The sequence below is a fragment of the Onthophagus taurus genome, chromosome 2, assembly GCF_036711975.1.
Source record: "Onthophagus taurus isolate NC chromosome 2, IU_Otau_3.0, whole genome shotgun sequence".
Classification (NCBI taxonomy): Eukaryota; Metazoa; Arthropoda; class Insecta; order Coleoptera; family Scarabaeidae; genus Onthophagus; species Onthophagus taurus.
In genome coordinates this window covers 24,487,948-24,632,126 of record NC_091967.1, presented here as the reverse complement: position 1 = coordinate 24,632,126, position 144,179 = coordinate 24,487,948, and the positions used below count along the sequence as shown (strand labels likewise).

The 144,179-nt window shown below is 33.1% G+C and overlaps 6 protein-coding genes and 1 long non-coding RNA gene across 10 annotated transcripts in view; 4 read left to right on the top strand and 3 right to left on the bottom strand.

Annotated features, from left to right (window-relative positions):
- Positions 1 to 1,002, top strand: part of LOC111419125 (zinc finger BED domain-containing protein 4-like) — a 2,449-nt gene extending 1,447 nt beyond the window's left edge. Inside the window, exon 2 of the mRNA XM_071194547.1 lies at positions 1 to 1,002. This exon is cut by the window's left edge and continues 143 nt beyond it. Coding sequence (XP_071050648.1) covers positions 1 to 719 — 719 coding nt within the window. The 3' untranslated portion in view covers positions 720 to 1,002.
- The window catches only part of LOC111419124 (ATP-dependent RNA helicase abstrakt), a 31,378-nt gene extending 16,353 nt beyond the window's left edge, over positions 1 to 15,025 (bottom strand). Inside the window, exons 1-10 of the mRNA XM_071194546.1 lie at positions 14,936 to 15,025; positions 14,768 to 14,884; positions 14,572 to 14,713; positions 11,868 to 12,003; positions 11,603 to 11,812; positions 11,248 to 11,538; positions 11,035 to 11,197; positions 10,847 to 10,978; positions 10,613 to 10,781; positions 10,399 to 10,548 (exon numbers count right to left, since the gene is read on the bottom strand). Coding sequence (XP_071050647.1) covers positions 10,399 to 10,548; positions 10,613 to 10,781; positions 10,847 to 10,978; positions 11,035 to 11,197; positions 11,248 to 11,538; positions 11,603 to 11,812; positions 11,868 to 12,003; positions 14,572 to 14,713; positions 14,768 to 14,884; positions 14,936 to 14,959 — 1,534 coding nt within the window. The 5' untranslated portion in view covers positions 14,960 to 15,025. The remainder of the gene's footprint in view (positions 1 to 10,398; positions 10,549 to 10,612; positions 10,782 to 10,846; positions 10,979 to 11,034; positions 11,198 to 11,247; positions 11,539 to 11,602; positions 11,813 to 11,867; positions 12,004 to 14,571; positions 14,714 to 14,767; positions 14,885 to 14,935) is intronic.
- A 216-nt stretch (positions 15,026 to 15,241) lies between these two features.
- Positions 15,242 to 16,966, top strand: LOC111419122 (hsc70-interacting protein-like). The gene is made up of 3 exons (XM_023051888.2): positions 15,242 to 15,679; positions 15,738 to 16,402; positions 16,459 to 16,966. The coding sequence occupies exons 1-3, from the start codon at positions 15,394 to 15,396 to the stop codon at positions 16,690 to 16,692; spliced, it is 1,185 nt and encodes a 394-aa protein (XP_022907656.2). The 5' UTR covers positions 15,242 to 15,393; the 3' UTR covers positions 16,693 to 16,966.
- Positions 16,967 to 25,563: 8,597 nt separating this feature from the next.
- Positions 25,564 to 34,005, bottom strand: LOC111419123 (DNA endonuclease RBBP8-like). 2 transcript variants are annotated; one of them, XM_023051889.2, is made up of 5 exons: positions 33,790 to 34,005; positions 33,653 to 33,733; positions 26,131 to 26,620; positions 25,903 to 26,074; positions 25,564 to 25,842 (listed from the first exon to the last, which is right to left on the bottom strand). In XM_023051889.2, the coding sequence occupies exons 1-5, from the start codon at positions 33,917 to 33,919 to the stop codon at positions 25,645 to 25,647; spliced, it is 1,071 nt and encodes a 356-aa protein (XP_022907657.2). In that variant the 5' UTR covers positions 33,920 to 34,005; the 3' UTR covers positions 25,564 to 25,644. The 2 variants fall into 2 exon arrangements, with proteins under 2 accessions (XP_022907657.2, XP_071050644.1); XM_071194543.1 differs by lacking the exons at positions 33,653 to 33,733; positions 33,790 to 34,005 and adding an exon at positions 27,545 to 28,091.
- On the top strand, positions 29,899 to 31,442 carry LOC139429072 (uncharacterized). Its single transcript, XR_011639774.1, has 3 exons — positions 29,899 to 30,854; positions 30,958 to 31,189; positions 31,338 to 31,442. It is a non-coding gene; the product is annotated as an uncharacterized lncRNA (long non-coding RNA).
- A 233-nt stretch (positions 34,006 to 34,238) lies between the features above and the next one.
- LOC111419127 (homeobox-like protein HDP1) lies at positions 34,239 to 57,798 on the top strand. Of its 3 annotated transcripts, none has more exons than XM_023051895.2 (13): positions 34,239 to 34,725; positions 34,776 to 35,192; positions 41,066 to 41,333; positions 41,432 to 41,598; positions 41,655 to 41,765; positions 41,827 to 41,990; positions 42,043 to 42,304; positions 42,354 to 42,537; positions 42,595 to 42,785; positions 46,752 to 50,367; positions 50,620 to 51,851; positions 56,906 to 57,346; positions 57,409 to 57,798. In XM_023051895.2, exons 1-13 carry the CDS (start codon positions 34,354 to 34,356, stop codon positions 57,550 to 57,552), a joined length of 7,569 nt encoding a protein of 2,522 aa, XP_022907663.2. In that variant the 5' UTR covers positions 34,239 to 34,353; the 3' UTR covers positions 57,553 to 57,798. The 3 variants fall into 3 exon arrangements, with proteins under 3 accessions (XP_022907663.2, XP_022907662.2, XP_022907661.2); XM_023051894.2 differs by having other exon boundaries at positions 50,533 to 51,851; XM_023051893.2 differs by having other exon boundaries at positions 46,752 to 51,851.
- A 4,904-nt stretch (positions 57,799 to 62,702) lies between these two features.
- Positions 62,703 to 138,391, bottom strand: LOC111417240 (patched domain-containing protein). The gene is made up of 12 exons (XM_023049461.2): positions 138,128 to 138,391; positions 95,386 to 95,656; positions 95,053 to 95,267; positions 85,083 to 85,264; positions 84,835 to 85,019; positions 84,365 to 84,523; positions 84,106 to 84,306; positions 83,868 to 83,999; positions 69,896 to 70,202; positions 69,611 to 69,830; positions 63,990 to 64,199; positions 62,703 to 63,925 (listed from the first exon to the last, which is right to left on the bottom strand). Exons 2-12 carry the CDS (start codon positions 95,654 to 95,656, stop codon positions 62,864 to 62,866), a joined length of 3,144 nt encoding a protein of 1,047 aa, XP_022905229.2. The 5' UTR covers positions 138,128 to 138,391; the 3' UTR covers positions 62,703 to 62,863.
- Between the last annotated feature and the right edge of the window lie 5,788 nt (positions 138,392 to 144,179).

Genomic DNA, 144,179 nt, shown 5'->3' with positions numbered 1-144,179 from the left:
TCGAAGAACTTACTAAAGAATTGAGTAACTCAAAGAACAGCATTTCTATGGTTATACCACTTATGCACGTTATCCTGGCAACATTAAAAGCTGAGAAAGATAACCCGAATACGCCAGAAAAAATCAAAGCACTTTACGTTAAAGTTATACGAGAAATAAATGAATTTGGCGATTTAAACCAAAATTTGCTATGTTCGGTTTCTACGTACTTAGATCCGCGATATAAAACAAAGTTTTTTAACAGTTTTGAAATAAAACAAGTCGAAGCCACAATAGTTAATTTGTGTCAAAATCAAACGATCCATGAAAATAAAGATTGTAGTCCGACACATAAGAAAAGAAAAATTGATACTAATTCTAGTAGTTGTTCAAAGCTACTACAGTCAGTACAATCCATTCTAAGTTCAAGCGAAAGTGAGGCAGAAGATGACCAATTAACAACACCGAAAATTGTGCTCCAAAATTACATTAAAGAAAGACGGCTGTCTTTAGGAGAAGACCCGTTGACGTGGTGGCGACAGAATGGGTACAAATATACTGTTTTATTGCCGATTGTTCGCCAATATTTATCAACGCCACCAAGCAGCTTTACCAATGAACAGCTATTTAGTGGAGCATCTTTAACATATAGGGATAAAAGAAAAAATCTTCGAGGAGAAAAAGCGTCAAAATTGCTTTTTTTAAAATATAACTTGCCTGTAATAAATTACGAATATTAATTATTTTAACTGTTGAGGTCTGTGTTATATGTATATAGATATAAAATAGGAAAATTACAATAGAAATATTATTTTCATTAAAATTTTAGTATGTAAGTTTTTTCAATAACTCCGCATCCGTTAAATCCACATCCGCTTACGCATCCGCAATTAGAATTAAAAAATCCGGCTCCGCATCCGCTAAACCCACATCCGTTACATCACCGTATTGTAATTTCTTACATAAATTATTGTATTTTTTTAAGTTTTGAACGATTCTTTGTTAAAATAAAGTTTAAAATTAAATATCTATATTATTTTTAATATTTAATAATCTCTTCTACTAATACTTTTTATACTTGAAGATCTATTTAGGAATTAATACTTTTATTTCGACAGATATAATAAATGTTTAACAGTCGCAATTTTTAAATTATTCTAATGGTGACTCAGTAATCTGAATTTTTCTATAATCTAAATCGTCCGTCTTATAATTACTTTGGATTAGCAAGTCTCCACAGTAATATTAACCCTAGAAGTATAGCCTGCGTAAAATTGACGAGTTTAAAGTTTCTGCTTTTTTATATAAATAAATAAATATAAATGCAGAAATTGTGATATTTATTATTTCATCTGTATACAGTAAGTTCTCGGGTCGAGTTCAAAGCGGAAAAAAAAATTTATTACTGATTTTTCAAACTTATCTCAACATAAATAATACCTCGGATATGTTCAAACCACTAAATCGCACGAATTTTATACTATAGCTATAGAAGTTAACTAATTATTCCCATTTTTATGTAAAAATTGGCATTTTTTCTAAATTGAAAAGTTTTTAAATTTTTTAAGTATTGATACCGTCGAATACCGGATAGTTATCAAATATCCGGCTTTGGCCGGATATTAAAAACCTATTACTTAGTACTCCACCATTCACAGGACACTGCACATAATAATCAAATTCAACCCCAATAGGTCTTTTTTCAATGAATACAACTTTATTTATATCAGATTTATCATTCGCAAGCTCATTGTAACAATCCCAATACGATATATAAAATCTTTTGTTGCAGTTTCGTCTAGTTCTCTTCTCTGCGCTATAATTCATCATCACATACATTACTAATAGAACTGTAGCTATTATCACTTTCGATTATTAATTAAAGTATCCTCTTTTTAATGCAAAAAACCGTTTTGAAAATCTCGTTCAGTTCTTGAGAAATAAATTTTTGAAATCATCGACAATTTTGTCGAATTTTGCAATTTTCGCCGATTAAGTTTTAAAAATTCGTATAAAATCCAGTTCTTGGAATATGAGTATGAAAATTTTCCAAAGTGTTAATAAGAGTGCCCTCTTTCCAATGAATCAATACGTTTTGAAAAATAACTTTTAGTTTTTGAGAAAACAATATTTGAAGTTTTGATAAAGTTTTCGATATTGCAATTTTCATCGATAATTTTCAAAATTCGCTATAAAATTAATTTCTTGAAAGATCCTTGTGAAAATATCACCAGTTATTAATTATGGTATCCTCTTTTTAATGCAACAAGTCGTTTTGAAATAACACTTTTAGTTCTTGAGAAATAAATTTTTGAAATAATAGACAATTTTTTAAAATTTTGAAATTTTCGCCGATTAAGTTTTCAAAATACGTATAAAATCCATGTCTTAGAATATGAGTATGAAAATTTTTCAAAGTGTTAATAAAAGTGTCCTCCTTCCAATGAACTAACCCCTTTTGAAAAATAACTTTTAGTTTTTGAGAAAACAATATTTGAAGTTTTGATAAAATTTTTGATGCTGCAATTTTCATCGATAATTTTCAAAATTCGCTATAAAATTAATTTCTTGAAGGATCCTTGTGGAAATATCACCAATAATTAATCAAAGTATCCTCTTTTTAATGCAACAAGCCGTTTTGAAAAATAACTTTTAGTTCGTGAGAAGTAAATTTTTGAAATGATCGACAATTTTTTCGAATTTTGCAATTTTCGCCGATTAAGTTTTAAAAATTCGTATAAAATCCAGTTCTTGGAATATGAGTATGAAAATTTTCGAAAGTGTTAATAAGAGCGTCCTCTTTCCAATGAACCAACCCGTTTTGAAAAATAACTTTTAGTTTTTGAAAAAACAATATTTGAAGTTTTGATAAAATTTTCAATGTTGCAATTTTCATCGATAACTTTCAAAATTCGCTATAAAATTAATTTCTTGAAGGATCCTTGTGGAAATATCACCAATTATTAATTAAGGTATCATCCTTTTAATGCAACAACACGTTTTGAAAAATAACTTTTAGTTTTTGAGAAAACAATATTTGAAGTTTTGATAAAATTTTCGATATTGCAATTTTCATAGATAACACAGAGCAACAGTGATTCTGCGGCATGAGATATCTTAGTCAATTTTGGTTCATTTTGGTCCACTGAATATAAAAATAGTAATTTATTTGTTGAATTGACTCTAGTTTTTGAGATAAAGTATTAATTTATACAGAAAATTAAATTTAGAGAAAAGAGAATATTGTTGAAATCTATATTTTAAAATTATTTATCCATTCGACTTAAAACAAAAAATAAAACAAAATTAACTATAATAAACAAAAACATATCGATAACTTTTAAGAAAATCGTTTTCTGTGTGATTTTCTATTGTGTTTTTGATTAAGGCAATCTCTCTGTAAATTCCAGCAATAATCCGCCATCATATGGTGGTCCCACCGCCCTTTATATCTCTCTTCCATAATCTTGATATCTTGGTGAAACCGCTCCCCTTGTTCTTCGCTGTAGTCACCCAAATTATCTGGAAATTTGTCTAAATGGCTGTGCAAGTAATGCAGTTTCACGCTCATGTTAACGCCCAGTTTTTGGAATTTTTTAAGCATGTTGTCTATCAATTCATAATGTGTTTCAGCTTTGTGGTTTCCTAAAAAATTTTCGACAACCAATACGAAGCTTGACCATGCTTCCGATTCAACTTGATTCATATGGTTTTTAAAATCTTGGTTTTTAATAAGGCAGCGAATTTTGGGACCGTCAAAAATACCTGCTTTTAACTTCTCGATACTGAGACCAGGAAATAATTCACAAATATATTTGAAGCAGTCGCCGTTCTTATCTAAAGCTTTCACGAAATGTTTCATAAGTCCAAGTTTTATATGGAGGGGAGGCAGGATAACTTTTTCGCGACTTATTAATGGTTCTTCGATGATGTTTGCTTTTCCTACATCCATGTTAAGTCTCGATGGCCAGACTTTCCTGGTCCAGTGTTCATTTTTCGCTCGACTATCCCACAGACATAGAAAGCAAGGATATTTTGTGTATCCACTCTGCTGCCCCAATAAAAAGTTTACCATTTTTAAATCTACACACACTTGCCATTGATGTTGTTCGTATGAAATTTTTTCTAAAACATGCTTGATGTTTTTATATTCTTCCTTAAGTATAGTGGAATGACCTATTGGGATTGATGCTAACACGTTTCTGTTATGCAGTAACACACATTTCAAACTTCTTTTAGAACTATCTATGAATAGTCGCCAGTCTTGTGGATGATATTCTGGAGGGCCCATTAAATTTAAAAGCCCAGAAATGTCATTACAATATACGATATCATTCAAATTTGTGAAATAAGGAAGAATATCGCGCTCTCTAGTTCGATAACTTGTTATTGACACGCCAGGATGAAGGCAATGTTTTTCTTTCAGTCTTGACGCAAGAAGCTCAGCTGATTTCTTTGATAAATTTAAATCTCGAATCAAGTCGTTTAGCTCACTCTGAGAAAACCCTTTTCGTGTAGGACTACTTTCTTCGAATTCACTTGCACTTCTATGTTCACTGCTACTGCTAACGTCTAACATTTCAACATCATCATAACAATCGCCGGGTAAAGAAGTAAATTCCGGTGTTGGTAAATCTTTACTATGCAACGTTGGTGGCTTAGCTGATTGTTGTACATCTGGGTAAATCCATGAACGCTTTTTATACCGATTCATACCCTTTACATTTACAGCGCAAAAATAGCAGTCATCAAAGTGGTTTCTTGGCTCTCTCCAAGTCATCGGTATTCCAAATGGCAGCCCTTTTCGACCTCCTTGTGTCCAGTATCTGAGTGACTCCACACAAGTTTTACAAACTTTATGCGGAACCCAACATTTATCTTGCTGTCCAAGGTGTTTTCCAAAATATGCCTGATAGGCTTGTTTCACGAAATCGTTTATATTCCTTCGTTGCTTTTCCTGACAGTATTTACCACATATATAGCAGAAATGATCGGGATTATTAACACAGGACTTGCGTGATGATCCACTCATACTTTTTTATTTTCAACAACTACGTCAAGATGACAATAAAAATGACACAAGAATGAGTAAACTACACCGAATAGTGATCAAAAAAACAATGTTAAAATTTTAAGGCTATTTGATATTTCGAGGGTTTTGTTATTTTAATAAAAATACCAGTTCCACAATTTATACAATGAAAACAAGTTGACGAGGAAAAGAGCAATAAATAAAAAACGAGTATGCGATCCCAGATGTGTAACACTCTGCTATACCACCAATGTTGCTTAGTAAAGATTTACCAATATAGGTGTTTACTTTTAATTTTATGAAACGTTAGATAGTATTAAAAACGAAAAAAATAGTGAAAGTGAATGTGAAGGCTGTAGTCCTATACGTCAATGGCCATCTTAGGGTGAGCTTGATATTATATTTTTCCCAATCAGACAACTAATTGTCGATTTATGGTAAATTATGTAAAGCTGTCTTTTCATTGTATATAGATCGATTTATCACGAAAACTAGAGTCAATTCAAACAATCTAATTTATAGCATAAGAACTTCATAATGATGTGCATTTAAATTGGCTCCATAAAATTAGGCCGCAGAAAAAAAATATTGTTTTGTTCCCCTGTGTAATTTTCAAAATTCGCCATAAAATTAATTTCTTGAAGGATCCTTGCGGAAATATCACCAATTATTAATTAAAGTATCTTCGTTTAAAGAGTTGCTTCGTGAGTTAAATCAGCATCAAAAAAGTTCATTTTGTATCTTGAATCCAAATAAGTTGACATATCTTATCAGCTTTCTTATTACTTTCATTTTTATTCAAATATCGCAATAATGTAGCAATGTAGGGGGTATCACTTCAGAAATGCACCAAAACTTATAACCATAATGACCAGATAGATATGCCGGATATCCCGCCGAATATCCGGCTTTTCGCAAAATCACTATCCGTTGCATCACTAACAGAAGCCACGAAAGTTACAACTTATGTTAGTGAGAAATATACGGACAAATTAAATAAAACTATGGCTAAATAATTGAAAAAAAGAGGGCCATAAAACAGCACCATTTCGTCCAATCCATTTTTGACGAAATTGTAAATTTAACCATTCCGTCACAATGTGTGAATGGTGAGCTTGGCAACCGTCTTGCTGAAAGTACATTGACCGTGTAAAATTTAAGGGTTATTCATCAAGTTATATGTTGTTTGGGATTCATGTTGCAAGTTTTAAATTGAAAATTTAAACTATATAAAAAACTTCTTACTTGCTTAATATCAGTTTATTCGGAACCGGTTTCGAGCTTAGCCCATCATCAGCCAAATCTACGTAACAGTAATTACATTATGATCAATTAAATATAATAAAAAACATAATAAAAGTATTAAAATCATAAACTTACTGTCAAATAGTTAAAAAGAAACCCACGACGTCATTAAAACAAAAATTTATGAAAAGAATACATATTGAAATAAATAATAAATAAATAATGATGTATGTTATTGTGAACAATTAAAGTTAAAAACACAGTGTATAAATAAAATTGTATAGATAAATTATTTTAAAACACTTTAAAAAGAACGAAACGCACGAAACAAAACTTGACATGAGCACGAGAAAAACGACTATGAAACAGAAAAATAAAATCGGATACAAGAGCCTAAACGGAAAACGATATGAATTTTTAAGAAAAATTACAGACAATAAAAAATATAACCAATAAATAACATGATGATGGGCTAAGCCCGAAACCGGTTCCGAATAAACTGATATTAATTAAGCAAGTAAGAAGTTTTTTATATAGTTTAAATTTTATTCATCAAGTTGTTCATTAAAATAATTTTGTAACACATTCAAAAATTTCTGTTGATTTACATTTCCATCGAAGAAATATGGCCCAATTACCCCGTGATATGTTATAGGCTATAACTTATAGCACACCACACATTTGCTTTTTTGAAATGTTGATTTCGTCTAGAATGTAAAATTTGAATTTGCATCACTCCAGTAACGACAATGCTGGGAAGAAACAATACCATTTGTTGAAAAGGTACTTTCATCCGAAAATACAAAAAATTTATGAAAATTTCGATTATTTAACATTTCATTACCAATCTCAAGACAGAAATCCAAACGTTTGGCATCATCAAATCTGTCTAAATCGTGGTCTAAATGGTTTAATTTTATAACAGAGGGCTTACCGCAATATGTCCCAGGACTAGTAGAGTACTGCCTATCGTCGACATATTTTAGCTGGAAGGGAGAGTTCTACGAGCAATGCGAAGGGACAGCCATGGTCATGGGCAGCTTCTGTCACCTGTGATCGTCAATTTTTACATGGAGCTGTTTGAAGAGAAAGCGTTAAAGAAGAGTCCGTGGAAACCGAAGCTATAGCTCCGTTACGTCGATGACACTTTCATGATCTGGCAACATTGAAAAGAGCAACTTCAGGAATTTCTAGACCACCTCAATTCACAGCACCCCATGATAAAATTTACCATGGAAACAGAAACTGCAAATCAGATGGGGGCATGGAACTGGGAGTATATCGAAAGAAGACGTATACGAATAGGTACTTACAGGCTTCATCCCACCACCACCCACAACAGAAGAGGTCCATGATTCAAGCCTTATTCCAGCGAGCTGAGAGGATATCTGATAAAGAGAACTTGAGAAAAGAAGAAAGATTCCTAGAAGATGTACTGCGGAAGAACGGCTATACAATGAGGGATGACTTGGTAAGTACGACACTATCCGGTTTTATCTGCCTTTCTTATGTTTCAGGTGTGACGGAGCGAATTGCGAGGTGTCTATCGGCTATTGTGCAGTTGCGTGAAATATGACGTTGGCCAAACTGGACGTAACATCGAATGCCGCGTCAAGGAACACGTGAGGGATGTCCGACTAAGAAAAATCCAACAATCTGCGGTCGCAGAGCATTGCCACAAAGGAGGATACACCATAGAGTTTGACAAAACCAAAGTGCTACAAGTTGCAACATGGCATCCGAAACGTAAAAATGTTTGTCAAAAGACGCACGGCTTAACCCGAAAGTTTCTAGGTCTAGTGTTAGTTCTAGTTTCAGTTTAATTTCCATATCTATTTATTGTAGTTTCCCTCATAATGGGAAATTTATCAAAACATGCACGGAATGCAGGTTTTTTAACCCTAGGAGGTTCAACCAGGTCTGTGCAGACCTTTTGCATATAAACGTGTCTACAACTTTTTTTGTTTTGCGTGTTAGAGAAAAAACCGTGACTTCCTAAAATCGGCTACAGCGAACACAATGAGTACAAAATCAGACCGCTTATGTGTTTGTGTTCGGTTTTATTCGTATTTACAAACTAAATGGCTCAAGCGGACCAAGCTGGTCTGTGCAGACCTGCTTGTGCACACTTGGTGTGTGGCATGAATGATGGGGCAGGCGATTTAAATATGTTTGAACGTGTATGTAGAACGTACAGATTGAATAGAGCGCAGGCAATGTGTTAGTATAGCAGCAGCTTTTGTAGTTGTAAACATCTGTGAGTTTTTATTGAAGTGAATTTATTTGTGTATGGCAACACAAGATATCAACATTTTTCGGAAGAAAAGAGGAGTTAAATGAAAGAAAGGTTAGGAAGAGAAAATCAATGAACTCGATATCAATGAAGACACGGATCCTGATTATGTGCCGTCGTCAGAAGATGCAGCTTCCGATGCCGAGACAGAGACCGTTATAGAAACCGAGACTTCATATGGAGGTGATGAGGATTTAGAAGATTAGGAAACTTATCAAAACAAGCACGGAATGCAGGTTTTTTTAAATAAAAACCCATGGAATTTTGACAGTTTTTGGTCCATGTTTGTATTATTGTTGTCATTAGTTACATTTGACGACGGGTTTAAGTCATTGAACATCATGGCAAATTATTCCAACGCCGAAATTTGAAATTTATTTTGTATTGATGGCGTAGGATAAACTTTTGGACAGGATATGTCGAACATTTAATCAGAGATGCCTAACAAACTTAACGCCCATCACAAAGAAAAAATTCCAAAAAATTAATAAAGATTTTCTTAGTTGTGGACATATCGAGACCAAAAGAAACCGTTATTTCCGGTTACGAAAATTGAATATGGGAAGAGTTGCCAGAGTTGCTAGATGTAGATTTAGAAACTAGACAAAAAAGATGTTTTTTAAAACTTTTTAAATATTGGTTATGGAAGACATTCGATTAAGATTACCTGATGTAACTGCCCGCGACTTCTTCCTTTGGGAATATGTCAAAACCCAAGTGGTACGCTAATATTCCAACGACGATAGAAGATATAAGAATAAGGAAAAGCTTTAGAAATACCTCTGCTGAAACATTAGATAATGTGCAAGCCGAATTCGTAAATCGGCTTCATCTATGCATAAAGCACAGATATTTGAACACTTATAAATAAAATTTGGTTGAAAATTATTTATCATCTTATTTTATGGCCTACTAATGAAAAAATGAACAAGATCTGTCATACTTTGCATGATATTGATAATTCCACAATATCTCAAAAACTACAACTGATAGGTATAGGGATATGTAGTGAAGATTTGTAGAGAATTAAATTCTGTATCTGATTAACTAGTCAAATATAGAGTGTTCCACTTAAAATTTTCGACTTTTTTGCAATTGAATATGGCAAAACAGTAGTTAAATTTTTGAACACCTGTATAAGATAGACCGATGTAGCCAATGACACTCTATTTAAGGATACCCAAGCAGCAACTGTCACAAATTTTAACTTTCTAGCTCGTTTAGTCGCCAAGAAATTCAGATTTGAAAGGCACAATGTTAATTGCAAAGAAAAGCTTCTAATTAAAATAACTCAAAAACTAAAAGCACTAGGTATTAACATGTCTTATCAAAATCAACTTAGTTTTGTGTGTAGAATCAGAATACGCAATAAAAACTATATCATTCCATTTAAAATAACATGTTAATTTCGGTACGTCGTTATGGAACACTCTGTATGTATAAAATATTTTCCGTTTATAGTGTAATAAATTTCCTACAACTTTTGTCTAAGGAAGAACTGCGTATCTCGGCGTCTTAATGCCATTTATGTACTTTGTTGCTTACGTGGGACAACCTGTATAAGCGAGGCTGTGAATTTTAATTTCTAATTTGGATTAGATAGAAATCGTTTATGTTTGTATTTTTACCATAAGTCGATCGATCTTTACCGTTACACTATCTTTTGGAATTCTTTTAATTCTTAATTTAAAAACATCCGATTATAACTTGTACTATTAACTATATCATATGGCTAATATCACAGCTTTTGCTTTACCTAGTACAGTTTATGATTATGTTTAGGATGTTGTACTTTCTGTTTTTGTTTTTGGCATATAAAACTACTAATAAAAGTTATAACAATACATACCATAATTTTCAACATCATCAGGCATATCATAATTAATAACATGTTGTACATCTGGAAAATCTAAACCCTTTGAAGCTACATCAGTAGCAACAAGAACATCTTTTTGTTTTTTTCTAAATGCTTCTACAGAACGTGATCTTTCTTCTTGGTCTGTATCATAAAAAAGTGGTCTTAGAAATGAATAAAGTAAATTAATAAAAATTTTAAACGTTACCTTTTCCTCCATGAATAGCAACAGCCTCAACTCCTTTTAGAAGCAAATATTCATGTATAGCATCAACATCTTGTTTCTTTTCAGCAAAAATCAATACTGGTGGTGGTGTTTTTTGTAAACATTCTAATAAATAAACAATTTTTGCCTCTTGTTTAACATATTCTACTTCCTAATATTAAAAAAGAATTCAATTAGTTCCAATCTTTATTTACTTCAATTATTTTTGAATCTTACTTGAATGACGTTCATTGAAGCAGCACCAGCTCTACCAACGTTAATTGTTACAGGTTTTACAAGAGCTGAACGTGCAAAATTTTGAATCTTTTTTGGCATTGTAGCAGAAAATAATAAAGTTTGTCTTTGACCCTAATAATAAATAAATTAATTAATAATATTCAATTAGTAATTTTTTAAATACTTACATTGAAATATGAAAAAATTGTTCTAACATCTTCTTCAAACCCTAAATCAACCATTCTATCAGCTTCATCCATACATAAATAACGACAAACGCCCAATTTAACAATTTTCTTTTCTAACATATCCATTAAACGTCCTGGTGTAGCCACCATAATATGAACACCTCTAAAAAAATTAAAGTTATTTCTGGATTTCTTAAAATGTTGAAAAATTACTTTTGAATAATGTCAATGCTTTCCGAAACGGGAACTCCCCCGATGGCCAAACAACTTCGTATTTCCGGTAAATTATGTTTGATCAAATACTTACAAAAATGTTGAATTATATCGTAAGTTTGCTTTGCTAATTCTCTAGATGGGCAAATAATTAATCCATAAGGACCTTCGTTTTTAATAAATGGTAATTTAAATTCTTGTTCGAAACAAAACATAATTAAGGGGAGAACAAAAACCAATGTTTTTCCTGAACCAGTAAAAGCTATTCCTATCATATCTCTTCCAGATAATCTGTTAAAATATAACACAGATATGTAAGTATTAAAAATAGAAAAAAAGTGTTATTTAGACTTACACAGTTGGGATACCCTGTACTTGAATAGGAGTTGGTTTTTTAATATTTTTTTCTTTTAACCCATCCAATATAGCTTTATGAAATTTCATTTCTTTAAATGATTTTAAAGGTGGTGGAATTTCTTCACCCTCAACTAAAATTCTTAACTCATGTCTGATTTTTTCATGTCGGATTTTCGGTAATTGTAGAACATAACGAGGGGGCGTCCAACTAAATAATTAACAATGTTAATATTTAGAAAAGCGACTACAAAAAGGATATTTACCTTGTTTTTATAGGTTCACTGTATTGAATTCCTTTAGCCAATTCAGATACACCCATTAAAGCCTTTTTTTCTGCAACAATTTCTAGGATTTCTTCTTCTTTTTTCAGCTGTCTTTCAACAGCACTAACCTTTTTAGCTAAAAAATAAATTAATTTCAAAAATATAAATATTTTAACTTTACCTTATTTATTGTTTTAACAACATTGCAAAGAAAATATTCTAATTGCGAATATTTTCTTTGCACGCTGTATCAATCAAACCAAAAAAGACAGAAATATAAATGATCAAACAGACGAAGTAGGAGGAAGGCAGAGCGAATTAGATTAAAAGAGCAAGGAACAAAATAATAGAAGAATGGCTCCAGCTAAAGAACAAAATACTGAAAAATAAAGAAATGAAAACTTTGAAAGAAAGTACTAAAACCTCCACCGGTAACATTAGAACACGAAAAGTTACAAAAACGCTACACCAAAATGTAGCTAAAATGTAGTGTAAAATATCTGCCTTATGACTGTAAAACAGCAAAAAATTGTTGGCGAATTGAATGGAAGAGATTACAAAATACTTGAGGTAATCAACTAACCAAAGTGAGAAACGTAACTACTAGACATTTATGTACTGCTGTTTAATCACGATAAAGATGTTAACAAATTCTACGAAATTAAAGAGATACTAAGAAATAAAGTCAAGATAGAACTAATTATCCCATAGTGTAAAAACTGCCATCCAACGATACTTTGCCAAAGAACCGCAGTGTGTTAAATGTATTAATTAGGAAACATCATACAATTCGTTCATTGTGGCGATTTTTTTTGCTTTTGACTGTATAGTTTGTTGTATAGTGTTGTATGCAAAAATGAGTTAACTTGAAACCTGTGATTTCCTGATCAACAAACCCTAACTGCAATTCCAAACTTGGATGTTTTTGAAGTTTGACAATGACGATTTTATGCAAATCATTCAAGACTTTTAGGAATTACCAAACAAGGATGCACAAGATTTATTTTTGACAGCACTTATCAAAAAAAGAAATATTAGGCGTAGAAGACAAAATATCGAATTGGAGCAGTCGAACAATGTAAAAAAAGGAATTTTTTCTCATACATAGTCAAAATGAAAGGGTCGTCCACAACAGTTTGTAAAAAAGCGTTCATTGCAATTTACGGTATAACAAAAACGGTATGCAATATTATCACTTGCAAAATCCCCACGAGATTTGCGTGGAAAGGAAACCGGTTACAATGCCATTCAGGCAGCAATATCAAAAAAGATTCAAGATTTCTAAACAAAGGTGGCAAAATACCAAGGGAAAGACAAAAAGTATTTAGCTGCCCGTCTCAATATTAACAGCCTTTATGAAAGATTCAGGTTCAATAATCCTAATGAAAAAGTGGGATACGACTATATTCGCCTCCATTTTAATGAAAATTTCGCCTATTCCTTTGGTCGGCCGCAAGTGGACGTGTGAAGAGCTTGGTCAGAAGTTAAAGATCAGAATTAGTAATTCATAAACGTCGAGCTACAAAATTTTATTGTGAACTATAAGTTTGCTCACAAAAAAATGAAGGACAATTATGCAAAACTTACACCTTGCTAATATTCTTTCTTCTAATATTTTTAATATCTGCGATATCTTTGGGTCAACACATTCGAAATGCATGATTTAGCGACTGGAAAAGCGGGTTTACATATATACCATGAAGATATAACAAAAAAGACTCCCAATGAAGTTTGCAGTTTACTAGTGAGTTATATTAACAGATATAAGACAGATTATCAAGAAAATCTTCTCCTTTTTTCCGACGGTTGCTGTGGACAAAATAAAAATCATTCTTTGCTAAAAATGTGTATGGCCTTAGTGGAATTGAAAACCTTTAAAAAAGTAGAAATTTTCTTTCCTGTCAGGGGCCATTCATTTATACCCTGTGACAGAGACTTCAAAGCAGTGAAAAAACTTTTATGCAAAACTGATCAGATCTACAGGCCTGATGAATATGAGGTGTTAATGAAAAAATTCAAACAAAACAGGAAGATTTAATATAATAAAAGTGATGACTGTAGAAATAAAGGAGTTCAACACTTTTGCGGACACTATGATTTTAATAGTTCAACAATAAACGCACCAATTGACTGCATATGCATTTCTGTTCACGAAAGTGTTAAGAAGTGGTGGCCACATTTTATAAGAGATCATGCATTTCAAATGACTGTTATGGAAGGCACGTCAAAAAAGAAGACAAAGTAAGCTTCAAGTTATCTTCCATGCGTCAGTTTATTATCACTGAACCAAATAAAGTAAATTATCTTTGGTAATCCATGTTGTGACTCATAAATGTATATTAAATATAGATAGGTATTTAAATAATTCACTTCTTTCACACTATAAAATTAAATTTATTTAGAACCGGTTTTGGCTAATAAGCTATCATCAGCTGAATCTACAAAGAAGAATCTGTGTAGATTGTGGTGACACCCCCCTACTGTGATTGAATTCGTATGTTCTTCAAATCTAATCTAAGCAGAACATGACTGTTGAACATTACTCTGATCTTTATTATTTCACTCATTAATGTCTATGTCTCACACATTAGCAGTTGGAAACAATAATAAGGCTGTGTATACTGTAATTTAAGATTATCTTGCTTATTGGTCAAGATTGACCAGAATGCAATAAAATTTAAGAAAAAAAAATCACACTTTATACCTTCTGCTAATTTTTTTAACTCCGTATGCTGATCTAATAAAGAAATATTGTATTTTCGCCCCCAAACTTTCTCTTTGTCTTCATCTTCTTCATTGCTATCATTTTCGCTTGATGATTTTTGTTTACTTTGTTCATCTTTTAACTAAAATTTAATTAACCATATTAAAATCTAACAAATGCATCTTTTTACTTTTACCTGTCCAATTCTTCCCAATTTCGACAATTGTTGTCGTTTTCTTTCCTTAACCGGAACGTAAGGAACATAATTATCGTCAGAATCAGAATCCTTTTCTTCTTCATGTCGTCGGTACTTCTAAAAAGGATTACGTTTTAATTTGTTTTTAATCAGAATTTAGATTATTACTTTTCGAGGAGGATCTACACTCATTTTAATGTTTTATAACGTATATTTTGATGTTTACTAAAACGACATAACCTAAAATTTAACAATTTTGACATCTGTCATTTCTATTATTTTTGTAATATATGTTACCATAGCAACATAAAAATATTAATCTTATTTTAAAGTTGAATTTAAATTTTGAATAAAAATTTTTAAATGTTATTGAATTAAACACGTTTAAGATAAATATTTGTTATAAATATATGTAAAACCGATTTTTTCTAGAAAGATCCAGTAAAGTTTGATAAATACGTGCGTCAGCGCCCTCTAGTCGAAAACTTGAGACAACGACCGCGACCGGTGTTTTATCGGCTGTTAATTTATTCCCTCACGTACGTTTTAATCCGGGCCTAAATTCTGTTCTTTTTATCCAGCTTTTACCAAAGTTTACTAAATTTATACTTCAAAAACCATCGAATATGAAAACCATGCCTCTGGATCAAGACAGCATCGACAAATTGAAGCTGTTTATTGACGTTTGCAAGCAACAACCCGACGTTTTGCATTTTGATGAATTAAAGTTCTTCAGAGACTATATCGTTTCACTTGGAGCTACGCTACCACCAAGGAATGAAAACCCAACTGTAACTCCTACTGAAGAACCTTCTACTACTAAACCAATGGCTTCCGAACCGGAAGTTGATCCAAAAGAAACTGGGGACATTGATTCTGATGTCGAATCCGAATTGGAATTTGACACAACAGGTAATCACAATGATTATTTCATTTTATAATACATATTAATGAATATTTTGTATGTTAGGTTGTATTGAACCTGATGTGATTAATGAAGAAACTCAAATTATGGGAGATTCCACTAAAGAGGTTAGTGTAGAAGAAGAAGATCAAGCTGATGTGAAACGTATTGAAGCCGTTCAAGAAGGTGCTGCTGGTAACTATGATAAAGCTGTTGAATTATATACTGAAGCAATAAAATTAAACCCTCAATCTGCCTTATTGTTTGCCAAAAGAGGACAAGCATATTTAAACATGTCGAAACCAAATGCTTGCATTAAAGATTGCACAAAAGCTTTGGAATTGAACTGTGACTCAGCAGCCGCTTACAAATTCAGAGGGCGTGCCTATCGTTTATTAGGAGAATGGGAAAAATCAGCTAAAGATTTACGACAAGCTGCTAAAATCGATTTCGATGAGCAAACTGATGAGTGGTTGAAGGAAGTTCAACCGAATGCTTTGAAAATTGAACAACATAACATTAAAATTGAAAGGAAAAAAGCTGATAAGGAAGAAAAAGTTAAAAGGGAAAAACTTAGAGCTTATAGAGAAGCTCATACTAAGGCTGCAACTCAACCAGAGGCAACTGGTGATGAGGAGGGTTTGGGTGGAATGCCTGGAATGGGAGGAATGGGTGGGATGGGAAATTTATATAAATTGTTACAAGATCCTGAAATATTGCAAGCATTTCAGGTAAATTCAAATTTAAAAAAAAATCATTTTTTATTTATAAACTTTTATTTGTGTAGGATCCTGAAGTAGAAGCAGCATTTAAAGATATATCTACAAACCCTGCTAAATTAGCATCTTATCAAAACAACCCAAAAATAAAAGCAGTAATTGAAAAATTATCATCGAAATTGGGTAGTCAAGGTGGAGCAGGTGGTTTTCCAGGATTTCCGGGTGGTATGCCAAATTTTGGAGGTTTTGGAGGAACCACTCCATCAACCGGGGGAATGCCAGAAGAAGATCCATTGGATTAAAAATAAAGAATGGAGAATTGATACAGCTCAAGGGAGGAAAGAAGTTTTTTTTTTGCATGTTAATTCATGATAAATTTATTAATGTTGATTGGTATATGTTAGTTTTTTTATTATCTACATAAATACATTCAGCTTAATTTTCATGGTGTGCTGAAAGACTGAAATCACGTTTTGTTTTTTGCGTAACGTCATTAATTTAGATCTTTAGGTACTAGTTATTGAGTATCATATATTGATTTTAGTGGTTCAATAATAAATTGTTATTAAGCCTTTACATTATAGATTTTAATTTTATTCAAATTCTTTAAAATTAACCCAAACTTATTCATTATGAGTACAAAGGCTTTCATAGGCTGGTGCTATTATAAATAACACTTAAACTAAAAACTTCACTTTAAACAGGTTGTAGTATGTGTTAAAACAGTGTTGTATAAACAGTGTTTGTCAGTAGGATTGCTATCAGCAAAATAAGAGTCAGTTGGTAGCACTTTTTCCACATATCTAGTAATTTGTGCCATAACTATTAACCAGGGCACGGAACTTTTGTAACAAAACGATACGATTTCCCCTCCACTCGTTCTCAGAAAATCTTGATTAAAAGAACAGCATACTATTCAGTGGGAAATTAAAATGTCAAGTTAGAAAAAAATTGTGTTAACAAAAATTGTTCCTGAAACAATTCTAAACAAACTTTGTCGACAATTTTTTTTGATTTAATCAATAATTAAGGAGATAACCTCAAAATAATAATTTTTCCGTTTTTATACATAATTATACTTAGATGCTTAATTAATAGAGATGTAAAAATCTTTTATTAAGATAATTGATTCAAAATCGAAATTGAAACAAATCTTATTTAAAATATTTTTTAATAAAAACAATACTTGTTGAGATAATTAATTTTGATAACATACTATTCAGAGGGAAATTATAATTTCAAGTTAGCAAAAAATTGTATTAAGAAACACTGTTCCTGAAGTATTTCTAAACAAATTTTGTTAACAACATTTTTTGATTAAATCAACAATAAGGATATAACCTCAAAAATATTAATTTTTGTAGCATACTGTTCAGTGGGAAATTAAAATTTCAAGTTAGAAAAAAATTATGTTAACAATAATTGTTCCTGAAACAATTCTAAACAAACTTTGTCGACTATTTTTTTTGATTTAATCAATAATTAAGGAGATAAAAACACTGTTCCTGAAGTAATTCTAAACAAATATTGTTAATAAAAATTTTTGATTTGATCAATAATTAAGAACATAATCTCAAAAAAAAATTATATATATATTTTTTTTATTGAGAAAATAGTTTTAGAATTTAATTTAGAACAACTTTTGTATGAAATTTTCTGCTGTGAACGAGTGGAGGGGGGAAATCGTATCGTTTTGTTAGAAAAGTTCCGTGCCCTACTAATAACATTTGTGAACTATGATTTTAACAATAACGACAATTGTTTAATAATATATTCATATTTATTTAAATAAGTACAAAAACGATACAATATTACGTCAAAAAGGTTATTACAATAACTTGCATTTAGAAAATGAGTCGGTTAAAATTATAAACAATCACAATATTCTTGGACTGAATTGAATAAACCTCCTTTTCCAGGAGCATATTCTTCGCAGAAGAATATTTATTCATCATTATTCGTTTGCAGTGTTTAGTAGCGAGTCTTTTTTGTTGTAAGGTGTTGGCAAGGTGAGTATTTTTAATTTTTTGAAGTGAGTTCTGCAGCTCTCATGATTTCTTTGCCCAGCTAGTACAAAAATTGCCTTTTTTGTATTATGAAAATGTATTCCATTTCTCTTGATGCACCACACGCAGTAATCCCATACGTCGCTATACTGTGGAAATATGCAAAATATACGCTACGCAGTGTCTCTGCTTGCAACGTATAGTCTTAACACAACATAAGGCATTTGATAGTCGTCCTTTTAAGTCGGATATGTGTTGAATTCATTTAAGCGTTTCGGAGATGATAACTCCAAGGAACTTTATGGAGTTATCGGTTACTTCATCATTTTGTTTGGTGTAAAAGGTGATTTTATTTCTTTATTTAGTTCTAATTTGTTTATGGAAAATCAGTGCGATGTCTTTTCAATGTTTTGTTTCTTCTTTAAGCTTCTTGATGTCACCACTTCTTGTAACGAAAGATGTGCCATCCGCATAAAGACAAATGAACTCTGTTGTTACACTTTCTGACAAATCATTAATATATATGAGGAATAGTAACAGTCCCAAGATCGAACGCCCTGTTGCCACTTCTCTCCAACTTCATTGTTGACCTCGCCAAAAAACTGATTGTTTTCTTCTTTGCAAATATGATGCTAGAAACTTCAATGAATTTTCTCTTAATCCATATTTTTCTAGTTTACGTAATAATATTGAATGGTTCACCGAATCGAAGGCTTTGGTTAGGTCGTAGAATGCAATTTGAGTGAACTTTTGTTGATCAAAACCGTGGATTATAGCTTCTATTACACTGAGTAGGGCAGTTATTGCAGATCTTTGTTTTTGGTACCCATGTTGACAGATTGTAAGCAATTTGTTATCGTTGATATAGTCTACTATTTTTTTATAGAGTTTTAAATATTTTTGATATGGTTGGTAAAATAGATATTATTTATTGCATATACCTTTGTCACCTTTCTTGTATATAGGTGTTATCTTCGCCAGCTTGAACTCTTTCGGAAAGACTCCCTCCTCTAGACATTTGTTTATGACAAAACATAGGTGTTTGCTAATAATTGGTTCAACTTCTTTTATTAGCTTATTATTACAGTAAAAGTGAGGAAACCAAAATTTTTCATAAACGCGTATGCTTGGACATACAAGTACGAGTGATACAGTTTAACCTATGCAGTAACCATACAAAGTTTTTGTATAAAATCTTGGTAACCATATATATTTGGCGGATAACTGTCTTATCGGCACCGCTGAGTACCCAATAAGTTATCCTGCAGATAATCTCACCGATAAAAATATTCGTATATTGTAATACAGCAGAAACTAACTTATCGGTCAGATAACGCTGTCGGGAAGTCTATTGGTATATTGTACAAGCGGCCCTAAGACTGACAGAATTCGTGGAAAGTTAACAATACATACAGGCTGTCTCACCTAAGTTGCCTCGGTCCATAGCCGAATGATTGAGTTTCTCAAAAAATGTTTCAGATAAAAGTTGATCATATTATACATATTTTAAAATTAATTTCAGTAATGGCGGACTTCCGCTTCTACCGGAAATATATGTCAACTTTGTTATTTTCAATAGAACACCTCTATGTTATTGCATTCGTGGATTCTTTGTGAAATGTTAATGGTACTTTGTTAAGGACACCTTAGATCTAACTGGTATCGTTTTTGAATTATATGACGATTTTCGAAAAAAATGACATTTGTAGCGTCTTATAAATTTGGTAATATTGCCGAAACTGTGAAAGCTAGAAAGATTTGGTTTTCTGTTTTGGATTAACAATAAAAGAGCACACGTTTGCTAATAGAAAATTATGCATTTATATTACATAGTTCTTAAGTAGGGATCTGTAATGTTTGAACTTTTTAATCATGGATAACTTAATTTTTTTAAATGGAACAATCTACTAGTTTTTGCATAACTGGATGTAAAATTTAATTTCCTTTCAGTTTTATACAGGTATCATGCTGTCTATCTTCAACGGTTTTGGATAGATACTTATTTCAAATGTCAAAAACGATACCAGTTAGACCTAAGGTATCCTTAACAAAGTACCATTGAAATTTCACAAAGAATCGAAAAATGCAATAATATACAGGATGTTCCAATTAAAATAACAAAGTTGCTATCCCTTTCTGGTAAAAGCGGAAGTCCGGCATTACTGAAACTAATTTTAAAATATGTACAATATGATTCAATTCAATTTTTATTTGAAACATGTTTTGAAAAACTCAATCATAATTCGGCTATGCACCGAGGCAATTTAGGTGAGACATCTGTATATCATGGTGTATCCCAGTATCTTCCGTCATTTCGATTATTTCTAAATACACCATAATACGCTCTTTGCCATGTGTATCACCTAACGTTAGATTTTGCAGCTGTCGTATTCCCAATCACGGTGGATTAAGTGCGTGCGTGTTTTGTTTTTGCTTAATTTACCTTAGTTCAGATTTCGTCGCTGCTCTTTGTATGAGGTTAAAGGCTTCCATTCTATCCCTTCTCGTCTTAGCAATTATGTTGACGTCATCCGCGAAGACCATCATCACCCTGTTGCAAGTCCTTATTCATTTCTAATAGTTGCGCTAATAGTTACACTTTCCACCGTGAGCGTTTATCTGGTTAATGAAGTAATGTGGGCCGGTATCTTGAGATCTGCCATTGCTCTGATTAGATATGCCCATGGAAAGGCTTCAGGTGTAGACATGTATGCCATTGCCAATGATGTGTTTACCAATAGGCCTTTTCAAGCTATCTCATTGAAAATTCGATGGAAATCGTAAAAAAAGAAAACGATGGGCAGTAAGTCAAAATATCACTTGCCGCGGCAGTATCAGCGAGACGCGCTAGCAAGTGTCTGTGATTAAATCGCAAACAAATTATAGGGATTTGTGTTTATATTTTATTACTACAATTTCATTTTTTCAATAAATAAATCACACGTTGTGAATTGTGAAAGTGCATATTGTAAAATTAGAATTAAAGTAAGTTCATTATTAGGTTCTTTTTTTAATAGCAAATATGTCGGATTGCAGAAAGCGGTTAAGCGGCGACCAGTATAAAAAATTACTGAAGAAAAACTAAAACAACAAGAAGTCATTAGAAGCGGTTTCTCTAAAAGTTGAAGAAGATGAAAGCAACGAATTAGTGTCAACTGCAATGTTTAACAATGCCATTGAAAATAACGCTTCTTCAAATCTTGTTACTACTGTGGATATTATAGAACCGGATAGAGATCCTGTTAAATGGGATATAAATGATTCAACCATCCAATTATTTTGCAAGTAATGGCTTCGAACCAAACAAAGAGATAAATTTTTATAAATCGAAACGTCTTTATCCTGATCAGGCAAGGTATTTAAATCTTAGAATATTTACTAGAAAATTACTAAACGATGAACAAACGCAAAGAACTCAGCTGATATACTCAGAAACTACTGTTTGAGTGTTTTTCAGTTGTGGAAAAACAAACCAGTCGTGGTCTTCTGTTACGAGGTCGTGATGAGATAATAGGCTCTTCTAATAATGGAAATTTTTTAATGACAATAGAATTGGTGGCAGAGTTTGATCCATTCTTGGCGGAGCATATTCGAAAATATAAGAATCCTGGTTCTGGTCGAACAAACTACATGAGCTCAACGATTTATGAGGAATTTGTGGCATTACTCGCTAAAGAAACTAGAAGAATTATAATCGATGAAGTTAAAGCAATCAAATATTTTTCAATAATCGTTGATTCTTGACCAAATTTGGCGCATGTGGATCAATTATCCTTCGTAATAAGGTACGTGCAAAAGAATAGTAATCCTGTGGAAAGATTTTTTATTCTTCCTACCAAATACGGGTCACAAAGCAGAAGAATTGACAAAAGCCATACTAGACACACTTTCAGAATTTGATATACTTATATCCAATTGTCATGGCCAGTCATATGATAATGGCAGTAATATGTCGGGAATTTATACAGGTGTCCATGCTCATTCATTAAATTTAGTTGGCAATAATTGCCAACTAAATTTAACAATTATTGTGCAACGTCTAGTTGCAGCGAGGCTGTATACTTTTTCAATTTGCTTCAAGAACCGTACAATAATTGTAATAATTGCGAGTTGAGAGTGCAAGAAAATTATTCACTCTCAACTCGCCGATGGCAACAGTTGTACGATAAAAATGGTAGAAATTTAACTTTAAAAAGCTTGTCCGTGACGAGATGGTCATCTAGAGATGATGCCTACCGGAATTTAATTAAGCCGTGGAGAGCAATTATTAGTACAATAGATTAATAGATTTAGAAAATGACGTTACTGAGAACAGTTTGACAAGAAATGAAGTTAAGGGTTTAAGGAATCGACTACTTCGTATTATGGCAGTTTTTTGGGAAAAAATCTTACAGAGAAATAAAGCTAGTAGTAATAAACTTCAAACAATTGACATAGATATTTCTAGTGTACTGGATATGCATTGTGCTGCTAAAAATTTGAGCGACTTCGACTATGAGATAAACACCTCGTAATTGTTGATCGATTATGCAGTGAGTTGCAAAAACGATGTTCAGCATATAAGTCCCTTTACTGCAATTATAAAATCTTGTGTGATTTTCAAAAATCAGACAGTCGAACAATTGAGATCTTGAGAAAATGCTTTTTGCCAACATTATAGTGATGACGTGGAGGAAGATTTCATCGAAGAATGCATACATTTAGGGCAAAAATCTATCGGTAAACAATTTATGTCATTGGATTAGCAGTAATTGCTACATTGACTTATATCCAAACGTTTACATTGCTTTAAGGATATTTAAGAGTACCTACAGCAGTAACAAATTGTTCTGCTGAACGCTCCTTTTCTTGTCTCCGACGAATAAACAATTATTTAAGATCGAACATGAGCGAACCCTTTCGACGACATAATAAAAAATTTTGCGGAATCAAAAGTGAGGCGTAAAATGATATATAGTTTTGTACTAGGAGCATAAAACAAAAAAATGAAGCGGCAGAAAATATTTAGCCTATAAGCGGTAAAAGTAGTACATCCCTAAAATTGCACCGCCGCGCCAGTACTACATTACATTACATTACATAGAACACATATCGGGTAGGCGGACCAACCAACCTTGCACCGCGACCCTAAGGATCTATTGTACCCCGATAGATATCATTATCAAATTTCACCGTGCAGTCCAATGCTCTTAACGAACATTAATACCTTGCTCGGCGAAAGGTCATTCAGATCTTTTGAGGAGATAAACTGCGACCCAAAAATCGAGAATCTGATACGGTTAACGGAAGGGCAGTGGCATAAAACATGCTCAACCGTCTCTGCTTCCTCCGCACATAGTCGGCATTCAACATCGTCGGCTAAACCCAACAAGTTGAGGTGTGCTTTTAATCGGCAGTGCCCAGTAAAAACACCCATTAGAACTTTTATGCTACTACGGGCAAGTCCCAAAATATTCCCGGGTTTGACAGTGGCGATGTTGATAAACACCTTAGCATGTCTCATTCCAGGAGAACTGGTCCACAGTAGGCGAAGTCTCTCTTCAGTCCACAGTCCAATCCTATATTTGGCCATCGCAAATGATACACCAACTGCTGGTTCCGGTCCCACAAACGCTTCAGCGCTGCCATCTCGTGCTAGCTTATCTGCCGCTTCATTGCCAGCAACACCAGAGTGACCCGGGACCCAGATCAGAGAGACTCTGTTATCACAACTCAGTGTGCGCGCCAGTACTAAAACAAAACATCTTGGTCATACCTGCATACCATCATAGTCTGTTGACCTATTACACACATTACCTAAGAAGATACGGACAGAAGAGAAGTTTCCTAGAGACTGGAAATATGGATTAATAGTAAAACTACCAATGAACAGGGACACCAATTGTAAACAACTGGCGAAACATCACTGTTCTGTCAGTACCAAGTAAAGGCACTAACAGAATTCTTGAGGATAATCTTGAATCGAATTAACGACTTCGTGGAAACGTGTTTGAGAACGGAGTTGCATTGATCTTATCAATACACTCCGTATGGAACAACACTGTAAAAAAGTGTCTAGAAATGCTTCTTTAAAAAGTTACGCACGAATTCCAAAATGGTGATGAGAACAAATTTCACATCGTTTATTTAGAATTTTGCTATGGTTAGACATTAGAGTAAGTGCTCAAAATACCCTCCTTTTGCAGCAATACACGCTTGGGATTGTCGCCCCACTCAAGACTTTCGGGGCTATTCCAAACTACACGAAAAGAATGACTGATTCGGTCACGCACTTAAACGCAGTATGAAACGGTTGCTTTCATAACTAGCTGTAAGCGTTGTAAATATCTCTCTCTTTAGCCATCAGTTCTCCATTTCTTGGTGAAGACTTCTTCCATATGTTTCCATATTTCTGTGTGCTGGGCCACCTCAAACCATTTGCTTACTTCTACAATAACGAACTTGATTAACTCAGATAAACGGTTGAAATAACAAGCCAATTATTAGCATCTATTAATTTTGAAATTCTCGCGTAACCTTTTAAGGAAGCATTTTTAGACACATGGTTATAGAAGCCTTTGTTTACAGTTTTGTTCCATACATCAAGTTGGTGCAGTTTGGCCAAGCAATGCAGATACACTTGTATACTATTCCTCCTGGTGTTAAATACAGTGATGAGAAAAGTTACGGAAGGAAAGATAAATGAGAAAAGGCAACTGTCTACTTTCACAAAGATTTTGAAACATGGAGGTAAAGTTGAGAAAACTGCAAAATTGAACAGAAGCAGCTATAATCACTTGCAACGTGATATTCAACAAAGATTTGTGGAAGAGATCAAATCAACGACTCATTAGTGACCAAATCAAAGAGAGGAAATGGCCACACGTTAAAAAAGCCCGATGGAGCGGATGAGATGTTAGCGCTTGACTGGAACCCCCAAGGATCGCAGAGATGAGGACGCCCAAGAAAGACGTGGAAGAGAAGTGAAACGCCTTGCTACTAAACGAACCAGATGAAGAACTTTACTGCTGCCTTATGCTCCACCAACAGTGACAAGAAATAAGTCAACTAAACACATCCGGCACTTTATTATAGAATTCTAGAGCAAATATAAACCCAAACAACAACATGGTTTGAACAACATAGATAACAATACAACAAGACATGGGATTTAATCAAAAATAATAATACCATGCTTTTAGTTTAATTCAAAAATATCAATATAGTTTTACAATAATATAATAAACTTTCTCATGTTTTTCATTTTACTTAAAATTGAAAAAACGTAGAATCTTCGGTTTTATGTTGCTCTAGTTCCCGTTCCTTTTTTTCTTGCGTTTGAGTGAAAGAAAGCGTCCAATATCCAGGAATAGTGTAATCAGTAGGTTTCCGTGTTGCTCTATGTTTTGAACATTTGTTAAGCAGCTTTTTTGCTTCTTGACTATTTAAATCGAGCGCACCATAAAACTATTAAATTAAAAATTTATTAATTTTTATTATACAATCTGTTATTAAATAAATGTTTACTTTTTCACATTCTTCACAATCCCAACCTTCTAATTTTAATCGTTCTTTCCCGCGAACAACAGGGTCTTTACAAACTATCTCATTTGGAGGTTTAGAATTAACATCCTTCGTTGTTCCAGTTTTAGTTGAAATAAAAGGATTTTTTAGTAAAACCGAGTTTTTATCTGCACACCTATAAATTAAGTTTGAAGTATATTTGAAATTAATTTGTTTAATTGCGTTATTAACCTTGAATCATCAATTTTATTAGTTTCCTTAGAAATACTTTCACTATTAAACAACATTTGAGTTAAAGTATTATTTTGAAAAGACTTTTTATTTTTTTTCACATTTTTTTTCTTAGAACAATCCAAAAAATACCGCCCCCTTTTAGAATTACCCGTCACATTCGGAGTTCCATTAATCATAGTACAATCAATAATATCATGTTGTTGTGACAATAATTGCGTAGGAGAATTATCATGGAATGCAACGCACTCCTCTCCTTTATCCAAATCCAATTTTAATTTTGACTTTGTACAAACATCATCGGTTTTAAAAAGTTTAGGTTTCTTTCTTTTATAATGTTTTTGTCTCGATAATTTTGGACTGGGGCATATTGTGTCATCAGAAGATTCGATAAAAAGATCATCTTTATTAAATGAAATGTTTTCAATTGATTTAAGAGCAGGTGGTGAGTTTAAAACGGTTGATTCATCATTGTTACAGTTAAGTTTATCTGAAAGAAATTTAAATAAAAAATATTTTATAAATAAAGACCACATGTAGCACCTACTCAAATATAAACAATTATTTTATAGAAGCAAAATCCATGGAGTGGAGTGAAATACAAAAGTAAAACCAATTTCAAAACGATGTAATCCTCACTTTAAGAAATGGATTCATTCTCAAAAGCAAGAAAAATAAGCAGACAATACAAAAACTTTTAGATGTTTTGAAGAGAGATGGAACCATCCAAAACTACACAGAATCTGGACCAAATCTCCAAAAACACACAAAAGTTTCAGGCATCTCTTACTAATCTGCAATTAGAGATTAGTACATTTCTAAAAGAAGGAAATATCGCCAATCGATATTGCAAACGAATTATTTCAAAGGTAACAAATAAACCAATAGGCAAGATAAGAATCATAACCAGCGACGTTGATTCATACCAAAAATTAATCAAGGACGGCCTATATTTCCTACACAACTACTATTTTGTTATTGAAAGCCACCAGCTTCTATACCTTGTAGTAAATGCTTAGAGTTTACACACATAAGCGAAGATCACAACATCACCAAACCTCAAAATGTAAAACGTCTCTATCAGAACCCTGCAAAGCATGTGGAGAATCTGGCCACCAATCCTGGTCTTTCAAATATAAAAAACTTTCATTGACAATTAAATCGGCAAATAAAAAAAAAGAAGAAATAGACAAAAGCATCATCAAAAACTCAAGAATTCATAAACGTGTGACCATTCATGACTACATAATCGTCACGTTTACGCATTAATTAATCAAATAAAGCCAAAAACGTAAATCGTCAATAACTAATACAAAACCTCAAAAATAGATTTATAGAACAATTCCAAATTGACACGTTTGGCAATAGAGTATACGTCGCGTCGTCATGTTGGACCGCCTAAATCAAACCATACCTTTAGCAACAGCTCCAAGCATGTGGCTATCAGGGATACAACAAATCCTGATGAACTTGGCGATATAACCGAACCAGGTTAAATATACTAATACCACAGTATATATAACAGACAGTACTCTCACTCAGTGGCGGCACGTTTGATGTGGCGAATTGATTTTCAATGACCTCGAAGCCATTATTCTGGCATAAAACACAACAGGTCCGCATTAAAAATATTTAAAACGTCGAAAATATTAAATTAAAAAAGTTATTCGCAATTAAATTTCTAAACTGATAAAAACATTAGTTATTGAGTTATATATTATATAAGTAATAACGTCATTATTTATAATATTTGATATTTTATTTTAATCTTTACACTTGTCGTTACGGCTCTGCACAAAAACAAACCTCACAGACACACTGGCGATTAGCAAGATTTAAACCAGCGTAATGGCCGCTCGCCTGCGTAATGAGGGCTGCGCATATCTTCCCGCCAAACCGAGTGAGAGTACTGTCTGTTATATATACTGTGCTAATACCTTTAGGATACCTGCAGCAATCAAACTCAAGAAATATGACTAATTAATTTTCAATTATGTCGAACAACAATATATAGACTTGGGGCTATTTGTGGAAACCAAAACAAAATCTTATCAAAAAACAGAACTGGCACGAAATACAGAAGAATGGGCACAAAATAGATAGTGTATATCAGTGGTGTCCATAACGTCGATCGCCAACAAAATCATGACTCTGAAATATCAATATCTGGGCCTCATACTTTAAACCCTTCGATCGATCTTGGCAAGACATTTATATAAAAAGTCGATCTTGATCAAAAATTAGTGGACACCACTGGTGTATATGATATCCCCGTTTCAAAGTTCCCTTCAAGAACGAATTCTTACACGTTTCTCTAGTATACAGGTTGGTTCAGATTTTAATCGAGAAATTTTACTAGGGCGTAGTACTTGCCAAATTAACACAAGTTTTTTATACAAACATAGGCTCGCAACTCCTTTGTTTTCGAGCTATGAGCTCTCAAATTTGAGCTAAAAGTTTACATTTTATTTTGTACTTCGACTATGGAATTTTGAAAAGAGTTTTGATTCGAATTGTCGTCCCTGATCATGGGTGACAGTGCTAGGAATGCCAAAACGGCTGAAATAATGCCGAAACAAGGTATCCGAAATAGAAGTAGAACTAATATCTTTGAGAGGAAAAGCTTCTGGCCAGCGCGTGAAACGATCTATTACGATTAGCACATATGTGCAGCCAAGGGACGCGGACGGATTTTAATAAAAGTTCTTTGGCTGTAGTGAAATAAATGTCATGGTGATGTGTCCAGAAAGAGTGATTGGTTTAAGTTTTTCTGAATAAAGTGTTTTTGATATTTCTTAGGAACCATGTGAAGAGGTGGCGCTGTAGAAGAAGAAGAGGGTCGGCAGATTCCTAATGCCACCATCTGTTCGAATTTTGCTTTTTGCGATGTGTTTGTGCACGTCTAAACATCGGGGACGACAACACGGTAAGTGTGAGTTGGTAACGATTCTGTGTTTAATGTTATGATCAACTGGTTTTGTAAAGTCCGGTGTAGACCTTCAAATTCAAAATTTTGACTAAAACTCAACCTCAATTAACGGTAAATTCTGACGGTGATTGTCAAAATTGTCAGTTTTGACAATCAAAATAACCAAAAATAATTCTTATTTGACATGCCGTGTGCACAGCATGCTACACTAACCAATGGTTACAAGCTTCTTCAGAAATCAAACAACTCGAAGGGTGTTCATACTGAAACAAGATTAAGAAAATCACCAAATACAAGAGATCCAGGCCGATTCCAACACTAATGTACAACAAGTAGTTGATATGCAGACGTTATGGCAGAACATTTTCTATATGCAATTACACCGAAAAAACAAGACAAGACGACCAGAATTTTATTGATAACAATTGGTACGCAGGGTATTTAACAGCACCAATACACAGTAATTCTACCCCAGATATTAGCGAAGACAAATACTACATACTACATATCCATAGAGGAAAAAACATCGCACAGCGCAGAAACGTTGAAACAGTATACAGTAATACCCCAGACTTACGCGGTATGTGGGACCAAGCAATAACCGTGTAAGTAGAATTCGCGTAAGTCGGTGTCCAACTTTGTATAGTAATGTTCAATTGGGACCAGAGACTAAAGAAAACAATAATTTCGAAGAAAAATGTTTAATAAACTGTTAGATAATACATACAACAAAGTATATAGGTGGGTTCATGCAAACTGTTTTAGTTTTAATCATAGTCATAAGCGTTTGCTTTAGCTGTAGTTATAAGGAAAGGGATTGGTTCATGCAAGATTTAAGCACAGCACATTAAAGGAAGATTTTGACATATGAACAGTGGTGCCACAACTCGTGCCAAATTAAAAAAAAAAAGAAATCGGGCGTGAAACTGTTTTGTTCATTATGAATAAAAGAAAATTGTTGTCGCTGCTAGTGTAATGTGCTTGAATGCAGCTCTATTAATCGCACAAAGATTAAGAAATAAAACACGACGGCGTTTTGGTAAAAGACCAATCAATAAAAATAGAGAATTAGAGGGAAATTATGCCACTCTGATTAGAAACATGTTGGAAAAAGAGGAAGACGATTTGTAATTTTTTAAATATGTTCGCATGTCGTTCGAAGAGTTTAAGGAATTGTTAAGACTGGTTGAACCTTTTTTAGCAAAAACACCAAATAAAGGTGCAATTTCACCCGCTCAAAGGTTTGATAAAATTACCGTTGAAAATGCCTTTGGTATACTCTGCCAGCGAATTCTACGCAGGCCAATCATAGCTAGGGTAGACATAGTAGAAAATATTGTAAAAGCCACAGTAGTTTTACATAACTTCCTTCGTATCGGCAAAGCGAAAGGTACTGTCCTCCAGAAAATGGTGATACTTTATAATATATTAATTGATTAAAGAGGATTGGTTATTCTTTAATGATTAAAATCCAAATACATGAAATTCCTCTTGATTTTGTATTTATTTTATTGTTAAGTCATTTAACGTTTCGAACTATTTACATAGTTCATCATCAGAAATCACTATAAAAAAGAAATTTAAAAAGCAACGTCGACGAAATTATCTCCTTTATGGAAATCGTTAAAACAAATTGAACGTACAACGCATAGATTATTACAAAAACAGAAAACAAAAATGCAATCAAGAATCGTCATAAATTTAACTTTGATACGCCTAAAGTGTTGACCACTGAAGGAGATACATTCAACAGAAAGAATATTGAAGCTATCTATATCACCAAAAACATTAACAGGTCAGTTAATTTTAAATCAGATTCAGGAAATATAGGTAGTTATTATGCAGGCATAATTAACAAATTAGATATATGATTAGTTACTAATTAATTGTAATTTTAGATATTGGTAAATTTTAAATTTGTAATTTGAATTGAATTGTATTGATTTCCGTAGAACACATTGTTAAAGAAAAACTGGTTCCGTCACGATATTCCTTCTTATAGTCGCTAAGTCCATACGAACACGTTGAAATGTTTTGTAATTTGGAAAATTTATAAAATGTAAGATCATGGAAATATACACAATTTACCGATAGAATTGATAAATTAATCAATAGGGATACTCGACAAAGGTACATTTTTGTTTTTGTTTTCCTTTTTGTTTTTCTTTTTGTTTTCTGTTTTTGTAATAATCTATGCGTTGTACGTTCAATTTGTTTTAACGATTTCCATAAAGGAGATAATTTCGTCGACGTTGCTTTTTAAATTTCTTTTTTATAGTGATTTCTGATGATGAACTATGTAAATAGTTCGAAACGTTAAATGACTTAACAATAAAATAAATACAAAATCAAGAGGAATTTCATGTATTTGGATTTTAATCATTAAATGGTGATACTATTTACTCAGAGGCAGGGGAAATTATAAATAGTCAGTGACGAGCTGAACCAATGCCACTGCAAAATATAGGACGGGTTGGAAGCAACAATGCGGCAAGAAGGTTCCAGAAGAACAGAGACTTGTTGTGTGAATATTTTAACGGTATTGGAAGTGTAACATGGCAATATGACCATGTATCGTGCGTTAGACCTTAAATTTTTTATATTAATAAAATATTCATAAATAATGTATTTTGTTTTGTTAATTTCAAAACAAGAGATAAATAGAGCCAAGTTTGCAAACGTCATTTGATCTTCTGATTGAACCGGGTCTCAAGAATTAGATTTTTCAATGCCTTGCTCTTCTTCTTGATCACGCATTTCTACAAGCTAATCAATTATCAGTTCCTGATTGTGTGAATCCTCTAACCTTTAATTATTTGGCAAGATCGACCACTTGTTTAATCACATTATCAATTTGATCAGGATCTGACGTTGATTCTTCCTGGGTTTCAGTGAAATTTCATTCCAAGATTGTCCAATAATTCTAACGGAATCTAAAACATTGCGTTGCTTCCAAAAGTCTTCAACAAAACGCTCATTTTTTTTGTCTCATAGCTTCATGTAGATGCGCAAATGATCGTCTCGTGTAGTAAGCTTTAAATGTTTCCCTTCTTTAAATTTTTAATGACTCCCTGGCCCATCGGTTGAAGCAAGCAGGTTGTATTCTTCACTTTAAGTGGGATTTGTTTTAATTGGCAATAACGTTCGACTTCAAGTATGAAGTGATGACCAACAAGTCTTCAAAAAGACAAGCTGTCACCCAAGGTTTAGCATTCTACTTCTAAATCACGGGCAACCCAGTTTTAGATTTATTTTTTAAAGTTCTTGGTTTTTGTGAGCAATAAACTAAAAGAAGTTTTAATTTATCAGCACCAACCATCACTGTCAATCGATCTTTGGTGGCTTTAAAACCTGGAAAAGTTTTCTCACCACGCGCGAGTAAAGTTCTTTTAGGCATTTTTTTCCAAAATATACCAGTTTCATCCACGTTGAATATAGTTTGATATTCTTCTATCATTGCCTTGAGTATCTCTGGATAAAGAGACGCAGTCTCGTTATCAGCGCTTGCCGCCTCTCCACTTTCTGCGACTTAAACATTTCATTTTTTTCGGCCTCCCCAGCTTCTTCTTTTAATTTCTCAAAAATTAGCTTAGCTTAAGACCACACCGTGTTCTGATGAACAGGACAATTTTTCACTCTTACTTGATTATCACGACATATTTTTAACATTGTTTGAGCCAACCGTGAGCAACAAACATGTCCAAATCTGTTGTAAAGCTGATCACCATGTCATTGTGTTGTGGTGGGTGACGTGGGGAGTCGAGTTGAAATCGCGTAACTCCGAATTTACGTAAAACGGGGTAGTGTAAGTCGGGGTATTACAAAATAAACGAACATCAACAGTTTCCTTGGACATCAACAAGGCTTTTGACAACGTGTGGGAATAATTTAGAAAATGAACATTCTAAATGTAAATCCATATCTCATAAGTGATAAGAATCACGACCCACTTTTAAATGACCAAATCAGTTCAGACAGAAAAAATGCAAACATTTTACAATGAGACACTTGCTTGGTTATTCAAATGGAGACTGCAACCCAACCCTTCCAAATTTCAGCTCTTACTACCTTACCACATTAAATAGAACTCTATTTACATCCAAATAGAGCATGGTAAACTAAGACCATTAGAAAACATCAAATATCTAAGTGTAATTTTAGACAAAAAACTATGTCCTCCAACAACTTAAAGCAATAGGGAGAGCAAAATACTTTAAAGGCTTAACAGGAATAAAGGAATTTCCACTAAAATAGCCATACACATGTACAAAGCAATAGTTAGACCTTTGTTGCTAACACTTGCAATTACACACACCAATAAAGGAAAGATACAAACTACTATGACAAAAGTTGAACAGACAATTGTTGAATTATATGTGCTTATCTAGAAATAACAATGAAAATCTCAGACAAAAGACTATACTCTTAGAAAAACTTAATGACATAATATGAAAAATGTCTTATGTATATATTATACTTATATATTATAAATAATTTGTAACAATGTTTTACAGCAGAAAGATCTGCAAATACAGGTCTATAGTCGAATGAAGATATATTGTCTTTAAAGAAAAATTTTAAAATTAAGTTTACCTGTTGCATTCTTTTCTTCTTTAACATTGTTATATTTCAATTTTATTTCACCATATTCATCATCGAGATTACATAAAAGATCTAAAAATATAAAAGTTTTTAATGAAATAAAAAGCATAAATAATTAAAAAATTTACTATTAAATTCGCGTTTTAACACGAACAGCAACATAGTTGCAATTTTAAATTCTGTTTGTTCTTTACACCAAATCTCTCTAACTTCCTTCGTAAATAATTTTCCCCATTGTTGAAAAGCTTCCGATTCCATTATTAAATTAATTAGGTATCACAATTTTTAATTATTTCAAACTATACCTTTCAACACCAATCACAAAACTTTTGACATTTGACAGTTAAATTCCGCCAATTTCATGTCCACCAATCTTAAAACAAATAAAACTAAACGTGTTTGAGTTATTTTCTAATATTTCTTACTTTACTTTTCAACTTTTTCTCTTTAATTTAAATTACGATTAAAATAACTTCTTAAAAATAAAATATTACTAATTAATTATTATTTTTAAACAATCTAATTGCTGCGCATGCACTTAACGTGTAATGTTTTCCCGCGTGGTGGCGTTTCATTTAGAGTTACTTTTTTTGACACAATTCAGATACAAGGTTGTTTTTTTAACTTTTTAACAACAACAAAAAGATAAAAAGGGTAGTTCCGGGTCTTCTAAAAACATTATTATGTGAGCCATGTTATCTTCAAAGGCTGATGTAAGTGTTTTACTGAATGGGACCCAAACAAACAAAGTCGCGGTGTACGAAGGGATCGAAAATATCCTGAAACGGACAACTTTAACCTCCAAGAACTTGGAGAGTTTGATGCAATTCTTCAAAAAAGTACTAAGTGATGGAAACGACGATGATAAAGAAGAGTTATTAAGAAGATGGGTGAAATTCTCAAAAAATTCGAAGTGGTTATGTGTTGAATTAATACAAGAAATTTGTAATGGTGTTTGGAATGAAAGTATTGTTAAAGAGATTGTAGGTTCTTTAATTGTTTATCAGACCTTGAATTTGGGAGAATGTTTTACACAAATTAACAACGACCAGTTATGTCGCAAGGTAAAAATTTAATTTTTTTAATAATTTTTGTTAATTTTTTTAAATTTTAGATTATTGAAACTCTTATTCAAATATCACCATCGATTCCATTAAAACCCTACTTAAATTTTATTCATATAATTACCATAAGGAGCATATTTGACACAAAGGATGACTCAACTCATGCTCTTCTGCGTTTATTCGTTTTAAGGGTTATAAAATCAGTTGAGTTTGGCTTAGAGGCCTGTGATGAACAAATAAGAAATCATGTTCTTGACAATTTCAAAAATATCTATATAATGATTATTGAAGATCTAAGAAAATCAAACAATAGGATATGGTATGATCTTTGCATGTTCACATTGAAATATTTTGGGAAATTGATGCATAACGAAATTGGGTTGTTAAATGCTCTGTTGAGTAATATTGAATATGGATTCAAAAGCAAAATTGTTGAAGATAAAATTTTATCTTTTGAATGTTGGAAGGTAAGAATAAAATATTTTATTTTCTCTTTGTTTATAAAGGTGTCAAAAAAGGTAAAAAAAACAAACAAAAAAATTGATATTCACTATAAACTGGAAAAGAGGTTTGAAAAAATATAATAATAATAAAAAAAATAGTTATGTGTTCATCAAGAAAAAAAATAGTAATATTTGTCTATAGTTACATAACAAAAAACACTTTTATATAAAATAATGCTTACTTCAACAATATGCTGGAACATTAAATTGTACAAAGTGTAACACACTTTTAGGTCAATACCCTCAATAATAGTTGCTTACATACTGTTTATAGTATTTAATGACAAATAATTTTAATATTGAAATAGATGCAAGTGTCTTAGAATAAGTAACATACAGTCATTAATAACATAGGGCAACACTGATTCTATGGCGTGGGAATTATTACTAAATTTTAGGTAATTTTGGTCTGCTGAATACGAAAATACTGTTAAACTTTGATATAAAAGTCCATTATATAGAAATTATTGTTTCCTTTTTGTTTAAATCCTGTTTGTAAATGCGTTAACATAAATCCCATTCTCTTGTTTCATTTATATGTTACATATAATTATGTCTAAGACCAATTCCAATTTATTATTAATATAAAAATATTTATTAAAATACGTTTTTGTACACTCACATTCTAAAGCAATACATAGTAATATGTTTTAGATATTGAAGTGCTTGTGCTTGGTAATCCTTCAAATAATCAAGTTTTGTTTACACTTTCGCCGTTTTTTATAATTAGCTCCCTAAACCTATGAAAATGTATGTAATACAGTTGCATTTCTTTCTGATCTGATGGTTAATAATTTTATTTCTGGCCTTGTTTCATCTTTCTCGCTATCCTCCCTAAAAAAAAAGATATTTTGCAGGAATTAAACAAATTTTTGATTTGTATTCATAAAAGGTTCATAAAAAAATAATTGAGATATTGAACTAACAAGGGAAGTAACACAACTGTGGCACGCTGATTTTGATGAAATTTGTTACAGCCATAGAATGGACCAAAATAAAGCTTACGTATTTTTTGATACGTGCAGTAAAAGGCCCTGAGCCGAGTTTTAGGGGTTGAAAGTTTGGGGAAAAAGTACATTTTCGCTTATATTTCGAAAACGAAAAGTGCTATCAAAGGTTGGTAAATTGAAACTGATATTCATTTTTAATAAGCTTTCATTTGATGTATCATACATATACCATAGGGTGAAAAAGGGCGAACTACCCTTATTTTCTCGGGGTTTATTTAAAAACCACTGTATCGATTCTGATGGCGTTAAATATACTTGTAGTGCATTCAAAAATATTAGTTAAGTGTTTTTTTTCATTCGTCGTAGATCAACCCCAGCGATGTTACGAGGGTTAACATGTAACTACTTTTCGTAAGAATGATGTGGTAAAACTGTCAGGTATTGGTCCATTCTATGGCTGTACCAAATTTCATCAAAATCGGCGTGCCACAGTTGTGTTACTTCCTTTGTAAGATGTATTTCAGATGGAGTAGACATTTTACATTCCTAGTTCTGTCTGTTCTGCCTCGTTCATTCTTGTAATAAGGATGTCCAGCAAGTTTGATTCTTGGTTTTTGTGTTTAGCGAATGTCGATGTGTACCTCCATTGTCGAGGTCACACTCTCGTCCATCTCACCGCATCTTGTACTTCCAGATCTCTGATAATGTTTACATTTTGTACTCTCTCTCGGATTGTAATGCCTTTTATACTTTGTAAAGTTCTCATTTCTGTAATCGTTATTATGGCTTTTGTGGGCTGTTTCAGCTCTAGTCCCGATTTTTAAAAAATATCTATTTTGATGAAATAGTTCCGATTTTACAAGAAATGTTATATTTATTGATAAAAAGCATACATAAAAATGGTTGTAAAACAGACAACTTTAGATACATCAAAAAACGGCTACGTAGTTTTGAAAATCCGTTGAAACACGTGGGAGTTATGCACACAGATTGTAAAAATATAGTTTTCAGAAAAAGACGTTTATCAATACGAAAAATTATACATTTTCTTTTGAAATCCCTAATCAACAATTCCTGCACCGTACATTTATCGTTCCTAAAGGTTATTTTCTTCTACTGCAGCTGATCTGTCTGACAATAAGCTTCTACAAGCTTCTTTAGCTTCATCGGTCATGGACCTCGCAGCGTGGGCAATGCAACGTGAGTCCGCTTCATGGCAAAACCCAAACCACGATCTGCCGATTGTTAATTTTAGTACTTGCATTGTATCCTTAATGCTTGTAAGACATTCACTAAAATTATAAGCAGCAATATCGGACGAAATGCTAACCACTTTCTTGCTTTCTAACCACTATGAACCGTTTTTGGTACCATAGACTGTAACAGAGAGTTGTAACTTTTATTACTGTTATTATATAATTTTTTTTAACAACAAGGTCGAAATACCTAGATGTATAATCGACTTAAAAGAAAACAGGTAGCAGGTTATAGGTAACTGGGAATTTTCGACTAGTAGGTGCGTTACAAAAATTAAATTTTCACACAGAAAACCGCAAATTTTTTCAGTCTTAGGATTCTCACTCTAGATTCTAGACCATCTAAAATATACTTTAAACAAAAAAAACCTTTTTTTAATCCCAAAGATAGCTTAAACGTGATTTCTTGTTGTATAATACGTACAATTAAGCTATTACCATCGATTTGGCCTTTTCTGGCACGTTATTTTCGTATTAAATTTATCAACTGTCTTTAAAAATAAATCTGTACATACGTTGTAGATCGCTCTCGTTCTCTACTGTTAGCATGAGAAGTTTCGGCTCTTCAAATGATCTGGAGATCAAGATCTTTACGCAAAATTCGTATTAAGATACGTTTAAGAGATTCTCAATTTCTCGTAAATATCACCATGTTAAAAATTTTTGCTGACGTTTTAATGTTACCAAATTATGAAATCATGAATTCGTGCGTTCCTATTAAAATAAAAAATTGTTATGTTCCTATTGAAAACCCATGTTATCTATAGTCAGTAATAAAAGTTATTGTACATGATTGGTAAAGCTAAATTCTGACTCGGATTACCCATGCTTTAGTGAATTTTTTGTGTGGCTAAAATAATTAACCCAGTAACTGCAGCACCTCGTCATAAATTATTTAAAATTGCATAATTGTATTTATACATCAAATAGTTTCCTTTTCTAACTTATTTTTAATCTTTGTAATAGTAGATAGTGATCGCTATTAATTCCCAGTCTTTGTCTTACTTTTGTATCTAGAACATTGTAACATTTTCTAATAGAGCTAATAAATATGAATCCAATGATACCTCGTAGTCAATGGCAGAGCTAAAAAGTGTAACATTTAAAGAACCTCTTTAACTTTTCGAAAGATAGTCGTCTTACTTTCATTGTTTTCAGATTCTCCCCAATATCTTCCATCCACCTCTTTCTTGGTCTGCCCTTCATTCTCCTGCCTGTTGGTTTCCAGTAAAGTACCCTTTTTATAGTTCGGTTATAATAACTAGCATATACGCATTACATGCCCTAGCCACTCTATTCTACAACTTTTTATGAATTTGACGATATCAGGGTCTTTTTTATTTTATTTTTTTCTCAAGTGGGTGCAGAAACAAGTCGAACCCAATAATACTGTACCACAAACGACCAGTTGTTTATAAGTTAATTAGTTTACAATAATAATGACAAATTAATAATAACGGTGCAAAAGGGAATTAAAAAGAAAGAAAACTAAGACTAATTGAGTCTTCTCTTAAGCTATTTAGTTCCTAATTCATTCTTATTCTCCATGTGCCATCATTATTTTACATTGGGCCATAAATTCAATACTTTTCTTTCGCATATTCTTAGGCTTTTCTCGTCACATTGTGCTTATAATGCTCTTATACATATACTTTCAACTTTGAACCTTAGTAAAATTTTAGATTCTATTAGTTTTCTGTACGCCTGAAAGCATTGATTTCCTCCACAATTCTCGCTTGTACGTTGCTGATGGTGTGGTGAAAATGGTTTATTTTAGAGCCTAGGTATGAGAATTCTTCTACTAGCTCGAAGTGTAGGTTTTGTTGTCTTTGATGACTGATTTTCTGTCCATCTGCCTGTATTTTGTTTTATGTTCGATGATTAATAAACCTCTAAATTCTTTGGTTCACTTTCAATGATAGGGCTTTTTTTTGCCACATCGTCTACATTGGCGAGTATTTGGGTACTTTTAGAGCTATGTAACTTAGTTTGGTGGTCTTTCTGTTTGATGCTTCTAGTACCAGATCGAACAATATGGCAGATAGCGCATCTCCTTGTCTGTCATCAGTGATGATATGGAGTGTCGCTGTATGCTTGGGTCCAGTACAAATTTTGTAGACTGATATTATATTCATACGTTTTTTCCTGTATTTATCTAATGATGAATACATGATTTGTTGTCGAGCAATTTGGGCGAAACCCACATTGATATTTACCAAATATTTCTTTTGTGTAATTAGTTAGCTTATTGTGTATCACGCCTGATAGAATTTTATAAATAACGTTAAGTAACGCTATGGGTCTATAGTTAGAGCATTCCAGTTTGTCCGCTTTTTTATCTATTCGTTGTATGACGCCCTTAGACCATTCCTCCGGCATCTTTTGGTGTATCCAGATATTGTTAATTACATTGTGAATCCTTTATTTCATCGTTATTTCATCTGATCCTGGTGTCAACAACGATGCACGTTGTTGTTTGTGTTTCCCAACGATATCTCTGGATATTGGCTCTTTTCCAAGTTTTGCATTAACGTCTCCTACTGTGATTATGGCATCTTGTTTTGGTATATCATCGCATACAGATTAGAGTGTTCCTAAAATTTTTCCACCATGTCTTCCTCAAGGTGCATATTCTATAAGAGATACCATAAAGCCCACCTCGCGGGCGCCCTTTCGATGTTGACATTTTGAGACAGGGTGAACTTAGATTTTTTTATTGATCTGATCCTTTCCATCTAATCTCTTGCAAAGACAAGATTTCTATACCATATCTTTCTATCTCTTTAGCAACACTGTTCATGCTTCCAGCTTGCAGCAGAGTGCGCACGTTGTATGTTCTACAACCAGTTTATTCATGTTCCTTTTTCTTATCCTGACTCCTTTCCATATGGATAGTTCGGATATCTTTTCGGAATTCTTTCGAACGTGGATTTTTTCCTATTATTAACTCTACGTCCAATGCCCAACTTGGAGAGCCGGGAACTCTTTTGTCAGGGTTACCATTCTTTAGCGGATCTTTGGTGGCTACTCAAAAGCATCGGAAATTCGGTTTTCACGTCTCTCATTTACAATATGCCTTACAACTATTATACACCATGCGTGCCACGTGCCAGAGGTCACGCATCAAGGACGTGAAGTAGGATTTGTTAGAGCTGCTTTCAATTTCTCGAAAATCTTACTAATTCAGTCTCATGAGCATTTCTCAGTTTTGATTGTAACTACATCGCCTCTGAGACTCATTATCAACAATCGACCTCCATATTAAATATATTAAATAGATTTAAGAAACGGATCTGTTATGGTGTGGGGACTATAACTACGTATTTAGTTTGCAGCTTATTTTTTATCAGAATTATATTGAAAAAATTGCTGTACAATTTGATCATGTAAACAATTAAATGTTCCAACAAAACCATGGCACAATGTACAGCATAAGTAGTTCTCGAATGGATTTTGTATATTTTACCGAAACAGCTGCAATCTTCAACACAATCACCAGATATGAACCCTATAGAACACGTGTTAGGTTAATTAGAAAATGTTATTTGAAACCATAACATTAGTTATAAACTAATTATATTGAAATAGTTGTATCAATCCATATTTATCATATTCATATTTATTTTTTAAGGTATTAATTGAAGTTGCAAGTTTAGACCGCAATTATTTGTGTAGCAGTAAACAATTAAGACTCTTAATAAAACCATTAAAAGTAAAACTATCCCGCAACGATTTAGTAACGCATAAAAGGCTTGAAGTGTGGTTATACCTCTTAACAGCTTTACAAGAAAATTCATTACAATGTTTAGAGGAGTTTATGGTTTTTTGCTTTGAATCGGAAACATCGATTGTCAAGGATGTTTGGCTGCAGAGAACGGAAGTTTTTATGAATATTATCGGTACCTATTACAATTAACTTTGCTATTAACCGTTTGTTATTTGGACTCAAAACGGTTAATATTTTTAATGTTAATATTTGATTTTAAATACATTTTAGGTCATTGCGAGGCGGGCGACTGTTGTATTTCACCCAGAACTTTTATGCTAAAGAAACCATTAATCGATGGGCTCAATATTCTTAGGTACAAAAAGGCTGTTTTAAATGCATTAACAATTTGCAGTGAACATATATTAATTTGGGAAGTTAAGACTGGAAGGGAAAAGGTGAATTTTAATGAAATCTTTTAATTATTTATTTTGTTTATGTTGTTATGTTATAGAAAATACGGTGTATGTGGATATCTACTTTAAGAATAATTAGTGCTTTACATAGTTTGGATAAAGAATTAATTTTAAGGGATTTATTTGTTGTCATGACCACTTTTTGGAAAGTAATATTTCATTTTTATTTTCGTTAATATAAAACTTTTACTATACAATTTTTAATTGTAGAAAAATAAAGAAAACCAAGAATATTTCGACGATATTCTCCAACCAATATTTAATATTTTATCTAATTTAGATTCCGAGAGTTTTGATTATTTATTGCTAAATGAAATTATTGTGTTTCCAATGGCACAGCTTATGTTAAATACTCCAGATATTCCAGAATATATGTAAATATTAAAATTTGATGCAAATCTTAATGTTTATTAAAATTTGTTTTAGAGCTCTTTCTTTCGTTAATCTTCTGCGTGGTTTAAAAACAGGGAGTGTATTGGAACACCTCAATAGGTCGTGCGAATTATTAAGATCTTATCTCCAAAATGGAACGCAAGTTCTATCCGCTTATATTTGGCTGGAACTTGCAAACGAAATGTTAAATGTTTGCCGATCGCCGAAAGACAATCAATTTGAGGCTTTCAAAAACAGCTTGAACTTTTTAATGTGTTGGATTTGCGAGTGTCAAATACCGAAGAATTTACAAAAAGTAAATATAAATAAATTACAAATCATCATTAGTAATGTTGTTTTTTAAGATAATTTGTGACAAGTGGATGTCCATTATGACTGAAATTGATGTGATATGCGAGGATTTTAATACTGTAATATTGAGACATTTTCAAAAAATTCTTAAAGATAATCCGAGCTTTGCTTCTAATATTCTTGGATTTATTCCCTTCAGTATAGAAAAAATTAATGAAAAAAGTACTATTAATTATGGTAAGTTTTGTAATTTTATGTTATAAATTTGTGAAAGATTTTTCAATATTTTTTTAGTAACCAAAGTTTTGGATGTTGTCCTGGAAATATTAACAATACCTTGTTTAAATAAAGATAAGGTTCCTCTTGCTTTGCCTATAATTTCAAAGATCTCTGAAAGAATTTTCAAAGAAAGTGATCAAAACCAATATGAATCATTAAGTTTAAAGCTGTATGAATGCTTGGAGTATTTTCTAAAACCTCATCAAGTAAGTATTTTAATGTTTTAAATTTATCTCCAATAAAATATTTGTTTTGAACTAAAGCTAACACTAGATCTAGAACTACAAACATTCGGTTTTAGCAGCTTTAAGGGGGATTCCGATCTAGAACCCCTATTTATTAGGTATCTTCATTAGTGGTGGAACGGATATCCGGCAACTATCCTGTATCCGGCCTATCCGACCATTTTTTAAAATCTTCGTCGATTAAATTTTAAAAATTCGTATAAAATCCATTTCTTGAAATATGAGGTTGAAAATTTCCCAACATGTTAATAAAAGTGTTCTCTTTCCAATGAACCAACCCGTTTTGAAAAATAACTTTTAGTTTTTGAGAAACCAATATTTGAAGTTTTGATAACATTTTCGATGTTGTAATTTTCATCGATAACTTTCAAAATTCGCTATAAAATTCATTTCTTAAAGGATCCTTGTGGAAACATCACCAATTATTAACTAAAGTATCCTCTTTTTAATGCAAAAAGCCGTTTTGAAAAATCACTTTTAGTTCTTGAGAAATACATTTTTGAAATAATCGACAATTTTTTTCGATTTTTTGCAATTTTCGCCGATTAAATTTTAATAATTCGTATAAAATCGATTTCTTGGAATATGAGTATGAAAATATCCCAAAGCGTTAATAAGACTGTCCTCTTTCCAATGAACCAACACGATTTGAAAAAAATAACTTTTAGTTTTTGAGAAAACAATATTTGAAGTTTTGATAAAATTTTCGATATTGCAATTTTCATCGATAATTTTCAAAATTCGCTATAAAATTAATTTCTTGAAGGATCCTTGTGGACATATCACCAATTATTAATTAAAGTATCCTTTTTTTAGAGTTGCTTCGTTAGTTAAATCAGCATTAAAAAAGTTCATTTTGTATCTTGTATCCAAATAAGTTGACATATCTTATCAGCTTTCTTATTAATTTCATTTTTAGTCAAATATCGCAATAATGTGGCAATGTAGGGCATCACTTCAGAAATGCACCAGAAATTATAACCATAATGGCCGGATAAACGGATATCTGGCTGAAAGGGATGCCGAATATCCAGCTTTTCGCAAAATCACTATCTGTTCGATCACTAATCTTCATTAATTTATTAAGGAAAACTGTTTAAGTTATTTATACCAGAGTATATCATACATATTAGTACGCATATTGAGCACCTATAAGGAGTGTTTTTATTTCATTATGGTTCAATATACATTTCTTACAACAACAATGCAGAAACGACAGAAACACGTCATTTTTCAAAGTAACCATGATTACAGCCTTGCTGCTTATCTAAAGCTAATAATCTAATGAGATTCTTAAAATACATGGTACATATCAGGCTAGAATTACCAAAAAAGTGAAAAAGGAAACAAAATGGCGCTAATTTGAAGATTGCATTTGGTTTATTTGCGTACTTTTTACATCTTAAAGGGTGCTGTAGATCCAATAAAAACAAATATTTTGACTTAATTCTAGATCAGACAAAAACTATGTATGTGATCAATGTGTGTATGTACAAAGTTTGAACAATTGAGTCAATAGATTTTGAAGTATCGTCGTGGATAGCAATTATCAAAACGTTGTTTCAAGTAAAACGCGATTGAAGTTTTTATAACTTTTATGTTGTGGAATTTGCTATTGCTGGGCCGAAATTTGCCCTTTTGTCTCTGTGATGCGTTATTTGTGTATTCTCCGAAATCAGGCGAGTGATCGTGCGTTTGCAATTCCGCTTATTGGCCAATTTCTAACACCGCCACATCATTCCTCAGATGAATCATTCCAGATTTATCCATAATCTTCAAAATTGGTATAAATTTATTATGGTAAAAGTTGCACCTTCAAGCGGATTTAACAACTCATTATTATTCTGTGAGTCCGACGAATTTGGCCACTTACATCAACTATCTCAGTCTTCCGGGTAGTTTTGATGTTGTGGTTATTTATCCGTGGAACTTTTATGATAATCTCTCCCTCTCTCATGGCGCTACAGTTCGTCTTCGGGTCTTGGTCTCCTTCAAACTTGCTCTCTACACGTCCCTATCATTTGTGGCCCATCTTTGCACCCCCATCTTCAACAGGTCGCTGACATCCTCCGTCATCCCACCATCTCTTTAGTCTGCCCGTTCTCTTGTTTCTTTGCTTTCTTGAGTTCTTTTGGGGCCCATCCTCTCCACTTGCACTACCCATCGCAATCGTTGGAGCTTGGCGTCATAAGATGGTGGGGGTCTGTATATTTCGAGGCTAAACCTCATCATTCATTCCCTATCAATTCTGACCCCTCCTAGTTTTCTTCTTAAAATTTTTCTTTCAAAGATATCCACGATGTTATTCATCTTCCAGGATCAGGCCGATTGGCCTGATTACCGTTTTGTATAAACGTATTTTTGTATTTGGTAGAAGTCTTTTGTTCGAAATAAATGGTTCATTTTTCTCCTTATTCCGGCCTCTTCACCTTAAATTTGGGTCATATTTACTCTGTCCAACATATTTCGTTGTATATGATGTTTTACTCTTTTCCTTTTTTGTACGATGACTTCTGTTTTTTCCGTGTTAATTTCGAACCAGATCTTCGTTGCTATGTTTTTGAGGTTTGTGTACACTTCCTTGACTGTCTTCAGTGACCTGCATATGTTATAATGCTAGTACGCGTGACTAGGACGATTTCTTTATTAATGTTTGTCTGAGGTTGACAGTTTTTAGTTTTCTTATAAGATATTCCAGGAATATGTTGAAGAGTGTAGGGTCTAGTCCCCCTGCTTCAGGCCCCATTCAGTTTCTGTGGGGTTGGTTAGCTAGTTCTGGACGTGCTCGTATACGTCCATGTGCGTCATGGTGGTTTTGGTTAATTTTATCGTTTGTCTGGTACTCCGAGCTCTGTTTGAATGAGATATAGGTTTTCCTACATACGCAATCATACGTTTGGTGGAAGTTCACGAATACTTGTAATCTGCGCGCAGCAATCCAATGCCTCTGTAGTTTTCACACATCATTTGGCATTCTTTTTGTGTATTGAACATATGATTCTCCTTTTCCAGTCGTTACATGTCGTTTTTTCTACCTTGGGTTTTGCTGCTATAAAGTTCTCTTTTATTTCGATGAGTTGATCATTCAGGTGTTTCGACTTCTTATCTCTTCGGATTTTGTCTGCTTTGCTTCCTCAAGTTGTTTCTTTCTCTTCCTTGTTTGTTTCTGTATGTATCTTCTGTGTTCTCTCATCCACGACGTCTTTATAGTCGTTATTGTATCAAGATTCCTTCCTCTTGTGTCATGACTGCTATTTTTATTTTGATCCAATGGCCTTCTACTGTTGGTGTTTTTGTCCTCTTTCCAGTTTTCCTGTTTTATCAGTAGTGAACACGGAGCGTGTCTGGGCATCCTTATGTTTTTCAAGGTATATTCTCTTACCTGTTATGTTAGTATGCACTCTTCCCAAATTTCTTTGTTTATATTTTCCACAGACTCAACAATATATAACAAAGATAAATGATATAAAATAAAGTAGAATGGACTAAACCTCCCTTTTTAAAGTTTCGGATAAAAGCGAGTAAGATAATCGCTTATATCTTTAGCGTTCCACGTATGCTGCGTAAAAGAATGTACTTTTTACGCTATATTGAATTTAAATTTTTTTTGTTCATCCTCTAGACTGGAATCCCCCTTTAAAAGACGCCGGGCTAAACCCGAATATTTCTAGTTCTAGGTCTAGTGTTAGTTCTAGTGCTAGTATTAGTTCTAGTTTCAGTTCTTACGCAGCGTCAAGTTGTATATTTTTATTGAACTAAAAGTAGATCTAACACTAGATCTAGAACTAGAAACATTCGGGTTTAGCCGTCTTGAAAGACGCACAGCTAAACCCGAATGTTTCTAGTTCTAGGTCTAGTAGTTAGTTCTAGTTTTAGTTCAATTAACACCGTGAAAGCTTTCGTACTTATATATTTTTTTTGTTTAAGATTTACGATGTTTTAAAATTATTTAAACCAATCTTACCAAAGTTATCCCAAAGTGTAAAGAAGCGGATACCCTTAAAGTTATGTACAATTATAAATGATCTCACAACTCATTCCAATTCAGAAGTTGCTCAAAATGCTATCGCATTAATGGCGGATCTTAACAAACAACGTTCACCAACACCTACAACTAACTTTACAACGCCATCAGTTTCTAGTCGAACCGCAAAAATCGCTTCATTGGCTTCAGCAAATCATAAACCATTAAATTTATTCGCACAAACTGTTCAAAACTCACCTGTAACCGTTAAAGGAAGCGTTATTAACAGTATGGGTACACCAAAAAGTGGGCGAAGTTTGAAAATAGCCAATGCTATGCCCACATTTACAAAACCAAACAGTATCAACGACGCAAATAGTCAAGATTTTGTGTATATTGATAGTGAGGTGAAAGTTGATTATTCAAAAATGGTTTCACATCAAAAAGAAGTTTTGAAAAGACGAAAGGAAGATATTCCAGCTTTATACCAAGACTTGAGTCAAAGTCAGCATAGTTATGATTCTCTTAGTCGAAGTAACGATACTTTAAATGTTGAAAATAAAAATGGAAATGACCAAAAAATATCTGAAAGTCAATCAAACGTAATTATTTTAAGTAATGTTGTTTTAAGTCCCGAAATTTTCGAAAAAAAAGTGGATGTATCACCTAAATGCAGTTTTGATAGTCTTGGACATAGTGAAATAAATTATGAAGCTAAGCCAAGTGAATCTGAAAGCTTTTCTTCTACAACAGATCTTTCAAATTTATATATTGATGAAAATAGTATTGACGAAAGTGAAGGTAATGAAGATAAGCTTATTATACAGAATAAAAGCATTCAGAAAATTAAAGGTGATGAAAGAGTAAAACGCAAAAAGCGTGGATATCGACGAAGTGTTTGTAAAGTTATAAAGAATAAAAAAGAACAAGTTATTAAAGAAAAACAAATTGATTCAGATAAAAATGAAATAAGAAAAAGTAACAGAAAATCTTTTAGTTTTGTTCTATCAACTATTAAAACTAGAAGTTCTTCGAGCAAATCTAATGAATCCAATATAACTAAAACACAACATAAAAACGAAATTGATCAAAATAACTCCGTAAATGTAAATGAAGAAAAAAGTTTAAATTTAGATGAAACTGTTTGTAGTATAGATCTTATCGCCCAAATTAATAATCAGTTTAAAGATAATAAAGTTGATGAAGAAAATGAAAAAACGAATCAATTAAACATGGATGTTGTGGAGCCAGAAAAATTGGCTCAATTAGATCCTTCTGAGCAAAGATTAAGAAGGAAACGAAATACTCCAAAAAAGATACTTAATAGAGATAAATCTAATAAATTGAAAGAAAAACATAAAATGTATAAAAGGAAAATAACTCCAACTAAAAGAGACTCTGTAAATATTAATGAAGAAAATGGTTCAAATTTAGATGAAACTGCTTGTAGTGTAGATCTTATCACCCAAATAAATAGTCAGCTTAAAGATAATGAAGAAAATCGAAAAAAGAAAAGGAAAAGGGCAATGAATCAATTAAAAATGGACATTGTTGGGACTGAAAAATTGGGCCAATTGGATCCTTCTAAGCAAAGATTAAGAAGGAAACGAAATTCTCCAAGAAAGGAACTTAAAAGAGATACACCTAATAAATTGAAAGAAAAACATGAAATTTATAAAGATAATATTCAACAAATGACTCCAATAAATGATGAAAATAACAGCGAAAATATCGTTGATACAAAAGAACTGATTGATGAGTTGAAAATGAACGAGGAAAATAAGGAATTAAAAGATAATCCACAAACACAAAACGAAAATGTAATAGAAGATAACAAAAATGTTGATGACATGAATGAAACAAGTTCAAATACATCGTTATTGAATCAATCGAATGTTGTAATTAACGAAGGACACAACGAAGATGTTAACGCAAGTTTTGAACATAATTCGCAAGAAAGTAATGATAAAGTAAAGAAGAGGGGGAAAACAGACTCTGTAAATGTTAATGAAGAAAAAGGTTCAAATTTAGATGAAACTGCTTGTAGTATAGATCTAATCGCCCAAATAAATAATCAGTTAAAAGATAGTAAAGTTAACGAAGAAAATCGAAAAACGAAAAGGGTAATGAATCAATTAAAGATGGACATTGTTGGGATGGAAAAATTGGGTCAATTGGATCCTTCTATGCAAAGATTAAGAAGGAAACGAAATACTCCAAAAAAGGAACTTAAAAGCGATAAACCTAATAAATTGAAAGAAAAACATAAAATTTATAAAGAAAATATTCAACAAATAACTCCAATTAATGATGAAAATAACAGCGAAAATATCGTCGATACAAAAGAACTCATTGATGAGTTGAAAATGAATACTGTTGTCGAGGAAAATAAGGAATTAAAAGAAAATTCACAAACACAAGACGAAAATGAAATAGAAGACACCAAAAATGTTGATGACATGAATGAAACAAGTTCAAATACATCGTTATTGAATCAATCGAATGTTGTAATTGACGAAGAACACAACCAAGATGTTAACACAAGTTTTGAACGTAATTCGCAAGAAAGTAATGGTAAAGTAAAGAAGAGGGAGAAAAGAGACTCCGTAAATGTTAATGAAGAAGAAGGTTCAAATTTAGATGAAACTGCTTGTAGTATAGATCTTATCACCCTAAAAAATAATCAGTTTAAAGATAATAAAGCTAATGAACAAAATCGAATAACGAGAAGGGAAATGGTAATGAATCAATCACGTTCACGAAAGGGCCGATTCATAAAACGCGATCAAATAGTGAAGCGTGATCCACCATTGATGCACGCCAGCGTGAACTTGTTAAATATGGACACGGAAAAATTGGGTCAATTGGATTCTTCTGGGCAAAGATTAAGAAGGAAACGAAATACTCCAAAAAAGCAACTTAAATTTCAACACATAACTCCAATTAACGATGAAAATAACAGCGAAAACATCGTTGATACAGAAGAACTAATTGATGAATTAAAAATGAATACTGTTGCGGAGGAAAATAATAAATTAAAAGAAAACCTACAAACTCAAGATGAAAATGAAATAAAAGACGATAACAAAAATACCGATGAGAATCAATCGAACATTGTAATTGACGAACACAATGATGATATTAACACAAGTTTTAAAAATAATTCTCAAGAAAGTAATGACAAAATAAGTCAGAAGGCGAAAAGAGAAATATCTCGATTGCAAATGAATATAGTAGGGGCGAATAGTTTTGTGGGAGTTACACGAAAAAGAAATAGCAACATGAGAAGTAGTGATCCATTTAAACATCTTATTGGTGTTAAAAAAAGAAGACATTCCGATACAAATATGAATAATAACGATAAAAAGCATAGGAAAAGTAATACAAGTGATTTAAATCATGTTGATGGAAATGACAAAAAAGAAAATGAAACGGACGTCGTACTTAGCGAATGTTTATTGATACAAAGTACTAATAAAAGTAATGAAAATGAAAAAGATGAAATGGCAAAAATTGATGAGGATATCATTGAAAATAGTCAACCTCAAAATGCATCGATGTTTCCCTTCAGTAAATCAGGTATAAAATTAACCAACAGTAGTGTGATTAAAAATGAATCTAATAGTCCAGCATACATAACATTTTTATCTTTGCTACATAACCCAAGTAAAGATAAAAATGCTACTGCATGTTGTGATACTAATTTAATTAATACTGATAAATTACAAATACAAACCCCTCTAGATCAACTTGCAAACGAATCGTCGCAAAATACTTTACTAATTGATTTCCCTGATTCTCCAGAGCTTTCCATTAGTATTGATTTTGTAGCTCCAAATACAAAAATATCTAAGCAAGAATTATCTTTAAAATCAACGAAGTTATCCCCAAAAAGCATCAAAAACAAAATGGAACAAAATACTAATCAATCTCTAAATGCAACGATTATGAACACAAACAAAGTCGATAAAGACAAAGATTCCATTAATAACGATGTTAGAAATGAAGAGAAATCAACAACACCTTCTCTATCAACTATTGCATTACAAAAATGTAATGAATCAAATTTATTTGATCAAAATAATTCTATTAATATTGATAAATTATCTCCAAGCAAACATAATAAGCAAAATATAATAGAATCTAAGAAAATACCTTCAAATGAATCTTTAAAATCGCCATTAATATCAAGTATTTCAAATATTTTGAAACAAATACTAAATAATACTCCACGCGCGGATCTAAATGTACCGATTTCAAAAAATTTGGAATCTATGGAATCAAATAATCTTAATGACACTTTATCATGTGATCCAAATGAATCGATTTCTGTTAGTATTCAAGAAGTGTCACTACCGGTAGAACCCACAAAAATCGAACTAATAAAAACAACACCGAATCCTTTAGGAAATATAACCTTAGATGATTTTCCAACGGGTTTAAATAAAAATGATGAACAAAACTTGCCGGCTTCTCCCATACTTGAAAATAGAAATTCGGAACTTTTGAATAACACCATCGATATTTCTCCAATAAGACTTGACGACGAAGGTTTGAAAGAAAATAACGAAACTGGAAATAAAGTTGAATCGGAAATCGTTAGTAACAATTTAGATAATCCTGAAAATTGTAAAGTCCATTCTGATTCTGATTTTAAATTTGAGTTACCCAGCGATATTGCCCACTTCAAATCGGAAGTTGCAAATAATTTTATGAAAGCGCCAAGTGCGAGATCCGCAAAGTTGATGAATTTGTTGCCTCACCAGAGTGTTGTGAATTTGAGAAAATCTCCGAAATCAGTAACGGTTGTTCGAAAACAAAGTGCAAATGTAAGCGGATCACCTACTTCTACAGAAAGAGTGCGAAGAATGATGTTGAATTGTAATGGAAATAAGAATTTGGAGGGCGAGAAAGATAAAGTTAAAAATGAAGAGAAGTACGAAATTGTTCACGTTTTGGAATTTCGAAGAAATATTCCTAGCCCGTTTGCAACGCCAAATAGGAGCATTTTAAAACGAAAAGCTAGCGAAGCTTTAGAATGCGGGTTATCACCAGGTCCAAAAGTAAGTAAAAATATTTAATCTAGTAATTTAGTAAACTTTGTGTAAAACATATTTTTTTCTTCAAACATGTTTAAATACCCATATCATTTGATTTTATTATATTTTTCTTGCAAATGGCATTTCTATCATGATTTTCGCTGACTTTACATGGGGTTATGTAAAGTTGTTTTTGTAATTCGCGACGGTAATGAAAGCTATTACAGTACTCAAACGGGGGCTGTAATGACACTCTTTACGGCATCCGATGCTGTAATGAGATTTTAGTAACATTTTATGGAACCAGTTCAAGTTGGTGACATTGGGTCATTAATTTTTCTAGTTGTCAATGTGACAATTTTTGTCTATGGATGTTTAAACACGTTTTTAGCATCGAATACAAGGTCCACAATGATGAGGACATTGAACATTTTTTTCAGGTGAATACATTTTGTGTTTTGACAGTTTCTAATTGTCAATTCAAATTTCTATTTTCAAGTGTTACGTTGTTACCAACTGCTACATATCTATTTCCCTACATTGTCAAAATTTATTTTATTCTTGAGAAAAAAAAGGATAAAAACGCGAATTACAAAAAATAGTATAAAAAACACGTTTCATAAGACTTAAAGCACTCGTTCATTAAATTCGTGCATTTCAAACGTGTCTTACGAAACTTGTTTTTTAATATACTATTTCACTGGTCGATAGTACCTATTTTATTGACAAAGTAGATTTATTTTGCCAGATTCCTGTTTATCTTCATATACAGCTATGATTCGTAATGGCACTATATAAAAACTTCCGTGATGTTCTCGCCGAGTCATTTCTCATTATTTGAGATAAATAAGTTTTTAACACTTAACGGACGGATCGAATCTGCTCTGTCTTTCCTAGTTTCTGGGGTTCGGGATTTCAAGCGTTGTAGTTTTATTAAGTCAATTATATTTCTTATAATATTTTATAATGGTATTTATTAAAACGTTTAGTGTTTTTTAATCGTATGATGTGCTGTAAAACATTCACCTTTATGAGGTAGAACCTGACAAAAATGACAAACATATCTAGTTTTGCTCATTTTTCCTTTCGAGCTGCATACTTTTTGGGAATATTTTTTCTTCTATGTTCCAACAACTTGCCTAAGAGTGTGCTGCCTCATGTTCCCTGGCAATCTACCTTTTGGATCCACTCTTGGAGTTCTTCTTGTTGGTTGACTATTAGTACCAGTTTCCTTGGAATCAGAATCATTTATTTGCTGATGGGAAATCAAGATCCTTGCTACTTCTTCTATAAAAGTACTGTAACTTATACGTGTTTCTGTATAATTTCTTACAAGTTGCAGTAGGCATCATGAATTGAGGATATCATACGAACTTCCCTCTTATCTTTCCATATTTGTAGTAAGATATCACCTATTCGCCGGTATATAGTTTCACACGTTTTTTTTTTTAATATTTTGATTTAACTCACAATTCTAAAGAAAGGCCTCGATTTCGACGAATAGTTCCACAAACTCTCTTTGTAAGAAGGCGTTCTGCTATATGTACGCTATTCTAAAAGTTATCTCAGTACAAATGATGCAAAACATCTAAACAAGGATCTAATAAAGAAAATATGGTATTCTCGAAGGTATTCCCTTCAGCTGAGTAAATTCGAAAATTAATTATAGTATAAACAGTTTGACTCTCACAAGCTTATAAGTTCTATGAGATTCTCCATGGGATTACACCTTCATTTATTGAAATCTGTTGATTTAGTTTATAAACGGTTTTAAATTTTTCAAGGAAATAATTTTTTGGTTCTATTTTATAAAGTCCGGTGGAGTTTTCATTTAAAAATGATTTATCATTAAAATGCCAAAACTGTAAGATTTGCAGAAATCGATCTCTACTCATTACTTTTGATAAAATAGGCATTTCTTCCAAAGGATTGTTTGACCAGTAATCTTTCGAAGTATTTTTCACAGTATTAAAAGTATAATTCCCATACATTTTGACGAACCTTGGTATTTGTGTTTGGTTTATGCATAATACAAATTGCTTTGCTCTGCCATCATTGCAAACAAATCATCTTTTATAAATAATCCAACGCATTCAGATACACTTTGGATTACTGGATATTTGTTGTACATCAGTCGAACCAAGAAAAGGTTCTTGAGACATGAATTTGTCTTGAGGTGCCAATTTATCTCTATTTAAATCTTTATCATCAAATTCACTCTCCGAAGAAGGAAGAAGGTATTATATCATATTCCAAAAAGGCGTTTTTTTTCATCAAAAAACTTAATACTGTGTTAGTTTTTATGCACGTTTGTTTCATCTTGCCAAATGCAAAATAATATTTCTCGTTGAACTCCGCACAACAAATCTAAAACGGTTTATGTCCTACGCCGTTATGTCGAAAACGGCTGTGTGGATTTCATCGCGAATTTGACCAAAATATGTCAAATAATTGCTGTTATCACTTTTTCAAAGTCATGTCTCTCTAACTTTTTTAGTGATTTAAGTGAATTATAAATTAAAAAGAAACATAAGCCCTGTGGGAAGAAGAGAGTTCTCTCCAATCGGAAAAGATGGTACTAGTCAAGGTCTATAGAACATAAGGTTACCTAATTCCCTATGCCTCTGTAGTATCTTAAGCGGCCCATACACGACGAATCTTGCAGCGTCGCATGCAGCGACGCCAAGAGTCGAGCCGCATGAAGCATCGTGTGTAGGGAAGCGCCAGGACTCATGCGACGGCATCGGCAGCGGCGACGGCGACGGATTCAAGACCGTGGCAGGCTCCGGCGCCTTGCAAGAGTCAACGTGTATGGGATTGCGACGTGCATACGACACCGAAAGTATCGCTTTAGTTTATTTCCAACGTCCATCGAAATGGCATCGTTCACCGAAAAAGATTTTTGGAAAAATGTATAAACCTCTATAGAATGTACCCATGTTTATGGGACTCAAAATCAAAAAATTACATCAACAGAAACTGAAAAAATACCGCCATAAATGAGCTTGTAAAATTGTCTGGCAGTATTTAGCTTTCTGCCAGCAATATTTAATTTTCTACAAGCAGTATTAGTATTCTGGAACCAATTTGTAGTCTATTGATAGCAGTACCTAGCCTTATATAAACAATATCTATCTTTTTAAGCAGTTTCTAGTATTGCATAGGTAGTATTTATCTTCCGCAAGGAATTTTTGATCGTCTATAGGAAGTATTTAGTCTTCTGCAAGCAGTATTAGTATTCTGGAACCAATTCTTTGGCTATTGGTAGCAGTACCTAGCCTTTCATAAACAATATCTATCTTCTGCAAACAGTTTCTAGTATTGTATAGGTAGCATTTGTCTTCCGCAAGGAGTTTTTAGCCTTTTGCTGGTAGTATTTAGTCTTCTACAAGTAGTATTGGTATTCTGCAACCAATTTGTAGTCTATTGGTAGCAGTACTTAGGTTTCTATAGACAATATCTATCTTTTTAAGCAGTTTCTAGTATTGTATAGGTAGTATTTGTCCTCTATAGGAAGTATTTAGTCTTCTGCAAGTAGTATTGGTATTCTGCACCCAATTTCTTGGCTATTGTCTGGCCAGATATGCATTGGTATAGGTCCGTCGATTAAAGAAGTGCGGCACGACGCCACAAGAGTCTACGTGTGTAGGCCGTTAAAATCCGTCGCATGCGACGACTCTTGCGGCGGCTCTGGTGGCACCGCCGCAAGAGTCATCGTGTATGGGCCGCTTTACATATTATTACCCCGCAGATTGACGTCACTGGTTCTATACAGTTAGAGTAAAAGATAGCCTATACGTGCCTATACTGTGGTACAGTCTATATAAAATATTTAAACCTCGCATCGTGTTGTGTTGTTCATAGAACCAGCTACGTCACTGACCCACCTTGTCCCTCAGAGGAGGAGAATCGGCATTGGGTAACCTTATGTTCTATAGACTTTGGGTACTAGTGTGTATTCCAGAGACAGGAAGACAGGGCGCTTTTATTTCTTTATGTAGGTAAGATAAATACGCGACTTCCTGTCTGGAACGCAAAATCTTTTCGACTTGGACGGAACCCCTTTCTCCCCGCAGGGTTGTTTTCTGTTTCTTTTTAATTTATAATTCGTTTAAATCACCCTAAAAAAATTAACGATAAACGTAATTATTTTACATATTTTGGTTAAAACCGGCGACCTACTAAATTGCGATTTTTCGCGAAACTATATGGAATATAGAAAAAATAAAGTATACTCCTCATGAAGAACTCACCACCTGTTCAAAATTGAACAGAAATTGAATTTTCGTCAGATAGTTTTTGAGAAAAAAATTGCAAAGTGGACAAAGTTCATCGTAAAAAATCGGGTGCTTTTTCATTTAACTCGCGATAAAAAAAACCGCGGATCCGAACATTTTTAAATTAACATATATATTATGTTACGTAGGAATATTAAGTTTTTCGTTCATGTTTTTTATCGAGCGGTTTCGAAGATATCGACCTTTAAAGTGAGGGCCCTTGACTTTTGACACGGATAGTAGATGTACATTGTATTTTCTATCGTTGTCTATCGTGCTATCTCAGTTTCTAAACTCCGTCTCTTTCACGGGTTGATAAAAATTTAATTTAGAAGTTAAACGATTTGTTATAATTTTTGTAAATAGGTCATATAAATGCGATAGGAAGGATATAGGCCTGTAATTTTCGATATTCGAAAAGGGATAGCACCCCTCTTCTTGAAGAAGTATTATCTTGGAACTGCACCATTTTGTTAAAATTTTATCACCATGGAGATCACGTAGAGTTTCACCTCCAAGTTTTAACATTTCTTTAGTAACTTGATCTTCTCATGGGCATCTGTTATTCTTCATCTGTTCTAACGTTACGTTTATTTCATATTAATCATTTTCGTCTTCACTTGTTACACTGATTGTGAGTAAAAAAAGTATATAGAATCCTTCTTCAATTAGAACGAATGTCGCTTTTAAATTTTTGTTTTAATATTTATTATCTTTTTTTGGTTCCGACTCTATTGCCAATACCTTCATGATGATTTGATTGATAATAAATACTAATTTACTTCATTATTATTATTGTAGCGTAAACGAGTGAACTTTAGCGATCCTCCAATAACGGCAGAAAAAATGTATTACAAAGATGAAGCGGAAGATATGAAATCGGAAAATGATTCGTGTTTGTCCGAATTGAATCAAAGAAAATCAACACCCATTTACCCTCCATTAATAAACTGTCCAAACGATATAAAAGAAGTATTAAAGCAAATAAATGAAGATAGTAATTTCTACGACAACTTTCTTTCGTTAAAATTAAGTACGGTCGGTGATTTGGCGAAATTAACTTCGACTCAAGTGAATCAAATGGAGTTTCTGAGTAATCCTAAAGTATCGACGATTATCAGCGCTTTGAGTGCCTTCGCGGACAAGTATAATTCTAAGGAAAAATTGGAAGAACAAGTTGAAAGTTCGATGGTTCCTTCTGAAGATCCTAGTTTACCTGTTAATGGAGATACTGAAAATAACGTAAGTCTTTTTTGTTGTTTTAATTGAATATTGCTTTAAAGAATTTTGTTTTGATTTCGCAGGCTTTACTTGTTTCGCCTTTTGAACGGTTAAAAAGGGCGAATACGGACATATCAGATATGTGGCAAAATTTAATGAACATTTGTACTAGACAAGAGTTAATGTTAATATCTGAAGGCTTGCAGGAATATTTGGAGACCATCTAAATGCGTGCGTTTTCGTAGTTTCTATCATACTTATTTCCACATGATTTAATTTTAAACGTTTTTTGAAATAATTCACGGTTTGTTAATTTTTTCATATATGTTCATTTTTATTTACAATGATCATATAGTAAATATTAACTTCCATGATTAATAAAACATGTTTACTTTGTGGTTGTCCAATAGTTAGTACGTTTTATGCTTTATAAGCAATATAAGTAAAATAAAAAAGTATTTATAATAACAAAACTTTTTTTAAACTAAATTTTTAGTTCAATCCTTTAAATACAATTCCAATCAAATTATCTTATGATTTGTAATAAACCGACCGATCAGCTCACTGGTGTGTATGATTTTTTCTCTTAACCCGGTGAGGCTTACTTTTGAACTTATTTTATAATAGCTTTGTTCGTTGGGACTGCTCTACTTACACTAAGCAGTTTAGTGCAGATGTTGTGTGTTCGTTGGGAATAGTGTAGTTTAGTGCAGTTGCGCTCATACTGTTCGTTTGGCCATGGGCAGTATAATTTCGTGAAGTCGGTGCAAGTTGGTGCAAATTTTGTTGAACCTGGTTTTGGTTAAGTTCAACAAGTGCAGTGTAATTCAGTGTAACTAAAATGGCTGAATATTTGGAAGCGTGTTTTGTAATAAATGAAGATAGAGATAAAATCATCGAAAAGAATTGTTATTTGATTGTTGTAGGTGTAAGCTAATATTTGTTGTATTAGAGAACAGAGTGCATTCAATGCCAGTAGAGGCAGTAGGAAATGGACTAGAATGTTATAGTTTTGAAGATGGGCGTATTAAGAAATAATGATTAAGAGAATAAGGAATATGAAAAAATGGATTGGGATGATGCCAAAACAAAATTATTGCTGCATCTCAATAAAGAAAAACAAACTTTAGTTGAAGAACGAAAAATAAAAACTTTAAAGAAAACGTGGAATTTGATAAGCGATACGAAAGAAGATATTTTAGCAAAGCGTCACTCTATACAACTCATTTGTACCTTAGGGAGCTCGACAATGGGGAATATCGATGATATGGGAAAACCAGATTATGCAATAGAAAAATGCATAGAAGATTTCTATAGATGTTTCGGTTCCTGAGCCGAAAGATGCTTTACACCAACAGTAACAGAACCTCCAATCAATTTAACTGACCAAGTGGTAATTTAAGAAATACAAACTCCATCCTAGGACAAAAATCGAAATTGCACCATGGCTGGAGAATTAAGTAAATTAAGACAATTGCAAGAAGAAATGTTTAAATTTAAAAACAAAATGAGGAAAGAAAATTTAAACAAAGGCAGGAGTTAATCAGCAGGAGGAATAAATGAAAACTATTTCGCTGACAATGTCCTGTTCGTTCATTTCAAATATTATACATTTTCTTGATAAAAACCTGTTCGTTGCGACCACGCTTTACACACTTTTCTAATCTGCACTCAGTTGACATAACTTTGCTTACACTTAATTGCACTATGACGTCATACTAGTGCCATGTCGTGCAGAGTAGGGAAGACCCAACGAACAAAGCTAATGAATATAGTTTTTCAATTTAATATTAAGAATTGAAAATCAATTTAATAAAATCTTATTAAAAAGATTAATAAAAGTTTGACCATTTTTGCGTGGACGAAATTTTTACCTAATTTGTAGAAAAGCAAATAACAATGTTAATAACAAAAAAATTACGAAATTTTTCGGAAATTCCTAGAAACAGCTTAAAGAGGTTGTTTATTTGGAATAACATTATTTAATTTTTATGCCAAGAGATTGTTTTGTAGTAAATTGTAACAAATGCCTGAAGAAAATAAGACAAAAATTACGTTTTGGGGAATTATTGTTTCTTTTCCTAAGGTGTAATTTTGATGTGCTTTTATTTCTTTGGTTCAGTTTACGTGTGATTTTCCTAGAGTTGATATTGAAATTGTGCAACCACTCATAGTTCAAAATGCATTAGGACAAATGTAGGTTCTTAATGATTCTTAGTAGTGCTCAGTATTGTTCCAAGGTCTTAATCCTTTGGAAAGCTTGTCCGCCTTTTCATTGCCCTCATTGTGTCTGCCCTAGCGAGTTCTTTCAGATTGCTGGTACACTCTCTGAAAATGTTTATTTGAAGCATCGGTGTATCAGGCAAGGACTCCTCTTGTAAGTTGAGACTCACGCTTCGTCCAATCATCCCTGCTTCTAAATATGACATTATACGGCTGGTTGAAATTATATACTGTCGGTATAAGGTCCGTTTTAATTTCAATCAAGAGGTTTAGATATGGGTCTTTGAGGATTTCGAGATGTCTTCTGAGGTTACCCTGCATCAACTTGAATGAAGAGCATGTCTACAGTGATAAGGCACTTAAAGCTGTCTCCTTGTGTTTGTTTAAATGAAGTGGTATGAGACCGAGTAGGGCTTCAAGAGTAGCCGTAGGATAAGATCTCATTGCACCCATTATATTAAAACATGTGTAGCGTCATGTCTGCAAAGTCCATTCGCTAAATCCAAGATGCCACAATATATTTTTCCTATTTTCAAATAAAAATATTTCATTCCTTTCAATAAATTCATTGATTCAATACATACGTCAAAAGCGTATTACTAATATATTTTTAATTAAATTTTAACGATTATGTGCAACAGAGAGAAGTGCAACATTGACCAGAGAGTCTTTGGCTTTAGAGAAAGAATATTCTCCTTCTGTTGTCCAGAGTGTAATGTTTTTGATTTTTTCAAGTTACAATTTATTTACTAGTTTATGTAGTGGGACTAAGATTTCTGATAGGTTGGGTATGAAACGGTGATAAAAATTTAACATTTCTAAGAAACGTTGAAGTTCTTTTATTGTTTTTGGTTGAGGAAATTTGGATATGATGTCTATTCTTGATTTAGAAGTTCGAATTCCTTTTTCTGATACTGTATGACTTAAAAAGTCTAATGAGGGGACGTCAAATATACATTTATTTGGTTGTATATTTATATTATAACTGTTTAGTCTTTCAAAAAGAATTCTTAGATGTTCTAACTGTTCATCTTCGGATTTACTAGCTATTAAAATATCATCTAAATAGACAAAAAGGATAGTTAGGCCAGTAAAAACTTCATTGATGAATCTTTGAAATGTTTGGGCGGCATTTCGCAAACCAAAAGGCATTCGCAAAAATTCAAATAGACCAAATGGTGTGGTTATTGCCGTTTTGTAAATATCTTTGGTTGCAACCGGAATTTGGTGGTAAGCCCGAATTAAATCAATTAAATTCAGTTATAACGTCATAAATAAATAGTCTTTTAAATAGCCATTGATTTTTAATTTGGAATTCTTTGAATTGGAAATTTAGGGTTTATTCTCTATTGCAACATTTAGCGGTTTTTTTTGATTTTTAGAATTATCTTTATTTGAGAAAGAATAATAAAATTTGCACCATTTACCTTGGCAGTTGCGGGCACGATCGCCATATTTAGTGTGATAAGTGGAGATATTAGATCCGCGTTCGGTAAGATGAAGATGGAGGTGTGCTACGACGATAAATGCAGTGTGCACAGTAATCGTGATTTGGGATTCATTACTGTTGTTGCTTAGCTTGCTGTTGATTGAAACAATTTGGGAGTCAATTGCTGCCTGTTTCTGCGCAAATGTGCTAAATATACTCTGACATATCGTGGTGAAGGTATCGAAGCGTTTCACCATGTCGGTCATATTCGGTTGTGTGTTGGTTTGAGTGATGTGTGAAGTAGAAGTGTTTATTGGTTATGAGGTTGTTGGATTGTGTGAATAGAATGAGTTGTTGTAATTTAAGTGTGTGGATTGATATATGCTTGGCGAGGAACTGATTGTTTCCCAGATCAATAGATCTGTCACCTCTTCTTTGTCAGAGGCTAACAGGGCTACTGAAATACTGTTTGGCAACCGTGTCCTCCAAAGCTTCAAAAGAAGATCTGGACTTACTACCTGAAAACTGCCTATATCGGATAAAAGTTCTCGGTAGAAATCTGAAGGCTTTTGTTCTCCTATATGCGTATTTGAGAGAAGGTCGTTCAATCGTTTTTCTGCGCTTAGAGAAAGACGATTGATGATACTTTTCTTTAGGGTCGCATATAGGTCTAGCTCTGGACATTGCTCCAACATATCCAATATAAAAATCAAACATGGAGTCCCTCAGGGGTCTGTTCTGGGACCTCTTCTATTTATCATATACATATACTAATGATATGCCATGCAATATTGATGCAGAAACACATCTCTATGTCGATGTCGAAAACTTGTTGAAACTTTAATGTGATGAAACGGAACATATACTGTTGGAATCTGTCAGTATGAAATTTCTAGGTTTGCATCTGGATTGCGGGTTGACGTGGAATATGCACTTGAGGTATCTTCAGGTCAAAGCAGGTGGCCACTCAGGTAGATGAAAGTTGTAGGAGAATATACTTACTTTATCAAGTATGTATATACTAAGTGCATTGCTGCATGTTTACAACATCACGAAAAAGTATCCTTCTATCGGTAGTACTCATAGCTACCAAACAAGGCCACGACACCAATTGCAAGTACATACCGTACCATAAAATTACCTCAACATGGATTGCTAGAGACCGAAATTCTTCAATGTACTACCGCAACAGGTGACTGCGCAAAAACCTATCTAGTGGAAAATGTCTTAGTCGTGCGAGGAATATCTTGTGTCAGTGTAAATTGTTATTATGAACAATATTATTATTTATACGGATGTGACGTTTTGCAGTGATGGATTACAACAATAAATTTGAATTATTTATTCTGTATTTATCATATCTGTTATTATGTTGTTTTGAAAGGGGTTAAAAAAATTATTTTCTAAATAATCTTAACAGCGCTGCACAAAATGATGTAAGGGTTTTAAATTAAGGTATTTTGTGAAATTTTTTTGTCACATCTTTATTGATTTTCTATAAACATGACAAATAATTCCTATATTACCGCAATCGTAAATCGAATCGAGTTATAATAAATTTTATCAAAAACTAAGATAGGTATTCATTTTCTCTACACATTAATAACTTAAATAAAAATATTTGAGACATTTTTATTCTTAAACACGATTGAAAAATTAACACCTTTTTTTCACTAAGGCACGTTTCTTAGCAGAGCGACCCGTAAATGTTCTTTAGCACTTCAAATTTTATCACTGATAATGTTGCATTATTACAAAAATATGTTTTTTAATCACTAAACTGTCTTCTTCTTTTCTTTATTTATTACTCTAGTTTTACTAATCCCAAACAAATACGATAAAAGACTCAATTTCTATAACCAACTACTAAAAATATATTTTTTTCGTCAAGGAAATCGTAATTCCTTAATAAACGATGGATTTAGGTTTTGATAAGAATTTGATCGAACTAAATTTGGATTTCGGTAATAAACGTGTTCAGGTGGCGAATACCTCCGTCTATAATCAGCGGGGGTAATTTTATGTGGTGGTTTTTGGTAATGATGGCTTCGATATTGCGATATATTTCTTTCGCGGGTATTTTCCCAATCTGGAGTGTAAAGATCCAAAACTTGCGATGAATGAAATTCGCATTGAGGGTAATCAGACAACGAGTTTCTCCTCCATCTTTCCTTATAAATCCTTTCGATCATTTCCTCTTCTTGCACAGCATTCTTATTGTTATTATTGGATCTATTCGAACTGGATTCGCTAGAATTTTCTTCCGAGGTTCCCAAACCTAAATCTTTATCCAATTCTCGAGAGCGCCTTTCTTTTTTAACTTCCGGCAAATTTTGGAGTTTTAAGTTCGACGTTAAATGCATCGGGTTTAAAGTTAATTGCGGATGTGGAATATAATACGGCCTTGGAAGGTTGCTATCTATCGATGGAAGTTCTTTCTCTGATTTATTACTTCTACTACAAGCTCCTGGTCCAAATAACGACAATAAAACCGGAAGTAAAAATAATCCATGCATCGCTCCACAAAAAACTACCAAAAACACCATTTTAAAGAAAACCGAAAATATGTAATTATCAGCTAATAATAACGCAACCATTCCTAAAATTGTGCTAACAGATCCTTGAAAAATTGGAAGCCCCAAAGCGTAAAGACACTCTTTAACTCTTTCATCTGGGTGTTTTGCTTTCGATGACATGTAAGCGTAACAAATGTGAGCGGTAAAATCGACGCTGAATCCTATACACATTATTAAATTAATCATCGAAATCGAATCCAAATTTACTTTCCATAAAGCCATGTAACCAATTACTCCAGTTTCAATTGAAATTATACTAAAAGCCACCCAGATGGAACAAAGAATGTTTGGAATGAATAAAAATGAAATTATCATCATTACAATCGCTCCTAAGATCATGTTTTGAATGGAAAGTGGACGAACTAATTCAAACTAAAAAAAAAATTAAATAAAATTAGAATCAAGAATAATTTTTTATAAAATGTATATAACATACCTGATCAAAGAAGACAAAATAAGGATGAAAAACGGTAACGTTTAAAGGAGAATCCTTACAGAGTTGTCTTATTGCTCTAACCATTTCCTTTTCGTGTTCGGTGCCGGATATGTTAACGGCTTGGATCAAAAATCTCATTCCAATTATCTTGTCGCCGGCTTCATTGAACTTGACGTCTAAAGAAAATGCACTTGCCGGATAAAGCCAATGCTGAAATTTATTATAAAATGAGATCAAGAATTTAATTTAAATGTACAAATAGATTTTATGGATTGAACAAAAAAATAATACTAAAAATTAAAGTAATACTAAAGAAGCACACGAATCACAACTATTTAATAGACCGTGTCCAATCTTTACAGAATTATCATTTTTTCGAATGATCAGCACAAATATTCACTTCATTACCAACTACTTTACATGTCTCTGTAAAGTATTAAAAAAGTATTATTAAACAAACATTTAATTTGTAATTGTAAGAATTCCTCAAAGATCTGCAAGGCATCATAGCGTTGCTCTAAGAATTTCGACTAGATCAATAAGAAGAATGTTACATAATGATATACACCTACCCTACAGTGTGTTAATTAATTATCGTACCAGACGTCATCATCGCAAGTATGCAACCAATATCACAGTATTGGTATTGCAACGCGAGGAAAGTTCCTAAAAACGATGGCGACAATTAGTTAGTTACAACCACATTGCTGCATGCAGCTTTGTAAGAAATAAACTCACAAAGCATACGACAATCACAACAATAACGTTCGATCAGCTGTCAACATCTGGTTACTAATTTAAAATTATCAAAGCTACTGCTATATATTGAGATAGGCAGCCAATATTACACAAGTCACGTGGGTTACGATAATTAATTAACACAGTGTACAAGATTTAAATAGTCCAAGCTTTAACACCCCGAAATTATCCTATTCGTCTTAGGTTTTTGTGAGCGATTGCTACAATGTTTGACAACAACCCACAGCTCATAGATAATTTATGGATTAGTTATGAAGCTCATTTCCACCTGAGCGGAAATGTTAATAAACATAATTTTCGCTATTAGGCCACTGAAAACTGCCATCAACTTCACGAACCACCTTCCCATTCGGCCAAAGTTACAGTTTGGTGTGCGATGTCTTCGTATACCTTAATTGGCTTATATTTCTTTGAGAATGATGATGTCCATGCAGTTATCGTGACATCAGCGCGATATGTTCGGATGCTTCTAAATGAGAATACTCATTTCCAACAAGATGGAGCAATTTGTCACACAGCTAGGGTTGCATAGAACTTTCTTAGAGAATTTTTTCCTATACCTACAAGATCGCCAGAATAGAGTTCTTGTGACTATTTTTTATGGGGAGACGACTATTTTTTAATACGAGACTTAATAGTGCGGATTGAAGATGAAATTCGTGCAATAACGCCAGCGATTCTACGACGTGTCAGTGATAATTTCCGTGATAGACATAGACAATGTGTGCAAAATGATGGTCGCCATTTTAATCAGTATTATAATACTTTTAAATAGTGCGGTTTGACTACCCTGTCCTATATAAATGTATCGCTAATAACTAACATGAATAAAGAAGAAGAACTTATTATCATTAGTAGTTTGGTGGTAGACGAAGAAGAGAATAAAAGTAAACAGTAAGCATAGTTTTGGATTCATTAAGTTGGTCCTCATTTCTGATTGATTTCTTTTCTCATGAATCGACCTTCAGCGTTTCTCAATATTGTTTGTAGCTTCTCAATGATTCTCTTAATTTGGTCTAGCCATCTAGAAGGCGATCTGGCTCTAGGGCGTTTGCCGCAGACCTTGCCCTAAACCACTAATTTTTCTAGATTTGTTTTGTCTCGTTGTACTACATAATCAAAATACTGGCCAATTCTGCGTCAGCAGAACTTCTGCGCGGATAATCGCAAAAACGATGATCATTAAGAATACTTCTTGCTACCCAGGGAATGCGCAACATCCATTTCCAGTACCACATCTCAAAATTTTGTGTCTGTCTGAAGTGGTAATAGTCTATGATTGTACTCACAAGTAACCTTACTAGGGATTAAAGATTAATGATCCAAGATAAACAAACTCAGGGACGGTTTGGATTTGTGGCAAGAGGTGTTGTATTTGGAGCATATTGCTTCGGTCTATTATTTATAGTTTAGTATTAGCGAGATTTCCAGCCCCAGTGGTGGCTTTTTTTCTAATTAGTTGGAACATTTCTGTCAAATCGATGTCATTCTTGTTGCCGACTCTCTTACAAAGTGCTCAAGGACTTGGTAAAGCATATTGGCATTGGGGTGTTAAATTCTCTCTGGTTCCTCTACCTTTAACAAAGCCTGCTTGTTCTGAAAACATTTATCATTATAGATAATAATTTAGCCTTTGATCACTTATTTTCACCAGAAGTTTGCTAGCATGAGAGGTAAGAGTCACATTTTTGTCAATTCTCACAAAAAAAGGCTCTATTTTTTTGTGTAGGAGCAGGTGCATCGAGTGGAGCTCACACTATTTCATTGTGCAAAATTCGATAGTGAAAGGGAAAAGTGCCGGAAAGTTTGCGGAGAATCACCGAACGCAGGAATTATTGGAAAGTTGATGCTCAAGTCTGAGCCCAACTGGAAAGCGATGACATGAAATGTAACATGAAGGGCGGGTATGAGAGGGAAATGGATGGGTCAAACGCTACAATACGTCGAGGGTTGGAGGTGGGTCTAATCTCCTCATCCTAGTAACCACAAAAGTGTTTATAGATGTTAAATTAAGTGAACTTCTCTGATTTTATAATACAACACCAAAGAGACTTCCGATCCATTACGCAAGAATCTAACGAAAGTGAACCAAACGGGAATAATCGGAGATGGGTGAATAAGGCGAGATTGGTGGGGCTGTATCTTCCTTATGCAGGTACGTTGATTGTTATTTGAAGGATCAAAAAGTAATAAGATTCCTTTTATTTCATAATGGATTTGTGCGGTAACTAAGTGTGCAGAAACTGGAAGGAGCGACCGTGGTGATTGTGTAAATGGAACACTGTGAAAGGGTTTAGTGGGTAATCCTATATTCCCGACCGAAACATTGAAATTTCCATTCGAAGATCTTAGGCACCAACAGTAGACTAGGCTGTGTAAAGTAATTCCCCTCCTCTGCGCCAAAAAAGTTTGGGTTTCTATGTTATGGTTTGAGATTGGCTAAGTTTGCTTTGTGCTTTAGACCCATCCCAACCACTACGACAACATTAAATTACAATGAGTTGAGTTACTTTGGAGCTGAATTACTTTATGGTAGAATGGCTTTTGATTACCAAGTTTAGGAGTTGGATTACTTTCTGGTTGTGATATGATCCTTTATGGTTGGGCTAGCTTTATTTAGAGGTGAATTGCTTTGCAGTTAAGTTGCTATAGGGTTAGATTTGGTAACTATAAGTTGGGTTACCACGTTTTGAGTTTGGGATAAGATTAGTTTGCTTTGAAATTAAGTTAGATTGGTTTGAGGTTGGCTAAGCTTGGTTTGTGGATTGGTTAGTTTGCTTTGGACCCATTCCAACCACTGTGACATTATTATGACTTGAGTTGCTTTAGAGCTAAATTACTTTACGCTAGAATAACTGTAGCGTTGCACAAAATAACCTCGGAAATGGTTAAAGACGTAGTAGAAGTGGGAGCGAGATTGCACAGCTATTCAATAGATTAATGGTGGGCTGCTGTTTCCCCAAAGAATGGAAAATAGGAAGACTGGTACTCATAGCCAAGATAGGCAAAGAAAAAACAAAATATCGCCCTCTGTGCCTGTTAAACACCTATGGAAAGTTGTACTAAAGTGCGGTGAGGGACAGACTCTTGGAAGAATTGCAGCAGGGAAAGTCAACCGTGGATGCCATAAAGGGGGTTATTAGTAAGGTTGGAAAGGTTGACAAGTTCAGACGTGGAAAAAATCAGATATGCGCACTGATACCAACTGATGTGAAAAATGAGTTTGGGTCAGCGCCTTGGGAGGGAATTATAGAGGCTCTACAGCGTAGAGGGGTAGCGGCACAACTTATTAATATAATCAAAGATTACCTGTATGACAGACACGTAATTTACGACGGTAAAGATTATAAAATGACTAGAGGGGTACCATAGGGATCGATCCTTGGGCTGCTACGTATTTTTGATGAGCTGCTGCAGTGGATCAGAGAGAAGGAGGAGGAACGCTATGGAAACCCAACAAAAGTTATAGCGTATGCAGACGATTTGGCTGTATTGGTGACCGGATGGAGCCTGGAAGAGTTAGAAACGAGAGTGACAGAGTCACTTAGAGTGATTGATTTGAAGATGAAGGAGATGGGGATAGAAATGGCCCCTGAAAAAATTGAGGCCTACTACGCAGTAGGAAAACGAAGAGGGAAACTGTCTTCAAGGTCGGAAACTGCGAAATCAGAACCGGCCAAGAGCTAAAATATCTGGGGGTCATAATTGGCAAGGAACTGCGATGGAAAGAACATATATAATACGTGTCTGATAAGGCATCTAGGACAACAACAGCTCTGCAAAGGGTCATGGGATCCACATATGGGCCTAGCGCAGAAAAGAGGAAACTGCTGCCATTAAGATAAAACAATATCTCACCAAACTATTAAAACTACAGCGAACAATATTAATCAGAGTCACAAGTGCATACAGGGCGGTATCCGCGGAGGTATCATAAGTGCTGGGAGATGAAGTATCAGTAGACATTTCCATTCTAAATCGAGGCATATCTAAGGAAGCTAGGGATCACAAGAAACGTAACTTAGACGAGTGGAGAAATAGGTGGAAGAAGGATACGGGGAAGGGAAAGTGAACAAAGAGGCTCCTACCGGATATTGATCCCTGGGTCAATCGAAAATGGGGAAGTATTAATTACCACTCGAGCCAGTTTATGTCAGGGCATGGATGTTATAAGGACTATTTATATGTATAAATACAAGAGAGCTCGAAATGAAAATTGCGTGTACTGCGAAGCGTACGATGACGCGGAGCATACTTTCCACCAATTCCCGAAATGGACCAGACACAGAGAACTTGCCAATATTAACATGGGAACAACGATGACGCCAGAAAACAGCATGCTGATAATGCTTGGTAGCAGAGAGGGATGGAGCAGCATGGGAGAGGTGGTATCTTCTAAAGAAAGAGGGGAGAGGCTGGGGAGGGAACACGCGGAGGGGGTTTCAAGAACCAACATCCCACGCCGGATGTCTGTTTAGCAGATTTTACTCGACCTCGTTAAAAAAAAAATAAAAAAAAAGAGTTTGGGTTGACTTTGGGATAAGATTAGTTTGCTTTGGAATTAGATTAGATTGGTTTGAGGTTGGCTAAGCTTGATTTATGGTTTTGTTGAATTGCTTTAGATCCAATCCAATCACTATATCAGTTTTATGGCTAGCTTGATTTAGACTTAGATTGCTTTCTGCCTGCGTTGTCATGCATAGGATTTAGATTTGCTACACTTTTTAACACCAGTCAAAAGACTTACAATAATATTTAGACATAAACAAGGAAATTTAGAGAAAATATAAATAAATAAATAGTATCAATGATTTTCCACAACCCATAAAAACTACAATTTGATCAAGTAAATATCTCCTTACCTCTTTTAACACTTTTATAAACTCCGTAGGTGTATTTATCGACACATTTAAGTATTCTGCGTTGGCGTTAATGTACTGCAAAAAACTTCTTAACCAAGACTCGGTATAAAGCGGATTAGAAATGTAGGAAGTATTTTCGAACGTTTGCGTCAAATTTTCCACCATAAATTGTACGTGGGGATCAGAATAATCGTATTCGCCATCAACAATAACTTGAATCCTATAATAAAACATAACATTTATTATGGATCATAAATTGTTTGAAATTATATTTGTCATAATTACCTATAAGGAAATTCTCTATAATAATCGTCTTCTCGATCGAAAAATTCGATAGCGTAGGAATCTTTTTTGGCAACTTTTCTTCGTTCCAATCCTTCTTCAATTTTAGTAACTCCATAGAAAGCACCGAGGAGGTAGAAACCGAAGATGAAAATTATTAACGTTTTGACTAGTCCGTTGTTGAGGAACTTTGCAAAGGAATCTCTGAAGAATACCATGAAACCGTGTTCTTTGTTGTCTAAAGGATTGTTTATGTCTTCAGGATCAACACCTCCACTGCAAAATACTCTGTAGAACCAATTGCGGTGCTCTAAAAGGTTAAAAATTGAAATATATTGCATCAATAAAGATAGTAATAATAAACTATTCAGTAATCAATCTTAAATACATTACAATAAATTTTATGTTAGTTTGGCTTACTTTCACTTTGATAAAGTGTAATTATATTCCAATATATTGCGTACACTCTTATTTACAGCACCATTAAGATTTTCAATGCATCTACTATTACTTATATCGATTTAATACCGATTCAATTATAATATTTCTTTTGCGAATCGATTCGTTCGCATTTAGTTCTTTAACTATGGTGATAATTATGTATTTTGAATTAAACGCGCGCTTTCTCCTCGTACTCGCGGGAACAACGCACAATCTTTAAATATTGTTTTCTTTTTTATGTTTTATGGAAAACACCGGGAAGAGGGAAGTTTTACTCATTCATTGTTGGTTTTACCCGCGTGCTATTGCGTAATACGTTCCAGGGAAAGTGAAAAGTTGAAGACTAACACTAATTATCTTTGAGAACAACTATTTCTAATCCTTTTTACTACGTATTGTTGGAGATCATTTCAATATTTCTTTTTCTTAAATGGTTTTTGAAAGTCAAAAGTATGAAGTTAAGAAAGTTTTAAAGTTGTTGTTTAATTTTATCAAGCTTACAGCAATTTTGATCATTACTCAATTTCCATTTGTAGTACCCGGAAACCCAGAATAAATTGGTTCCAAACGAAACTTCTATAAAGCGCTACAACAGCTGTTTTCTAACAAGAACGAAGTCCTACGTAGAGTTACGTCTAATTAAGACTAACTTCGGTGTGGAGTGAAAGTGGTAAAGATAAACTTAGGACAGCACATGGGATATTCCTCTCCTATAAAACATTTTAACCGGCGAAGTCTTCGCCTATGACTGTTTAAACTTACGTGTATTATGCATAATTGCGTGCTCGACCAATAATTGCACGAGAAGCGAATCCCGAGAGGTGAAAGTGGAAAATCCCGTTTCAAATTTACGGCAACGTCTTATTGAAGGAGTTTGTTTTTTAAAAAAATGTTGCGTAATCATGCCAGTTCGAATGGATAAAATGCTTGTTTTGTCGCTTATTACATAAATAAACAAGGTATAAATGTTAATGATGACATTAATAAGTTTCAGTTACAAGGAAACCATTAACCTAAATGTATTTTGATTATGGAGATTATTAAATTATTATCTTGTTATGTTAACTTCTTTCAACAAACTAAAGTTTACTGATTGCTCTAACCATAAATAGATAATTGTAAATGAAGTTCGAGAAAATTTCCTTCCGCAATTAATTGTTCAAGGAAAATTTTATACAACAATCTCTTCATCCTGGAAACTTATAAAGAGGTATAACTTAATCTCAAATATTTGTACCCCTCTCAAAAAATATTATTTCTCGACCGGCGCGGCGAGACGATAGCAACAAACTTTTTCCTTTATATTTCCACCTACTTCTAGGGCTCATATCTTCGTTATCTAGAAAGATAGCGAAAAACTAAGCACACGGTTGGAAAGCTTGGCCTTTTCTCTATCTTAAACCGTGTTTTCGTCCGCCGTATGTTGATAATAAGAGCAAGAAAAAATAAGAAACGTCGTCATGCATTCAATTTACCTCAGAATTACCAAACTTCACGGCCTTGTGCGGCCATTACCAGATGGAAACTCAATAAATGGTTTACATATTCGGAAAGAGCTGACCTTGGACTATCTTATTCCGAGTTTTCGTCCGTCAATATCTGTCGGCGACTGTAAAAAAAAAGCTCCTGAAAAAGAACCTACAGTTGGCAACAACTTTACTTTTGTATTTCGATCTATGTACTTTTCGGACGGATATCTTTGTTATTTGTAACGCTAGCGGAAAACTAAGCACACGGTTGGAAAGCTTGGTAGTTTTTCTATCTTAAACCCTTAAATCGATATGTTGATAATGAGAGCAAGAAAAAATAAGAAACGTCGCGCTGCCACGAATTTTTGCAGCGGCTAAACCACGCTTGGGTCAATAACTCTCTTATATGACGGGGAGGAAACTTTAGAACTATATTCATCCTATGGGAAATTTTCTGCTCTTTTCATCGGTATATAACACATCTCAATCACACGTTTGCACAATCGTTTTTCAGCCCAGCAACAAACTTTTCTCTTGTATTTCCGTCTACTTTTCGGGCCAATATTTTCGTTATCTAGAAAGATAGCGAAAAATTAAGCACACGGTTGGAAAGCTTGGTCTTTTCTATATCTTAAACCATGTTTTCGTCCGCCGATATATTAATAATGTGAGCAGAACAAAATAAGAAACGACACACTACATTTAAATCACCTCAAAATTGCCCCACTTTAAGGCTTTGTGCAGCCGTTATCAGAACGAAATTCAACAAATGGTTTACTATTACATATTCGAAAAGAGCTAACCTTGGCCTGTCTTATTTCGAGTTTTCGTCCGGCAATATCTGCCGACGTCTGTAAAAGAAACACACCTGAAAGACAACCTACAGGTAGCAGAACGTTATCACTTCTTATCCTAACTTTCTTATTTGATGAAGGAAAAATTGGGACAAAGTTTTACCCGAGAGAGAATCCTAACTTCATTTCATGTTGACAGATAATCTTTCACTCTTAATTTATATGAAACCGTTTAAACACATATACATAAATACGAAGGCTTTCACGGCCGGTGTTAATAAAATGTTTGACGTGTCGGATGCCATGTTGCAACCTTCTTCAGAAAACAAGTTCGAAGCGAACCCGAAAGTTTCTAGTTCTAGGTCTAGTGTTAGTTCTAGTGATAGTGCTAGTGTTAGTTCTAGTTTTAGTTTTACATTTAGAAACATGTTAAACTGTTCAAAACGGAAAGATTATTTCATGTTACACCTATTTTATCAGAATCTGAAATTGTGTTTTGATGGTTTTGAATCTGGTAACGTTACCAACCTTTGCATTTTAAGTTATTTAGTTTATCAATTTAAAAAACGCGTATGCAAATGCGTAAGCGAAGTGCGTCGCACACCGTTGGAAGGAGCAGAAAATTTCCCATATAATAAATATAGTTCTAGAGTTTTCTCTCCTTCATATAATTGACCCAAGCGTGGTTTAGCCATGGCAAAAATTCGTGGTTTAGGTAGTTCATAGTCAGAAAAAAGGATTGTGCAAACGTGTGATCACGGTGTGTCATACATCGTTGGAAAGAGCAGGAAATTTCCCATAAGCTGAATATAGTTGTAGAGTTTTCTCCCTGTCAAATAGGAAAGTTATTAGTGCAAGAAATATTTGCTTGTTTTCATCGGTAGGGGCTTTTTCAGGTGCATTTTTCTTACAGACGGTGATAGATATTGGCGGACGAAAACTCGGAATAAGATAGTCCAGGTCAGCTCTTTCCGAATATGTAAACCATTTATTGAATTTCTATCTGGTAACGGCTGCACAAGGCCGTGAAGTTTGGCAATTCTGAGGTAAATTGAATGCAGCGCGACGTATCTTATTTTTTCTTGCTCTTATTATCAACATATCGGCGAACGAAAACACGGTTCAAGATAGAGAAAAGGCTAAGCTTTCCAACCGTTTGCTTAGTTTTTCGCTATCTTTCTAGATAAAAAAGATATGGGCCCTAGAAGTAGGTGGAAATATAAAGGAAAAAGTTTGTTGCTGAGCGGTTTGTTGCTAACGTCTCGCCGGTTATTTCGCGAAACATCGGGTAATAATAAAACTCATCTTCCTTCAGAATCGGATGATCTTGATAGATTCTTTCACGAACAAAAGACATGAAATTTTTTGTGCTATTATGTGATATTGAGCAGTATTACATTGCCTGCGTAATTTATGTCCTATAAGCAAATTCCTCTCTGTAAGAATAATGTGATAAAACTGTTATATTTTTGAATAATATTTTGATGAAAATCGTAAATTAGTTGCAAAATTAAGATTTATGCTGTAAAATAAAACTCTATACGACATTTCGGGGTGGCTGTGGTTAACTGATCTAACCACAGTCAAAATACGGGCTTTATTAGCAATACAAGATGTAATATTCTATTAATGCTGTACCAAATTAGATACTTTGGCTTGTAAGTCTTTAATAATGTGAAGGGCTGCAAAGACGCCTTTGTAATGCCATTATACATAATTTTTAATTTATCGCTTGTGACGAATACATTTCCAAATGTTTGGAAGGTCGCAAGAGTAACTCCGATTCACAAATGTGGCCCCTCTGGCGATGTAGGAAATTATAGACCTATATCGGTAATCTCCTGTTTTGCTAAACTTTTCGAACAGTTGATTTATCGCAGGATTTTAAATCAAGTAAAACTTTCGTTGAATGTTAATCAGCATGGATTTATTCCTGGTCGCTCTGTGGAGACGAACTTAACTATCTTTACGGATTACGTTGCCAAAGCATTGGATGCTAGAGCTCAAGTGGATGTTAACTACACGGATTTTGCAAAAGCATTTGATAGGGTGGATCATGATACGCTTCTGCACAAGCTGGCACAACACGGGTTTTCTTATTCTACTCTTAGTTTTTTTGTTTCATATTTGTCCAACAGATTTTATTACGTCTCTTATAAAAACGCAGTATCAAATATGTTGGGGATTGATTCAGGGGTTCCGCAGGGTAGTAATCTGGGCCTTTGTTATTCTTGTTATTTATAAATGATTTGCCTCTGGTAATTAACTCAACCAGATGCTTACTCTTTGCGGACGATCTGAAGATATTCACAACTGTACATGACTTATCTGACTGCCGGTCCTTACAGTGTGATTTAGATAACGTATTTAATAGGTGTCGGCTCAACAAGCTCCATTTTAATGGGTGTGTTGTTTTCGCCTGCTTTATGCTTTGCGGAACATATTAAAGCCACAGCTTTGCGTCTCTTAGGATTTGTCATTAGAAATGGGTACAGTTTCTCAAACTTACAGACGCTGCAATTACTGTTCAATTCTTTAGTGCGATCTAAGCTGGAATATGCGGAATATGCGGTCAATTCTTTATTCTAATTTAATAGAAACTATTCAAAATAAATTCATTAGGTATCTCTATTACAAAAAATTCCGTGGTTTCATTGGTTTTAGATCGTACGAATTTGCACGCAAATTATTTAAGATCACCAGGTTGTCTCTCAGAAGAAAAATTATATCACTCTGTTTTCTCCATAAAATGTTGAATAATAGTATAAATGCTCCATTAATATTAGAAAATATTGGTTTCTGGTTGGATTACACGTTCTGTGATGGGTTAATTAACATTTATGCTTGATCTTGGTTGTTTTGCTTGTTTTTATTGGTTATATTATGTACTAGTAGACTTAAGTTCTGAAATTTGTAATTAGGGGCAACAGTGTAATTTCGGAAGTAAAATAAATAAAATAAAAAGTAAAATATTGCATAGCCTTGTTAGCAAGTGACCTCGGCTAGTATCTCTATTACATTGTACATTGAAGTATATCAGCTATTATCTCTGTAATGGTATACACTCTGGTGCATCGGCTACCGTTTCATTAAAGCAGTAAGCAGTAGAGCCTCGGCCGCAAGTGATCTCGGCTGTTATTTCTATAACATTGTAGATTGAAGTATATACGATAATATTTTTTACTGTTGTACATCGTAGTGCCTCGGACGCAAATGACCTCTGCTTCCATCTGTTTAAGGAAGTAAATAGTACAGACGCGGCCGCAAGCGATCTAGGCTACTAACTCGCTATTATCTATTTAATGTTGTATATTGTAGTGCGTCCGACGTAAGCGACTAATATTTAAAGAAATAATTCGTTACAAGAAAGCATATAGGGTCCAAATTACCAATGTGTATAATAATAAAGAATTACCACCAAAATTACCAAAAAAATATTAAAGAAAACACCACTTCTTCTATCAATAATAGTAGAAGATTAAAAATATTATAGAATGTTTCTTGATCAATATACCATCCAGTCAACAATGGGAACCAAGGCAACCGAACACCATAAAGAGCTGAAATTTGGCAGAATAAATGTAACAACGATAATCTAAAACAATAAAATCCACATTAAATGCGTCAGCACTACATTGTCTACCTAGATATCTTCTAATAAGGTCACAGATTTATTGTTGATCGTGACTTTACAAAAAGAAACCATTAATTGAGACTCTCAACTAATGGTGATCAAAGGAAGAGAACTCCTAGAAGCGATAAACGAATTGAGTTGTGAAAGTATATCTACAGATAATTCGACTTACTGCCAAGTACAATATACTACCCTAACAGATGCTAATGAGATCAGCCTTTTGATCTAATTGACGTTTTCATCTCCGCATAGAACGTTATACAAAAAGAAAATAATCTAACGTTGACGACAAACAAATTTACTGATTGGCAAAGCTTCACACTGACTTGAAAAAAACTTAAATATATGTTAAATGTAGGAATAAAGTCAAAACAAGGATTGATTGTGGAATTGCAAAAATGTACAAAAGTTTTCTAGTGTACAGCTTAGCAGAGTATCGCAGAAAATAAAAAGCTCCAAAAATGAATTAAATCAAAGGGATAAGGAATCTGTTAAAAAAATGAAGAAGCAGAAGAAAATGATTTCATTCTAGAGTATCTCTTAAAAGAAAACAACTGATAATATCTGATATATTGTCACTACAGATTATTCACAATGAAAAGATAAAAAAAAGACCCATTATGCTGATACCATCATTCAGAAATAAAATGGCATATGAAAGTCTTGAAGTCAATGAAATCAACCCCAATGTTAGTTCAAAAAAAAACTCCGGGTTCTAAATTAATAACAGGATAAGTATAAATATAGCCTCAAAAAAGATGCAATTTAGGAGGTGGATAGGGAAAGTTGCAAAAATAATAACAAACTCAAAGCCTGCAAAACCTCCACACGAATTTACATGCTAACGGTCTATATCGTTACTTATCATTATAAAACTACTCCTATAGAGAATGAAATAGAAATAAAGAAACTGATCCCTTGTTTAATTATGAATCAGAAATATATCCAAAAAAGCATTGGACAAAAAAATTTGTTCTGGAGTTGTGCCACAGGCATTCAATATGGTAAGACAACAAGAGCTTCATTTAAAATTTAAACAGCTACTTCCTGTAGAATATTGGAAATCAAGAGAGTACATTCTACCCATAAGAAAATCAGTGCTGAAGTATTACAAGGTGTTCTGGGACTTTTCTAACTGTTGGTAAGGACAAAAAATTATTTTATCAACAAAAGAGTGAAGTCAAATACCTTGGTTTCCAGGAATCCCGACTCTGATAGAATGCTCATGTGTAGAAGAAAAGACAAGAACTGTATGTTCGCTCTAAAAGAATATACTGGCTGATTGATACTGTACTCTGTGTCTGTATAACAAGCTACTTTGTAACTGCACTGCTGAGTCAAACGGAAATATGGTCCACTCCTTCCAAAACAGTACTGAGAAATGTTATCAATGCTCTTTAGTACATTTGTTGAGCGATTTCTTTACGGTATAGGCTTGTCAACATCCAAGCGTCTTACAAAAACAGAACCCAGTATTAATTATTACATACTAATTGTAGTGTATATTAGAAATTAACATTTAATCAGCACTATTGGGTATATGTACTTTAGCGCAAAAAGGTCCTTTCTTGTAGCTGTAGGATTTTATAAGGCTAGATATATCAAAGCGTTCGAAAAGGTCAGATTAGGCAGTTTAGTAACTGGCCATTGAGAAGGTACCTATCTATATAATCATCTATATTATCTCCTCGGACTCGAATGATTTCAATCAACCATCCACTCTTATTGTACCAAATGTTATACTCACAAAACCAGCTAAGAAAAGTGTTGGCAACAAGAAATCGATGTGTATAACTTTGATATCCCTTGAAAGAGAGAAATCGAATAGAGAATGAGGTATTACTAGAAGAAATAACTAGAAGAAGCAGAGGTCGCCATAGAATCACTAAGGCTAAACGAAAAATTAAATGAAGAATAATTGGACGAAACGGAAATAGATGGAAGAAAGTTCAAAAATGGAAAAGGAGGAAAATGAGAAAGACGCCTAATTGAATAAATGAGAATTTTAGGTTAAATTCGAATTCGATTAAGAACAGGATGTTTTGAAATTATAATTAATATAATATTTGTGATTTCTCGTGCAAACTAGAGTTAACCCAAATCATGTCAATTACATGCTTTTCTTAAATTAAAATAAAAAATCCTTCGTATTTATTTCTGAGTGTTAAGAAGTGATTCATAGTTTTAATTATTGCTGAAGTATTCTGATTTGTGAAATCACATAAAATATTAACATTTCTTAACAAAAATTTCACGAAAAGATTCTTGAAAGCAAAATGTTCATTTAAATTATGTTAGAAATTGTCTAAAATGGTTCTGTCTTTATTCGAATTAAGAAATGATTTTTTAACAATGATTTAAGAGGAAAACTTAAAAAAATCACACTATCTTTATTTGTAGGAGTTAAAGAATGATCTATATCTTAAATTGAAGCTAAAATATTCTAAAATCGAAATTGATGTTGTGATCCATTTTAACCAGTAATCGAAATGCCGTTTAAAGGAATGTAAATCATTTTTGCACTTTTACTGGTTTAATTAATATACAGGGTGATTCACATAAGAACCGACACAGAGCATTGACATGTATAGGACAATAAAATAAGATGATTTAACGCAACTTATCTCTATACCAAGTTGTACCTCTGAGGAGTTATAGGCTTTCAAAGTTGGGTCTTAAATTTTTAAAACATTGAATATCTTCGTAATAAATTAAGCTAGAAGAACCAAATTTGGTATACGTTGTGAGTGTACCGAGGGTATTAATTGGTAGCAAGTTGAGACCAATTGAGGCATTTCAAAGCGTTGATTAAGGGTGATGGTTCCCTAAATTTTGGCAGATTTTTTTAACCTTTTGGCGGATTTAATACATTACTACTTCATTTCATGTGGAATTTAATTCTAAAACTTTTCTTACTCTTACTATTTTTTAAAAAACATTGTCGTTTTCATAAAAAACTCAAAAAACTAAAGACGCGTATCTTGTTAATGCTACTTAAAATCATCGAAAATTCAGTAGTCGGCTGTGAAATTGTACATAATTTGAGGAATAAACTGTGTATTATGATAAAAAGACATCATCCATAAACAAATTTAGTTTAGGCATAATAATTTTCTAGTGATAAAGAGAAAATCCCCAAAATGTCAAAATTAAGTACTTTTGATTTTAAAATCGATCATAACTCAAGAATGAAAGGTGATGACGAAAAGTTTTTTAGGAATAAATTGTTTATTATGAACTAAAAAGATATTATTGATAAACAGATTTTGTTTAGATGTAATGATTTTCTAGTGATAAAGAGAAAATCCCCATAATGTCAAAATTGAGTACTTTTGTTATCAAAATCGATCATTACTCAAAAATTAATTGTGATGGAGATAAGTTTTTTTGAAATAAATTGTTTATTATGAACTAAAAAGACATCATCCATAAACAGATTTGGTTTAGTTATAATGATTTTCTAGTGATAAAGAAAAAATCACCAAAATGTCAAAATTGAGTACTTTTGGTATTAAAATAGATCATAACTCAAAAATTAAAGATGATGGAGAAAAGTTTATTTGAAATAAATTGTTTATTATGAACTAAAAGGACATTACTCATAAACAGATTTGGTTTAGTTATAATGATTTTTTAATGATAAAAAGAGAAAATCATCGAAATATCAAAATTGAGTAGTTTTGATATTAAAACTGATCATAACTCAAGGATGAAAGGTGATGGAGAAAAGTTTTTTAGGAATAAATTGTTTATTATGAACTAAAAAAACATCTTCCATAAACAAATTTAGTTTAGGTATAATGATTTTCTAGTGATAAAGAAAAAATCATCAAAATGTTAAAATTGAGTACTTTTGGTATTAAAATAGATCATAACTCAAAAATTAAAGGTGATGGAGAAAAGTATATTTGAAATAAATTGTTTATTATGAACTAAAAGGACATTACTCATAAACAGATTTGGTTTAGTTATAATGATTTTCTAATGATAAAAAGAGAAAATCATCGAAATATCAAAATTGAGTACTTTTGGTATTAAAATTGATCATAACTTAAGGATGAAAGGTGATGGAGAAAAGTTTTTTAGGAATAAATTGTTTATTATGAACTAAAAAAACATCGTCCACAAACAAATTTAGTTTAGGTATAATGATTTTCTAGTGATAAAGAAAAAATCATCAAAATGTTAAAATTGAGTACTTTTGGTATTAAAATAGATCATAACTCAAAAATTAAAGGTGATGGAGAAAAGTATATTTGAAATAAATTGTTTATTATGAACTAAAAGGACATTACTCATAAACAGATTTGGTTTAGTTATAATGATTTTTTAATGATAAAAAGAGAAAATTATCGAAATATCAAAATTGAGTACTTTTGATATTAAAATTGATCATAACTCAAGGATGAAAGGTGATGGAGAAAAGTTTTTTAGGAATAAATTGTTTATTATGAACTAAAAAAACATAATCCATAAACAAGTTTAGTTTAGGTATAATGATTTTCTAGTGATAAAGAAAAAATTATCAAAATGTTAAAATTGAGTACTTTTGGTATTAAAATAGATTATAACTCAAAAATTAAAGGTGATGGAGAAAAGTTTATTTGAAATAAATTGTTTATTATGAACTAAAAGGACATTACCCATAAACAGATTTGGTTTTGTTATAATGATTTTCTAATGATAAAAAGAGAAAATCATCGAAATATCAAAATTGAGTACTTTTGGTATTAAAATTGATCATAACTCAAGGATGAAAGGTGATGGAGAAAAGTTTTTTAGAAATAAGTTGTTTATTGTCAACTAAGAAGACATTACTCATGAACAAATTTAGTTTAGATGTAATGATTTTCAGGTGATAAAGAGAAAATCCCCAAAATGTCAACATTGGGTAATTTTGGTGTTAAAATCGATCATAACTCAAGAATGAAAGGTGATGGAGAAAAGATGAAGAAAACCTTGTCGTCAAATAACTTTATACCCTATTTGTCAAGTTTGACGTACAATTTCATAGCCGACTACTAAATTTTCTCTTATTTTAAGTAACATTACGAAATACGTGTCTTTAGTTATTTAAGTTTTTTATGAAAACGACAAAGTTTTTTAAAAAGTAATACGAGTAAGAAAAGTTTTAGAATTAAATTCCACATGAAATGAAGTAGTAATGTATTAAATCCGCCAAAAGGTTAAAAAAATTTGTCAAAATTTATGGTACCATCACCCTTAATCAACCCTATGAAATGCCTCAATTGAGTTCAATTTGCTACCAATTAATACCTTTGGTACATTCATAACGTATACCAAATTGAACTTTTTAAAAATTTAAGAGCCAACTTTGAAGGCCTATAACTCCTGAGGTGTACAACTTAGTATAGAGGTAAGTTACGTTAAATCATCTTAATTTATTGTCCTCTACCTACATGTTCCTGCTCTGTGTCGGTTCTTATGTGAATCACCCTGTATATATTATTTTGAATAATAAGTTCTAGTTTTACATATTTTGCTTAAACAGTGTAGTCATCATCAGAAACTACAAAATGGAAAAAACAACAATTAAACAGACTGACTTAAAAATTATTGTAAATTCGGATTATTCCCAAATCTTAAATTTAAAAAAATGTAAAAATTCTTAAATTTAAATTTACAAAATGCATAATATTATTTAAAATTCAAAGAAAATAAGCAACATGACATAATTAGTTGTTAGGTTCAAAATATAGAAAAAAATGGGGGCATAGTAAGGTAATGTTGTTGGATTAGGGATAAAGGAGAAAAAGGAGAAAAATTAGCCATTGGGACCCCAAGATCTGCAAAACATCTGTGTGGCTAAACAGATGAGTCCTCGGTATCTTAGGGAAATGGGTTAGATAAGGATTTGTGTAATGGAATTTTTTAAGAAAATACCTGGTCATTAAAATATTCAATCGCTTATATTATTCCTGAACCTATCTATCTTATAATTTTCCAGCAAATTTAACTTGTGGCCTTTATTTTGAGAATGTAGCAAAATTGACATTTTTGTCTATATAAAAATCATGGTTATGAGTTAAAAGATGTATACCAAAACTTGACTCTTCTCTTCGGATGTGTTCTTTTGTTCTATTTTTGAATGGGCGACCGGTTTTACCTATGTAGTAAGCATCACAAGTATCACAAGTCAACTTATAAACCCCATTCTTGTTTAATATGTTTATTTTATCTTTGGCGTTAACAAGAATTCATTGCAACGTATTATTATTTTTATAGGATAATTTAATACCGTGATTCCTACAAACATGTTTAATGATGTGTGCTATTTTGCCTGGATAAGGGATAGATCTGTAAATTTCATCTCTGGAATTAATTGGTTGAAGAGCTGTGGTACTCTTAATATTTTGTTTAATCATGAATTTATTGTATGTATGCCGTTATTTATGCCAATTAATTTTATTATACTTAATTCCTTATTTTTATTTTCTGCAGAAATAGGAGTATTAAACCACCTGTTTGGCAATGGAAAGAATTTGCTGGGATGATACTATCAGTCTGTGTTGGCTTTCTATAGATTTCAAAATCTATTGAATTATTGTTATTTATTAATGTTAAATCCAGGAAATTAAATTTGTTATTTTGTTCTATTTATATTGTAAAATTGACGCCATTGTGTAAGTTATTAATGCACTAGTAGAAATCATTCCATATTATCAAAGTGTCATCTACGTATCTACACCAAAGTATGATGTTATCATTAGTGTTATTTTTAATGTCAAGTAAATTGTGTTCAAGATGGTTAAGAAATATATCTGATAAAAGGCTACTTACAATTAGAGGAGAACCCATTGGTAGCCTTTCATTATATTTATAGAATTTATTGTTGAACTGGCAAAAATTTTGTTCTGTACAGATTTTTAAAAGGTTATGAATATGTATAGCATTTTCAATTAATAAATCTTTAGTTATATCTAATGTATCTTTAATGGGTGTGTTGCTGTATAAGTTGGTAATATCAAAAGAGATTAAAGTGAAATTTCGAATTGGATACTTTAAATTTTGTAATGTGTCGATCAAATAGTCTGCTTTAAATTGGATAGTGTTTCTGAAAAATTGTATCATTTTTTTTAGAATCTGTCGAAATAAAGAACTTGTTTTTAATTTTTGTAACCTGTTAATACGACACATTTATACACTCAATGTCCTATAGTATAGAATGAATTTCTGGAATTTACATCCCTTAAACGACACTAAAATATTCTAGTTTCACATCACACAAAAGTGTGCAGCCTCTATAACAAAAATTAAATCAAACTTTTGTCAGAAATGATTTAAAAAGGAAATTAAAAAAAATCGCCTTGTCTTTACTTCTAGAAGGATTTATATTTCAAATTGAAACTGAAATATGATAAATACAACGTAAAGCCGCTTGAAAAAAATCTTTTTTCATTATCTATAATAATAACTATAAAAATAAAACAAAGAATTATTTCCTTTTCATCTTTTTAAAGAATTTCAATTTCTTTTAAAACTCTACATCTGCATACGCAATAAAAACGTTTACACACCAACATATCATCTTTAACTTTCTCTTTCGTCGTTGTCGTCAATTATCAAAAGTCAACGCCGGCGCTGAGCCAGCCCGGAAATAAAGCATTTTCACTTACTTGACTTTGAGACCGGGTCGACTTTGAAGCAAAGCACCGAGTGTAAGTTCTTCTGTTCGCAGTAGCCGGAAATGGCGACGCAACCGGCGAAGAAGGTCAAATGCCAGAAGAAGGTGAAGATCGTGGCCACTCCTAAAATGAAAGAATACAAAAACTGAATGCCAATGTAACGAAGGGAATGGGAATGGTAATTAGATCGTGAGTTCAAGTCGTTATTGTTAACTGAGAATTTCTTTACCTGAATATAAGCAGAAAATCGTTACCGATGGGAATGGACTAAATACACCGATGAAGAAGCTAACCATGTCAGTAATTGATGTTATTGTTATTGATACGGCTGCTTCGCTCAACATTTGGGCCATTCTTCTCGGTACCCCATCTTTTATTGATGTTCTTCTCCATGCGGCTAACATTACAAATGTATCATCTATGCCAATTCCTACAAAATAATAAAAATTATTCTAAATACAAATAAATTATAAATTAATGTTTATTACCAATCATTAAAAATGGGGCAGCTAAATTAATACCAATGAAATCAACTCCTATGTACATACAGAGCCCGAATGCTGATAAAGTTGCCATTGTAGCGCTGATATTTCCTAAAAGACCTAACCATGGTTTGGATCGGACCCAATCGGCCATCATACAAGTTACTAAAATTTAAAGTAAAATGTTAAAATTTGATTAATTTGTAAGCAAATTGGTCTAATTAAAAAAGGTTGCGTCCGCTCTAAATATCACTAAAATTGGCGTTTAATTGGTAGATTTATAAAATTGGGTCAGTAGTGAATTAGATTGCATATATTTCTTAATTAATTACATCAGAATTAATTACGTTAATACAAGTAATTATCTGAATCGGAATAAATAACATTTCTAAATTAAACTACAAAGATAATTAATATATTTCTAATAAATATTTTCCCAAACAAAATGAAAGTTAAGCAATAAAAATAATAATTACCAACTGAGAAAATAGCCATAATAATAAACGTTGATGAAAAATATGGGATTACTGATCGAGTATTCTTTTCTAATTCGTGATCTAAAGTTTTTGATGCAAAAAGTGCTATTCTAATATGCTTAAAAGTTCCAGCGTTTTGTTCTTTTTGGACGATTTTTAAAAATACTTCTTCCCAAGCTCCTCCTCTGCAACACAAATTCAAAATAGATTTAGACATGTATTAAAGAAAGATTAAAGAAATTAATTACTTTGCATCCAACTTTTTCGTGTCAACATTCGCAAAATAAACCAATTGAACGGATGGAACACTTCTTATAAATCCATCTTCATTTAATTGGGTTCCACCAAAATACAATGGAAAGACGTGAGTGTCCCAAGTTACCGGATTTAACATTAAGGGGAATGTTAAATTGAGTTCTCCTTTAATTACCTATAATAAAATTTGTTGTATTTCTTAATACACCATAAAGTTAATTCATTATGGTTTAAAATGTAACAATGTAACTTTCAAAACGGGACACAATGCGCTTTTAGAAAATTGTTTTAACACGATGTTCAACGAACTGTAACAAGTTTAATGTAAGGTTTGTTAATTATTATCACGTTTGAAATCAGTTTCGTTGCGCGTAACATTTTAACATCGCTGTTTTTATGAGTTACTCAAGGTAATAGAAATTCTATTGTACCTTCACCAAATAAATAAATAAATAAATTTATAAATACGAAAATGTTGTTTTTATTTCACTAAGACATTAATTTTATTAAAAATTGGCTACTAACATTATAAGATTTAGCCAAAACTTACAAAGTAGTAATATGATGGATAAAACAAGCTAATGTTGGCAGTGTTTGGCGTATTATGAGGTTCATTTTTGTTTTAATTTTAAATTTAACACGGTGTATGTATACTAAAAAGTTTTAGCGAACAATTTTAAAGAAAAATTGCGTTCAAGTTATGTTATAAATGTTTAAAAATGGCAATTAGCAAAGTTACTTCGTTTCTGAGAGTTAACCGATGATTCATATCTTAATTTGAAGCTGAAATATACTAGTTTATTATATCATACAAAAATATTAATATTTCATAACAAAGATTTCCTGAAAAAAAAGGTTAAAAGGAAAATTGCTGATTTAGATTATGATAGAAATTGTCTAAAATGAAATAAATAGATGGCACTACATCTGTGTCTTTATTTGTTTGCATAAACTAAAGTTGAAATATCTTAGTTTGTCAGATCATATAAAAGTAAAAATATTTCATAATGAAAATTTTAATATGTTGGAAATAATCAAAAATGGAAATTAAATAGAAACACTCAGTCTTTATTTCTGGGAATAAAACAAGGCCTATAACTTAAAATGAAGCAGAAATATCCTAGTTTATTTACGTCATAAATAAAAGTGCAGACTTTATGACAAAAATTTACGGCAACAATTTTTTAAAAGAAAACTGTATATTCAAGTTATGTTAGAAATGATCTAATATGGAAACTTTTAAATTGAAGCTGAAATATTCTACTTTGCTACATTACACAAAACTTTGCAGCCTTCCTGCTAAGGATTTCATGGAAAAAATTCCTAAAAGATACATTATTGTGCCAGAAATTGTCAAAAATTAAAATAGAGGAAATATCTTCATTTCTGGGAGCTAAAAAAATATCTATGTCTTAAACTGAAGCTGAAATATCCTAGTTTAACACATCGTACAAAAATGTGTGATAAAAATACTGAAATGTATTCGGATCATAACCTTAGTAAGCAACTAAAGCTCCAATCACGAACAACCAAAATAAAGGAACATCATCAAATTAGTCGAATTTCGAAATTATTGTTCAACTTCTTCTCCACTCATCCTTCCCTGTTGCCATCCTTTTTCAATTTTTCGTTTGCATTAGCAATTTACTGTCTGCCTCTTTCCATCATTTCCTCGATTTTCCTACTGAGCGTTTTCCTTGCATTTTATTATTTACTGTTCTTCTGGGTAGATGATCTTCATCCATTCTTATTGCATACCCTGCCAACCTCTATATTTTCACGAACTGTGATACTAGTAGTTATCTTAATTCTGGTAACTTCTAGGCGCTGCGCCCTCGGCTTCCGGATAGCGGTATACTCACTATGCTTGCCTGGAAGATATAGATGAAATAAAATAATCTCCGCGGACCAACAGGTAATCACCAACCCGGTCGGCTACCGTGGTGACTTAATTGCCAACTTCTTCCATATAAGACATGTTGGATTTTAAAATGAAATTACCCCAGGCAAGTAGAACGCAAGGCTCAGATTTGTCGGATTTCAATCAGCCTCGAGGATACCAGGGGAAGTAAAAATTCTTCTTAGACGTGAAATAGATTCATGCAATTTTTCTTTGAGGATTTTTTAATATTCCATCAGTTGCATGAACGATGAACGAGCTGCTACCTTCATAACTTTTTCAGTTTCGACAATCTTGTACAATTGACTAAAGTGGGTAATATCATAGATAGAACATTCAATCTGATGCTTGCTTCTTCACACATAAATCTTAACGTGATACATTCCGATTTTGCTTTGGTTCGCGAAGACAATTATCATCCAGCATTGTTGGAAACTCTTGATATATCTGCACCTTAGTTCCTTACGATTCGAAATATATACCGAGACGCCCAGCATTGCTTCAAAAGAGCTGCCCGACTTATACAGTGCAGTGTTGAGTATTGACTGGAATTATCTGCTGTCTTTGTCATCAATTGAAGTATCCTGTGATGTTTTCTGTACATTATATAACGTCCTGGACACGTATGTGCCAAAAACCATCGGAAAACACATGAAGTCTAAATATTCTCTATGGTACTTGAATAATCTAAAGCGAATGCGAAACGTTACCATAAATTGTCTAAACGAACCAATTACTCCTTTTATCGAGCAAGGTATGTTCGTTTCCGCCTGGACTATAAAACACATATGCGAAAGGATTGCCGGGAATATGTAAGGTCTTTGGAACAGAACATGAAGAATAAAACAATGAGTTTCTGAAGATTTGTTAATGTGGCTAGAAACAGTAAGTGCATGAACACTCACGTCAAGAAACTGCCCCGGAGGAACTAGACGTGGGAAAGCCAAAACAACAGAGTAAAAATGAGATCGACTAACAGCAAGGAGATTTGACGTTTGCTCGAGCTGAGCTCGACGAAGTATCTACGAAGATTACCAACAGCGTTCAAGAGGCAACGAAAAGACTATGCGTCCGTACCACATCAAGAGGCAATAGATTGAGTGCCAATATGATGATGTCAAATAAATAGAAACGCGGAGAGATATAAAGCCCTCAATAAAATCATATGGAAAGAGATCTGGAAAGCCTTAACACCCAACGGTTTTTCAGAACAATCGCCGACAATACCATCATCACAATACTACGACGCAAGATGGCTCGAGAAAAACAAATTTCCAAGATGGAAAACGATGAGGGAGAAATCGTCACAAAACAAGCGGATATTGTGAAAATCGTAAAAACACCCGGAGAAGACAGAGTGAAATGGTCCAGATGCGAGGGAAACCACTGAAGGAGGCATTGCTCATCCTGTTCACTTCCATGCCTACTTGAATAGATGGCTGTAGAAACAGAGGATTTCAATAGCAGTTAAAGAAAGCTACTACGCGAGTGTAGAAAATTACCGACCAATTGGCTTACTATTTAACCTTAGCCAAGAATAGTCACAGACCGCTTGATCAACAAATTCGACATCTATCAGCCAGTCAAACAAGCGGGATATGTTAATCAAGAAGACAACAGAGTACAACATCCCTCTCTACCTCGCCATAGATTATCAAAAGGCGTTCGACTCCGTCGAGATATGAGCAATACTAGAAGAAATGGATAAGACGAGAATTCGAGTCACACTATTCTAACCTTGTCCAAAACATTTACAGCAATGCAATACTACGGGTCAAACTGTGTGAGAACATGCTCACGGAGAAAATCCCGATTGAGAACCCAACCCAACCTAAACTATTCACCTTGGCACTGGAGGACATCTTCAAGAAACTATCTTGGGAAAAGAAATGCATCCATATCAACGGCACCTACCTAAATCATCTGAGATTAGCGGCGACATCGTACTGATAAGCAGCGACCCAATGAAGTTGAAGAACATGCAGGAGGATACTTCATAAAATATCAGCAGTAGTGGGTCTAAGAATGATTATTGAAAAGACAAAGGTTTTGAGTTCAGACACTCCCCAGCATTTGATAGAAAATCATATTATAGAAGTTGTAGAATAGTACGTCTACCTTGGTCACTATATCAAGCTAGGCAATGAAAACCAGACCACCGAAATACCAAGAAGGATATGATTGATATGAATCTCGGAAAACCTGAAACGGAAAGTGTTCGAATTCTGTGTACTACCGGTAACAACATATGGCCTAGAAACCATCGTGCTCATGAAAAAAGTGCCAATAGGCTAAGAATAAACCATGGAGGAGGCAATGCTAGCGATCATTCACAGAGACAGAGTGAGCAATGAGGAGATCCGAAGGCGCACTAATATCACAGACGTAGTGGCATTGATTGATCTTCCAACTGAAATCATAAATTCACTTTCGAGTAACCACATAGGTACAAGTAGCAAAAAGTTCTAGGAAAGAATCGATCAAATTAACACCATAGCCTTTTCAGAAAGTATCTTTTATTCACGTTCGAGACATAATTGACAGTTTCAAATCTAAAAGCACTAAGGATATATATGGATTTAATATGGTGATTGTAAAGAATATCAAAGACTTTATAATCACACCTTTAACTAGTTGATTAATATATGTATTGAAGTATGGTTATCCCTAAATATAAAAAAGGCAATCCTGAGCTTATTCAGAATTTTCGACCGATATCGCTTCTACCGATACTCTCGAAGATCTTTGAAAGGGTTTTAAATATGCAAATCGCTAAATATTTTGAGGAGAACAACTTATTCATAACTTCACAGTTTTGATTTAGGCAGGGCGTAGGCACTAGTGACGCAATATAAAATTTTGTGGAAATGGCTCTGTTTTGAAAATAGAGAGTATATGACTGCCGTTTTTTGCGATCTTAGCAAGGCGTTTGACTGCGTACAACATGATTTACTGTTACAAAAGTTAGGAAAATATAATTTTGAAACAGGCAGCCTTAACTTAATTAGATCATATCTCACCAACAGATCTCAAGCCGTTAAGTCTCAAGGAAGGCTTTCAGAAAGAAAGAATGTTTGTATAGGGGTTATAAGGCTCGATCTTGGGGCGGTTCTTTTTCTGATTTATGTTAATGATCTGGCAAGAAATATTGACAGTGCGTCTGTGGTCATGTATGCTGACGACACTACATTGATAGCTAAAAGTAAAGATCTGGGAGTTGCGACAGAGTTGGCAGATTCGGCGTAGTCAGCTGCTAGGGATTGGTTTGAGTCGAATTTTCTCGCTCTCAATCGGGACAAGACGATCGCATCAACCTTTACACTACGACCCCTTAATGAATGAAACCCCAATTTCGTTAAATATCTCGGGGTTAATATCAATCCCGCGTTGACCTGGGAGCTACAAACGACTACGGTGTGTGGCAGTCTGAATAGTTTGCAGATACTAAGCAAGAACGTGTCTGGGCGGGTTTTGAGAATCGCGTACGTTTCCCTGTGCCAGTCCCTAATGTCATATGCATTAATTGCATGGGGGGTGCTTCATCTTGTGATAGAGTTTTTCGACTGTAAAGGCGTGTAATACGTATAATTGATGAGAGTATCGTGAGGATTGTAAAAATTCTTTCGTATCTTTGAAAATCTTAATGTTTCATTTCTTATACATGTACCAGTGCATGTTATTTGTCAAAATCTGTTTGTCACTCATGATGATGTGCACCAATACCCCACAAGAAACAAAAATAAAATTTTACAGAGGTATTCGAGATTATCTAAAGGACGCCAAAGTATTAATATAATATGTGTAAAGTCTTTTAATAAGTTGCCAGCGGCGATTTCCAGATTGCCACTAAACATATTTAAAAGTAAATTGCATACTTTTTTGATGCGCGTGTTTGATACGAGTGTAATACTATATGTTTATACACAATAAAGATATTATTATTATTTTTGCTGGCACATGACGGCATTAGATGGCCTTAAAAGATCATTCAGGGTAGACCCCGGTCAGCAAATCAAAGCATGGGAGATGGCTGAAAATTGATTATAAATGGCGTCAATCAGAGATATATAGAAAAACATGGAGGAGGCCTACATCTAGGAGTGGATAAAGACGGGCTGAAAAAGAAGAAGATGACCTCTTCTTGTACTGGTCCCAATATATGCCTCAATACTTTTCTTTCGACGGTGTCTATTGTATTTTTGTTTTTCTCTGTAAGACTCCATATTTCAGAGTCATATATTAAGATAGGCCTAATTATTTGAAGATATGCAGTAAGGAAAAATAGAGGCCATTAGCAAGAATAACGCTTCTTTTTATTTCTGAATCTTTCTTTCCATCGTTGGTAACGAAAGAGGTTCACATGTTCAATGTTGTCACCAGTTATCAGTAGTGGGGTAACTACAGCATCTGTTGGCTGTATTAGGATATTTATTTTGCTTGTGTTGATTTCCAATCCTATATTTTTCGCATTTTATTCTCATTATATTGATGTCACCTCCGTAAGCTGCCAGTTGAACTATTTTGTTTGTCAACAGGTTAAGCCCGTGTACTTGCTATACCACCTGTGAGTATGTACATGGCTCGGTAGGTTGCTCTTGTATACGGACAAGTGGTTTGGAGTCTGACATTATCGCTTTGGTAAGGTTTACCAGCTTTGTCGGTATTTCCAATTCGTGCATAAAGCTAAGTTTCCACATGCACGGATTACTGGCGCCAGTTCATTTGCATGTGGAAATAGCAAAAAGCCACTGGCGTCAATTAATTGGTGCCTGTAATCATAGCGTCAATAAAGTTGACGCTACTTCTACTTTTTGGCGCCTGCAACAGTATTTATAAAGAAAACGTGTAACTATTGAAGTCCAACTAAAATGAACAAATCCGCTAATAAACCGTCCAAATAATAGACATCAGAACAAACAGTACTATTTCTAGAAACGTATCAACAATATCCTTGTTTGTAGAATCAGAAAATTCCACAATATAAGGACCGACTATCACGAAATGAAGCTGTCAGAAGGATAGTTGAAATTATGAAGAAAACAGTTCCTAACTTTGACGAAACCTCGGCAAAAGCAAAAATACGAAGTATAAGTAAAAATACGAGTACTTCACCATAAAGCACTTCACATATAAATTTAGAAATTGTGCTGTTTGGCAAACGATACATATATTAATAATAATAATAATAATAATAATAATATATTTTATTGTCGTAATAAACCATTACTATAAAACGTCATTGAATACATAAGAAACAAAATGAAATATGAATAATACAAATATACATTTCATGGCAATTACACACTACACATTACGCATTAAAATTGTGAGACTGAACTGTCGTGAGATATTCCTCGCACGAATAGAAAACGTTCTCCATCAAATATTCTTTTATTTTCCTCTTAAACCGTTTCCTAGACAACGCAGTCAGCTGCGGTGATAGTTCGTTGTAGAGTTTTGGACCCCAGTAATCTACATACTTTTGATTTTTGAAAACTGTCTCTGTTATCATGAACATGCAGCAATGCCGTCAGTATATATATGCTTGGTAAGGTAAGTATATTCTCATATTTAAAGTAGTTCTTACAACTTTCGTCTGTTCGTAGCCCACACAGCACCCGCAATGCCCTCTTCTGTAGTCGGAAGATCCTCAGGAAATCAAATGCCCTACCCTAGAAAAGAACACCATACGACGCCACCGAGTGAAAAGATGCAAAGTATGACAACCTGGATGCTTGGTGAGTGGCTACTTGTTTTAGTCTTCGTATTGTAAAGATAGCAGAAGTCTGCCTAGTCCTCAGATGCTTCAAGTGCACTTCCCACGTCATTCCGCTGTCCAGATGCATACCCAGAAATTTTACAGTTGTAGATTCCCTCCCACGCCGAGTAGTCTCCAACACTATATGTTCTGTTTTTTCACTGTTTAGTTTGAGCAGATTATTACTGAACCATTCTTGAGTGGACAATTTTGCTTCTTGTGATTTAGCCATCAAGTTATCCTTTGTAGTGTCCTTTAATACGATGGATGTATCATCAGCATATAAATATGGAGAGGTCCAAGAACAGACCATGTTTGATTTTTACACTAGACGATCTATTACCATTATACTCAACATATTGTTGTCTGTCCATTAAATAAGATCTTATTAAATTTAGTTGTAGACCTCTAATACCATAAAACTGAAGTTTACTCAGGAGACTGGAGTGGCTGAAGGCATCGAATGCCTTGCTGAGGTCCAGCAGGTTGATCTGAACCACATTTTGCTCATCGTGTGCTTTCGTTATGAAGGCAATTACTTCAGAAACAGCCGTCTTATTCCACCAACCTTCTTGCTATTATCCTTTCAAATATCTTGGAGATAACGGGCAACATTGATATAGGTCTATAATTGTTATAGTCCTTTTTATCACCCTTCTTATATAATGAAAATATAATGAAAAATTCCATCGCTGACACATTTATTGAACATAATATTAATTTTAACCGCACAGTGTTCTATTACTGACTTTATTATATTGCTTGTTAAGCCATATGTGTCAGCTGTGTCGCTGTTCTTAATTTGACCAACTGTTGTTATTATTTCTGTTGCTGTTATTGGTCTGAAGAAAAAAAAATTTACATTTGTCACGTTTAAGTTTTTGAGGAAGCGATCAAGAGAGTTAGTTGTTGATTGCAAGGATGTAGAAGAATCTCCAGAAAAGCCAAAAATCGTAAAGTTGCTTGCAGTTCTATGTGAGCTGGAATGGCATCTCATATGCGTATGTTGTTTTTGTATTTTAGATACTTGCCTCAACAAAAACATGAAACTCTCTTCAGTTCATTCTTAAATGATTAAAAAATGCTTGATCTTCTTTAATTCTCTAATTAAAGTACTAGACGCACCTAGATTATGTCTACGTGCAATCCACGATCTAACCCAGCAACTATGTTTTCGCTTTATTTTGTTAATAAAGAGTGCAGTTCCAAGGAACACATTTGGACTACCATATTAATGCCAGAAATTCTCAAAGAAATCATTTTATTTGATACAAAAAAGAGACTCCTCCCCTTAAAAAGCTTGAATTAGATTATACTAATATTATTTGGAGTGCTTTACACTCAATTCCAAATTATTTCATGTTTTGACAATGTTCATAATTAAAGCTTTATAACTTTTCAAGCACAAAATGTAAAAATTTATTGAATGGTACCGTTTTTCAAGCACAAATCCAATGAGAAGCGTTCAAACGATTTTTATTTGGCAACATAACATTGTTCAAATCAAAAGTTAATGTGGAAACTTAGCTTAATGTAGTATAATTGTTCTCGGATTACGGCAAACATTAATATCGTGCTCCCAGGTTTTATTTAGCATTTCCTTAACAGTAAAGAGTAGATCCATGATCGATCTTTCCACTTTAAACCCTGCCTGGTATTCCCCAGCTATATTTTGTAATATAACTTTCTAAAGACTAGATAAAGAATTTTTGATCTTCGCTAATTATTAAAAATAAGCAATTAATTTATCAGTTTTGTGTGTTAGTTTGTGTCTCATTACTGATTCAACATCGTTAAGAACCTCAGAGATTTCTATCGTCTGCCTTTATAATTAAATTTAATGGTATTACAACCTATAATTTACAGAGGCTTCGCATTAATAATTATACCGAACTGTTTATTAAAGAACCACTAATTTTATGAGAACTTTAAATCCTTCTTAAACCCTTTTACGATATATTTATTTATTTATCGTTGTTTATTCTCGTTACTTTATTGATCCTTTCTATAATGTAATTTTTATAAGCTACTAGAACTACCTAGAAATTCAACAGGTTATAAATTGCCTCCGTTATCGTTGATTAACGTTTGACGACTTAATACCTTAAACAATTATTTTATAAATTGAGAGATTGCTGCACGTATATTCTAGTATTACAGGAGAAATAATCACGTTAATTTATTGAAAGATTAATAGTTTAATAAGAAATTGTATGGTGAAAGATTCGTTACGTGCCCAGATGAAGGTTACTGTGGTAATTGGTGAATGTATCGACTTAATGAATTATTAGTTAATTTTACTTACATCTTCTAAAACATTATCTAGATTCAAAATGTCGTTTTTGAAGCATTCGTTTCCCCACTTTGCACAAATATCTTGGTACGTGTAGTATTCGTCGTCGAAGTAAACGGTTGTATTTTGAATTATCTCGTCTAAACGGCGCAATTCTTTCCAAATTTCCATTCGAAGCATATTTTTGTTTCCATCGTTCGATGTTACTATTACTCTACCAAATCGACCTAAAGATATTAATGATTAAAAAATAGATCAATAAACATTAATACGGAAATCCATTAAAATGTAATAAGATTAATGATCCTAAATTATGATTACAAGATAATTTTAGTAGAAACTTACCGGCTCTTGTAATTCTGGCAACATTAAACTGACTAGTATAGTTAACACTAAAAAGTTTTTCAACAACCGCCCTCTCGTGTTTCCCGTCACCGTTAATCGGACTGAAAAGATACTCCGGATCTATATTGTACTTGATTTGTTGAAAACCAGTAACACACAGTAATGTCACTAACACCGGCACTATTATGAAGTAACCTGGATGTTTTCCAACGAAAAGACCCAGTCTGAAGAACGCCTTATTCAATAAATCGTCCACACATCTTAACCCCATCTGAAAATAAATTAAAATTATAAAGTTAATAATTTCAAACAAATTAAGTAAATAAATTAATAATAACCTCGATATTAATAAACTAGATCACCTTAAACAGAAACTTGCAAATAAATTATTATGACCTATCGATATCCACCAACAACTATACATTTTTCAATTTCTTTCACCTTCTGAATGAACCCAACAATTTCCCATTGAACGAACCGATTGATTACACTGTTCTAATGGAAAAAACGAAAACTACCATCCTGCATCGGGAAAAACCACATTAAAAAACACGCGAGCCCACACTCGAACGATCGTTTAAACTCGAACACTTTCTAAAATTTCTAGTTATAGCATAATGCACCAAACGAATCTCGAATTGTACCGAAGAAAAATTTTTATTTTCAAAAATCATTTGAGAAATGTAAAAAATTAAAGTATAAGCGAAATAAGGATTTAATAATAAAATTATTGTTAATGTTGTAAGTGTTGATTTTGATTTACGATAAGGATAATAATTGTTCGGTAAGAGTAAAGGAGAAAGGATACGGAGAAGCGTGTAGGTAGGAAGATTGTTTTGCATGAAGTGATAGTGGAAGTGAGCAAGAGGTTCTGTATTCTTTTACTTTCAGAAAATGGTTAGCGTAAATAATTAAATAATGACGTTTGGGTTTACTAAAACAAGTTAATTTAAAAATGTGTTACTATATTTTTGAATTGTATCATTAATTCTTTAATGTGAAATAATTTATTTTGGATTTTTTCTTACATTTTTAAAGTTATTACAGAAAAATTACGTTTATTGTGACTATAAACACGTTTATATGAATATATGCCTTAATATTTTATCAATGTTTTGCATAATCTCTAATTTGAAAAGGATATAGATTTGATTAAAATACAAATATGAAGAGAACGTCGTAAGTTACTGGCAGAGAAATTTTCAATATTGCAATTTTCATCGATAACTTATAGAATTCATTTCTTGAAGGATCCTGGTGGAAATATCGCCAATTATTAATTAAAGTATCCTCTTTTTAATGCAACAAGCCGTTTTGAAAAATCACTTTTAGTTTTAGAAATAAATTTTTGAAATGATCGACAATTTTTTGGAATCTTGCAATATTCGCCGATTAAATTTTAATAATTCGTATAAAATCGATTTCTTGGAATATAAGTATGAAAATTTTCCAAAATGTTAATAAAAATGTTTTCTTTCCAATGAACCAACACGTTTTGAAAAATTACTTTTAGTTTTTAAGAAAACAATATTTGAAGATTTGATAAAATTTTCAATGTTGCAATTTTCATCGATAACTTTCAAAATTCGCTATAAAATTAATTTCTTGAAGGATCCTTGTGGAAATATCGCCAATTATTAATTAAAGTATCCTCTTTTTAATGCAGCAAGCTATTTTGAAAGATCACTTTTAGTTCGTGAGAAATAAATTTTTGAAATAATCGTCAATTTTTTCGAATTTTGCAATTTTCACCGATTAAATTTTAATAATTCGTATAAAATCGATTTCTTGGAATATGAGTTTGAAAATTTCCCAAAATGTTAATAAAAGTGTCCTCTTTCCAATAAACCAACACGTTTTGAAAAATAACTTTTAGTTTTTGAGAAAACAATATTTGAAGATTTAATAAAATTTTCAATGTTGCAATTTTCATCGATAACTTTCAAAATTCGCTATAAAATTAATTTCTTGAACGATCCTTTGTGAAAATATCGCTAATTATTAATTAAAGTATCCTCTTTTTAATGCAAAAAGCCGTTTTGAAATATCACTTTTAGTTCTTGAGAAATAAATTTTTGAAATAATCTTTTTTCGAATTTTGCAATTTTCGCCGACTAAATTTTAATAATTCGTATAAAATCGATTTCTTGGAATATGAGTATGAAAATTTCCCAAAATGTTAATAAAAGTGTCCTCTTCCCAATGAACCATTACGTTTTGAAAAATAACTTTTAGTTTTTAGGAAAACAATATTTGAAGTTTTGATAAAATTTTCAATGTTGCAATTTTCATCGATAACTTTCAAAATTCGCTATAGAATTCATTTCTTGTGGTAGAATCGCCAATTATTAATTAAAGTATCTCTTTTTTAGAGTTGCTTCGTTAGTTAAATCAGCATCAAAACAGTTTATTTTGTATCTTGTATCCAAATAAGTTGACATATCTTATCCGGTATCTTATCGGAAGGGATGCCGAATATCCGGTATCGGGCTTTTCGCAAAATCACTATCCGCCTCATCACTACTGAACATGTGTTGAAAGAAACTAAATATAGATTATAATCTGCGCAATGTTAAAACTTTCCGAAAGTGGCTGTAAAATTTTAAAATGACGTTTTTATAGGATAGATGTAAGTACAGAACTGAAGCTATTTATACAAACATACTGCCCGAAAATCTGAATAAACCCGATGAAATCGGATTTAATCTGGGAATACGAAAGTCTTGCAAGTCCTGCAAATACTTTCACCATCAAATACTGATGTCAAAGCATCTACTTCAAGCAAACGTACCACTAACTTGTTAAAATTGTCATTAGTTTGTTAAAACTTATTTACTAACCGCATTGACTTATAAGACTTTGTTTTTGTTTGGTTCATATTAACAATCATGATAATAACTTATATGATAATAACCTGAGCATTGGAGCATGAGACCGCATGAGACCTCTAACACGGGAGTTTGAAGATTATTTCCCTCTCCCTCTTTTGCCTTGTGGATTCCAGTCCAATGCAGTCCTCGCAATATGTTCAGGTTACCTTCATAGCGCGTGTCCAATGTAGGTCTATTTCCTCTAACAGATTTCTTGACTGAGTTAGGTTTGCTTTGAGAGTCTTCACACCTCATCGTTGTTAAGATTGTCCACATTTCATATCCGTACAATAGAACCGATTTTACATTACTGTTATATACCCTGATTTTATTGTTTCTTGTTAGATGTGGGCTGTTTCATACCTCCCTTAGCGTTCCAACGGTCCCTCTAGCTGTATTTGTGCAGGTTTTTACTTACCTACCTAGATAACGTTGCTATGCTAACCTAGATAAGTGAACTCCTGAACGTTTTCTATTGCGCACCCTCGTTGGTTGTTGCTGTTGATCCTTAGCGATTTGGATTTTGAAGTATTAATTTCGAGGCGCTATATTGGTCTGCTCACTCAGTTTTTCTAGGTGCATTAATAAATCATTGAAAGTCTGGGCTACCAGGCACATGTCATCTGCATAATCTAGGTTTAGTAGTTGTTGGTGTAATCTCATGTTATACCTCTTTGTGGGAGGTATTCATGGTCTAATCTAGAGCATGTTAAAGAGTTATTGGTACTATGTTACTAACAACGTTATTAAAATACAATCATAATTAAGAATCATCATCCAAAGATAAATATTTAATTGTGTAAGCATGGTATAATAGCTGAACATCAAACTGAAGTGTTTCGTCCTTTTCTTTCTTATTGTCTTTTAGATCCTTTATATATCTCATGCCCGCTATAGTCTTGAGTCATACAATTGACGTTTTTAATAAATATCCATAATCCATTCGTTGCCTCCAATTTGTCCCGCCATTGCTCATACGGTTTAATACGCTGATGTTATTCCTATTGGAATTGCCCTGTTTACAACATATCTCTATAATATGATGAAATAATAAGTTTTTTTTTGGGTATTCTTGGTTTCCTGACTTCCGGCGTTATACGACGTAAGATCTTGGTTATTTCTGTAGTCTTGTCCGCAACCATTCGTATGTAGCAAGTCATTCTCATATCTTTATCAAGATATACACCGAGATATCTGATCATCTTTAAGATTTCAATCATTTTGGCTTGGGTTGGGATAGAAGTGTTCGTCTCCCTTGTACCACTAACACTTTTGTTTTATCAGTAGTTACCTTAACTCCCATAGAATCCTTATGGAAATCGAATTACGTTCTACTCCATCTACATTTTCAGCACATAATCGTAGTTGACGCCGCCGAGTGTCAGTTCAAGGATTGATTCCTGGTCAATCAGAGGACACGATTTTTTTTCTCCAGCAACAGATATAATTTAATTATTCTCGTCAAATTGATTCTTGTCGATGGAGAAGAGTTGAAAGCAAGAAATAAATATGCAATTCTCTCAATCTACCATTCAATGGCATATATCGTTGATTTACATTCTTTCAAGCTCCTGGCCACTTTCCGATTGCTTCCGATCACTTAAGTATTGCCGAACTACTTAGTCTTAATTATCTTTTGTAACTCCTGTGCTGTCATTTCAAACAGAATTACAGCTAAAACTCTTTACTTTTTGGTAAACTTACACGTTGTTCTTTTCTTTTCATAATCTCGGTTACCATTTTTCGCACGTACTTCCATTTACGTTCACTGTTCACCATATGCTTCATCAGAATCATAAGATTCTTTATCAGGTTCTCACACATTAATCTTCCGATTTTTAAAAAATAGCACTATCTCGAATATCATTTTTTAATTTCTCGCGTTGAATGCAATATTCAACGGGATGTTTTCACAATTTTATGTTGAATTTCCGCAGATCAACAGTCATATTGCAGACATTGTTTGGCAAAATCAGTTATTCCTATATATTGAAAGATAACTATTATGCTTCTTTTGTCTAAGGTGGGCATCTCGCTTTTTTATTACATATAATGTAATAACATTTCGTAGGCAGCTGATGAAGACAGTGTTATGGCATTGATTTTGTTAAATTTTCTATTCATTCGATGTGGTTTAATTACTTGATTCTGTGTGCAAATGTGTGATTGAGTGCGATATTTTTGGGTTATTTGCAATTTATTTTGTAATTAGTACCAAAATGTATGATACTTTATTATTGTGTATGTTTGAACGCATAATTTTGATAGCAACAACGATATAATATATTACAAAAAAAATAGAAATATGGTTAAGTAAAATGAGACTTTCGCTTAGGCAAGTTGACCAGAAGCATCTACCATTTTATTATCATTTTAAAGTCTGATTATATTCCTTTATTCCCACTTAATGTCGTATATTCAGGAAAAAATTGTGTATGTGTCGAGATAAAGTACTATTTCCACTTACAGAAGGTGAAAGTTGTTAAATTGTGTTTAGCCACCCATAAATCATGTGGATTTATCAACGTTTTCAATACAAATTGAAATTTACATTATTACACGTAATATATTATCTTTCCACATTATTATGGCAATATTATTAGTTAAAAAAGCAAAGTATCGACTTGATTCACTTCATTTCTAAACACTTCGTATGTATAAATAGGTATATATATGGGTATATAAATATATCAGACAAAGAAATGATTTCTTTTTGGAGATTTCTACCTTTCACATTTCATGAATAGGCCTTTAAAAAGTGATGGGTAATCTCAAATATGACACATTCTCTTCCAAATGTGTATTGTAATATAGCGAATTAAAATTAAGTAAGAAATATTTTATAGGATATACAAAGAAAGATTAATGGATTTAGGAATTAATACGATTTCCTCCCATTGTGATTTGTTAGAAAACGAAAATAATATTGATACAAATAAATTACTTAATCAAATAAATACAGAAAACTTGCCAAGACACTTTCCATCGATGGTGTTGTTAAGAATTTTAATTATAGACGATCCATTTAAATCTATTTTTAAATGTATTTGTAAGTTGGTATGGGTGTTACGTGTGTTTGATCACGTCTTTTTAATCAGTGCCATTTATGGTTTAGTTTGATTGCATATAGAAAACATTAAGTTCTCCTTTAAAAGGTAAAGGCAACCATTGAATAAATTTTGTGATAGTCTGTTTACAACTGCAGTTCTTGCATTGTAACGTATTACTATTATCCAAAAATATATTATTTCTTTTTAAATCAATATACATCCTATAAAGTTTTTATAAAGTTTATTTCTTTCATTTTATGTGTCTCTAATAGCTTAGTAACATCTATCGTAGCAAGATTATCTCGGGACAAGTATTTCTCAACTCGAATGGAGTATTTCTGTTTCCTATTTCGACAAACGCAATTATTTGGCATATTTTACTTAAAACCGTGTTTCTTAAAACTGTTTCGTCAGATAGTTTCTGAGAAAACAAATCGAAAAGCGGATAAAGTTGCCAGCACCCTCAAAAATCGGGTACTTTTTTCGCAATTTTACTAAAACTGCCGGGGTAAAAAATTTCAAAAGCACAATATAAGGTTCAAAAGTTAAAAAATGTTCAGTGATACAATAAACATCTCAAAACTGACGAGAATTGACTTTTAAAGTTACTTATTAAAATACTTATCGCGAGTTTATATTGCGACTGTTACGACTATACAATTCAAATGAAATTTTTTATCTGATTGCGAGAAAATAAAAATTTATAACTCTAAAAAATAATGAAAGTTCGAAGTAAGGTTTTATAAAGATAATGTTCTGAATTAACCCTAAAATCAAAATTGATAATTTCTTTAAATCTATCGACTTATGCAATCGACTAAAAAACCAAAAATATTTAACTTTGATGATTTTGATATAAAAGATATTGTACTATAAGAAGTATAAGAGAATCAATCCAAAATAAAATCAAAATCCAAAACTAGTTATAACACATCGATCAAATTTTCCAACATAATATAGTTAAAAAGCAAAAATACTTAAATTTCATAATGTAAAACACTATAAAAATATTATAGTTCAAAAAGTAATAAAGATATAAAAAGTTTTTATAACAAAAAATTATTATTAATCCTAAAAATTATTATTCATAATCGGTTTTAATTCATTCTTCTTGCAAACTTATTGTAACTAAAAAGCAGAAATTTTAAAATCTTTTTTATATTTTTTCGTTTTTACTTATCGGCCACGATTATTGTTTCAGTTTGAATTTCATTTTGATTTGTTATTACTTTATTTTGTTTTTTTTTTTATATATTTCTTTTTTTTTTGTGTATGGTATTTCCATCAAGACCAGGACGCCATAAATTGGCTTACTGATGAAAATATCCTTTGGCAAACTCTATACTTAGTTATTTTAATGCATTACTTACATTGTAGCATTCTTTTATGCCAATAAACTATTATTATTATTATTAAATACTTCGTAAAGCAAAAATGTGAAAATAAGTTTGTTTGCCGAATACATTCATAATTAACCATAAAATCACAATCCTCGCTCGATTTTAATACATTGATCAATTTAGCAGAACATAAAGTCAAATGCAAAAATACTCAAAGTAAAAAAAAATAAGTAAATCTCATTGCTGCTCAGGTTGAGGAAGCTTTTTGAAGCATGCTTGAAAAACAAGCTGTTGTATATTGTTTTTAAGAACATTGCAATTTGGATTTCTAATTGCTGTTGGATAAAATGCCCTTCCATATTACATAATCGTGTTCTGAATTTTTTTCAGTTTCATTAAGGAATAATTCATCAACATACTGAATATGGCAGGAGCAGTAATCGTGTATGCTAATAAGTTACGGATTTATTCAGTTTTAGATTTAAAAAAATGATATGCACCTGAAAAAAGTTGCTACAAACTGGCTACACATCCAGTGACGAAAATTCCAAATATTCGTTGCAGTTGTATAACCTAGCGTTAGAAAGAGAACTGATCTTTTAGACCGTGTAGCAGAATGTATAAAGCGCCGACTGCAACATTGGGGAGTGAACTTCTTACCATCTATCTTATTACAACCAGTATGCAATACAACATACAGCACATTCATATGCTATTTAACAACAGATGATCAATACGATTCATTTTAGCACAAAATAGTGTAGCACATGGCAATTAGCGCCTCACGCATCGTTGGGTTTTCAGTACGGTGATGTAATGCTTCGAAAATATTGTAAACGTCCAAAAGTATTACATTCCTTTGGATATGCGTAATACAATGTTGCCGTGTTCTTTCACCGACACAAGTGAAAATCTGTTATTCTCTTAATTTCGGCACTAAAACTGCTTTGTATTGAGATGGTTTGTTGTTCTTTCTCTATAATAATTACTACCATACTATTTATTGTGACAATCTAAACGTTTTCCAGCTGCAATTCTACGCTCAACGACACTACTTTTATTGCATAGTATGTGGAGATTCTATCATCTAAAGCATAGAAGGTTTTTTTCGGAAATCCCATTTCTCCTTTTTTGTGTTCTTTCTGCCAATATAACTCAATCTTCTCAAATAATAGTTTAGCCAACTTGAACATTGAAATTGCTTTGAATGTTAACCTCAAATTTTGTCCCCATACCATTCAAGCAAAAGCACAGTCAAAAACCAGCACAAAATACTTTTATTTACTGCCCTTGAGAGGTTGCATATATGTATATCATATCGATGTAGCCTATACGGACCTGTTATTGTATATGTCAAATGGCCTTATACCAATGTCACTACTAAAGCAGTTACAAGGTTTAAAATTGTATATTTATTAATAGTGTAATTCGAAAGTCAAAAATACTGTAAGTCAAAAAGACAATGTATTGAATGAAAATTGTTTGTAATGAACCAATAAAAGTCATATTTACAATTGTAAACATTTCAAGTCATTTAACAACGTAAGACTTTTTATTTTAAAAATTAAAAACCTGAATAATAAATTACTAAAACATAATTTGCAAGTTGATTACTTTTCAACTATCTCGTAATAGTTATGAACTATAAAATCACAACATTTTTAAACAGACTTTTTGGGCAAATTCTTATTACAACTCATATTTTTTTTCTAACATTTTTAAAGAAAAAAATATTGCGGATGAAAGTTTCTTATAATGAACTAACAAAACATTATCAGAAAACGATTGTAACCCAACAATAATCACTCAAACTTACCGGATTTAAAATCCCAAATATTTCAGGTTAAACACATTCAACAACAAAATAGTTTTCAACTCAGAAATTGAAAACTATGGATGAAAATGATATTAATAAAAGTTATTTATAATAAATCAAAAAACATTATCTATAAACTATTTCTTTCGAACGATTTCGCATTTTTAGTAATAAGCTATAAAATACTAAAATCACCAAATTGATATGTTTGAGTATATTCTTTATCAAATCTCAAAGACTAAAAATAATTCAGGAAAATATTGCAAATGAGAATTGTTTACAATGAATTAATTGTAACCCAACAGTGATTGTTAGCAGCTTACCGTATTTAAAATCCCAAACATTTCAAATTTAACACATTTAACTAGGATGATTAAAAACATATTTCATAAAGGTTTTCATTCCAACAATTTCGAATTTTTAGTTATAACCAACCTATCGGATTTAATATCCTGAATATTTCAAATTTGATACATTCAACAACAAAATTAAAAGTTATGTAAAAAATTAACAACAGTGGATAAAAACCATAAACACTATAAAACCTCTAAATTGACGTTTTTTGATACAAACGTAATAAGATTCGTACAACAAATTAATCGTGTGAATAGTTGAAATGGATTCAGGACCTCATAAAACGTTTTAATTTTGCAATAAACAATATCATTTTTAAAGCACTGCATTTGTGTTATATAGTTGCTATTGATTAGTAATTTTGAGTGTAGTGGTGAAAGCGAACAGGAAACGCAATCCAACTGATTACCTTGATAAATAGTATCCCTGATAAACTACGGGGGTAGCCTTTCACATTTTGGAGCTTTTATAGCACGTATTTGTAAATTTCCTGATACAAGCATTTACAAAAAAGATACACGGCATCACTGGCGCTTAGATCAGCGCAAGATATCAACTAATATCGTTGAAGGTTTAACTCGTTGATTCCCATGGAAGTTTACAGGGTTCCGGTATAAGAACACAATTTAATTGAATCGTATTATGTTATTAAAAACTTCAGATATATCCTATATTTACATTATTTTTATACTATATCACATTTCTTCATCTTTCTTGAGTGTGTTATTTTGTAATCAAATTTAAAAATCCTCAATATGTATAAGAATGAAACCACTTACTGAAAAACAACAGGAGTACTACGCTTTTCTAAGTAATTCGATGCTGACGAGATTTTCTGCGGCCATGGAATCAGAATGCTTTCCAATAAACCACTCCAAATACAATTAATAATTTGAAGATAGAAAACGTCTAAACCTGCACTATTTATTTTTCAAGAAAATATTGGTCTGAAGTTGAATACTACACATCTTACAGTCTAAGCGTTGATGGACTAGAAACCACTAGTGGACTAAGAATTAAACAATTTTTTGCATTACTGGTTGAACAAAGGAATATATATGCAGAGCCAGAAATAAAAAGATCTAAGAGGTTATCACAGTAGAAAGACGTTAGAGTTGTATGGGTTATGTGTTTTTAAAACTTTTTTAAAAGTTTTTAGCGTAGATGAAGATACGTTTTTGCTCAGAATATGTAATACATAAACATTTCCTGAAGCGGAAGTATTGGCATCGGCTCATCGACGAAGTGAAAAGGTCGCAATGGTAGCCTTTCCAAGGCTCCGCTTGAGACAGTGATATTGCAGATTTATCGGTTACAGTCTGCAGGTTCTGGTCGCTGTTTAATAAAGTGGTATCATCTGCATAGAGAATCACTGATGTATTTAATATATTTATCGGCAAATCGTTAACGTAAATTAGGAATAAAAGGGGTCCAAGGATGGAGCCTTGTGGTACTCCACTTTCTATATTTCTTTTTTTTGAATAATTATCGTTACATTTTACAATTTGGGTTCTATTTTTGAGGTAAGAATCAATTAGGTTTATACTTTTTGCATCAAAATTATAATTTCGCAGTTTCAAAAGCCTTGCTCAAATCGCAGAAGGTGCCAATCATATGTTTGCCACTCTCAAAGCATTCGGCTGCATATTCAACAAACTTGGCTATTGCATCTGTGGTATTTTTTCCTGGTCTAAAGCCGAATTGGAATGGTGTAAATAGATTATTATTTTCAAAAAAAGGCAGTTATTCTGTTTTTTAATATCTTTTCAAAGATCTTTGAGAAAATGGGTAGCAGCGAGATTAGGCGATAATTTTCAATGCAGTTATGGTCACCTTCTTTGTATATTGGCACAACTAGAGCTGTTTTTAATCGATCTGGAAATGTATCTATTAAAAGATTAATTATTTTTGTTAATGGAATTGTTATTAATTCTTTTATAATTTTTACTAAACTTACATTAAGACCATATATATCGTTAGTGTCTTTTTGTTTTGTTGAATTAATTATCTCGCGCATTTCAATGAAAGTGACCGATTGAAAAAAGAAATTTTGACATGTTTGTAAGTCTACCTTATGCAATAGGTGTTCGAAATCGAAATCGTTTGCGACGATTAAAGTGTTAATGATATTAATGAAGTAATCATTTACCTCATCCGGGTCAAAATCGACGTTAATTTTTGTATCTTTACTAGGTCTCTTTTTATTTATTAGCCATTATACACATTCCGCCACATAGCTTTGGCGGAATGTTTAGCTTCTTTTACGTATTTATCGTTGTATTCAATTTTTGCCCTTGTTATTTCCGTATTATATTGCTTGTGAAATTTGTTTAGTATGTTTTTTAATTCGCTAGACTCTATAGAATTATTCAATTCATTTAGTAGGTTGAGGTTATCGCGCATTTTTCTTAGTTTAGGTGTAAACCAACCATTTGGGGATATTAGGCATTTTTCGTTTACTCTTTTTTAGGGAAAAGCATCATGATTTGCCGATCAAAATTTTTGATTTGCCGTAACCATATAACCATGCAGGCTTCAAGATCTAATTGTATACCATAGTTGTGTTATACAATGATAGGTTAGAATATCTTCTTATTAGCCATTTATATGATCCATATTTTATGTTCACTTCTTCCTTTCTTTTTTTAACATAAACCTTACATCTCAACTTGGTGTCAAGTGTGATGCCTTCGTATACGTGTTCGGTTAACAGTCATAGTTTGGTTAAGCAGTTTTTTAAGAAATTTTTTATTCTATATTTGGTCCTCTTGTATATACAATCGCTGACTCTTTGCAATACTTGACTGCAAGTTGTTACGTTGAATCTCGCTTCGAGAAATGCTGTATCGTCTGCGAACGTAGCCAGTGTTATCAGTGTAGGTCTGGAATATCGCTGGTATACAAGCCATATAGTAGAGGCCCAAGAATACTCTAGGGTACTCATGCTTACACTTCCTTTAACTCTAAATATGCACCATCTTGCTTAACTCTAACGAGTCTGTTGGTTATGTACGATTTCTACATATTGTTTTGGCAAGATTTTGTTCATGCCCGATTTTACCAAACGTTTGTTACATCTATGAACAGAGAAGAGTAATCTTGTTCCTATTCTTCGAGTGCTTTCTCTATGACGTTTAACTACGATGCAATTAGTCGATTGTTGATTGCTTCTCTCAGAAGCCAATCTGGTGATCAAGTATTAAACTAGTTTGTTGAATAATTGGTTCTTCTTTTAGCAACAGCTTTTCAAATAGTTAGAAAACTATTGGCAGGAGTGATATCGGTATGTATGAGCCAGTTCTCCTTTTCGTCTTTTTATTAGGGTGGATAGTAAGGTAAAGCTTAAATTGAAATAAAATAAATGAGATCAGAGAGATCGATGACAACAAATTGATTAAAATCCCGGTAAGTTCGAATAACCGCATAGTTTGCGAGTGGAAAAATTGCCAAGCTACGATTCTTGATCAGCTGAATTATGCATAAAGAGTCCAGAGAGCTGCAATCTTTACGTCAATTCATAGTATTGTGGAATCATCAACTTAAACTTTCTATAAATGCCACAAGAATACTGATTATATTATAATTAAGGCTACAAACAATCCAAATATTATTACTTCGATTTTATAACAGTTAATGATTTTTATTTTAAAACTTAATATTTACAGAATATTAATTAAAGTAATAATTTAAGATATCCTAACATTATTACAAAAAAAATTGAGAATTGCTGATTATGTTGAGCCGGATACAAATACATAAATAGTACAGTAGCAATATGATTAAAATTGCATGCGCAGCCCTGGGCCAAACACACACTTACTGAGTAACTTGAATAAGTAAAAGTGAATGGTGTGGTCAATTGCATTATCGAGGTTAAGCAGTTTGTTTTATGCAAAACCCGATCCGGGCCTGGTGCATTTTCTTACTCGTGCACTCGGTTATACGGTCAGCGAGTGGCCAACATTACCTTTTGACTCTCACGTCACAATTGTAACACTTTCAATCGTAACAGAAATACCAATGAACCGAAACAACAGTCGTATATACTTATTATACATGTAGTTCTATAATAACGTATTTGGATGATGTAATTTGATCGAAATAAATATAAGAATCGAAAAAATAACAACCGGCACCTCCACCATATTTCTTTCTTGACTTTAATTTCTTTTATCTTTATTTTCTTGTGGTAATTTATACCTTTCGAAAATTTGAAACTGGCGAGAACGTTAACCCACTCTCTATAAGATTTCTGTATGCTGTAATACTTAAAATTGCGCAAAAATATTTTTTGTTGGAGCGCGCCGCGCCGTAATCGCTAATTGCAATATAACACGAGTTTCTTAGAAATTCCCACCACAAAAAATCACTCTGAATATTCTTTTTTGTTTTAAATAACCCGCGGCATTTATAACGTGAACAAACAATCTAATTTTATTAATTATATTCATAATTATTTAAATTTCTACTAACTGTTGTTTTATCGTTCAATCCGAAACATTCACATTATTTTTTTTTCTATTTCTCGAAGGAAAAGTGTCGTAATGGGAAGCCTTGAAAGACACCGGTATACGCTTTTACTTAAGACACATAAATTAATTAACCTTGCATTGAATCAAATTAGATTACAATAACAGACAAACGGATCAACTTTCATACATTTTTTTGTTATGATCGTCTTGTAACCAATAAAAATGTTATTTTTTTCGCATCAGCTAAAAATAGATTAGTGATGTATAGAAAGTTTTATAAAGAAATTAATGTGAAACGTTTATATTTAACCTAGATGTAAAGTACTTCTTTTTCTATACGAAATGTTCTAAATGTTTTGCTTAATTTACCTTCAAGCTCTACAGCTCTCACAAATTTCGGTTCTACCTTTCTTACTGAATGGTATAATTATAATTCAAACCTTTCATATCCTTCCATAAAAGTGTCTTTACGTAAGTAGCTATTTTTAAATGAGTTGAAACTTGTTTATTCATTTTTGATAGAAATTATTTATGAATACTTGTCGACATCAGGTTTCCACTCACTTCTTCAATAACTTCATATTTATGTGCTCCTGTATGGACTGTAGCATCCATCACAAAGCCAGATTTACAGTCAACTAATTAAAACATTTTGATACCAACTCTTTTCCTATGAATAAATTGTTTGAATGAAATCTTCCTATCACAAGTATCAGACGTTCATAAATCTAAAGTTCTTCCAAAGAATTAATTTGATATTTTGTGTAATAAATCAGCAACCACTAATTTTCTAAACAGGTTATTACTAGATTTCTTTTAGTTACCGTAAAAGTGAACAACTCGTAATACAAAGTGGGTCTTAAAGTGCGAGACTTAAAGAGATATCTTTGGATTCTTTTTTCCATCATATTTTCATCATACACGATTGTTGATTACCGTATTTGCCCGAATATAAGGCGAGGTTTTTTTCAAGAGAATTAGGCACAAAATTACCATTCGTCTTATATTCGGAATTTTACCGACAAATCAAAAATGATGTGTTAGCGCAGAACCAAACGTAAACGGGCTCAAAGAATGTGATTCGCTTCCAGCCTGCTAGTTATGTAAATAGGGGAAGCCCCTAAATGCTTACGGCCGATGTGAAGTTATTTAAATAAGGCACGCTTTTGTTATTCCTTAGCAAACTCTTGTACGGATTAGACTTGTTGAGAGTGCCATCATCGTTGGCGACTGCAAAAAGAAAATCTTTTGAATGTTCACTCAACACGAGAATCCTTTTGAGGACCCAGAAAAGGTCGATTTCCAGAAATTGATGAAATTGTTGTTGATTTTGTAAATGAAATGCGTGGACAAGGATTTCCACTAACAAGGGAAACAATTCAATTAAAAGCTCAAGAAATAGTTAAAAGCAAAAATATCCCTCAAACTACATTTAAGGCAAGTTATGGATGGTGCAGAAGAATGATGGTTAGGAGTGGATTATGTTTGCGACGTCGTACAACGTGAGCTCAAAAACTTCCTAAATATTTTGAGGAAAAAGTAATTGAATATCAACATTATGTAATAAAGTTAAGAAAACTGCACAAATATTCTTTAAACTTGATATGTAATGCGGATCAAACACCAGCATATTTTGATATGGTTTCAAATTATACCATAAATAAAAAATCTGTTCTAATTAAAACAACAGGAAATGAAAAATCGAAGGTAACAGTTATGTTAGCAGTACTTGCTGACGGAACAAAACTCCCTCCTTATGTGGTACTTAAAAGAAAAACCATGCCAAGGGACAAATTTCCAGATGGAATTATAATTAGGGTACAAGAGAAAGGATGGATGGATCAAGCACTGGTTATAAATTGGATAAGAAGTGTTTGGGCAAATCAACAAAGGAATGATGGGGAGTGAGCAATGCTTATATTGGATGCTTTTCGGGGTCACCGTGCACAACAAGTGCGGGAAGAAATTAAGAAGCAAAATACAGATTTAGTCATTATTCCTGGTGGTATGACTTCACAACTGCAAGTTTTAGACGTTGTAGTCAACAAACCCTTTAAGGATCACTTAAAGAAACAGTTTTCAAATTGGCTTCAGTCAAATGATCATCCACTTACTCCCAGTGGAAAAATAAAAAGACCACAAATTTCAATGCCATGTAAGTGGATCTTACGGGCTTGGAACGAAATTTCATCAGAATGCATTATTAAGGGATTCAAAAAATGTTGCTTTTCAAATGATGACGATGATGTCCTCTGGGATGATATGTAGCAAGACCAAGCTACTAGGGCTACTAGTGATGAATCGAGTACTGAAGAGAGTGATATGGAAGACGCATGTGAAATGAATGATGACTAGATATGTGTTATTATTCAGCATATTTGAAAATACTTTTATTTACTATTAATAAAGTACATATTCTGAAATTTATCTATGTTATTTTAATAGTATGCCACATACATTATATTTATAAATGACATTAAGGTAAGTGTAATATATTTGTGTATATAAGGCCTTATATCCGCGACTTTTTCATATTTTCAATATCCTTTTAGATATTTGGTGAAAATGTCGCGCCAAAAACTAGAAGTCGCCTTATATTCAGGTAAATACGGTATTATTTCTGCGATGTGTTCTCCACTTCATGACACTTATTCTCGCTTACTTTACGCTTACTTTACGCTTACTTTAGAAGGTTGGTTTCACCCTACGCTCTGCTGGAACAATATGTCCTTCTGTCCGAATTCATCCGACTGACGAATGAAAAATTCAATTTCAGCCACTCCTACAGAATAAACATAATACTATGTATGTATTTGAAATGATTGCAATGATTCCTCGTGCAATACTTTCGGATTTTCAGTGTCAAAACAGCATTTTTTGTTTATCCAAGCATGTGCAGTGGTGCAAATAAACTTCGTCACATATGGTAGACACTGAATAGCTGATGAGCTGATTGCATCTTATAAAGAAACATCATGAAATACATGAATTTCAACAGAATGCGCATCCTCTGGTCAATCTGGACAGAATCTCCACGGCATCTTCAGCAGAGGCGGTAACATTCCCGGTGAATCAGAAGGTACGAGTCCTACAAGGTACATTCAACTTGAAACACTAGTATTTCATGTACGTTTTCTGCCCCCCTTCAATTTCATTTGTATTGAGGCTTCTAATCTGTACTAGAATATATAAGAATACTAAAAATATATGCAGTGTGTAGATTCAAAATGACAATCGGCTCTTGACTGACCTTTTGATAAACCTAAACATGCCATAAGTCCTAGTCACCATTTCATTTATGAGTTCATTAAACATTAATTTTTGTGTGTGACGTCCAAATCTGTTATCTATGTGACTCTATTCATTAAATTCACTAAAAAGAGGAGCCCTAGCCTGGTACACCGGTGCATCAGCGGACCAAATAGCCATATTAAACTGCCCCTCGGCTCGGACATAACAATTTTCCAAACAGAAGTTCTTGCTATAAACTTCTGCATCGCTTTGAACCTACAAAAGGGACAGAAAGGTGCATCCAATTACATTTTCACAGATACGACTGCCTTAAAGGCAATTCAGGCCTACAAGTGTGACTGCGCACTGATTCGAGAGTGTATCAGCAACCTGAGAGAACTCGCTAGGGGCAATGATGAACCCACCCTATGGTGGGTTCCAGATCACAGCAACATTGAGGGCAATGAGAAGGCATACAAGCTGGTCAAAGAGGCAGCGAACACGCCCTTTATTGGACCCCAACCTGGTTGTGGACTACAAAAAAGCCTCCTAAAACAAATAATCAACAGTTGGGAGGTCTCAAAAGCGAAGAGTATGATAACTCCGTCGCAAAACAAAACCAAAGAGGTTTTATGCCTCAGCAAAGGGGATCTAAGGACGCTCCCAGATTACCTGACCGGCCATGCGCCCCTAGAATACCACCTCTTCCACATTGGATGAGCTGAGGATCAAACTTGTCGACTTTGCAACGACGAGTCAGAAACAGCTACGCATATACCTATATACCGTGAGACGGTGAGACGGGAGGAACGGACCAAACTTTAGGAGTGCCTTGTACGCTTAAAAATAATGTAAAAAAAATCATATATCAAATCAAATTATCCGATTTTATTTTTTTTTTTCATTTTTGACAAGAGCTCTTAGTAAACGAAGCCGGAAATGTTTAGAAGGTAATGGCAATATTTTCGAACAATTATTAAAATAACGTTGATGATCAATATTTAATGTTAATGTATAAGATTTTGTTTAATTGTAGTTATGTAGTAAGAGTTATGCAATAAAAAGAAAGAAAATAAAAGAAAATCGGATAAGGATATATCAGTTTTTTTACATTATATTTTAGTGTACAACACACTCCTAAACATTGGTCCGTTCCTCCCGACTCACCCGGTATATCGCTACTTATTTCATAATAAAAATGTGTGAATTTTTTTCAATATATTATTATCTGCGCATATGGGAGTATATGATAATCTGAGGCATCATCTACTGTTGTATGGAGGAATCAACAAAAATAATGGAAAAGTCCAGCAAAATTTATCAATACCTGCAAGTGTCTCAAACGACTTCTATTTTATACAATATATCTGCAGATTGTCGTACCATAAATTATAATAAGACAAAAATGTTGAATTTGAATGTTATCTTTTGGAATTCAAGTCTTCATGACATAAAACCAAGCAGAAATATTACAATTTTCAAATTGTAATTTGCTCCTCTTATCATGCTTTTAGTCGTGCTTGAAAAACTTTTTGTCAGAATGTCTTGTAAATAACATATCACATCGCCATTTGCCTTTACTAATTTTATTTAAAAATACATCAAATGTATTTTTCAAGAGTTTCATATTTCAAACGAGTAAATACTCTTTTCTTGTTAATTGTTTTACCAAGAAATATAATATTGTGTAGTCTGCCCTAATTACCGCAACGATATCACGAAGATTTATATGTGCGTTTGTGATAAAAACCATTGCATTAGACATTTTTGCTATTCCCTGACATATTTTGTTGTATTCCGTTATATTTGTTGTTTGCAGACAAATGAATAGCTAAATTCATTCTATTCCAAGCGAACATTACTGTAAAAATTTCAAGTTATAGTGCTATTTTACGAATCAAGAATTCTTATTTCATTATTTTAGTAATAAGTTTTATCCCAAAAATGTCGAAATAATCAAGATATTTGAAATCATTGGAAATTATAAACACATAGATGAAAACAGTTCGGAATTTAACGAAGAGGAACTATCTGAAAGTGATGTGGATGGTATAGAACAACATGATGACTCATTTGACACTACGGAAGAATGTGAGAGGTCAGGAAAAGAAAGTGAAAACGAGAATATTTTGAATATACGTAGAGGACAAAAAAGAAAAAGATCGTTATCGAGTTCAGAAAATGAAAGTGATGTGGAAGACCGATGCCCCGAAATTGCGGCTGATGGTACAGTTTGGCAAGAAATAGAACTAGGCTCAACACCTGGTAGACCGTCAATTTATAATATTTTTAGGGAGGTTGTAGACCCGACAGTATATACCAAACGAAACATTATGAAGAGGAAAGTGAAAACTGCTTTTTTGTGAAATTATGCGGTTTATCAGGTTTGATAAAAAAAGTCAACGTATGGTACAAAGTCTAATTTCTAAGTCTGGTACAAAGTCATCGAGAATAGCCAAAATTATTACAAGCCTGGGGAACATGTAACTATCGATGATCAACATTTCCCAACCAAAGTGAGGTGTAGGTTTACACACTACAGTAAAGTGCCGATTATCCGTAAACCATTTAACCGGGGTTCGGATTAACGAATTCTTTAAGTACTCCGCCACGCCTAATTTTTTGTAGGTACTGTACTTTAGCACGTTGTTGTACTGTAGTAATGGCTCCTAAGCGAAAACGGGTAGTTTTAACAGTGGAAAAAAATTAGAAATTATTAAAAGATGTGAACATGGTGAAAGTGTCAGTTTGTTGGCTGACGAATATGGAGTTGGACAATAAACCGTACGTGATTTAGTGAAATAGCAGCCCAAATTGGAAACATTCGTTTCTACGTGTGAAACATCAGCTGGCCCTACACATAGGAAAACAATGAAAGGTGCGAAGAGTGAGCAACTGGAAAATGTAATGATAAAGTGTTTTTTTTCAGCAAAGAGCATAAGGAAAGTCGATGTTCGGTCCCATGTTAGCTAAAACACCATACTTTTCAGAAAAGTTACAAATCATCGAAAGATTTACACTTTCAACAGGTTGGTTGCGACTTTTTAAAGAAAGGCATGGAATTAGAGAATTGCAAATTCAAGGAGAACAGCTTAGAGCTGACAATGTTGGGGCTACAACATTGTTAAAGGGAGGGGTTTAGTATCTGCTTAAATATAAAATGCTGATGCGACCGGCCTATATAGGCGTACAATGCCCCCTCGTACATTAGCATCTGCTAAAAAAACTGCTCCTGGCCAGAAAATTAGTAAAGATAGGATTAGAGTGTTATTAAATGCTAGTGGAGCATATAAGCTGAAATTAGCTATAGCATTGAAGTCAAAGTCGCCTAGAGCTTTAAAAGACATAAAAAAAACTCAAAGTCGGATACTATAACATCCGTTCTACGTGGATGTCACGAAACATTTTTTTAAATGTGGCTTAAAAACATATTTATTCCACTCGTAAACAAATATATGAACTGCAAAAGTCTCCCTCAAAATGCAATATTGCTTCTTGATAATGCTTCATCTTATCCACCAATTGAAGCGTTGTCAGCCAAATGCGACCCATGGATCAAGGCGTAATTGCAACAAATGAAGAAGACAACAATGCTTCTTTACAGTTTTAGAACTCTATTACGCTTCGAGATGCTGTATACAACATATTCTATGTCTGGGAAAATGTGAAAGCTGCCACAGATGCGATGAATCAACTGAAGAACATGAAATTGATAGTGATGAACCTTTAGATGTGTTTCAGTCGTTAAAAAATGTTGAGGGCTGTGAAGAACTGGATGACGAAAATATTCTGGAGTGGCTAAATATTGACTCGAATGTTTTGGACTGTGAACACATGGCCGACGATGATCTAGACGATAGTGTCACCAAACCAATCTCTAAACCGTGTTCATTCCAAGAATGTAGCGACGATGATATAGAAGATGACACCTTAGAACTGCAATCTAAAGTCAGTTGTAAGGAAGCACTAGCAGATGCTGAAACTCTTTTAAATTTTATGGAACAGCAAGATATCATTATAAAAATTCGTTTTGCGCATCACTAGCTGCAAAATTACTAGAAAAAAGAACCACTCTTGTTGGAACTATCCACGGAAATAAAAGAGAAGTACCAAAATTCGCCAACGATCCGAGAAAGATTCTAGGCTTCTCAACAAAATTATATAAATCGAGACATTGTTCACTTACCATTTACAAAGGTAAACGAAACAAAAAAGTGCTTCTACTAAGCTCAAAGCATAAACCTATAAGCATTGAAAAAAGCGGTAAGCATATACCTGAAACGATTAAATTCTACAATAGTACTAAATACGATGTAGACATGACGGATCAGATGGCAAGAAAATACCTACTTAGTGAAATCGAAATCGCAAGATGGCCTGCGCAGATTTTCTTCAATATTCTTAACCTGGCTGGAATCAACTCATGGGTTTTATACAGAGAAACAACCGTCGAAACAATTTCTAGACAACAATTTTCATTTCAATTAGCTGAAGAACTTGCCGAAGATGTTCAACATAAACAACAGGAAGAAAAAGACATTATACCAAAAACATCAACAAATTCATGTTCGGATTCTCGTGTGCAAATGCGCAAAAGGTGCCAAATAGGTTTTTGCAAATTCATACAATATTCCCAATAGTTTAACCAAGATCGTTCGCGACTGAGGCGTTGAAATTGTTATCACACCGTTACTAAATTGATAATATTTTTTAGGAAAGGTTCGTCGTTGTTTGATTTTGCGCTAAATGAGTTAAATAAGGTGGCTGCCAGCAGGGAGGGGTTGACGATCTGATTGCGATAGTCGAAGCCGTTGGTGTAGAAATACAAGCTTATGCTGATGACATTGGCGTTATGGTCAAAGGAACCTGTTTGTCGAGGATATCTAAAGTCCTCCAGGTGACCCTAGATACCATTTACGCTTGGTGTAAAGGAAAGAACCTCTCGATAAACCCGCAAAAGACAATTGTTGCGCCCTTCACCAGGAAACGAAAGTTGGATGGGTTAATCCGCCCAACTGTCCAAGGTGAAGAAATTCCTTTTAATTCTTTCTCAAAGGAAGTCAAATATCTAGGAGTAATCCTAGACAAAACCCTGTCATGGAATGGACATTTGCACAAAGCTAGACTGTCCTTGTGGACTTGTCGCAGTCTTTGTGGAAAAAATTGGGGTCTTACCCCTGAAAGACTGTACTGGCTCTATGTGACTGTGATGAGACCTATGATCACATACGGAGCAGCAGCCTGGTATAGGAAAGTCCCACAGACTTCAGTTATCAGTAAACTTCCACGAATTCAACGAGTAGCTGGATTGGCAATCTCTGGTCCGATAAGCACAACGCCAACTATAGCAATGGAGGTTCTGCTTGCAATGGGCTGCGGAAGACTTTATAAGCACTGATACTGTCAATGCCGTCAGATTTGGCGAGATCACTATAAGTTCTCTGGTTCAGGCAGATATTTGCATGTTCACAGATGGATCAAAAATGACGTAATTGGTCGAAGCAGGAGTATACTTTGTGTCTACCGCCACTTGATATTTGGACAAAAATAACATAGAGTGTAAAACATTCACGATGGGGAAAGACATGCATTTTTAAGAAAAACGAAATACTATCGTAAAAAAAATGTTTTTAGGATCCCAACAATAAAAAAAAATTATGGTATTCCATTTAAAAAAAAAAAGATGAAAGTCGCCATTTTGAAATAATACGTCCAATTGAAAATCTGGCATTACCATCGTGTAGAGAATGTCCTAAAACATATAACTACCAAATATTTTGAAAGTAGTACCCATAGTGTGGCTAAAAAAAAATAAGGCGCTTACTCTGAAATAGGCTGTATAGAGGCCAGGAGAAAATACAAAGAAGAATGCAAGAAACAGAAGAGGGAGCTGAAGGAAAGGGAGGCTGAGAAGAAACCTGTATAAAGGAGTCCTTAAGGAGTTGAAAGAGGAAAATGAGGTATGGCGATATTTAAAGAGGATGAGGAAGGCAAGAGAGGAGGTCAGTAGAGATATCCAAATGACTGAATGGAGAACCTACTTCATGGGTTTGTTGGGAGGGGTGGAAGTAAAAGGGTGGTTATAGAGCAATTAGCAATTATAGAGGGATCACCCTGTTGGACACAACTCTCAAAATTTATGCAAAGATACTGCTGGGGAGGTTGGAAAAGGAAATGGAGAGGGGGGAATTTTTGCCGGATAAGCAGGCGGGATTCAGGAAGGTAAGAGGGGCAATTGACAATATATACATTCTGAAACACCTGGTAGATGGGGAGTTGAACAAGAAGGGGGGAAAGCTGTATGGATTGTTTATTGACGTGGGTAGAGAGAAGTAGTGGGAGAAAATGAGGAGGAGAGGTATCACAGAACAACTGATAGGTAGGGTGAAGGAGATGTATAGAGAGACGATGGCTAAGGTTAAAGTGGGGGAAGAGTTAAGTGAGGTATTCTGGACGACAAAGAGATTGAGACAGGGGTGCCCGGTTAGTCCCACACTATTTGCAATATACAGGGTGGTTCAGTTTTTAATCGGGAAACTTTACTAGGACGTAGTACTTGCCAAAATAACACAAGTATTTTATATAAACATAGGGTCGCAACTCTTTTGTTTTAGAGCTATGAGCGATCAAAGTTGAGCCAAAAATTTACATTTTGTTTTGTATTTCGGCTGTACGTAAACCGTTGAATTTGAAACTTTGTACGTATTCACTACTGGTTAAGACCTTATTTTCAAGCATACTTTAAACTTCATTAGCGCCCTCTAAAGGGATGAAATTCACCACTCTCTTGATTTTTTTATAAGAACTTTTTAACGCTATGGAATATTAACATAAAAAAATATGGATTGTATAGCTTATTCTTTAGTGGTACTTTTTTGGCTCTTTAGTATTTTCCTTATAGTTAATAGTTTCCGTGTAAAAAAATAAAATATCGTGCCATGTACCGCTATATGCCGCCATGTTTAGCTAAAATTATTCTAAAAGTTGGCTCTGAGAACATGTAAGTTTTATTTACAGTGAATTCTCATAATTATTGCTGGTTATTAATAATTTTTGACGGTTATTAAGCAAGAGCATCAATTTTTTAATATTGTTTAAAACAACGTAATTTGTTCAGACAGGCATTAATCTTATTTATGGTTTTTCTTATGAAAATCACAATTAATTGGTGTTATTTAGTTAGTACTAGATCCTAGTAAGTGCACAACTTCCATAGCTACCTATAAAGAAAAAAATTTTTTTAATAATAGCAGCGCTTTACAGTCCAATGTAGCATATTTTCTTTTTTTACGCTAAAACTATTATCTTTAAGGAAAAAACTAAAGAGACAAAAAAGTACCAATAATGAATAAGCTTTACAACCCATATTTTTTTATGTTAATATTCCATGGCGTTAAGAAGTTGTTATAAAAAAATCAAACACGTTGTGAATTTCATCCCCTTAGAGGGCGCTAGGGAAGTTTAAGGTATGGTTGAAAATAAGATATGAACCTGTAGTACATACATACAAAATTTCAAATTCTGTGGTTTACTCATACCCGAAATAAAAGATAAAATGTAAATTTTTGGCTCAACTTTGGCAGCTCATAGCTCGGAAACAAAAGAGTTGTGACCCTATGTGTATATAAAAAACTTGTGTTTTTTGGCAAGTACTACGTCCTAGTAAAGTTTCCCGATTAAAAACTGAACCACCCTGTATACGGCGGACTTAAGAAAGAGACTTGCGAAGGGGCAAATGGGTGGGATGGTGATAGGAGGAACAAAGGTGTACAAAGGAATACGCCTTGGCGTATGCAAACGATTTGGTGGTCGTGGCTAGAGAGACGGTAGAGATGAAGGAGATGATGAGACCCCTGGAAAGATCGAAGAGGAAGAACGAGGGGGTTGGAGGTAAACGTCGAAAAAAGAAAGATAATGAAGTTCTGGGCACGTGAGGCCGATGGCAAAAAGAGTGAACAGGGTGATGGGGCAGGTTTGGGGATGGGATAAAGAACTTTGGTAAGGAGTACAATGATGTACGGCGCAGAAGTATGAGGATGGAGAGAACAAGGTTTGCTGGAGGATATACAAACACGATATTGGAGATGGGTAGTAGGGTTGGCAAGGGAGACTCCAGGGTACGTAGTGAAGGAGGAAGTTAAGGCGGATGCAGTAAGGGTGGAGGCGGGGAGAAGAACAGTGAAGTATGAGGAAATGATAGAAGCAAGACCGCATTGTAGGATCCTGGGAGAGTGCTGGAGGGAAATTAAGAAAAGGAGGCTGATCTATGGGCAAAGAGACAGGGAAGAATATTATAGAAGAGTGGGATACTCACTAACTGGGATCGAAAACAGAAGAGCGGAAAGAGGTGAAATGTGGAGAGAACAGAGAGATAGGGACATGGATATACAGAGGCAAGAAAGAATCAGATACGAGAAAGGAGATACAATGAAAGGTATGGGGAGATAGTAACAGAGGAACTGCCAACATATTTGTTGATGGAGGGGGATGATGGAGGGGGATGATGAAGGGAAGAGATTGGTGGCCAGATTCCGCTGTGGCAATGAGGAGAGGGGGAATAGGTATTGGGTGGACGATGTGGAGAGGTGGTAGAGAGGATTGAGAGACGCTGGAACACATGCTGAGAGGGTGTAGTGAGCTAAGGGAGGAGGGAATGGACAGAAAGCAGATTTTGGGAGAGGGAGCCGGGGCAAAAGATGGATGAGGGAGGCGAAGATGTGGAAAGGGGGGGCAATAGTAGAATGTAATCAAGGGAAAATTGTAAATTTTAAGGAAACTATAAAACGTTTACTATACATCACACTGTTGCTATAAAAAGTTGTTGCACCAACCAATGAATAGAGATGAAAACGAGAAGATGCACTAAAAGGAGCATGTAATAGAACTCAGACCAGCAACCACAGACAAAAACAATATTGTAGCAAATGCAAGAATAAAACCAACGAACCTCATAATACAGCGCGATTGTTTAAATAACAGAAACTCCTCTCAAAATTTATATATTTTTTCATTTTGTTCAATACAATAAAATAAAAGTTCGTTGAACGACATTGTTTATACACTGACTTTAAAAGTTGCCAGTGGCAAGGTAACTCCTTTTCAATATATAGGATGTATGTCACTTTCTTTTTCATCAACGCGCTCGTTTGCCCGAGAAAGTCACACAAACGATGAATATGCGGAAAATGTCGCCCGATCGATTCGTCAAAAGTATCATCAAAGTTTTTAGTCCAACATTTTTCGTCCATGATAATAGAACGTCTAACTTGTTTAATAAGTTTCAAATCGATTAAAATGCAACAGGTGGATGACTCCATGGCCCGGTTTGGTCATGGATGACCGTAACAGGTGAAACCGACTGCTTAGTAAGACCTCAAAGTCGTTTAACTGTGAGGCTATACATTTTTGTTGAGTTCAATAAAGAATTTGTAATCGTGATTGTTCTTGAAATGTCTTAATAAAAATAGACAAGAGGTTGAGCAGCATTTAATTAAGTAAAAAAAATCCTCATTATAATGAATCAATAACAAATAATTATTATTTTTCGTTCTACTTTCTAAAAAAATTTTTATTAATCGCATTTAGTTGATGCAGAAACATACTGCCCTACATACAACTGTATTATTATTATTCTCGGTTCTTTAGCGTGTCTCGGAGTTGTTTAATTCAAACGGTTTTCTACATAAATATATTCCGAAACGCTCTGTATCTTACGTAACTGGGTTTGTGTGAAAGTAGTGCATGGTGGATTTTACTTTCATCTGTTCGAAGAAAACAACTCTTGTGTGCTTGTTGTTGTTGGTTTGTTTTTTACGACCGCATTCTACGTAATGACTTGTTACAAGATTCTTGAAACGTTTTTACATTTAATAATTAATTATTATTACTCTATCTGTACTAGCGATATCATTTTCGAAATTATGAAAAAAATAATTCAATTAGATTTTATTACAAAAATGAAGTCTTAAAGTAAATTTAATTCCGCATTCGTCAATAACAATCATAATCTATTCTGATCTGATCTGATCTTTTAGAGAAAGTGTTAAAAGAACAAAAATTTATTTGTTTGTGAATTAAATTCTCTTCCTTTTACCTCGACAAAAAGTACAACTTAAAAAATTCTTAACACTTTTTACTTAAAATTAAAACTTTCAAAGTACGTCAAAACACAGTGATTTAGTTCAGCTTATCATTATTTTATAAGGGCGATAATATTATTTTTTATTAGGTATTTTTTAAGTCATATGTGTTTAATTAATTACACTTATTTTATTGCATGATAGCAACTATCACTGAAATTTTTCACTTAATCTTTCCTGAGACAGTTGCTGTTTGGATTAAATAGCTTATTAATTGTCATTACCGGTATTAAACCCGGATAAAGGAGGAGAGTTGGTCGAATGGGTTAATAGCTCATTGACAATGATACGTTGTATGCAAAAATTGGAAAAAAAATGAATATTTCAGAACGATAGAAAGACAAAGGAGCCATGATAGAACCAATAAGGTTTTAAAACCTTTTGGTGCAAACAGAAATATGGTTGTCCGGTCAATACTGCTTTCACATAAGAATATAACCAAATATACCACGTATTAATAAATAGAAGAACAGGAATGAGCTACGAGTATTCTGGTTGTAAGGACCAGAAGAAGAGCGAGCAGAAAGTTTGGTGCAAATGAGATTTAGATGCAGAATTAGTATCAATCAATACACGAGAGTCTAAAACAAGAAAAAGTGAACATAGGTAACACAGACTATACAGATTTCAAACAGATACAAACAACCTCGAGCAAAAACAGTAACATTGATGAAGAATGGAATAGAATTAACACAGCTATGATCACCACTGCTGAAGAAGTCTTTGAAGATATTAGACACATCAGTGTATTTCGATAGAATGGAAAAGATGATATTGTCATTAATCGGTTCGATTCTATCTTCACTGCAGTAGTGCACTTCTAAATATCACTAACAACTTATAGAGGAGTGTAGATATATCATGAAACTTTATTTTCATTTTTGCTTTATATCATCGGAATCAACGATCTCGTTGCTCAAAAATGATTGTAATACCTATTCATTTTCAGAATGTGGTTTATTCTTGCATCTGTTAAGTGCTGTATCGGCTGTGTTTCAGGGTTCCGTCTTCAGCACTTTATGTGGTTGTTCAAATTATTGTAATTATCAATTACCATTATCCTGATTAGATACTGATTTTGTTATAGGTATCTAAAAGGTATCTCTTTGATAATTGGTTATTAGGTGTGATTTGTAAGCAACTTCGTGTTATTCTGAACAAACAGACATAGAAGATGAAGATGATATTGTTATTACTAGTGCTAGTGAGGTACTTATGCTGGAAGATGAAGAAGTAGAATAACTAACTAATCAAAATGAGGAAAGTGACACTGAAGCAGTAGAAATAAGTGGCAAAGGGCCCAAGAAGAAGAACAAGGCAGAAATTGATAGAAAATGGGAAAAACAGACTGAAATTCCAGGATATGATTATCCAGAGGGAATAATTGGTAATACTTTTGCAACTTGCAATAATCGTACAGATTATTTTCTAACACTGATGGGTATCTGTGTGAAAGATATTACTTTTCAAAGTAATTTGTACGCCGCCCAAAGGATAAAACGCTAAACTTGAAAGAAGAAGAGTTGCTGTGTTTCGTTGGCATAAATTTCTTAATAAGTTATCATAGTTTGCCAAGCTATAAACTCTTCTGGAGTAATGCTGAAGACTTTGTTGTACCACTTATTATACGAATAATGACACGTAATAGGTTTCAGGAATTTTTATTATTTACAAGATCCGTATCATGGCACAAGGCAGTTGGCTGTGGATGAATCCATGATAATCTTCAAAGGGAGGTCAAGTATGAAGCAATTTAATCTCATGAAGCCTAAAAAGGGGTTATAAGCTCTTGTGCTTATCAGATAAGGAAGGATACATTTTATATAATTTGATGTTTATCAGGGAAAATCTCCTGAAACTGAAGAAAAATTACAAGATTATGGATTAGGTGAAAGGATCGTCCTTCAACTTACTGAAGAGAAGTGGAATATGAATATAAATGATTTATTTCGATAATATTTTTACAAGTATCCGTCTTTTGGAAAAACTGAAAATTAAGAAAACAGCTTGTGGAACAGTAAGGTCACACAAAAAAGGTGCACCAAAAAATTGAGTAGATGATAAACGAATGAAAAGAGGAGATTATGATTATCGAATCTCAAATTTAGATACACATTTTCATGGAACAGAAGAGACCACCGTAAAAAGGAAGCAAAAGAATGGAACGAAAATTGATGTGCGCTGTCCTTCAGTCGTTGATGATTACAATAAAAACATGGGTTCGGTAGATCATTGGCTTTTCTTTGGTTTTATAGATATATGCTTCGTCAATTCTTTTGTCATATATTCTGAATGTGAAGAGGAAAGGATGACGTTATTAGATTATCGTCGTTCTGTAGCTACAGGTCTGATAAATAAATACACAAATTTACTGCGTCCACGAAAATGTCTTAGCGCAAGTTCACCAGCCCAGTTACCCAAAAGACGAAGGTGCCACTATTCTGTTACTGACGACGTAAGACATAGGAACCCTGGTTCGCACTGGATTACTTTTGGAAAAGAAAGAGGAAGGTGTGAAAATTGTTCTGCCAAAGCTATTCAGTCCAGATCCCATTCAAAATGTATTGCATGCAATGTTTATTTATATAAGTACGAAGACTTTCACGGTCGATGTTAATTAAACTAAAATTAGAATTAACACTAGAAGCTTTCGGGTTTTGCCGTGCGTCTTTTAAGAAAACGTTTGATGTTTCGGATGCCATGTTGCAAACTTCTTCAGAAATTGGTTCGAAGTACTTCGAAGTACCTGCTGAAGTGCCTGTACGAAGTGTTCCTGCTCTTTATGTGGGTTTGTTCATTTATAGATGACGTCAAAATTCCTATCTGCCATTCATGCATATAAGTATTTTCAATGACAAAATCTTTAGAGGCAACCCGGATGTACTGTGGCGCCAGCCTTGTTTACTCTTATACAGGATGTAACAAAAATAAATGCACTTCTTCAAGGTGGTAAAAGAGAGTGGTATAAGTCGAAAAAGTAATACTTTATTCTTAGTTCTAATTTTAGTTCAATTAACATGTTTATTTATGTTGTAATGAAAGAAAGAACTGTTTTTCTAAATATCACAATGTGATTTAGCTAAAGCATATGTTGTGTTTCTAACGCAATAAAAAATGTATTATTTTATAAAAGTTTTTGTATATTGCAACATCACTAAAATATATTTTAATGCCTGACAGTACTCTCAAGTACCATTAAGCCTTCGGCAATGCTCTTCAAGGTGTTAGCATAAATTTCCACAACGCTGAGAAGCACAGGAGAAGCACTGAGAAACAATTAAAGCAATTCTTAAAATATATAAAAAGCAGCACGAAACTGATAAATAACGACGCGCTAATGAAATAGGCGATAATTAAAAGCCAGGCATTGTTCAGCGACAAAAAATTCTTCGAAGATATACTTTAGCAATATCCATTACTTAACATATTTAGATTTTCAATCTTATTATAAGCTTTGAGCTTCTTGCATACGAAATAATGATAACTAAATTACAATCCGCCGAACAATTTTGTTCTACACAAAACCTTTGTGAAAAACATGTTTTTGCAATGATATCTAATACATATTTAGCACAGACTCTTAAAAAATTAGTTTTAGATTTTTCTGAAAAGTTAATCTCTATTCTGTCAGCTTCCAATACCCATGCCAGCAAGAACACTCATTGACTCCTATCTTTAACAGCACGAGGTGGTCCAATTCCAGTGTTTCGTTATGGATAAACCAATTGTAATCTTATACATATACATTTTCAACAGAATTTAGATCAACAAATAAATAAATCCTTAATAATTACCACCTAGATAATCTTAAACATTAATATTCAAGTGAGCACATCTAATTGATAAATAACCAGATGCTAATGCATTGAAACTGTTTGGGTTTTCAGATAGTGAACTTTTTTAAAACAGTATGAATTACAATTAATGGGTAAGAGCTTGGACTTTCTTTCCCATCGTCAATGCTATTATGGGCAACCTTTTCATCTTAGTTAGACTAACTCGAAATCCTCTAAATTTCTACTCCAGCAATATATCACACACTCCTCATAATCTAACCACGTTTAGACGTTTGGACAATTTTTTCCCTATTTTCACTGTACCAACACTGCATTTGATAGCCATTTATCTGATTCTCTCTTCCCATTTATATACGATTATGTCATTATTTACTACCTTTACGGCGACTTCCATCGTATTATATTAATATTAGAGATAAATGACAAATTAATAATAAAACTGTGATGGTGGGGAAATTATCGTCCAGGTAGTGCCCCAATCGCAGGCAATTTCGGAAAAAATAAAGATGTAATTAACTTAAGTTCGGCGACTTTTCAAAATTTCAAAATTATTTTGTAGAGAGTTTAGTTGTTAACAAAAAAAACGGAGATGTTCAGACATGTTGCTGCCAACATCATCGCTTCCAATTTAGTGGTAAATCAAATTCTTGGTCAATCTTGTATGTACTAAGATGTGGGAGTAATCGTAAGTGACTAGGAATTATTTTGATTGATAATAACATGGAATGAAAAATGCCATTCTAAACTTTACCGCAATCTTATTTACCGCATAGCGTGTGAAAATCGCTTTATCTATTCATGTCACCCCATAGAGGAATCGTTACTCCACTTTATTTAAAAATTCACAAAACACCATACGCCACATATAGTGTACAATTCCATATTTTGCATAGGACTTCAATATTACGAGTTCTACATACTCTACAATGTAAAGCATAGCAGAAATCTTTCTTGTACTATTATGAATCACATCGATTGTAACATCAACATTGTCAACTGCGTGATCATTGTCACGAAGACCGTTGACCCTTTCAGGTATCTTTATATTACATTCCAGAATGTTTTTGAAGAAACTTCTCGATGTGGCTACTAGAAAAGCATCGACAATACTTACGATGCGTTGCGGTACTGCCACCGTTACGAAAGCCATAAATAGTAATTATTCTCTATACTATCACTAAGGCATCTGAATGTTACCAAATCAAAAGAGTAGGTCAATGATCGCTGATCCAGACTTAATTCAAGCTTATACTACTACGAAAAAGTCTACCTTTGATGAATTGTTTGCTTTTGTGCCTGTCTCGGAGCATATTGTAGCGGGCCATTTGTTAAATATCAAGTCTGGCAGTGTGGGATATGATGAACTCTCGGTTGTGATGATACACTACTGTTGTCCTTTCATCATTCCTTACGTCACACATATTATTAATAAATGCTGATCGAGGTCAATCTTTCCAAAATGTTGAAAAAAATCTTTAGTAACACCAAAGATTAAAAATTCTATGACATTTTCGGACCTGCGACCAATTAGTATTTTACCAATTTTACCAATTAGTAGTTTACGGCGGATCAAAATAGCCTCACTGGATTAGTTCTGCTAGACTACAGTAGGACCTTTGATACTGTCAATCGTAGGATGTTATCAGCTATCTTATCTTTTATAGGGTTTAATTATTTTGCTATGAGCATGATTCAGACAACAAGCGGTTAAATTGGGTGATCGGAGATCTGAACTGCGAAGCTTGAAGTCAGGAGTGCCACAGAGTTCTATCTTGGGGCCTTTACTGTTTTGTATCTACACTTCTAATCTATCGACAGTTTTGAAATAATCAGAGTCACATTTTTATGCGGACGATTCCCAAATCTATCTATCATTCTTGCCTATGCACATAACTTGACCACTGCTCAAGTTAAATTGAGTGAGGACATATATAATCTGATAGATGTATTCACTAAACACTCGGTACGAGTAAATTCAAATAAATCAGTGGTTATGCTCTTTGGCAGGCGGGGTGCACGAGACTCTCTTGCAGAAAATTTTAAAATCAATATTGTTTGTAAATGTGTTGGTGTTAGGGAGTGTGCTAAACATTTAGGATTACAACTCGACTCGAATCTTAGGTTCGAAAAGCACATTCTGGACAAAACAAAAATTTCATTTGCTGCTTTGAAGCTCATATATAGCATGAGGAATATTTTAAATCGCAGCACAAAGGTTATGCTTTGCGATTCCTTAAGCTTTTGTGATACAGTATATCATAGTTGTCTGAATTCAAAAACATCACAAAGGATTATCTAGTACTTTAAATTTTGGTGCTACGGATTTTGAGAATTTTAGGCATTTGTTTGTCAAAAAATTTTATATTTTTCTATTTTTTATATAGGTATGTATCATTTTTTCTTCTGTTGCCCTAAAATATATAATTTAAATTGGTATAATTTATTTACAACCCAACAAGTTCTATTAAGTAATATGACACGCTTTCACAAAATATTGAAACTAAGCTGGATTTGTCACAGCGTAGTTATTATATTACTTCTTGATTGAAATAATCAATTAGTCATAAACGTTCTTCAATTAAAACTCATACGATGTTACTACATCTTCTACCATTTTAAAATTCTTAATTTAAAAAAAATCCAATAAAATACCCTAAAACGAATTTACAAAAACTACCTCAACAATTAATTTGAACATTAAATTCGAACTTGCAACGAAGTGATTTGTTTACAACACGTTTGCTCTCGACTCTCGACAACGTTTCGTGCGTTAAACCACTCCGAACCATTATACAATAAACGCGTTTGATATATAAGTTCTTGACCGCGCTAATAAACGTAATCGCTACTCGGAAGTTCGTGCTGATGCGTACCAGACTTTTATTAATATAGACAATAGGGGACTCGTAATCTAAGCAAATGATATTAAAGCGAATGACGAGAAAATTTGTCGCATCCGGATTTTGTGCGTGGCTCGTTTTCTTATTATTATGCCATCCAGAATAAGAATTTTTATTGTTTAACATCCCACACCTTCTTTTTAGTAGTACTCTTCAGTACGTTGCACCAGGATGTTAAAACATCTTTTATTTTAAAACAGATAATTCTGTTAGTATTTATACAGAGTGTTTATTTGAAAATCTCAATTTTTAAGAAATGGGTAACTTATGCAAAAATTGATTTGCCCACAATTATATATGAAAGTAAGTGTTGCTGAGTTGTTTATTTGTTGTTTGAAAGTGTGTAGTGTTTTAGTTGTCGTCGTCGTTAGAAAACATTTATAGTTATAAGATGAATGATTTTAATAATTTTGGAAAGTATTAGTTGAAGGAAAAAGTGTTGGCAGTAAAAAAAGTTAATTACAAGGATGAAGAAAATGACAAAAGGAAGAAGGAAATGTTGTTAGTTATAACTTTAAAGATTTTAATGTTGAAAATTGGCAACTACCTTGCAAACATTAAAAACAACATACTAGTATCACAATATGCTGTTAAAAAGTAACCAAGATTCAAACCCAAGGAGTTGTGTGCAGAGTATTTGGCCGTGTTGAACAGAAATTGCGACGCCAAGTTCGCATTATCCTTCCAAATAATTATATTACAACTTACAAGTAATTTTGAACTGTGCATAAATTAGGAAAATCACAGGAGAAACAGAACGCTGATAAGAAATATCAGTAGAAGCACGAGGAGATTAATTTTACTAAGAATGCGACGGAGAAGTCACCGGTACTAGGTAGTTTTCAGATAACGATAAATTAAACTGATTAAATATTGCAAACAAGAGCAAAATGTAAGAGCAAAATCAGAGAATATAATAATTCATTTGTCTGATGACATTACTCATTATACAAATATAAAATTATCAAATTAAGCCACTGAGTATGATGCAAATCGTCAATAGTTGGTCAAAGACACTGATAGTATGGAAATCAAAGCAGTTTTTGGCTTTTTTACTTAACAGGGTTATACAGGGCGATTCTCAACCTATATACATAAACTTGGGGATTTATTCCTCGAAGCAAATAATGGGTAATAGGTGAAAAAAGTTGTAGTAAAAGATTTTTAGTTTCATAGTTATATCCGGCGACATCTAGATAAGGTAGTTCCCCGAAGATGGATCAGTCGAGGTAGCTCATAGGCCTGGCCATCTCGATCACCCGACCTCAATCTCAGTCTCTCGAAGTTAATACTGAGCAAGGATTGCAAAATCAGATACATACTGCTACCGACAATACACCAACACCCTGGATTAGACCGCGCTATCATATCATCTTCAAAGCGTACAGTCTTTGCTTCCAGAAATCATCTGACACAGCTATACCAAACGATCTCATCTGTTTAGAACTGGTACCACCATACTTATTTTATCTTCTGCAAAAAAATTTTACATACATTTGGGTGTATGGTTTGCTCACGACCTTCTGATTGCACAAGTTGCCTACACAAATGATGCATCGCGAAATTTAGTAACGAGATGGAGAATCACATGTGCGGATCACACAATGTTGATGAAAATATATCAAAGAATCAGATAGAACTCCGGCGAAAAAACGTTAGGCAGCCTTCCTCTGTTTCGTTGATCTAACCAAAACGTTGGACAAAGTAAGGATACAAGAATCAGAACAGGGCAAACACTACAAAGTATGTAATGTAAAGTATGGTTAGACCATGAATGATTACAAAATCAAGATTGACAACTATACAGACGATGCCGTCCTCTTGGCTGATACTGAGGATGGCATACAGTGATTAACATTGCAGCTGAGGAAGTGAATACTGAGGAAGTTAATACTAAGCAAGGATTGCGAAATCAGGTACAAATTGCTGCCGAAACGATCTGCCAATACCCGGTTTAGGCCGCGCTAGTGGGACATCGTGGATTCAGCAATTGTGTATAGAAAATATTGGAAACAACTTGAAACACTTATTTTGATGTCATTTTAAAATATATGTATTCTTGATTTGAAAGTAAATTTCATGGATATCTAGGAAACTAAAAAACTTTTGCTACAATTTTTTTCACCTATTACTCATTATTTGTCATGAGGAATAATTCCCCAAGTTTATGCGTATCGGTTGAGAATTACCCTGTAAAAGGCTAACTGGGAAATACATAGACTCAATCAGACGAACTTTTGATCTTTGGAATAGCGGCGGTAGTGGCATAGATTTGTTTCGTACAACAATGTTACAAAGAAGATATTATATTTTGCTACAATATCTGCGATTTGTAGAATATAGAGCGCAACGTAAAGAGATTTACAAGTTGGCACCAATTAGAGAAATCGTTTTGTTTAAAATTGTAAGATATACTATATACCCAGTGAATGCTTAATAGTTGATAAGAAGTTGGACGTATTTATAGAACATATGTCATTCATTCATGCCAAGAAAAACGTAGTAAATATGGTTTAACTCTTGTCAATGCAAAAACGTTTTATTGTTGCCTGTAGGATCTTTCCGAAAAAGTAACAAACCAGAAAGTATAGTTTAGTGTTGTCCACTAATTATTGATCAAGATCGACTTTTTATATAAATGTCTTGCCAAGATCGACCCAAGGGTTTAAAAAAAAGGAAGGTTGGGGTACTTCCTTTTTTTTTTGCTCTGAGGCTCAGATATAGATATTTCAGATTCATGATTTTTTTGGCAATCGATGTTATGGTCACCACTGATTTAGAGCTTATAAATAAAAAATGGTAATAATGGAGTTCAATCTTTTTATGGATCTAGTCTTTATGGTCCATTACTAGGGTTTTATGTTTAAAAAGTATTTCCCCATTGCTTTTAGTTTTTGAATTATAATTGAATTAATTTTCGAAAATCAACAATTTTGATGTTTAATCGATTTAGAGCTTATAAATAAAAAATGGTAATAATTGAGTTCAATCTTTTTATGGATCTAGTCTTTATGGTCCATTACTAAGGTTTTATGTTTAAAAAGTATTTCCCCATCGCCTTTAGTTTATGAGTTATGATTAAGTTAATTTTCGAAAATCAACAATTTTAATGTTTAATCGATTTAGAGCTTATAAATAAAAAATAGTAATAATTGGGTTCAATCTTGTTATGGGTCTAGTCTTTATGGCCTATTACTAAGGTTTTATGTATAAAAAGTTTTTCTCCATCGCTTTTAGTTTTTGAGTTATGATTGAGTTAATTTTCGAAAATCAACAATTTTGATGTTTAATCGATTTAGAGCTTATAAATAAAAAATGGTAATAATTGCGTTCAATCTTGTTATGGATCTAGTCTTTATCGCCCATTACTAAGGTTTTATGTATAAAAAGTTTTTCTTCATCGCTTTTAGTTTTTGAGTTATGATTGAGTTAATTTTCGAAAATCAACAGTTTTGATGTTTAATCGATTTAGAGCTTATAAATAAAAAATAGTAATAATTGGGTTCAATCTTGTTATGGATCTAGTCTTTATGGCCCATTACTAAGGTTTTATGTATAAAAAGTTTTTCTCCATCGCTTTTAGTTTTTGAGTTATGATTGAGTTAATTTTCGAAAATCAACAATTTTAATGTTTAATCGGTTTAGAGATTACAAATAAAAATGGTAATAATTGGGTTCAATCTTTTTATGGATCTAGTCTTTATGGTCCATTACTAAGGTTTTATGTATAAAAAATATTTCCCCATCGTTTTTAGTTTATGAGTTATGATTGAGTTAATCAACAATTTTGACGTTTAATCGATTTAGAGCAGTAGTGTCCACTAATTTTTGATCAAAATCGACTTTTTATATAAATATCTTGCCAAGATCGACCGAAGGGTTTAAAATAACCTTCCTTTTTTTTGCTGTGAGGCCCAGATATTAGATATTTCAGATTCATGATTTTCTTGGCAATCAACTCAAAACTGCTTTGCGATCGACGTTATGGACACCACTGGTATAGTTGAATGTGTGATTGTGCCAATATCTGGAAAAACGGCAATATCACATTCGATAATTTAGTTTATCAGTTATCCTCTAATGATCAATCTATTCAAAAAACATCCGCTCACATCGGTTGGAACAATCAGGAAAAATATGCGGCAAATACCATTTTCTATACATACAATTCAATGTTTGCTTTCAAAGAAGACAGAATTACAAAAATGTCGAAAAATTTCATTCTATTTTCTACTTGAGATCATGATGATATAGTAGCTATAGTAAAAGAATCCGGTGATAAGAAATTTCCAGAAATTATCAGTTTTTACAATTTTGGTTAAATTATGGCGTCGATACCTTGAACGAATTATCTGCTGATTACAGCGTAGCAAGAAACAGCCTTTCGACGACTTCATTTTTCTCATTTTTTAATACAACAGGAGTAAACACTCAAGTTATATATCAAGCCAATCCGCAAAATCTGAACTTGAAATGGCGTGTATTTTTGAAAGAACTCTATTAATTTATGGCTGCATGCGATGCAATATCACATTGTGCTTAGAGCACGCATTTTTAATTTGTGAAAATTGCGCCAATTTAGAGGAATCACAACCTTATTTATGTTATTTCATGAACTTACTATTTACATTAATTAAATTAGAAAGAATTAAATAAAATTCGTGTAACGATGATAGAAGAATGAAGAATGATCGAGAATCTAGCTTCTTCCAGTCTGTCCTATATAGCACTAATAGCAATAATATATAATAATATATAGAATTAAGAATATAGAATAAATAATATATAGCAATAATTGTCTTATGAACGACCTAGCGGATGTTAATAATTATAGATTTTTCATCAAATACATACATGCAATAAGTGATTTTTCCATATAATCTATTGATAGATATTTCATATTTATAGATATAGATGAGAAATAGAATTCAAGTTATAGAATAAATGCAACATGTTTCCGCTTTCTAGAATGAAATAAAGCCTTTCTTCTCTCTTCAATAATTTTTTATCCAAACCAGTCTCTCGTCCTTTTGTGTGAAGTACTCTTTTTCGATTTGTTATATTTTGTTGTTAAGTTGGTGATTTTTGCATGTTTTTAACATATTAACATCGCCGTTTATTTTACATTCCGACATACATCGTATTGATTTTTAAATGTTCTTTAACGGATAATTATTGTAAGTACGCTATTTGCACAATTGACCATTTTATATTCCTTTTTTGTTCATTTTTAGAACAACTTTGAGTCAAGATCATTCATCCTAACGAAATTGATGTCATTTAATATCTAAATTACGCTTTGACGGTAATTTACGTTCTTTACTTTTATATTTTAGATCATAATATTTAGGGTAATTTCTGGATTGTTCTATGTTCCTTCTAATACATTTTTTGTTATTGTAGGTGTGCCTGAGGAAGACCACTATATGGTCGAATACTGTAATAAGCACTGAATAATATAAATAAATAATTCTATCATCGTTACACGAATTTTATTTAATTCTTTCTATTTTAATTAATATTACGATGATCATTGAATCAATTTTATACGAATTACTAGTTACAATTCATTCAGGTTCATATTAAGTTATAGTATTAAAAATATTTATGTACAATAATACTGGTCTTTACTTTTTGGTAGCAGACTTGATTGTGGTTTAAGTTTATGTTTATATTTTTGAAAAAAAGCGTTTGTAAACTTTGAGAAAAGAAGAAGTACGATAGTAAATCATTGAAGTGGGATAGGTGAAATCGCGACATAAAGGACCATCGGTACATCATTCGCCAAAAACTTAGTACTTACATCGAAATATTACAGCTTCTCAGATGTACACTGTGTTAATTAATTATCGTACCCGACGTCATCAATGTAAGTATGCAACCAATATCACAGTATTGGTATTGCAATACGCGATTTGCGTATTGGGTTGCATACTTGCAATGATGACGTTGGGTACGATAATTAATTAACACACTGTACATATCAGGTGAAATTGTATATATGCTTTAAATAATTAAGCAGAGATTGCAATAATGTTATATCAACTTAAAACTAGTCATCATATTTTAGCGCCACGGCTTTATTATATGATATTGTAAATCTTTTGACTAATTAAGCCAAAGTCGCTTACGCCCAGATTCTATGATTAAATTTATATAATTCTAGAACTGGTCATCATATTGTGGCACCTTTATCAGATGATGTTGTACATCTGTTGACTAATTAACCCATGGTCCCAACATCCCATATAATATACATACGCAAATACTTTTGTTGAGCACTGTATATGATACGCACTCCGTAAAATATAACAGAGAAATAAGGTCCGTACGGCGTATTTGACCTTTACCGACCAAGATAGAATTGCCAATCTATACAGATAATCAGTAAATCATGTTTTGCTAATAAATGGACAAAATTACCGTGGCATCAGCAGACAAAAAATCGTCAATATGACAAAAGACAACACAAAGTAGTAGTGAATTCTCAAGTTTTCTATAGAAATAAAGATTTCTCAAAAAAGGACACAAACTTTGTTTCAATGGGACAATGTAATATGCGAATAACACATGGATCCGTCCAGGGTAGCTAGATAATAAAGGCCGATTTCATCAGCACTATAAATGTTGACTGCACAGAAATCTTTTAGAAATGTTGGAATTTTCGTATTTCCAACATTCTACGCTTTCAAGCGCATTCCTTTTCACCGTGTCCTTTCTTAAATTTGATGTTGTGTCTTGATTTGCATCGAGATAACCATCCATCTGTTACTTTAAATTCGCTGTATTATAGTATTTCACAATCTCTTCCGATTTCTTTATACCTCGTCCACTAACTACGGAAAACTGAATCTTTTCCATCACTATTTCTTTTGAATAACGTTATGCAATCTTTCTGTTCCATCTATTTTTTAAGCAGGTTCGAAGAAAGACGTGCAAGTAGACTTCGGTATAACAGTAATTTCTGCGAGATTACGAAGGCTACCTTTTAATTTTGTCCATCAAACCAATTTTGTTTGAGAGACTAAATCTTTTTTCGGTATTTTACTTCGTCAATCGTAATTTTACTGATATGTTCTCCGACCACGTTATATAGCATAATAATCGCCAGCAGTCGCTTTCTTAGACAATTCTGAGTGCACTTTCCTATGATATTGAACGGATAAAACGGCGATCGAGAGCATCGCTTAAGCGCTGATTCAGTCGAAAGTGACATTGCTACTTAAAGGCCATAAAAATACGACGAATGATGTCATTGCACATTGTACCATGGCTGATAAATTACAATCGTTTTAAAGCAAATCATTTCGATGGATATTGTTTGTCCCGATTAACCGGTCTTTCTGCAATTAAGCGGAATTGACTGTATTTATATAAAAATTTGATTCCACTCAACATAATTCATATCCATTCCAAATTTGAGCTCATTTCCGGTTTAATTATACTCGTTAGTGTTTTGTAACCAATTTACAGAGAAAGTGAAAAATTATTTGACACAGAACTTTCGTTATGAACTACTATACAATAATTTGTTCCGCTTAAATCTCGATGATTAATCACTAGTAATGTTAGTCATTCAAGTTAATACCTAGCAAAACTTTTTTGGGACTACATACGTAAGTGTAAAGTTACAATGGGTATTGAAATTAGTGTTTAAGGAAGTCATAAATAAATAAGACATTAATTGAATTGCGAAAATTGCTTTTAGGTCGATTTTTACACAACAATTCTAAATAAGTATTTAAACGTTTATTGTTTTACTTTTCATTTCAGACAATTTTTATTTTATATTTTTTTTATATTTTGCAATTATGTTACTCAATCTGTGCAGTATTTTTAAAAGCTTTTTTAAAAAATGGGTTATAAAAATTAATTTGGAACAAAGAATTAATTTAAAAAGCAATAACATGAAAAATTAAAAAAATAATTACAGAAGTACCAATATTTTTAAGATTTTTTAAGTTAAATATTTTTATAAAAAATCACTTAAAAAAATATTAAGGTAGGTAAATAAAATGTCTAAACATTTATGATCAACAACAAAATCATCAAAGAAAGAAACTTAACATAAATACTAAAATCGTGATTAAGAATAATTTATTTATGTAGTAAAACTGTCTTGACTCGTTTATTTACGAAATCAGGCATAAAAATCTGAGCCAGCTTTACGATTCAGTAAGTAGACCTTCTTCTACCTGTTCCGTATTATTACAAAACACAACACCTGCCCAGTTTGGATATCTACCTGGAGATTCTTTCTACAGATTCTTTTCCGTTTCTATAGAAAGCATTATATTTTTATTTACAACGAAATAGAATAGAAAGGGGGGAAATTTTTTCTAAATAGTTACAAAACATTCAAAGCTTTAGTTATTTTCTTAAACGTCTTTGAGAAAAAAAAATATAAGCTTTCTAAGAACTCAAACTTAAAGCAACAAAAAACCTGAAATTATTACTTCATAATTATTATCGGACACTTTCAACTTTGCAATAAATTCCTAGGTAATATTAGTTTCAGCTTCCACCAATTTTCACTTACAAAATACGTTAAACGAATGGTATAATTAGAAATTTGAGAGGGTTATTTCTTTCGTCATTATACGTAACTAACATTTTACGTAACCTATTACGAAACTTATTGATATTCAGGGTGGTTCAGAACATTAACCAATCCTTGTACGTATTTCTTTACATTAACTACGTTGGGAAAATTTTAATGCACTCGATTCTTAACGTAGGATCATTAAATTTTAATCTATAATTTTAAACTTACTTTTTTGTTTAAATGAAGGACTTAATCCAAAAAAGCTCCAAAAAATTCAAAACTGAAAACTCACTTTAAAATCTTTTTTTTATTTTTTAACAACCATTAATGTTTATGATAATATTTTTGAACACTCGAACCGACTAGAACACCACTGCTCAATTAAACTCTTGCTAAGCCCGAAGAAGTTGAATGGTTCGAAAACCGAAGCGTTCTGGGTCTTTCACCAACGCACCGAGCCGAAGTATCAGCGCCACTCTAACTAAAGACTGCAAAGCGAAGTCGCTTTCTGTAATAATATTGTACAGTGTGAACGACAAAACTAAGCCCCACTTCCATTTTGTTACTAGTGTGCTTCCTTATTAGAACAAATTTATAACTCACTATGTATGTTACATACTCTTTTCATATCTAAACTATTCTGTTTCAACTTAACTGATATGATTCAATTACATTGCGATTTGAATTGCAATTGCAATTGCGAGAGTATTGTAAAATACTGTCGATTTTACGCTTGCGTAAATGTCATCATGATAATGAATAATCCCAAGTTTTACGAAAATCTTTGTGTTTTAACATTGCAATATTGCGGAATAGTCATTTTATGCAATAAAGCTAACTAGTTATTTTCATAAAATTACTTATCATATTCGTCACAACGTTTTTTAAAAGTATTTTATCAAAAAGATAAAATACTAACATCATATAGATATATAGTCATATATATCTATAAATGCGCGAAACGTGGTGATAAACATTCATCATTTGATTGTCCGAAAACAAGAAACTCTTCAATATGTACGACGACTACACCGTACCAAGCAACATTTAGAAATTTCCATAAGTACCCAGTAAACATCAAAGAATAATAAGAAAAGGAATACAAATGATGTACTGAAGAAAAAAAAAACAAGATTTATTACACCGCCATTAAGCAATAAGTGTCCTGCTCCAGCAAATTAGAACGTACAAAGAAAGTAACGTAGTCGACGAAGTCTAAAGACCATAAATTGGCCCAGATAGTACTCACAATTCGAAGATTCTGTTTCTGACAATCGGAAAAAGAGTATCAGAAATGCTAAACTCGAGATCATAGGGATAAAAGATACGACAACACTAGGTACCCACAACAAGAGGACGTATAGAGGATATCACTATATACGCACTGAAGAACTTAAGAAACTTTTAGACTACAGGGATCAGGATTGATGGCCCAAAATTCTTCTACAGATTAAAAGAGTCTGTCATTAAACTGATTGAAGAAGACCATGGAAAACATTTTGCAGTTCAAAGACTAATCAGGCTTTGAAGAAAAAAAGTCATGTTCTAGTCAACAAATGGAAACAAATTATCCATGAAACAAATAATATTAATACAGTAAAAAAATTTTTCAAAAAGAGAGAGTTAGGACCAAACCAATATAAATAGATGAAATATAGAGATAAGTATTCAATATTTGAATGCTCAAAGAGATACAAATGTTGCCCTAAATACCCGGCAAATATCAAGGATACTTAAAAAAGTAAAACAGAGAAAAAATTGACGAAAAGAAAGCTTTGATTCAGAAAGCCGAAATAAAGCAAGGAGTACCTTACGTCTAAGGAATGGTCTCTACGATAGTGATGGAGATCAGAAAGCACGAAATAGTCAAAGAGTATGGTATACTTCAGAATAATCAATTTAGATTCAAAAAATCTAAACCAGTCGTGAATATCTCTCTCATGTTAGAACTAGCCTAGAAAACAGCAAACAATTACAGTGCTGGATATCGAAAAAGCTGTCGACTCTATCTGACAAAGATAGCCGGTAAAGATTAAAAACTATGTAGTGGAGTTATAACAAACATGACTCACACTCCATTGACAAAGGTTACTAAATTGACATTGTAAAAGAATTACATTTGTCTACACATCTTGTGGTAGGCAAATACTCTAGAAACGGTGAACGAATAAGAGCTGTCCATTTTTGATGACTTATTTGGAACGAACCATAACTCGGTCGATATCCCAAACAAAAAGATTGCCTAATGAGCTATACTGGCTTTAATGGCCAATATAAGGATGGCTGACCTAACAAAGGGTGGATAATCTTTTTCTTTTAAGGTGCTTAAAACGCTACTTCAAACTTATTATATAAAGATTGAAGGTATCAATTGTACTGGGGTAGATGAAGGAAGAAATAGAGGATTACGAGTAGGATGGGACACAATATCTGGATGGAGAACGGAATGGAAAGAGATGCACACGAGAGATAGAGAGAGAGAGGGAGAAAGAAGATACATTTAAGGAAATGAAGAGAGTCTTGACAGAATTTGTAGACGCAACATTGGACGGTATATAACTTCTGAACATGGAAAAGGATAACAATACAAGAAAAGCGAATATATTTTACAAACCCCATACGAAACTCTGTAGAGACAAAACAGGAAGGATTTTAAGTGATATCGAAGAAATAAATAGTACTTGGGTTGATTAATTTAAAAACCTTCTGAACAAGAAAAATACCAAAGGTAATCAGCAATGGCAACAACACGAAGAAGAACCCTACAATGAATCCTCAATTACACCACCAGGTATAGGTGAAATAAGGAATACCATTGAGGTAATCGTGGAAGTTAAAAAAACGGAGGGGATGTTTTGGTCAATAGGTTACCCAACATACTCCAAAAGACATGGGAGGAGGATGTGATACCATCAAAGTGAAATAAGTGTAAAAATTACCGTGGAATATCTCTCTTGAGTAATAGATTTAAAATTTTACATACTTACTAAACCACAGGTGTATGAAGCAAAAATAATAGGACAGTATCAAGTAGGATTTCCTATTTACGATTAAGCAGATATATTTGTAGGTTTTCGTTACCAGGGAGTATTTGTATATCATCCTGATAGAGTTTAGGATACCAGCGAAGATTATAAGTATGATACGAACTACATTAAGTAATACACAATGCTACCTATGCATACAGGAGCAGTCAACAAAAACTTTCAATATTACTCAAGGACTAAAACAAGGGGAACATGCCATACGAGCAATGAAAATACGACGATAGAATCAACTGATCAAAAAATCGGTAGGGTTAGGGTCCTTTGCAGACGACATTAACATCTTAAGCGGAACAATAAGGAATGCAGAATAAATCTACTGACAGCAAAGGACAGGCTAGGGAAATACGAAGAATAATACTGCTGGTCAATATAGTTTACTATGCAATAGTACATATAATCAAATCATAAGATATGCAGACTAACATATGTTATACCGAAAACACACTAACACAGAAACTTGCAAAGAGTATAAATGTTTTCGAGAGGAAGATTTTGAGAAGGATTGTAGGCTCAACATATCGGAATAATATATGGAGAAGAAAATATAACCTATACAGCTACTGCAAGGGGCCAATGCTCTCAGAAATTGCAATCGACAGGACATGTGGTCAGGATGAAAGAAGGAAGGATATTGAAGCAACTGCTTAACAGAAGAAATGCAAGTAGCAAAACCTAACGGAAAGCCGAAAGCAAGATGGGGATAGAAAACGTACATACTAGTGATGGAACGGATAGTGATTTTGCGAAAAGCCGGATACCGGATATTCGGCATCACCTTCGGCCGGATATCCGGTTATGGTTATAATTTCTGGTACATTTCTGAAGTATCACTTTACTACGTTGTCACATTATTGCGATATTTGAATAAAAATGAAATTAATAAGAAAGCTGATAAGATATGTCAACTTATTTGGATCCAAGATACAAAATGAACTTTTTTGATGTTGGTTTAACTAACGGAGCAACTTTAAAAAGAGGATAGTTTATTTAATAATTGGTGATATTTCCACAAGGATCCTTCAAGAAATGAAATTTATAGCGAATTTTGAAAGTTATCGATGAAAATTGCAACATCGAAAATTTTACCAAAACTTCAAATATTGTTTTCTCAAAAACTAAAAGTTATTTTTCAAAACGAATTCATTGAAAAGAGGACACTCTTATTAACACTTTGAGAAATTTCCATACTCATATTCCAAGACGTGGATTTTATACGAATTTTTAAAAGTTAATCGACAAAAATTGCAAAATTCGAAAAAAATGTCGATTATTTCAAAAAATTTTTTCTCATGAACTAGAAGTGATTTTTCAAAACGGCTTGTTGCATTAAAAAGGGGATACTTTAATTAATTAATTGGTGATATTTTCACAAAGATCCTTCAAGAAATTAAATTTATAGCGAATTTTGAAAATTATCGATGAAAATTGCAACATCGAAAATTTTATCAAAACTTCAAATATTGTTTGCTCAAAAACTAAAAGTTATTTTTCAAAACGGGTTGGTTCATTGGAAAGAGGACAGTCTTATTAACACTTTGGGAAATTTTCATACTCATATTCCAAGAAGTGGATTTTATACGAATTTTTAAAAGTTAATGGGCAAAAATTGCTAAATTCGAAAAAATTGTCGATCATTTCAAAAATTTATTTCTCAAAAAAAAAAAATGGTTTTTCAAAACGGCTTGTTGCATTAAAAAGAGAATACTTTAATTAATAATTGGTGATATTTTCACAAGGATCCTTCAAGAAATGAAATTTATAGCGAATTTTGAAAATTGTCGATGAAAATTGCAACATCGAAAATTTTAACAAAACTTCAAGTATTGTTTTCTCAAAAACTAAAAGTTATTTTTCAAAACGGGTTTGTTCATTGGAAAGAGGACGGTTTTATTAACATTTTGGGAAATTTTGATATGCATATTCCAAGAAATCGATTTTATACGAATTATTAAAATTTTATCGGGGAAAATTGCAAAATTCGAAAGTGAAAGAAGAGGATACTTTCATTAATAATCGAAAGTGATAACAGCGACAGTTCTGTTAGTAATGAATGCGATGATGAATTACAAGCGAAGAGAAGGAAACTAGACGAAACTGCAACAAGAGATTTTATATATCGTATTAGGATTGTTACAATGAGGTTACTAAAGACAAACCTAATATAAATAAAGTTGTATTCAATTAAAAAAGCCCTATTGGGGTTGAACTTGATTATTATCTGCAGTGTCCAACACCTAAAAGAGATACTAATTCCTGTGAATGGTGGAGTACTAAATAATTGGCTTTTAATATCCGGCCAAAGCCGGATATTTAATAACTATCCGGTACACGGCCGGATTTTAAAAAATGGCCGGATAGGTCGGATACTAGATATCCGTTCCACCACTAGTACATAGACAGAGAGGCTCGGAGGCAAAAATTGAAAGAAGCCAGGCACCGATAACGGTGTGTGGAGCCATTGATGAAGAAGAGCTAAAAGAAAAAGTGAGGAAATTAAAAAATAGCTATGGTATGTTGTCGACATCCATGACAACATACCTTACAAGATTTGAAATACTAATAATAACATAATGTCATTTAATTTGGGCTATAGCATGAGTAAGGATAAAGTCAGTATGATATGCTACGCAAGCAAAGAGCAAAGAGCTCTTCAAATTCTATCAAGAAAGTCAACAACTAAACATATATCATGTTCAGTTGTTGACTTCCTACAGTTCTATCGATAAAATAAAAGTCTTGACAATCTCCAGAGAACCAATTATATGCAAACTTGTGATAGAACAAACCCATCGAATAACTGAGTCAATTAAAGCAAAAGACTTATGAAACCCAATCAATAAAGTGACATTTCTATCAGGATGCTTCAGAGAAATCGTTTGGTCAAAGCGAACATACCAGCTAACCTAAGAGTTGCCGAAATGAAAACATTGTAAACTTTCCTGAGTAAGACTATAAGAGACTTGAACACAAGTGCAATAGAACAACAGTCCAAAAACAAGTAAAAGAAGCAAAAGAAGAACAATATGCAAGCATTCAAGTCTAAGATATTCTCGGCTATTACTTCATCTTAATTCAAACAAAATGTTTTTATTTACTGTAATAAATTTCTAACTTATGCTAGATTCTGTCTACGCTGAAACACGTTTTGCAACGCTTTGAAATCTAAAGACTACGTTGAAAACAATGATTTAATGAATAAGTTTTATGAATTAAAGTTGCATTGTACCAGTAAA

Coding starts and splice junctions, on each gene's coding strand:
- LOC111419122 (XM_023051888.2), top strand. CDS start 15,394: ATGAAAACCATGCCTCTGGATCAAGACAGCATCGACAAATTGAAGCTG. Junction 15,680..15,737: donor ATTGGAATTTGACACAACAG/GTAATCACAATG, acceptor TTTGTATGTTAG/GTTGTATTGAACCTGATGTG. Junction 16,403..16,458: donor AAATATTGCAAGCATTTCAG/GTAAATTCAAAT, acceptor TTATTTGTGTAG/GATCCTGAAGTAGAAGCAGC.
- LOC111419123 (XM_023051889.2), bottom strand. CDS start 33,919: ATGGAATCGGAAGCTTTTCAACAATGGGGAAAATTATTTACGAAGGAA. Junction 26,621..33,652: donor AGAAGAAAAGAATGCAACAG/GTAAACTTAATT, acceptor AATTTCTTTCAG/ATAAACTTAACTGTAACAAT. Junction 25,843..25,902: donor ATTGTGAAGAATGTGAAAAA/GTAAACATTTAT, acceptor TTAATTTAATAG/TTTTATGGTGCGCTCGATTT.
- LOC111419127 (XM_023051893.2), top strand. CDS start 34,354: ATGTTATCTTCAAAGGCTGATGTAAGTGTTTTACTGAATGGGACCCAA. Junction 41,334..41,431: donor AGTTTTTATGAATATTATCG/GTACCTATTACA, acceptor AATACATTTTAG/GTCATTGCGAGGCGGGCGAC. Junction 41,991..42,042: donor CCAGATATTCCAGAATATAT/GTAAATATTAAA, acceptor AATTTGTTTTAG/AGCTCTTTCTTTCGTTAATC.
- LOC111417240 (XM_023049461.2), bottom strand. CDS start 95,656: ATGGGGTTAAGATGTGTGGACGATTTATTGAATAAGGCGTTCTTCAGA. Junction 84,307..84,364: donor TGCCCCATTTTTAATGATTG/GTAATAAACATT, acceptor ATTATTTTGTAG/GAATTGGCATAGATGATACA. Junction 63,926..63,989: donor ATTTTGTCTTCTTTGATCAG/GTATGTTATATA, acceptor TTTTTTTTTTAG/TTTGAATTAGTTCGTCCACT.